Consider the following 144,179-nt stretch of genomic DNA (forward strand, 5'->3'; position numbering starts at 1 on the left):
GCTGTCTTGGTGAATAGGTATGGAGAAGAAGGCGTTTTTGAGATCAATAACGGTGAAAGTGGTAGCAGTGGACGGAATTATGGTCAGGATGGTGGTGATGTCAGAAACTACTGGGTACTGTGGCACTACAATTTTGTTTATCTCCCGCAGGTCAATGATAAAGCGGTAGACTTTCCCATCTTCCTCTCCCTGTCTCTTTATGATCGGCAAAATAGGACTGTTACAAACATTGCTCACTACCTCTTCTATCACCCCTGCCTCTACCAGTGAGTGTATGATTTCTGTCAGTGCTTTCTCACCCTCCGGCGATATCTTGTACTGCGGTACTTTCGGTAAGGTTGCGTCCTGTCGTATTGTCACGTGTACTGGGTCAATCATCATTCGTCCTATGTCTGAATCAGCCCTAGCCCACAGATGTGATGTCAAAGTGTCTAGTAGGGATGTGTCTATCTCAGAAATAGGATGCATGTGTTGGGAAGGATTATCTCTCGGGTGTTGGTGGTTGTCATATAAGATGACCCGTACCCCGTATGGTGAGCACCTGATAGTTGCATGGATATGTTTCAACAGATCGAGACCCATAATGGCGTCTGGGGTGTTGGAGGAGAGAAGGAATGTAGTGTCGATAATATGGTTTTCAAGATTGAAAGGGATCGGTCTGGACAAAGGGTTGGTGGAGGGCGTACCGTCAAATCCTATTGAAGTTACATGTGAGCCAGATAAGGGTGCCCTTGGAATCAGTCGTTTGGATAGTGCACTACGCGTTGCTCCTGTGTCTACCAAACATGGCGACTCTGTGCCCAGGACCTTTGCGGTAACATAAGGGCCTTGGTGATCAACATAGAGCTCAACTGGATCCCTCCCTTGCCCTTGGCTGTCCTATGAAAAGTCGTACGTGTTGTCGTAATCTGACTGTTGGTACTGATTCTGTCTGGGATGATCAAATGCGTTCGCTCTTCCTGGCCTTTCCTCGCTAGCTTCATTCGTATACCCTCTCCCATGTCCTCTTCCTTTCTATCTGCTTACTATGTCCCTCGCCCCTCTGCCCCTACCGATTCCTAGCAGAATCGGGCATTGGGATTTCCAGTGTCCGTACTCCTTACAAAACACGCATTGATCCTGTCCTAAGTCTTGACGTCCTGTATATGGCGTTGATGAACTACTTTTGGGCGGCTGTGCCCTAGGGGTATTCTGTTAGTATCCTCCCTTATATTGCTCCCTTCCGCTATCATTACCCTTTCCTTCAAATCCTTCTTCTTCTTTTCTGTAGCCCTATGAATTTCATTTTTCTGCTGTTCATAGTACTGGGCCATCTGGAGGATGGCCACTGGTTTAGAGGCTGTCCAGGTGCTTTCACTGGTCTGCAGTTTCTGCGAAACTTCCGGCAGCAGTCCCTTAACATAATTCTGTACAAACAAGTGGGGTCCGGTTGCGGTGGACATGTCTTGTCCGCTGTAATCGGAGAACACTGTTTCGAATCTGGAGAAATACTCCGAGACATCCTCTTGTGGTTTCTGGTGGCACGCGGTTACAATGGACCAGTTGATCTTTTTCTCCGGGATCATAATTTTTACTTTCTGTACAATCTTGTCGGGGAGGTCTAACATAGCTTTTACCGGTTTCTGTCCAGGGTTTTGCTGTTTGTCTAAAACACAGAGATGTTCCCAGGTATGGCCGAGCAGCTCTGTGTGGTCTATTTTCCTAATTTGTTTCCACACATCCGCTGGCAGACATAACCCAAAGAATAAGTTGATATCAGCTAGTATGATGGTTGATCCCAGAGCGGTACCTAATTCTGTGTAAAATGCGGTGGGATTCTTACGTAAATCCGGCAAAGATTTACAGAACGTTAGAATGTCCTGTCTGTCCCATGGCTGATATACCCAATTGAAGACCACCCTTCCTTTAGCGTCCTGGTGGTTTATATCATCATTATTCCCTTGTCCTCTAGGGGGGACCCAATAAGGGGCAGCTTCTTTTATTGGCATCATGTTATCCATCGGGGGCCCTGTCATTATAGATGTCTTATCCTTAACTACCCGTCCTTGTTCTATGAGATGGCGGAATACCTCTAGTGTGTACGAGAAGAGTTCCGCCACATCACAGTCATTTTCATCTGCCGTATCTACCTTCCTATAAAGAGCCATTAGTCATTCGGGCCCTACATTCTTGTACTTTTCTTCGTAAGCAGTGAGAGTGTGATAACAGAGACGTACAATGAAGTGTCGCTTGTGGTTTTCGACATAGGAGTTGCATATGTCGGTGATATATTCTTCGGTCTCTTTCCTATCTACGAGTGTTTTAACTATTTTATCGATGCCTGCTCGTTCGTTTTTACTTAATCGTGGGATCCTTGGCAACCCTTTCTCTTTTGATTCAGCTCCTACTGACGCATCTTTTGATGAGGCATTAGGCACAAGAGACTCGGTTGGTGCAGAGGCTATGGGGACCAAGGCAATGGTGCTGCCTTCGACTATGCTTTGGGATTCCTGACGATTTTCTACAGGATGAGTGGGTGCATAAGGAGGTGGCATGTAGATGATCGTAGGACCTAATAACAAATCATCATCTGCTTTTTGTTTCGTCGGTAACTCGGGACATAGAGTCGAGGGCGTTCTAACAGGGTATTGACCTGAAATCGTTGACTCTTGTTCCTTTCTATCAGTTTCTCTTTCTTTTATGTCTTCTTCTAACTTTTTACAAGCTTGGTGAGCTGCTTTTTGCATCTCCTTATCTAATCTAGCTTTGTTTCTTTTCTTTCGTTGGGTTGCTTCTTTCTGCCACAAACCAAAACTGTCAAGCATGGCTGGGGTAGTCTTCTTTTTGTGAAGAGCTATTTCTAGCGTTTCTATTTTATCGGGTTTGAAAGATCCCGTCAGTGGCCACTGATTTTCCTGGTCCTTCTTAGAGTGTTTATGCCATAGTTCATTATAAGCTACAGTGGCTAATCCATATTTTACGTACATGTCCTTATTAGGATTGCCTTCCGGCGGTGCCGGATGACTGACCTCTAATAAACGGTCCGGTTCAAAACAATTACCAAACAATCTAGAGAAGACAGGCATAACGTTTTTTTTTAATAACTATTTTTATTGACAATAAAAGAAAACATGAATAAACAAGGCAATAGAAGGCAATACAGCTGGATACGTGTTCTAGGGGGGGGACAAATGTGCATTACAATTTAATACAAATCATCAACGCAGAAAAAAAGGGGGGGCAGGGGGGAAACAGAGTCCCAGCACCCTAGGACTAAACAACACTAGGATTGTCGGGTTAGGGGGAAGGAGTCACATCCCAAATATCAGTGTGCAAACATCACCCGGTACGAGTTCCACTGACCCCAAATTTTACCCCACTTCCTCGGTCTGCCGCACGCCACATACACCGTTTTCTCCCGAAACATACACCAATCCATATTCTCCTTCCATGCCGAGATAGTGGGTGTTCTCTGGGACCCCCACAACTGTTCTATATCTCTCTTGGCTATCATATTCCCAAGGGTCGCCCACTGAGTCTGCGCAACATCATAATCAGTCGGTTCCCAAACATTCAGCAAGCAACGCCTGGCTTCGGGCAGCAGCGGAACACCCGTGACTTCCTCCATCACTGCATACACTCGATTCCAAAACACTACCACCTCCGGCCATTCCCATATTATGTGGAGGAAAGTACCAGTTAAGCCGCATCCACGCTTACACAACCCATCCACAGAATAACCCATATGAATCAGGCGAGGGCCAGTCACGTAAATCCGATGCAGGATCTTGAGTTGCACAAGTCGGAGGCGGGCTGGAATTGCGACCTCCTTGGGTGAGGATATCGCAGCTTGCCAGTCCTCATCATCCAGCTCTAAACCGTCACTGGTCCATATCTCTCTGAGGTGCACCAGCAGATCTGTACGATCGTTGATCAATTTCTTATATATCAGAGAGATAGTGCTGTCTGGAACGTATCCGTCTAGCACTCGATCTTCGAGAGGGGATGATTCTGGGATAACGACACCGGCAGGAAAAACCGAACTCAATGCGTGGCGGATCTGTATATAGCGGAAGAACTCCTTGTCACTAAGTTCATATTCCACCTTCAACTCCTCGAAGGTCTTAATCCTATCTTTGGTCCAGAGGTCCCCAACCTTACAAATACCAATCATATCCCACTTCCCAAAGCCTTTCGTCCTCCACAAGCTGCCCAGTCTTCCAGGCACATAGAGCGAAGTCGCCCGGGTCAATCGGTCCGACCACCCATTGCCGCATTCGCACTCTGCCACACTCGCACTGCTATCTTAGTGGGTCCCAAGAGTTTCCCTCCAACAGATTTGGAATAAAGCACCCTATTATAATCTCCACCCGGAAGCTGCCACTTATCCATCTCAAACGCAGGATTTAACGTGGGGCCATACATTGCATGATTAATCGCTCCCAGCTGGGAGGCCCAGTAGTATCTCTTGATATCCGGAAGTGCGATACCGCCGTCATACCAGGGAAGTATCAGTTTGGCAAGAGCAATACGCGGATGTCCACCCCATATTAACCGCCTCTGCAGACTCTCCACCTCCCGGAAGTAACTCGCCGGAATGACATCAAACGTGTTCTGAAGCGCGTACAAAAACCGTGGTAAAGACATCATTTTGAAAAGGGCTGCACGCCCGAGAGGGGACAACGGCAGACCACACCTGGCCGCAACGTCAGACTTTAACCGCTGGAGCGGAGGAAGCAAATTACGCTCGTAACGGACAAGGGGGTCTAATGAAATAAAGACCCCCAAATATTTAAATCCCATCTGTGTTACCTGTATGGGGCAGACGCGTGGCAAAGGGGGAGTGTCCCCCGAGAGTACATAAACACAGGACTTAGTCCAATTAATCACGAGCCCGGAGTTCCTCCCGAACAAGTTCAGCACATCAAACAATACTATCAACGACTTCTGAGGCGACGTGAGATACAGCAGGATATCGTCTGCATAGAGTGATATTCGATCCTCAAAATCAGGGGTCCACCGAATACCCTTGAGCGATGGTTCCCACCGCAGCCAAGCAGCCAGGGGTTCCAAGGCGAGGGCAAAAAGAAGTGGGGACAATGGGCACCCCTGTCGCATGCCCCTCCCCAGAACAAAGGACTTAGAGACCCAACCATTCACCACAATCTGAGCCAGTGGTTCCTCATACAGGAGTTTTACCCAGCCGATGAAACCAGGGCCGAAACCAAACTTTGCAAGAGTGGCCCGAAGATATGGCCATTCCACTGTATCAAAGGTCATTGTAGCGTCCAAGGAAACCAAGAAGGCCGGTTCACGCAGTGATGCCGCTTTCGCCAGGACGCCATGCAGGCGCCGCAAGTTCAATGCGGTATTACATTGTGGAATGAAACCATATTGATCCGGATGGATCAGATCACCGATCACCTTTATCAATCGGTTTGCCAACAATTTTGCAAGGATCTTGGGCTCTGCATTCAGGACCGATATAGGCCTATAGGATGCGCAGCGCCACAATGGTCGCAAGTCGCTGATCACGGGGAAGGGAACCGATGTCTCGCGATTCTAAGAACATATCACGAAGATACGGCGCCATTTTGTCAGGACGCAGCTTGCAAAGCTCCACGGGGAGACCATTAGGGCCCATAGCTTTTCCCGAGCGGACGGAACGAACAGCAATTGCCACCTCATCGTCAGAAAATGCTGCGTCCTTCAGATCCCTGTCTGGGTCCGATAGGCGAGGCAACGCAATCTCCCTTAACAGCAGATGTGAGTCTTCCTCTGGTCTGTCGGAGACTGGGGAATATACATTACGAAAATGTTCAGCGAAATACTCCACAATCTCAACCGGGTCAGTCACACGCACTCCATCGGCTCTCTCAATCACAGGAACCACACGACTCGCCCTCTCCTTTCTGTCTAACCAAGCAATCAGCTTCCCAGCTTTGTCTCCCACATCATACAGCCGTCCCTGCTGCTCTCTACTCATGGCTCTAGCAGCGTCCGTTACAAGGGCCCTATAATCAAGTTGTTTGAGACTGAGGACATGCACTTTATCATGAGTGATACCCAACTCCAAATCCCCTTCCAGCTCGGCTATTTCGGTCTCCAGGCAGACCACCTCCTCATTTTTGCTTTTCTAAGCGCCAGCAATTAACAATAGTGCCTGACCACGGATAACCGTCTTGAAAGCCTCCCACAGTGAAACAGAAGAGGACACAGACCCCACATTTTCAGCAAAATAGTGATCCAAAGACTTAACCAACTCTGCCCGGGTTTTGGGGTTACGGAGATGCCAAGGATTGATCGGAGCCACTCGACCCTCAGAGCCCATCTTCATGTCTATCAAAGCCACAGTGGGGAGTGATCTGAAATACCCCTGGCCAGGTGTCTGACTTCCCTAACCGAAGAGGCCTGTGCAGCTGGCATCAAGACATAGTGAAGCCTAGAGAGACTACCGTGAGCACCGGAGTGAAAGGTGTATTGCGACTGTCCCGGATGTAGCAACCTCCAACAATCTACCAGTCCCAACGTCTCCAAAAAGCCACTCAACCAAGACTGTGATCTCGTGAGGTCCCTGGGGGGGCTGCGGTCCTCCCTACCGGAAACGACAGAATTGAAATCTCCACCCATCACCAGAATGCCCTCAGGGAGCCCCAACACTACTCTCCCCAGATCAGCAAAGGTCACAGTCTGCAGACCAGGTGGAACATACACAGAAAGCAATGAGATAGTCTTCCCCTCCCACCTACCAGTGATCGCGGCATAGCATCCCCTATCGTCAAGAATTGTGTCATCTAACTCCAGGGGGAGGGAACTCCTAACTAGGATACCCACCCCCCTAGATCCAGTAGTAAATCCAGAGTGTGCAATTAGACAATATCCTCGCCGAATCATAGCATGGCATGTGTTACCGACCAGATGTGTCTCTTGCAATAAAACTACGTCAGGGGACAGGCGTCTCAATAGCTGTAGCACTACTCCTCGTTTTATCCTTACCCCCCCAACCCGTTAACATACCAACACAATACCTACAAACCCCTACCCCCCATCCCGGAAGTAAGTTCAGAACCCACCCCACAGCGAACACAACACCCAGATGAAGATGCAGAATAATGCGTTGCCTTGAGACAAAATGAAACACACCCAAACCCCCCCACCCCCCAACAAATCCCGGAAACACACCCCTCCACCCTGCACCCCTGCGTTAGACTCAAAAGCCACCCCAACTTGCAGTGTGCCTGTCGCCCTAACATTAAACTAGTCTACAAGTAGAAAACCCGGAGGAGGGAGAGTCCCACCCCCCTCGCCACCTCTGGGTATAACACCATAAGTATCGCAAATACAAAAGTCATCAAACCACAGCTGCCAGTTCTGTGCACTGTCCGGGAACCAGTAACCACTCCTCATTCTTGTTCCAACGGGCCACCTTCAGCACCTCCAGAATGTTCCAAGCGATCACGCTGTGTAGACAACGTATCAAGCCAGTCACTCACTCTCTCAGGGCGGTCAAAGAAGAACGTCCGATCATTGTGTTCAACACTTAGCCGAGTTGGAAAAAGCATCGCGTATTTCATACTCATGTCTCTCAGTTGACGCTTCACCCCCTGGAACCCCATCCTTTGTTTCTGAACGAACTGGGTGAAATCAGGGTAGAAGCTCACTGTTGTGTTTTCAAACTTCGTGGGGCCACCCACCCGTGATGCCTGCAGGATAGCGTCTCTATCTCTGTAATTGAAAATTCTGGCGATTATAGGCCGTGGAGGGGCACCCGGCTTCGGCTTCCCACCCGGCACTCTGTGTGCACGTTCCACCGCGAAAAAGTTGCTCAGGCCTTTGGATGGTTTAAGATGAGGTCTTCCACAAGGAGATCTGCGGTTAATTCATCTGATTTATCAGGGAACCCAATGATGCGCATGTTATTGCGTCTTGCCCGACTTTCAAAATCCTCCAGCCGGCGAGCAAAGAGATCATTGGAGGATCGTAGGTTGCGAACCTCCGTCTGTAAATCGGACACATCGGTCGTAAGGCTGGAGGTCTTCAAATCTAGGGATTTGACCTTTTCGTTAGTCTTTGATAAGTCTGCCCTGATCAAGTTGACATCGATTGCCAAAGTGTCAAGCTTTAGAGCCAATGCCTCATATTGTTGGCCAATGGAGGTCTTCATGCTAGCAATGGCGCCCATGACATCACGCAGGGTCAAATCATCCACTGCGGCGGAGCAGTCACCCGCATCTTCCAGAGACCTACTCGCACCACTGGGGGACCCTTTAGGATGGGTATAGCGATCCATAATGTTCGATTGAATGGTACCCCCTCGGTGAGTGGTTTTGGTCTTCCGCTTCTCGCTGCCGGGTTTGCCCTCCATCTTAGATGTTGTGCCCCGGAGGGGCCTTTGAGACCTGGTAAAAATGACTCCTCACGATTCACCCACAGGGATATCCGAGTATGAGTCTCGGCAGTAGATCACATGACCAGGAACACTCAGCAGCTGGCACAAGGTGAAGTTGCGGGGTCCGGATCACGGACTGCCAGAACGGTGCGGAGATAGGCCGAGGTGGAAGAACCAGGAACAAAACCGAAAGTTGACTCAGAGGTCTTGAGCCGGACCCCGGAGGCCGTTGTTGTTCAACTACCACCTGGGCACCACAGTGACTCGAGTCCCGGGCGGTTCTATAGAGCAGGCCACAAAAGTTCAAAGTATCGTAGTTTCGGTTCCCGGGGTCCAAATCGATTTCTGAAAACAGCTATTATATCAGTTGGTATACAATATCCTCTGAGCACACACCTACAGTTCACGTTTGTAATTCAAGCAAATATATGGCAAGTAACTATAATCCTCAAGAGTTGAATTTGTATGTACAAATTCAACTCTTGAGGATTAGAGTTACTTGCCAGATATTTGCTTGAATTACAAACGTGAACTGTAGGTGTGTGCTCAGAGGATATTGTATATATTGTCGTTCCCTTGGGAGCTAGTGATGTAGGATACGCATCATTTCTCTAGAAGCACCATCATATGATTGCAATCTGCTCATAATTTTGTACCCTGATATTAAGGATTGTGCGCCCACATTTGGTTGGTATCCTGAATTCAGTATAATTATATCAGTTGGGTTGCGTCTTCAATAACCCGTCGTCGTAGTCAGGATACAATTCAGGATAGATGCGGGAGGTGGCGAGGGTCTCTGGAGCCCTGTGCACACGCGATCATCTTGGTTGCGCGCGAAGCTCCTCCTCTGCGAGGCATAACGTTTTTAACGGTCAAAATAAATATCTCAATCAATCAATGTAGGCAAAAAGCCCGCACTACCCGTCCTTCGCTGTCTGCAAAGAGAGAGAGAATATTCCTATTCTCTGTTGTTTGCAAGCAGGGAATGTCTCAACTAACTTCAAAAGGGGGAATACTAGTATTCGATCAAACTATTCAAACAATCAATCAATCAAAAATAAGTTAAAGTCAATTTTTCACGACCTTACCCGGACCGTATAGACAGTTCTTCGTCTTCCCCTTCCAGCGCCCGTTTGTCCTCTTACTCCAACAATCAGTGCCGCGTTCCTGTAAGGTCCCAGTCAGGACCGCAGGTCACTCGAGAGAGGTCTGTTCAGAACCGGTGAAGTTCAGTTGATCGGCAGCCAGACGAGGGTCTTTTTCAGGCAGGTGCACTCCAATCATCACTCCTAACCCTCAAACAAAAATGGCATAACACCATCTTGCGGGAGCACACACGGGGCGTTTGTTGCCTCTCCGATTGCTCAGTCTCCATCACAACAGAGTGAGAGACAAACCATCCAGAAACTTATATGGCATCTAGTTGCCTCAAGTATAGTAATGTATCCTTGTCCTAAAGCTGGGGAGTAGTTACTTCCATCCTCTCCGCAAAACTAGGTTTTTCAATGATTCAAAAGCCGCTACTTGGAGTAATTTAAAACCTACCTAAAAAAATATCGCTTGACAGGGGTGTCATACAATGCGGGTTGCATCTCGATATCTCAAATCATTGAATTATTGATTTACTCTTTAGGGAGTGGTAGTTCAGTCAAACCCCACGTATCCGCATGCCCAAAGCATATACCCCCCTCAAACTTCCATAACATCCCCATAGCTCCACTATTCATGGCTACGGAGGTGTTAATGTATAAAAGAACCCTTCGCCCTTCCCAGTTATTCCATCTCTCTTAGTAGCATTCCAGCAGCTCTCGTCTCTAGTCCTGATCATCCAGATCACCGCCTGCTGCCTACATCAGTTGTTCTGTTTCCCCCTTGTTTTTCTTTGTTTTGGAGTAGTCTTTCTGTAAAGATTTAGGGGCAGATTTATGAGGCCCTTGCGCCACGTTTACGCCGCTGTTGCGTCACGCAAGGCGGCGTAAATGTGGCGCATCCCTACGAACGATTTACAACGTGACGCATCTAGGCAGATGCGTCACGTTGTAAAGCCCTGCGCCGCTTGTGGGCGTTCCGGCGCAGGGTGGGCGTTCCGGGGCAGGTGCGCCTCACAAAAGTGGCTGAGTGAAATCTATGAGATTTCACTCAGTCACTTTTAAGCCAATGCTGCGTCAAAAGCCTGCGCCTGCTTGAAGCAGGCGTAGGTCTTGACGCAGCATTGTTAAAATGGGTCACCCCCGAGCCTTGCTGGAGCAGCGTCGCGCTTGCGACGCAACTCCAGCAATGCGCCACATTTCCGGCACAGATGCGTCACGCATCTGTGCCGTTTTTGCACCATGGTGCGCCGCATTATAAATGCGGCGCACCATGGCTGGCGGAGCTGTGGCGCACTGTGGCGCATGTTAACTGGCGCATCCCTGGGGATGCGCCAGTTAACATAAATCTGCCCCAAAGGGTCCATGAATATCTTTGATATCCCGTTCACCATTACTATGAGTCACGCGGGGTAGAGCATGGCGTATTCAAGGTTTTGTGCTTGTAATGTACGTTTCAATAGAGCAAATTGCCTCCTTGCTTCTTGGACTTTAAGAGTAAAGTCAGGGAAGAGTGAAATGGAAGAGCCCTCATATTCTAGGTCACCTAGTTCCCCAGCAGATCAGTCAAGTAAGATTTGACACTGGATTGTCAAGAAAGGAACCATAGTGATTGGAATCTGCCTGACAGGGAAGGGCCCTACCAAAGTGTCATTCAACATTTGTTGATTACAGGGGATGCCTCTTTAAAGTTAATCTAGTTCCTGGGCCCAACCTCCCTGGTCATCCTGTTGATGGGAAAATAACACCTCTCCTTACCCACGCCATTATTTTCTGCTTTGGGAGCACTATTCACGCTCTTCAAATGCTAATTACTATCTGGCAGAAGTGGCAGAACAAGTGCAAATATGCCGCAAGAGATTTTAGCCAAGGAAAAGGTAACTTTCTAAAAGTACCTTTCCCATATTATTTATCAAAAATATGACTTTACCATTACATTTTTTATAACTGCTAAAATAGCTGTTTAATTATTTCTCTTGGAAGTACATTCACGAGATACAGTATTATGAGTTTTAATCTGTACTCTGGTTTTCTACAAAGGACAGCAAGGCCTTTGATAATGAAAAATTGCATTTGGGTGCTAGCCACTGTAAGGCCATGTTGACATTAAATTTGTACATGTTCTAATTTTAAATACTGTGGGCCATATTATCCAGAAAGGGCGATACATTATCGCCGCTTTAATCGGCAGGAAACTGCCGCTAAAGCGGCGATAATGGGCTTGATAATATGCCCTTGTGAATTCCCATAGAAGCCCGGGTTCTGGTGTTAACCTGGGCTTCTATGGGAATTCACAAGGGCATATTAGTAAAAGCCCATTATCGCCACTTTAGTGGCAGTTTCCTGCCGATAAAAGCGGCGATAATGTATTGCCCTTTCTTGATAATATGGCCCCTGATACACCGCTATGTGGGCAACAAGACCTATACACTGGGGTGTCTTATAAATATTTAAAAGCAATGATTTGCCTTATAAAAAGGGTTTATTTTGCAAAGTTTAGACTGCCACAGTCAGGCTGCAATTGTGGTCCTGAAGCTATGTTTTACAATGTTATTGAAGTGAATGACAGAATAGGAACTGCGGTTCACTCAGGACATTTAACTTACAGGCCCTGGGTAAATCTTATACCATATATTACGGACTTATAAGTAATTTTAATAAAACAATTCTGACATGTTTAAAGCACGAGCACAGGCATTTTACTAGTGATTAGCTCTAAAACTAGCAAAAATATATGGTCCAGCAAACGGTCAAAAATCTGGGGTGATGCTACAGAAAAGACACATTTCCTACAGACAGATAGGTAGCCACTGTGTAATTATGGTTCAGATGCACTTTTCGTTGGAAGGGTTTTTTGAGTTTGCCCATAATTAGTGGCCACACTGCTGAATTCAAACAAAATTTGGCAAATCATTACCTTTGCCAGCCAAAATCTGGCATGCCAATTTTTGCACAGATCCACACAGCAGAAAAGTAGTTTTTGATCATGCCTACCACCCGAACTGCTGAACAGATTTACACCAATCTTGACTTTATAATAGAACTTTACTTAGAAAGTGTGCTTTAGTTGGTTTGATGTAAATTTAGTCATAGATTTACGAAATCAGTGTTTAACGAATTTGTTGAGCTGCTTTTAAAGATTAACACTTTTGTTTACCTCTGTTGCTTTAATTCGTAAGTCATTAATCGTGAATTCTAACTAACTCCGGGCGTATTGAGCATAGCAGGGCTACGCGGGGGGGACACAGAGTTAATAACAAACTCTGTGGAACTCCGCGGAGCTCCGCTACGCCACCCGCCTCCCAACCACCCTATTAACAATTACTTACAACTTTAAAAAAAAGACTTAAAGCAAATTAAAAAAACTCACCTTAATTGCGGTATCCCCGGGCTGCGCTTCTCCTCTTTATCGCTTTCTCTGTGAAAACTGCGCATGTGCGCGCACCCGCAGAAATGCGCATGCGCATGTGCACGTGCATGCTCAGTTTTTACAGCGAACCTGATGAAGAGGAGGAGGGCAGCCCAGGGATGCCGCAGCTATGGTAAGGTTTTTTTAATTTACTTTAAGTCGTTTTTAAAAGTTGTAAGTAACTGTTAATAGGGAGGGTGGGAGGCGGGTTGGTCAACTTCGCTCCGCCGCTGAGTGTGCGGAGATTTGCCTACTCCGGGTTCTCCGCGGAATGTGGAGTAGGCAAATCTCCACACACTCCACAGGTTGAGTGGAGCTCTCTGCCCAAGGTTAATTCTAACACTCAATATAACTTTTTTAAGAAATGTGGCCGGATAATAGCAATGACAAAATTAAACTAGCGAGTTGGCTCTAACTCATGAGCTTTGCGCTACAAAAAAAACATCTGTATTACCATAGGTGCACACCCTCAAAGGTGACTGACCCCAGTAGAGTGCTCCGAGAATTGCCAAAAGGCTTGGAAAACTCAAGGCCCGCAACAAACAAATTCCCAAAAATAGTACATAACTCATAAGTCAAAAGGGAATCACAAGCTTGCAAGCAACCATTTTAGGTGTGGTAATTGACCAATGTTTTGTAAGTGACTTACGAATCATGTATGACTTATGAGTGTTTCACGGTGTTTGATGCAGGGCCTGACCCTAGCGCCTAGTCTCCACTGTCTACGGCCAAAGCTTGTGCCGAGTTTGGATGGCTGATGGCAGGAGATGCATCCAATGTTCACTGCACACATCCAAAGGCCGGATACAATGTGGGTTGGCTGATTGTAGGTGGTTACAAGGATTGCTGATGGAGGGATTTGGGTACAGGGCTTACCCAAGGCTCCCAATCCCTTATGAACATGGCTTTTGGCTATGCATAACAGGGTTGGGTGATTGTAGGCCATTGAGCGCAAGTGTCCAAACCCCACTTCGCCAAAGGCTGTGCACATGAGAGGTTGGTTGTCAGTAGTGGGTAGGTGAAGGTCCTGGTCACAGTGCTATGGTTCTGGCTCACGTGTTTAAAACCATTGAAATTTACCTGTGTTGCTTATGAACCCATGCCATGAATCCTGATTGGCCAGGGAAGCTTCTGCTCCTATCTGTAATTTTGGTATGATGGCACCGGTACTGGTACCGCAGTACCAAAATGATCTGTTTGCCTGCCCCAAACATCTAAGAAAATGATGCAACTTGGGCACTCGGTCTCTGAGTCGTGAAAAAAAGATAACAGAAGATATCAGGGTGCATGATGGATATATTTTGACCCACAAGGCAATGGGGAGGGACCCTCACTTATTTTTTGTAAATATTTTGTCGCCAGTACCACCATACAAGGCTTGGTATCATGGTACCCAGCGAGGCCACCTCTGTGGTACAGTGGTACCAAAAAATATTATACTAAATAATTTAGGCGGGGTTGGTCATAGACCAGAAACTGTAGGACCACAACATTGTGCAGGCTGTAGTACATACACAGTGGGACTTAGCCCCCTTCATTGGGTTGGGCATAGAGCCAAGCATGCATTGAGCATGGCTGAAGATGGGGGTTGGCCATTCTTGGGGAGTTGCATGCAGATCCCCTACAATGAGTTGACCATAGGATCTGACATCCGGGCAAGCCGTGCGCCCAACTCCTGCGGGAAACCTGCACGCAAACCACCACAGACCTTCGTGACACCCTTGACGAAGGCTGTGCACAGTCGGAAGTAAGAGGTTTATGGTGATTTGGCTTAGGTTGCCCACAGTGGTTAGGTACAGAGGCCCTTTGTCCATTCCTCCATTTTGCACAGCCTTTGGCCTGTGCAATGGGAAATTATGACTGCAACAGGTGGTTGGGTGCTGGGCTAAGCCAGAGACCGGATCTTGTGACTAATCCCTCACAGTGCACAGCCGAAAGTTGTACAAGTGGTGGTTTGGCCACTCATGGGGGGATTGGATGCAGAACCTGGCCGAAGTTAATTACAACATGTGCCCTTGTCATGCACTCCTCATGATCTCACATATTACATCATTTTTTAAATGTTACATGACATCATTGGTGACATCACTGAGGACATCTCAACTGACATAATTGATGCCATATCTGATAGCATCACTGATGACATCATCCTGTGATTGAAGACATCAGATTATTTCATTGGTGATGTCATCAGTAATGTCATCAACTATGTCATATGGATGTCATCACTGATGTCAAGTAATAGTTCACTAAACTGTAACTGCCAAATTTCAGTGGTTTTACCAGTTTTGAAATGCTAATTCTGTTCTCATTTTAGCACATAACTGTAACGTCACTTCAAGCTTTGTTTTTTCATTGAATGGATAGATAGATATTGCAAAGACACAATCAATGAGAATGACTGTGAAGTAATATAAAGATGTTCCTTGGTTTGTTAATTAATTTGCACTGTTTAATAGCTCTTTAAGCATCTTCTATTCCAAGTGATGTGGAGGAGTAAATAAACTGTAGTGTTTTCTAAACCAGGCACTATGTTATTTACAGGTAAATGGGCAGAACAGGGAATTTTTCATAATGTGGGGACTTTGAGGCTAGGCAAGGAGATTTGGTGTTGCAGTGATAATTTTTCCAGACCGACTAGATAGCTGAGATCATGCCTTTCACTATGTGAAGCCTCAATAGATGTCTACTCCTGCAGCAACCCCAATTATGAAGCATCCCACATAATACAGCTGAGGGTTTGAGGTCCTATCAACAAATATACCACCATATCCATTCATTAGGAAAGTTGTCCACCCTATAAGAGGCCCTGTGGTTCGGGATCATTGTACAGTGTGTGTGCAGGTAGTGAGCTATGTTAATATAGTCATCTTTACATTTCTGTCATGTTATAGTGAGGATATGGTCAACCCCAACAGATTTTAATCTGGCTTTTGCCCTCCCTACTGCACTTAAACTGTGTTGACCGCCTTCTGCTACAATATTCACATGAAAATGGCAAATGGGTGGTCGCGGCTCTCATTCTCCTTGATTTTGTCTGCGGCCTGCCACATGGTCTCACATAAGATCCTCTTCGATAAAGTCATTGAAGTAGCTCTGCAATGGAAGGTGTTGGGCTACTTTTAATCTTTTTTGAGCATGAGGTCACAAACTGATACAGTGTCTCTAATTGTTCCAGTATGCATCTGCAAGACTCATTCCTGGTCTTCCCAGACCTCTTGCCATCTGATCAATTTGTGCTGGCTTGTACTTGCTGAATTTTCAGAGCCCTGTGTTATTGCCATAAAGCAGTCATCGGATGGGTCCATCCAACTGTATGACTGGTTTGTTCCACAAATACTATCCCACCAAACAGTGGTGTCCCAGTTCTGCATTGCTGGTTACTAGACCCAGGTTCCACAGAACTGGCACAGAAGGACAAACCAGTTTTGGCTAATAAAGCTCAGATTTGGAACAATTTGCAATGTGTTATCCATGCAGAGGTGAGCCACAAGATGTCTGTTAAGACTTTAAAAACACATCTTTTTCAGCTGTACATTTTTTGTGATCTCTTTGTCTTGTGACTAGTGCAAGGCTCCCTCGGGTAGTTCTACACTTTATAGAAATAAAACTCAAATTCATTGTTAAGTATCTCTCCAAGGCATTTGGTCCATACTAGTATTACTCTGAGCATCCCGAGAACCAAAGCAAGAAATAATATTTTCATGCTATTAAGACAAAAGAGGCTTTCCTTCTTCACATAGTTGCTGCTATTGCAGCAGTTAACATAGTCAGACGGACTTCTTATATGCTCAGTAGTCAAAGGTAGATGTTATGTTATGTTATGTTATGGGTGTCTTTTATAGCGCTCGGCTACTCCGAAGAGCGTCCCGGCGCTTTCTAACCCACAACAGACTGCAGAGGGCAAGCACAAAGGAGAAAGAAAGCGAGCAAATTACTGGCCAAAGAGCCACGTCTTCAGACCCTTTCTGAAGGCCAGCAGATTAGATGTACTGCGGAGCGGCAATGGAAGGGCATTCCAGAGCTGGGGCGTCAAGCGTTTAAAGGAACGCCCCCCACCCTAGCTTTCCTGACAGCAGGGACAACCTGCAGATCTCAGTGCTTCAACTAAATAAAATATGTTGGGTATACAAACTGTAAAAATTATTTTTGGAAGTTCATTCAATAAAATATGTTTGCAATAAAACATCTGCTGGAAGGAAGCCTGTGGGGTTTTAACTCAATAAAATGTACAGAATCTATAAACTCAATGAACTACCTAGGATATGTAACTCTATTAAATATGTTGGACATAAGTATTCAAATAAATATGTTGGGAATATAAAATCAGTGTAATCGAATATGTTTGGTATATAAAAGTGATTACATATGGTAGGTATAATCTGATAAGACACATCTGTGGGTTAAGTGCTCTTAACTGTCAGTGAAAGGTCACATATTCGATTTGCAACAGAGCTGACTTAAACCTTCATTCCTCTGATGTCAATAATTTGAGCCCCATCACACCTGATAGTAGTATCATTTACAGATTACGAATTGACAAAACTGTGCACTACAAATTATCATTAGTTTTAAATCTCAATGAACATGTTGGGTGATTCAGAAACTCAATGGAACATGTTGGAGATATAAATTCCCTAAAATATTTTGTGTACATAAAGTGAATGGAAAATGTTTGTAATAGAGCTCAGGTAAAATGTGTGCACATTTTCTTAATTTACCTTTAGTTTTAGATCCCCGCATATGGAGGTTTGACCCACCACTGAGTGTTTTGGGATAAACTGAGCTAACAAATATTTGCAAAGGTAAGCATGGTCATTTTTTTTATCATGTTTCAATGAGAAATACATTTGTTGTTTTACAGTTTATGTTTTTTACATGTTAAAGAATTAAAGCCAAAAAGGTATCTTCTGAGATGATGTAGTGTAAAGTCACAATATCTTTGATCTATGAATCCACTTAATCGTTCAACATTAAATGAAGTATACCACATGTTTTGAAAACACCAGCATTATGTAGCAGACCCTGATATCATACAGTTATACAACAACAAACAAACCATACTGGGTCAACCCAAAACAGCGCTTTAATAAATATACTTCATAAAGGATATTAATAGAAGCCTTTGTTGCTTTTTGTTGACAAATTTATTTAAAGTATTGTAGCATTTGATCATCAAATAGAGCATAAATAAAAGACACAGAACATACACATAATTTATAGTTAATTCAATATTTAGTTTTACAGACAATTTACATATGGTTCTGTAATTCCCCCTCATGATACTGAATAGGAATTCAAGACACACCTATGGAAAATGGAGGCAGCGTAATGGTGAACAATGATATTCTGAACATAATTTGGTCTTTAACAGCTACACGTGCTCCAGTTATGTTGAAGAAGGAAAATTTCAGAGTAGGAAAAGTGTTTGGCAACAGACGTTAAGTGCAACCTGGATAGTTTTGCATTGTAAAAAGGTAGTTGTTTAGGAAATAAAAAGCTTAAATTCAAAATTGCAGACCTTAGATTGTTATTAAAACGTTGCCCAGATATTAAAATATTAACAGTGAATTGTTGGTAATACACATGTGTTTCCCAGTATATCACTAGATTTAAAAGTAAAAGGAAATGCTGCCTATCCAGAAATTAAATGTAAAAATTAACAACAGCCTTTGTTCAATATACAAAGGAAAAATACTCTTTTATTTGAATAGTTGGCATATTAAATTCTTCTGAAAATGTAAAAAGGTGAATGACCATCTGCAGGGGGAAACACAGGTGTTGTTTGCTGTTGAAAACATAGGTTTTAGTTTCTTGAACAACTCACTTTTCACAAAGTTTATTTAGCAAGAGTGACTGATCAACATGAAACACCTCCTTGAATTGTCTCATGCTCGAGAACGAGTTCATTTGAAGAGAAATCCCATGTATGGAGAAGTATCTGGAAAAATTCATCAAGAATGCAATGGTAAAAAGGAGTCAAGAGCATTTGGATTGTAAAAACTGTAAAACAAATGCCTTGTAGCTCATTATGTTCAGTCTATTAGAAAGCCCCTTTATGCAATTCTTTTACAATCTGGTTCATCTGATAGCCATCGACTGCAGTGTCTCTGGGGTAGCATTACAGTGCACTTCCTAGCATGTTCCCCACTGCTGAATGAGAAGATGATTCTCAATACTTATTTTAAGTCTTTGAGTAACCTTGGTATCAAAATTGGGCATGGTCAACTTCATCCAGCCAAGAGGCAGGGCTGGCAGGGAAATCTGGATATCCCCCACTGCTTCCTGTGGAGAGGTCAGAGCTAGGTCCATTGCCCCCTAAAACCCTCATAGAGTGAGGCACTCCCTGTCCACCTTGGGCGAGGATCCCCAATGCACTGTCTGGATAAACCAAGCTTGAAATGAGGGGCTGGTGGCCCGGCATTGCCTGCAGAGAAGCTGGTGACTGGGGGATGCCGTAAGGACTGCTAGATCGCAGGTCTCGGTACTGGTCTTGTGTTCCAATTACGCCATGTTCCAAAGAGAAGGCGCCATTGGTTCCGGCTTGCCGCCCCAGAACTGGAGATGTGTCATTCAGGCTGCTGTAAATCCCATTCGAGTGGCTCATATCTGACATACTGGGCTCATCTGAAAGGAATAGAGAGGACACACTTTAGACTGGCAGAGTAAAAGGCATTCTCGTGGATTTAAATTGCTCTAGGTAAAGCAAATAAAATGTGAAACTCAAACTTATTCTGCAACTATACAATTACTGTTTAGACATCTGTTAAACTTGGCAGACTAATATACTCATAAACATATCAATAACAGCTTTATTCGATTGATTGATTCAGAATATCTTATACTTGTTAAATCAATACTTAATCAGAACTATGCCTTTTCCAAGTAGGAGAGATACATGTCTCACAATAACTACAAATTTGAAGGAAGAGTCTAATTGATTTACATTGCAGAACATGAAGTGGAAGTTTAAAAATAGAACCCCAAGTTGAATACTGTATGTTAGGCTGGAAAATAAAAATTAAAAATGTGTGAAATGAAAACGGTGAACTTTGTCTCCCCTGCATTTTGTCAAAGATATGGGCCTCCTCTTGCTCTGCCCTCTACCCACCATCTCTAATTTTCCCTTCCCTTGGGCGATTATTTCAAGGCAAAAAAAAGCAACATTGGAACAGCAAGGGTGCCCGGAGTCCTAATGCAAGCAAGAAAGGATTGTAAAACAGTCATAAATGTGGTTTAGTTGGTCCTTCCCACTCCTAGGACTCGTTACCACTGATCCGGCCGCACCAATGATAACTGCAGCCCTCTGCTGTGAAGCCAAAGGAGGGACAGAGAGCTATGGAGGAAACAGGCTTTAACACTAGGGTGCCTTCTATCTGAAAGAAATGTAAATGTGTGTAATTGATTAATCACCAAATGTAAAGGGTGCTTGGGAGTCAGTATAGGCTTTAATTGATGGAGTCACTTAAAGATTGATGGTGACAAAGATTATTCTTTCTGTGAGGTAATTAAATGGCGTTACCAGTCGAGTTCTGAAGTGCGTCCATTTAATAAACAGTTATCGCACTTGGGTCAGTATGATAAGGTATTACTAAAATATATAGTTTGAAAGCACCTGTTTAAACTTTAACACTAAATAATGTTCCATATATTATTTAAAGCTCTTGTATTATCTTAAACACTAGATCATTTTGCAGCAGCATATCATTTGCTATGTGTGATACAATTTTAAAAGAATAACTTACATAGCCCTATGCAAGTCACTATTTCACACCGTGCCAACACAAAGGAGGTAACATCGTCATAGAGCCTTAGTATAAAGTCAGCTTTAATGTGTGCCCTGGACCTATGAAAGTGTGATGCAAGAGAATGAGGCCTACACATGGATGGCAGGAATGGGGGTTAATATCAAGGCATGATAAACTATGTCAACAAAGGCATGATGATGAAGTGATTTTAATTTGGACCGGCGTACGTGAACTAAAGGGTTAATTCCAAAATGTAAGATGTAATTGTTCATTTTGGAAGGCTTAAAATTGTCCTTCCTGACAAATATTTTTTCTTTTGAAGCAGTGTATCTTTGGCCTACCCTCCCAGGTTACCTGTTACCTTATCCCTGTCCTTCCTTACTTGGGAGGTGATTCTGTCCCTGAATTCCCATCCATATAAGGTCACAGATCATTCAAAAGTCACTTTCTGGATATCCTTGTACAAGCCAGAGCAAGACCCCGGCAGGATCCGTACTTGGAGGCCGAACCACACAATGGTGTGATATCATCATTAGCGATATCGAACATTCCATTCATTATCGGAGTTGTGCCTTCCAATGCCGCAACTGGCTTTATCTACACGGAGGATCTTTCTTCAGAATTGCTGGCAACAGACATTTGATCCTAGCAAATTTTCCCATTCTGAGATGGTAGTCACATCTCTCTCCAGGAAAGCCAAAGGGCCCTATTTTATTGCAAAGACTGTTTCTTCTGGACTGATCACTACTGCAGAATATGTATGTACTGCGTGAGTGAGTAGACGTGTGGCAGGAAATCAGACAAGTATTGATCTTTCACAGAGCCTTCTATGCAGATGCAATTTTATCAGGATGTCTATGATGAGTTACACTTCTCAAACAAATACTGGATTTTATAAATAAGCAGCTGACGTGCTTTGGGGTGACATATAGTCTTGTTAATTCTTTACCTTGGGTTTGCATAGTAGTTTTGATCCTGCCACATACATGAGAAAGGATACCAGGAAGCAGCCTTTCAAATTTGGCCAACAATAAATGTGTATTTAGAGGATCCACACTGAGATGAAATTGATCTGTTACATAGGTGTAGTGATCTATAGACTGATCCAGCAACACCTGGTAATCGGAGGAAATGTAATCCAACATCACCCTTTAGCCTATAGTTTTCAAAGGACATAAGTCATTTCCTACTCAATAGCAGCAACGTACTAAGAAAATCCTGGGCATCTTCTTTGGAAATATTATTAAGCTTTGTTTTATTAAAAAGAGCACATGGTCCAACCAGTCAACCATACGGTTGCTGACCTTGAAGCCAAAGGAAGGGAGTTCTCTTATATGTATGTGAGGCAAGCCCATGTCCTTCTTGAAGACTCTTCCCAATTGAGATCTAAGGAGAAACTAAACATCTGCTCGGAATCCCTACAGACCCTGGCTCACAATTTTAGACTGTTTGCTATTATGTGCAGCTATTCCACACTACTATATTAATACAGCCAATGAACCACCTAATATTTGTGATAGAATCAACATTTTGTAGAAAGCAATTTACAGCTTCATTCAAGGAATATATGCTACCCAGTGTCATTCACATGCTAGCTTCTTAACAACAAACCTTTCCTGGACAGAAAGGATAACTGTGTATATAAAATAGGGTCCTTGAGAATGTTGCACTTGCTTGTGAAAATTAATTTAGTGCCCCTTAATATGTTGCATAATCCCTTTGTTACAGAATAGATTCACTAGACAGATTTGGATTCTTATTATTTGCTTGAGTTGCCTTGGTATATGCTGCTGTTTACAAATTGTGCTCTTTAATTTATAAAATTATCCCAATATCTCTACCTGTGAAGGAGACTTCTGCATCACTGTCGGGCCCTTCCTCCTGGATGCTGTCTTTGTCGGACTTGGAGTTTCCGCGGGACCGTTTCATATTCCGGAAGTACTGGCCCCACCTTTGCCTTCCAGCATCCTTCTTCAGCCTTTTCTCCTTCGCTCTTCTGTTCTGGAACCAGACCTTTGAGGTGCAACAAGAACATTGGTTTAATGGCAGTGCAAGCAAAGGGGCATACACCAAATATTCTTAGAAAAGACAAACATCTGAATAAATTACTGTTGTAATTCCTATTCCAGGTCAATTTTACCTGTCAGCTTCCTAGAACCCTAGAGCCTGATTACAAGTATAGGTGCTATTTATCACACCTGGTAAATAAAGATACCTCTGGGATAATTATTTTTTGGGGTGCGATAAATAACACTTATTATGTGTTTCTGGGGAATAACATGCAGATTTAGGGGTTTAATGCTGTGGCAACAAATGATGGATGGAAAGCTGAACAAATCAGACATTCACTCCCAGTCTAGAGAGCTGGGTTAAGTCATTCTTCTGCGCACTACGCAACCCCAATTTGGACCTAGCCATATGCAAATCAGTCTTGACCCTGTGCCTCATGGGAACAGTCTAGCCCGAATTGCCAAACCGGGTCCTCCCTGGACTGTTAACAAACATCCTAGGACCGGTTTCGGGGTATTACCCCAAACCAGCCTTCATCTGCCTCTTTTAGAATACTACTAGATTCTATAGGAGGCATTGGTTTAAAAGGCACCTTCACCACTGAAAGCAAGAATAATATTAGTTAATTTATGAAAGTATACAGTAAAAGAAACTATTTTAAGGCATGAGAGGGCTAGAACATAGCTGAGCGGTGATGGATAAAATGTCTTATATTTCACTGCTAGTTCAAAACGTAAGAGATGGGAACTCAAATCAACTATTATTGAGTTTCAAAACATAAGGTGAAATGTATATTAAGAAAACATAATAATGAAAATATGTTCACAAAATAATTAGTCATACATGGGTCTAATACTTCCTTAGTGTTATTTTAATTTGTAGGCATGTTAGACAGTGTTATGATTGATCTTTGTAAGTTACAGAGAAGTCCTGCCCAAACGTGATGCCATAGTATCAATCCACAGTCTGTGGCCCATGACACTGCTCACAATCATAAGAACTTGTAAATTAAACATGAAAATATCCAACTCCCTTAAGTTGTTCTTAATTTGATGTTGATAGTACGTAAGAGGGTTCATTGTCAATTTTCTTCATTTAGATATGTTGGTCATTTCATGACATCCTAATCTGATCATCATTTCTTGAATTCTCAATTTAATCAATCTGCCAAGTTTTCCAAAGTCTAAAGCTGAGTGTGTTCACTGGTGAGCCATACCTGCACAACTCGCATGTCCAGCCCCGTCTCTGAGGATAGCTGTTCGCGCACGTGCCGCGCTGGTTTCGGGGAGTTGTTGTACGCATTCTTCAGGGTCTCCAACTGTTTCGCAGTGATGGTGGTTCGCGGTCTCTTCGCTGTGGACTCTGCTTCTGCAACCAATCAGAAGAGGACACATGGTCAGCCAAGTCACAGTCCCCAAAACACAGGCAAAATAATATAGTCTAATGAAACTGTGGCCAAAGGCCTGTATATATAAAACCCTGTGATAAAAAGCTGTCATTGTGAAAGTATAGTCCTCCTTTCACCAACCTTTCAAGAATGAAAAGCAGAGTCGACTCTGCTCAGTTTAGAATAACAAATGAAGTAACTCCTTATAATTGCACTGTGCTGGCTGACCCTTGCAAACATGAAATTGTGAAAGTGTTTGAAGTATGAGAGGAACATTATTGCTCTTTTGTTTTTTACTGCACTCACATTTGAACGTTTGAAACTGCCTTGGTGTTGCAGCCCACACACTCAAAGCTCTGGCTGGTTTATGATAACACACAGTTGCTCTTTTAACTTGAAATTGTAATATTGAAACCAACAGGTACAAACTTGACTATTGGTACCACATGTGATGGTTGCAGAAGTGTTTGTTGTCGTGAACATACTGAACAGCTTAACCTATGATGTTAAAGTCAAACACTAAAGGCTTAGGCACTCCCAGGAACAGCTATATAGGCATATAATGTCAGACATTACCATGTTATGAGGCTAGCAGTGCAAGAAATAGCCATGCTTTGGTAGCAGAGAGTATGACACTGCAAGAAAGGACCATGAGATGATAGCAGGGAGTCTGACACTGCCAGAAAGGACCATGAGATGATAGCAGGGAGTCTGACACTGCCAGAAAGGACCATGGAATGATAGCAGGGAGTCTGACACTGCCAGAAAGGACCATGGAATGATAGCAGGGAGTCTGACACTGTCAGAAAGGACCACGGCATGATAGCAGGGAGCCTGACACTGCCAGAAAGGACCACGGCATGATAGCTGGGAGTCTGACACTACAAGGAAGGACCCTGGCATGATAGCAGGGAGTCTGACACTGCCAGAAAGGACCATGGAATGATAGCAGGGAGTCTGACACTGCCAGAAAGGACCATGGAATGATAGCAGGGAGTCTGACACTGCCAGAAAGGACCATGGAATGATAGCAGGGAGTCTGACACTGTCAGAAAGGACCACGGCATGATAGCAGGGAGCCTGACACTGCCAGAAAGGACCACGGCATGATAGCTGGGAGTCTGACACTACAAGGAAGGACCCTGGCATGATAGCAGGGAGTCTGACACTGCCAGAAAGGACCATGGAATGATAGCAGGGAGTCTGACACTGCCAGAAAGGACCATGGAATGATAGCAGGGAGTCTGACACTGCCAGAAAGGACCATGGAATGATAGCAGGGAGTCTGACACTGCCAGAAAGGACCATGGAATGATAGCAGGGAGTCTGACACTGCCAGAAAGGACCACGGCATGATAGCAGGGAGCCTGACACTGCCAGAAAGGACTACGGCATGATAGCAGGGAGTCTGACACTGCCAGAAAGGACCGCGGCATGATAGCAGGGAGTCTGACACTGCAATAAAGGACCATGAGATGATAGCAGGGAGTCTGACACTGCCAGAAAGGACCATGGAATGATAGCAGGGAGTCTGACACTGCCAGAAAGGACCATGGAATGATAGCAGGGAGTCTGACACTGCCAGAAAGGACCACGGCATGATAGCAGGGAGCCTGACACTGCCAGAAAGGACCACGGCATGATAGCAGGGAGTCTGACACTGCCAGAAAGGACCGCGGCATGATAGCAGGGAGTCTGACACTGCCAGAAAGGACCATGGAATGATAGCAGGGAGCCTGACACTGCCAGAAAGGACCACGGCATGATAGCAGGGAGTCCGACACTGCCAGAAAGGACCCTGGCATGATAGCTGGGAGTCTGACACTGCCAGAAAGGGCCAGAACATGATAGCAGGGAGTCTGACACTGCCAGAAAGGACCATGGAATGATAGCAGGGAGCCTGACACTGCCAGAAAGGACCACGGCATGATAGCAGGGAGTCTGACACTGCCAGAAAGGACCCTGGCATGATAGCTGGGAGTCTGACACTACAAGGAAGGACCCTGGCATGATAGCAGGGAGTCTGACACTGCCAGAAAGGACCATGGAATGATAGAAGGGAGTCTGACACTACAAGAAAGGACCGCGGCATGATAGGAGGGAGCCTGACACTACAGGAAAGGACCCTGGCATGATAGCAGGGAGTCTGACACTTGCAGAAAGGACCATGACATGATAGCAGAGAGTCTGACACTGCCAGAAAGGGCCATGACATGATAGCAGGGAGTCTGACACTACAAGAAAGGACCGCGGCATGATAGCAGGGAGTCTGACACTGCCAGAAAAGACCATGGCATGATAGGAGGGAGTCTGACACTGCCAGAAAGGACCGCGGCATGATAGCAGGGAGTCTGACACTACAGGGAGTCTGACACTACAGGAAAGGACCCTGGCATGATAGCAGGGAGTCTGACACTGCCAGAAAGGACCATGACATGATAGCAGGGAGTCTGACACTGCCAGAAAAGACCATGGCATGATAGGAGGGAGTCTGACACTGCCAGAAAGGACCGCGGCATGATAGCAGGGAGTCTGACACTACAGGGAGTCTGACACTACAGGAAAGGACCCTGGCATGATAGCAGGGAGTCTGACACTGCCAGAAAGGACCGCGGCAAGATAGCAGGGAGTCCGACACTGCCAGAGAAGACCATGGCATGATAGCAGGGAGTCTGACACTGCCAGAAAGGACCGCGGCATGATAGCAGGGAGTCTGACACTACAAGAAAGGACCATGGCATGATAGCAGGGAGTCTGACACTGCCAGAAAGGACCGCAGCATGATAGCAGGGAGTCTGACACAACAAGAAAGGACCCTGGCATGATAGCAGGGAGTCTGACACTACAAGAAAGGACCATGACATGATAGCAGGGAGTCTGACACTGCCAGAAAAGACCATGGCATGATAGGAGGGAGTCTGACACTGCCAGAAAGGACTGCGGCATGATAGCAGGGAGTCTGACACTACAGGGAGTCTGACACTACAGGAAAGGACCCTGGCATGATAGCAGGGAGTCTGACACTGCCAGAAAGGACCGCGGCAAGATAGCAGGGAGTCCGACACTGCCAGAGAAGACCATGGCATGATAGCAGGGAGTCTGACACTGCCAGAAAGGACCGCGGCATGATAGCAGGGAGTCTGACACTACAAGAAAGGACCATGGCATGATAGCAGGGAGTCTGACACTGCCAGAAAGGACCGCGGCATGATAGCAGGGAGTCTGACACTACAAGAAAGGACCATGGCATGATAGCAGGGAGTCTGACACTGCCAGAAAGGACCGCGGCATGATAGCAGGGAGTCTGACACTACAAGAAAGGACCGCGGCATGATAGCAGGGAGTCTGACACTGCCAGAAAGGACCGTGGCATGATAGGAGGGAGTCTGACACTACAAGTAAGAACGGTGTGGAGAAAGGTGCATTAATGCAGAGAAAGCATTAAATGTCTGAAGCATCAGTACTATAGGATTTCTTCAAATATAAACATCGTATTCCTCGTACGGATGGACTTGGGGAATCTTAGAAAAAATACAAAAAGGATGCAGGAGTATCTTGCGCAAAGTGCTATTGTTGCCCGGACAATCATATGTATTATAAAACCTCATAAAACAACATTTATCATACAATCATCATACAATCAGCATAGACTTCATGCTATTGATTAACATCTTGATTGAGATATAACATCAGGTCACTAGAATCAAGGCATCCACCATGTACTGATTTGCATTTGTCCTCTCTAGCCGTACCCAACTGATCAGTTAAAGGAATTTGTCTCCTTATTGAAGATCATAGTGTTTGTCGCCTCCCCCAAGTATTCTATCTTTTCACCTATGCGGTTCAATGCTAACAGGAAGACACTGGTAGGTCTAATTTGAAACCACTATGCCAATTTCCAACTCTTTGCTGATGATTCCCGGGTCTATTTCATGCTAGACCGGGTCTAACTCGTTTGAGTGTTGTTACTTCCAATGAGTCTGTGTTTGATTCAAGAACCAACGCTTACTTGGTCTACGTGAGGCCAAAATTCTTGTACTTCTAACTGAGAAAGAGCACAACCCAACTGACCTGCTCTTCTGGCTGTGTGCTTAAGGTCCTACCCCAACCCCAGAATAAGAAACTTCTGGGTGTTTTTAACCACTTAATAAAAAAAACTCTCATTAGATTTCAGGGAGAGGTCAGGAAACATAGTGGTGTACTTAAACCATGCCCTTCCCCGCCCCAGGGCCCTTAACTAATAAAGAATGTTTTGAGAATTCAAGGTTCTACACCTACTGCCCCAATGTAAACTACCAACAAAGGAAACCTGTCGTCTCCAGCTGAGCTAGCGTTCCTCAGACATGGACAAAGAAGGTCCATTGTCTACAAAACGAAGAAGCAGAACTCATATTTAGGCCCTCGAGCCGATATCACACCTCATCGGCCTGGTATGACTTACACTGGCTTCTGCCAGATGAAGTATTGCCTCCAACCCCTCAGTCCCAGCCTCAAAATGCGCACTAAAAGACGCTTTAATACTTGACCCAGAGTGGCCAAAACCAAATCCTAAATCCAAGGTGTCCAATTGTTTGGTCCATGCCGAAGCCAAACCAAGAAGATCCGGCAACAGAAAGGGGCGACCGAGGCGAGGTTCTTCCCTCCTACTTGAGAGCCCAAGCCAGTTTGAGGACATTTAAGAAACTCCTAAAAATGCACACTTTCCAATGCACCCTAAGTCCACTGGATCTTGATAATGTCTGGTCTCTGGCTCCCAAACGCTGCCATTTTGGCTGTTTGACAGTACCACATAAATGATTAAATCAGGTGTAAATACATAAACCTGTATCAGTCACCATTTATTTTCCCAAGGTGGACATATTAGTGTAGGGTGACCAAGCATCCCCATTTTTTCCAGGACGGTCCCAGTTTTTAACCAGCTGTCCCAGCAAATTTCAAGAAATGTAGCTCATGTCCCGGTTTTTAAAGAGGGTCGACTGAAAACGGTGGGAGGTGTTTTTTATGTTTTTCAAAGCAGGGATAGTTAGCAGTTGTTTCAAGAAAGCAATTTAATTAACAGGCAAGCTACTGGGTTTAAAAATTGCATTTTATGTACATTCTCACTGCCTGTTCTGTAATTCTCTGCTGAGGAGCGCTATCATCGATTGAAGTAAAATTGTAGTCCTTCTTCTATTTTTTTTAATGTCCTGGTTTTTGGCTTTAACATTCTGGTCATCCAATATTAGTAGCTAATAATAATAGGATTTTCTATTTCCTCCGCTTCCAATGACGCCATTCCTCAACAGGGCCTCGCCAAGCTCACACCATTCAACACATGTCAATGTGTAAATAAACACAGAAAACATTATTTATTTTATTTATTTTTACAGATTTGTAAAGTGCATGGCTGCCCGTAAGCGTCCCAGCGCTAGTGATAAAGAAACCATATGCATATTAATTTTTAGGAGGTATCACTAAGTCAGTACTGGACACCTATTCCTTACATTCACTGGATACATTATGCATGTAAATCAGCGTAATAGGTTAAGGGATGTTGGTTATTAAAAGGACACACCTCTTATGTTCATGGCCTTCGGTGCGCATAGGGAAATTGAAGCATTTGGGGAAATGAAAGAGGGATGGTGGAGTAAGTATCAGTGTAAAATAGCCATGAAGCTGAAGAATTCTAAGTGTGTGTTTGATTGTCCCCAAGAGGGGTTTTATCCCCTTCTCCCTAAAGGTGGGTGCCATGGTGGCAGCGCCAAGCCACCAAGGAGACCCATTGTCTGTGACAGCGATTATCCCTAATGGTGGATGCAAAAAAGAAGTGACCAAAGTTTTCGACTCTCCGCCTACCAGGTGTGATTAGCTTACTCTGCATTTTGGTACTTGCAGTTCTGTATTCATAACAGGGAGGAAAAGCACATATTCAGCTATGAAAATGAAGAGAAAATATTATAGCTCAGTGACTTTATACATGTACTACAGAGACATGGGTTCAACCTGCAGGTTATACTTTCCAATCCAACTCAGCCTTTCATCCTCCAGATGTTGCTCTAATGAGTGCCCTCGTAGCACCATCTCCTAGATGTGCATGTGGGCCACTGTTCCTTACCTCTTTGCTTAGCGGTCTCATAGTCTGCCTTGCACACCAGCCTGCTGTCTTCCATGAGGTAGAATTCGTCGCCGGTGGCCAGCTGCCTCTTGCACACGATGCACGAGAAGCAGTGTAGGTGGTACACAAAGTCCTGTGCCCTCCTCACCACCTGCGTTGGAGGGATGCCCTGCTGGCAGGCTGCACATTTTGTCCCAAACCTCCTTTAAAGAAAACACAATTCCGTCATTGAATTAAGAAAATAAGAAATGTAGATACTCTGTCATACAGTTCAACACACCATAAATGTGAAGTTTTGCACACTACGCCCTTAATGGGCCAAGTTAGGTGCTCTGCTGGCGAGCAGAGGTATCAAAGGCCTCCCCACACAATGGAGCCATTAACAGTGCTTGACCCAGTCTCTGGGAAAGGTGTGAGTGGGAAGGAAATCTGCATCTGCTAACTAACTCCAAACTATGCAGCTAACTGAGAAAGCTCAAACCAACCGAAACAAAGGAAGATGGCCACGCCTCTGGCGTCAAACACAGAAGGGGGTCCCCTTTTGCAATGTTGGTGGGAAGGGACCAGGCAGCTGTGCTCGGTGGTGGCAGAGCTGAGGATTCCTGAGAAGACTTGAAATGACCATGTTTAAATATTCCAGAAGCCTGTGCATGAGGGTTGGAACATCAGTGGAGTGATGACGTAGCATCCTTGAATTGGCTACGGGTGCATGTCTTCTAGAACTTTCAATCGAAACTTAAAAACCCTTGCACAAGGGAGAGACGTTTGAGTATACACTGGACATGGGAGCGATGACGACAAAAGAATTCCCAGCTGGAAGGAGGAGCCACCCGAAGCCCTTGCTGTCAGAAGAGACTTAGGGCCATATGTAGGTAAATGGCATTTACCGAATCGTAAATACCGAATTTTACCGATTCGGTATTTACAATTCGATATATGCCATGTAGGTAAAAATTCTTAAACAATTACCGAATCAGTAATATTCGGTAATTACCGAATCGATATTTACCGATTCGGTAATTGGCATTGATTCCTATGGGCCCGGAGGCCCATAGGAATCAATGGCAATTACCGATTCGGTAAATACCGATTCGGTAAATTTACCGATTTGTCAAGGGGCACAGGGTGTCACTTTGACACCCTGTTGCACCCCTGATTCTGGCATGTGTGCCATGTGACACACATACATGCCCTTAGGGCATGTATGTGTGCAACATGGCACAGGTGTACATGCACTGATGTGCATGTACACAGAAATTCGTTATTTACCATGCCATTGTATTTCATGGTAAATAACGAATTTCTAAGGGCCTGTGGCACTGTTTCCAGTGCCACCTACATCCCAAATTACCGATTCTGCACATTTACGGATTCGGTAATTAACGATTCGGTAAATTTACCGATTCGGTAAATATACAGAATCGGTAATTTTCAGGCCCCCTACATCTGAAAATACAAATACCGGTCGGTAACAGCCGAAATCGGCCGTTACCGACCGGTATTTGTCCACCTACATATGGCCCAAAGGACTTTAACTCTAGCTGTCCCAAGGACTTGGATGAGTCTTTCCAGGGCCAATGTCGCCGGACATCCTGATGCCCCCTGAGGAACAGTTGGGGGAATGGACCTGCTCGGGAAACATGGATGGTTCCCATGGGACCTCTGTGGACTGGTCTTTGAATCCACAGACAAACAGGCCCCCTTGAGTTATCCAGGAGGTTGTAGGGCCTGGAGAGTGTGGCAGTGAGGGTTTCTGACTGCTGGCTGTGGAGAGGTTGTGGGAGATGTCCCCCAAGCCAGAGAGAGCACCAGTAGCCCAAGGAAACGACAGGTCTGGCAAGGGAGAACTAAAATCAGGCTCCCCAACTTAAAAGGCAATTTACAAGCCAGGAGGTCTGAAGAAAATTAGCTCAAGAGTGTCCGAATTGGCCCTAAAGGCTCTAGATGCTTGATCCCCTGGGGACCAGGCAATGTACCAAGAGCATAGCTTTTTGCTGTGAAATTCCAGGATTCCCTCAGCAAGTGCCATGCCCAAGGAGAGAGTCACAACCTTTATTTTCTTACATTTCTCATGAGGAGTGAATGAGTGTTGGCCCCTCCTCCCCAATGAACCTTGGCCCCAGGGACCCCATCTCTCAGGGCCTGATGCAAGCACAATGTCCTAAGGAACTGTGTTTCCTCGTGACACAGCCAGGAGCATTGCCTACCCCCTTCTTGCCTATGTCTAAGGGGAGGGCAATCAGGCATACTGACTCCTGCCTGCAGCCAACATGGACAGGAGAGGACAGAGCGCTCCTGCCTCTGGGTAGGAGCCGAAGACATTGAGTTTACTCCTGCCCGAGTCAGGAGCAGAAGAGAGGGTTGCCGGCTCCCGCATAGGTCCAGTGAAGGTGACGCGGGAGCCACCAGAGGTCTGGAACGTTGGGGCTCCCTCACACCGCTGAATGGAAAAGGAACGATGTGGGTGCCCCGGGTGGGAACAGGGCAAACATAAAGAAATAAAAAAATGGCACAGTGGCAGCAGAAAAATAAAATAAAAATAGCTACTTCAATATGCACACCGAAGGAAAGGGGATCACCATATATGCGGTTGACCACTAGAAACATTTACATATCTTCCTGCTATGGTGTCCCAAAAGGGTCAAGGGCACCACCAAAGTTACTCTGGAACATTTGGAGGGCTAAAGGGAGTGCAGCAGCCCCGTTCCCTGAACTGTTTCTCTATATGGCCCTAAACCTTCCACAGGACTGAATCCCTGACCCCTGGAGAGGCTTCCCATCTCATCAAGCCCTTCTCTCCTACAGCTGGACCTTTGTGTCCACAATCTCTGGAGTGTAGGGACCCGTATTGACTGGTGCTAAAACTGCAATAGCAGCATAGTAAAGGGAGAAATAAGACTCTGGGAAACATGAATATTTTATTAAATGCTTTATTGAAAATGTTGATGATTGACAGTGCAAGGTTTTACATTACAATTAAGGCTTCCAGTTTTCTGTTTTTACTGAGTTTTACAGATAAATACAGACAGAAAACCATCTACTTTCCTGTCTTTGTTTATTTTAAATAATTGAAAAATACGATAAATAGAATTTATTTTGTTCAATTTCCACTACTGTGAATCATGAGTGCTAGGTTTGTAGCTCTGCAGATTGACAGATAGGGGAGTTTAAAAAAGAAACAAAAGATTTCCTGATAATTCCTTAAATAACTACAGCTGTACAGCTGTGTAAGCTGTTCTACAATGCAAATGCTTTCAGACAACTGTATTCTACTGTAAATGGCTAAAACTCATTGAACATTCAAACATAAGAAAAAAATTGTTGGTAAAATAAATGTGGAAATATACACATTGCAAATTATTTTTTACATTAAAACAAAATATTTATGGATAAATACAGATAAAATTAACAAGAAAATTAATATACTTAGATGCAGGTGGAAATGTCAAAAAATAAATACCATAAAATCGGAAGCCCTGATTAGAATGAAAAGTTTTGAATGGGTGTGCAATCCCCATAAATTTCAAAAGTGTTGTAATGGTGGATTATAACCAGGGCTCCCGGTTTTATGGTATTTCTTTTTTGTCCATTTACGTCTGTATTTATCCATATTTATTTTTTGGCCAGTTTATCTGACATTTTCCATATATATTGAGGGTTTTGCATATAAATGAAGTTGTAAAACTGTACATTTCCATTTCCATTTAACTGATAGACACACTGATGTCTGTCGTGTTTTAGCTGTTTAAGCTGCCAAATATTACATAACACTACATCCACTGATAAAGCATCGTACCATAAATGTATGTTGACATATGCTGTTCTTTAAAGAAATTTCATCCTGTTCTTTTAATTTCCTATGCTGTCCATCTGATCAAATGCTGGCCCATAATTCATAAAAGACAGCATGGAGAGTCACTTAAAATAAGCACAATTTTCTGTATTAATCCATTTTTAAAAATAAATGCAGACAAAATACACATCGTTTTCTGTCTGTATCTATCTGTAAAAATCCATAAAAACGGAACACAGGGAGCCTTAATTATAACATATTTTCTGTTTATGCAAATGTGGTGACACTCTGACAAAACCAGTAGGCCTGCCTACTTCCTCTCTCCCATTCCTTCCTCTCCTCCCATTCGAGGCCAGACAAATTGTCATACAAGGCCTGATTCAATCACGGCTGGACTTTAACAATGCCCTGTATCTTGGAGCCCCTGACTATACCCTACAAAAGCTCCAGCGCACACAAAACTGTGCTGCCCGACCACTCCTGGGAGTTCCTCGGAGGACCTCCATAAAATCTGGCCTAAAAACTCTTCACTGGTTGCCTGTCCGGGACAGAGTAAAGTTCAAGGCTCTCTGCATCGCCCACCAGACCTTCTGGAAAACGGGCCCAGAAATTAACTCCTCCCTGATCTCTCCCTACCTGCCCAATAAAACATTACGTTCCTCAACCGCCACACTTGCCAAAATCCCCAGAATCTTCAGATCCAGAGCAGGAGGACGCTCGTTCTCATACAATGTTGCCAGACTCTGGAACACCCTCCCCCTGCAGTTGCGCAACAACATTAACCTTACCAGCTTCAGGAAACAGCTTAAAACTCTCCTGTTTAACAATTAGTAACCTCAGAGGTCAGGTCCGTTTTCTAGCTCTAGCGCCTGGACGCCTCAGGGCAACTGCCGCGCTCTACAAATCTAATTTTCATTTCATTTCATAATTGACAATGACATCAATTATAGTGTGATATTGCACCTAGTATAGGTGGGAGTATGCTGTTCTTGGGTTCAGGATCCACTCGGGTGTAACATGTTATCCAATCCAATCCAATCCAAAAATTCTTTATTTCGGCCATATAGACCATAAAAGATACAATACAAAACACAATAACATACATTTTAAAATACATTTTTAAAAATACAGTATATAAAAGTTCCCTTCTTGTCCAGCGAGGAAATAAAAAGAGTGTCATAACAGTGTCCATAGTTTAAGGGGCTTTTTTCTTCCTGATTAGCCATACTGCCATTAGAAATTTGGATATGGCGAACACAATGTGGCCCAGAGTGCTGGTTTTCATTACTCTAAATGCCTGTGAGTAGTTTCTGAACCCCAAGTTTCTGCAGAGCGGCGCTATCCAGTATTTTCTAGGTCTGTGATAGGCAGGGCACACAAACATGATGTGGAGGTCGTCTTCCTCGTGGGTGTTACAACATGGACACATTTTATCACCCCCCTTGGACCATTTGTGGGTAAATTTTTTGGGTGGGGAGTGTGCCTAACCTCCATTGTACAAACAATTTCCTCGCAAGGATAGGAAAAAAAAAGTCCATAAAAGATTCAAAAACATAAGAATTTTTGGATTCCAGAAATCGCGCAGTAAGGGTGCCGCTATTTTGAGCATTCATCAGAAGTGAGAGACTCTTGTCTTTGTAGATTTGGGTCAGGGCTTTACGTGAGATCCTTTGGCAGCCTTGCGCGGGATCCTCCCATAGCTCAGATAGGTTCATAGTGAGCAGTTCATTTTTTACGAAAGCAAGCCAGGGGATTTTACTATTTCGGTTCAGGCTCATGACATGGATAAGGTCCTGCCTATAATGATGTAATTTGTTTGTGGACCAAAGCCTGTGCCAAAACTTCACTGGCTTTGACACAAGCTCCTCAGCAATAGGGGGGAGACCCATGTCTAATCTCAATGGCAGGAGTGGTGTGCCTCGTGGAAGAGCTAATAGGCATCTGAGAAAGTTGTTTTCCATTCTCGCCAAATCTTGGCCTGCTTTGTACCCCCATAGGTCACTCCCATACATAGCCGCTGCCTTGGCTTGAGTCCGATAGGTTTCGAGAGCCGGGCTTATGGGCTTAAAAGTGGAAGTGTTGGCCACCTTCAAGATTGCGCCCGACAACTGGGACAACTTAACCCTTGATCTTGCTATCTGTCGGTCCCATGATAGATTTTCCTGTAGTGTTACCCCCAGATATATAAAGGTAGAGACCCTCTCAAGGCTAACAGTGCCCAGGGTGGGATTGGGCCTGGCTTTATTTGGTGGATTGAATATCATGAATTTGGTCTTTTCCGTATTCACCTCTAGACCATGTTGTCTACAGAAGAGACCAAATCCATCCAGAATCCTCTGGATCCCCATGGGGGATTTGGAAAGCAGGAGGGTGTCATCGGCAAACATGATTGCCGGAACCCTCCTGCGTGCCAAATATGGGGCATCATTGTCCTTAACGTTTTCTAGATGGGATATAACGTTATTGATGAAGAGACAGAACAGGGTCGGTGCCAGGACACAACCCTGCCTCACCCCTCTGCGGACAGGGAACCTGGATGAGAGATTGCCATCCCTCCCACACCTAACCTGCGCATAATTATTCTCGTGCAGCCTGGTTATGATACTGAGTAACTGGGGTGTACTCCTAACTTTTCCAGGACCTCCCAGAGTTTCTTGCGCGGGACTAGGTCAAAGGCTGACCTCAGATCCACGAAGACCATGTACAGCCTTCCCCCCTCTAACCTCACCGTCTTCCAGTAAAGGAGGATGAGGCGGAAAATCTGATCCATGGTCGACGTGTTTTTTCTGAAGCCAGCCTGTGCCGCTCGAACCATGTTATCAGGTGTCACCAAAAGTACTTCCATCTACCTTTTGTATACGTTTGTAATTTATTGCAGACTATTTAGCAGCATGTTTGTGATAAAAGTACTTTTTTTTAAAAAAAGGGAAAAGCAATGACTGGTCTAAAATGTATTACATGTTGTAGTTGTGTACAAGCAAGCAGGATTTACTAGCCAGCACTACCTTTCCTGCGTAGGCTTTGGGATGCTGTGATTCGCTACCCCGAGAGAGTCACGTGCTATGATGTAGTACTTGGTTCCCAGTAAAAAAAAACTTGTGGACCTATACTCGTGAGTTACTCACATTCTTTGCAACTTTTAAGCCTATTTCTTACAGCGGACATTTTAAATTACTTTTTTAACAAGTTACATGACTGACCCAGCAGAAATGGGGCTGAGATGGGGATTGGGGCAGGACTTATTGGCAGGAAGGTTGTGAAATAAATGAGCGACAGTGGGCACACTATAAAGAGGAAAAGAGAGCAAGAGCAAAGAAATACAAGCAACTCATGGAGTTCCAAAAAGCAAAGAAAAAAGTCAGTAGAAGGACACAACTCATTTAATCAGAACGTTGTAAAATCAAAATGCTTCGGAGGTTGGGAGGACAAGCACAAGGTTAAGGCAGAATACCACTGACTGGACAGCAGACAACTAAAATATACAACAAAGCAGTGCTTTAAATGGGCCGGTACTCACCGGTACTGAGTACCGGCACTTCTTTTTTTCCCCCTCAAGAGTACCGGCACTTCTACGTTACTAAAATAGAGTACCGGTACTCACTTTCAGACAGTCATGTGAGCATGCATCGCATTTGTACACTGCGGCGCATACTCACATATTGGTGATTTAACAAGGATGGCAGTGACGCCATGTCGCCAAAGCAGAGCAACGTGTGGCCCAGGCGTGCAACGCCCATTGTGATCAAAGGGCTTCAGCCCCCCGGCCCCCCCCCCGCCTCCCCCCCCCCCCCCCCCCCCCCCCCCCCGTCGTGTGTGTCAGCCCGGCCGAGACAGTTCCCGGGCACACACACCGCACCCGAGTACTTCACCACAGGTCTTTGTAAGACCTTTAGCCTGTTAATGAGGTGTTGAAGTGTTTCACCCCTTCTTAGAGCGCCTGCTGCTCCACTCTGCCGTTTGCCTGAAAAATCAGCCCCCCCACCCCCTGGGCAGTATGGCAGCAGGCTACAGCGGCGAGACAAGAGTGCAGAACACGCCGCAATAAAGGCCCAGCACCCAGCACCCCTCCAAGGCGTGATAACAAAAGCGGGCAGCATATCTGTAGCCTCTCTGGTCTGCAAGGCAGGGAGTCATAAAAGACGGAAAGGATAGCACAGCAGCTGGCGGGTAAGAAAGGGGACAACTGAGGAGAGCTTGTATAAAAGCACAGTCAGCTAAAGATAACGAGGGTTTATCTGAAGAAAGGGGCAAACAAACAATATTAGAGAATAGACTGCGGGCGAGGGGCAGTGGGTTTAAAACAAAACAGCTGATGGGTGAGATGAGGATCATCTGATGAGAGTCGGGGTTGGCAGAATGGTATTTTAAGTGGGGGAGGGGTATCCTAGAAAAAGCAAGATAAGGAATTTGATGAGATGAACGAGGGGACATTTAAGATGAAAGGTGCTGTGACCACCTGAAAAAAGAGAAAATGAAAGGAGACACATGGGGACATCGGAGGGGACATGGGGCTAATTAGCAAGGGCTAGGGACATCTAAGGGTAGAGGTATCCTGGCATCCAAAAAAGTGTTATCTAAAGCGTGGGCAGCAGCTGAATAGAAAAATTATTTCGAGGGGAGGGTGGTAGTGCGTTTGACAAAAAGGGAAACCTGATAGTTACTTTTCAACAGTCTGTCAACTGGTACAACTTAATACATGCAAGGACATCAACAATAAATTGCGGAGGGAAGCAATTTGTCATCATTTGCAACCGAAAAAAATTCATGCGCCATTCAAATGTCTTTCATTAGACCCACCCTTAGTCCCGCCTCTAGCCCCGCCTCCTTGCCACGCCCCCAGCTCGATCTGATGAGTACCTGCACTTTTTTTCCCCATTTAAAGCACTGCAACAAAGTATTTAAATCATGAGCAAGAGGCTGACCCAAAGCCAACTTGAAGTATATGTCACGTATTGGGAAAACATGGGTCTGTCCTAAAAATGTGGTAGTGTTTTAGAAAACTGTTTCAAGTACCCAGCACTTCCAAATATACTTCCTAAAGCCTTGTAACCAGCTGGTAAGGGCTATAACTGCTATTAAACGCCCTCTCCCAAGTTGTAGCCCTTATCTGCAGCCTAAACCCAGAGAAGGACACTTAGCAACCACCATAGCCAAAAGCAGAAGGATGTAAAGGTATTAAAGCATCCCTCCAACTAAGGATATAACGTTTTAACCTAAACAAGGAAAAGCAGAGACACAGCCCTGGAATGATGGAGCAGAAAGCCCGCAGCAGCCATCAGAGGCCCCTGTCTCTCCACTGTCTCCAATGGAGCTTCCAATATTGCAGTGTTCTCATTTTACATGGGAGTACATTGGCAAACAGCAAAATGTTTCTCCTGTGTTTTTTATGTTCCTGGATTAACACCCTGTGTTTTGGGCAAAATAAGATGAAAACTGCATTTAATAGTTTTTTTTATTTCAAAAAGTTTTAATTAAAATATACTTGCATATCAGAAGATACAGACATTGTTCTTGATTCAACTTTCCCCATGAATGTACTTTCCTTTTTCATTAAGAGGCGTGCAACAATATTGTGGCTGGTTGAATGTGCACTACTTGCAAAAATTCTAATTATTTCTAATATACAGTGTCTTTTTCATAAATTGCTTTCTGTTGTATTGCTTTCCACTCTTATAGTTTCTATTCAATTATATTCATAGTAGTTCACTTCAAATCGTTCACAATATACTACTGCATATTTTGGAACATGTGGTGAAAGATCGACACTGAACACTGTTTCAAATCAGTAATTGCAATTTCAAACTAAGTACAAGCCAAGCAACTCGCATCACTCCAGGCTGCACACCACCTCCTGCAGGTTTCACAGGAGTCAAGGCACATACCACGCAAATCCCTCCTGGCTCCACACCGCTCCCTGCACGTTTCATGCCACTCAGTGCAAGTTCCGCCCCACACTGTCCTGTGGCACCTCTTCCGCAGCCAGGAAAGGCCTCTGATTGGCAAGCCTTCACCACTCAGACTCACTCATTCATTCATCAGCCTCCATCAGCTTGCATTAGGATCCAGGCCTTGACAGTGTTTGATCAGCTTCACTTCCCCAGACCTGGGCCACACAAACTCCTAGAATGGATTATTGCTAATCATTTAACAGCAGCCAATAGCGGTGCCCGATCGATGCGTCACTGGCGGCGGGAGATGGAGTGGCTTGATGGAGTTCATTAAAGGGGGTTTGCAATATCTGGAGACGCGTCGAAATGGAAAGTGGACTCGAGTGGCGCTCAGCAGTGTCAGAGTGGCTGTGTTCACATTGCAGGTTGAAGGAAGAGTTGAGTGTGAGGGAGCTGGGGATAGGTTGCATTAGGAGACACTGCGGGAAAGAAGTGTGCAGGTTCCACGGCTGAGAGCAGCTTGTGTACAGGCTGCTCATCAGGGGCGGCTGGTGACATTTGAAAGTGGTGAGTCGTAAACTAATTTGCATATTGCACCGCAGCGATCGAGCGCAGCGAGCGAGCCCGAACCACCTTGCATCCATCCATATATCATTCATGCATCCACCCATCTATCCATCCACCCACCCTGCATCCATACATCATTCATTCATGCATCCACCCATCCATCATGCATCCACCCATCATGCATGCATGCATCCATTCCATACATCATTCATACATCCACCCATCCATCCACCCACCCACCCTGCATACATCATTCATTCATGCATCCACTCATCCATCCATCATGCATCCGCCCATCATGCATGCATGCATCCCTACATCATTCATGCATCCACCCATCCATCCACCCAAACATCCTGCATCCATACATCATTCATTCATGCACCCACCCATCCACCCATCCATCCATCCACCCATCATGCATCCACCCATCATGCATGCATCCATCTATACATCATTCATGCACCCACCCATCCATCCACCCACCCATCCTGCATCCATACATCATTCATTCATGCACCCACCCATCCATCCATCCACCCATCCATCCATCCATCCATCCATCATGCATCCACCCATCATGCATGCATCCATGCATCCATCCATACATCATTCATGCATCCATCCATCCATCCACCCATCCATCCATCATGCATCCACCCATCCTGCATGCATCCACCCATCCATCCACCCATCCTGCATCCATACATCATTCATTCATGCATCCACCCATCCACCCACCCATCCATCCTGCATCCATCATTCATGCATCCATCCACCCATCATGCATGCATCCATCCATGCACCCATCCACCCACCCATCCACCGACAATCATTAATGCACCCACCCTGCATCCATCCATCATTCATGTATTTTTATGACCATATAAAAATAAATTATGGGCTCTAACAAGCCTTTAGGATCGATGTTTAAGGATGTGCCAGTTTACATATTACATCACCCCTACCTTTTTATGCTGGAAACCTTCTACCGTCCATGTATTTGCCAACCTGTAAGCCCTAGGTATGTACTATACAAATTCGCATACAAACATACACCAACATGCATGCAATAATAAATGCATATATCATGCTATTCCGCCTCTACCGTTGGTTAACATTTTGAAATTTTATAACCTTAGTTCAAAGAGTACATTTTATTTGTGATGACAGTTGTTAACTCATTTTCTGGAAAATGTTTATAAAAGGAAATCTGTTGAAGGCTGTTGTTGCAACTATCAAAAAAGAAATTCTGAGAATTTTTACATTTCCAAAACCCCATGCCGTGAAATAAACGGGTGACCTGGAATAGACGCACACATTTCTGCAGCAGATGCTTTAACACACTGAACTATCTCAAGTCATTTGTGCAAGCTAGTTTACTGGAACACCGAAAAACACACACTCTTACCTTGCTGCCGGTCCCGCACACGTCACAGGCTCACAGCGCCCCTGGCCAATCCTGGCGCCGGGGGCACTTTACCCTCTCGCCCGCAGCACGCCCATTAGGGCTCCTGATGGGCATGTGCAACGCCGCCAAAACACAAGTGCGCATGCGTGGGCACGGGTAAAAATTCACCCTCCGTCCTCACGCATGCGTACTTGTGTTGCCGTCTGTACAATCATGTCAATGAATCAACATGACGCCCGCCCGGCGGTCTGACGTCATGTTGATTCATTGACATGATTGTCATGAGGGAGCTGCGGGCGGCGTCGGGCAGGGGGGGCTACGCCCCCACGCCCCAATGGACGAACCGCGCCTGCTGCTCATGCGCGCCCCTGCCTACAACATGCACTGCGCCCAACTGAATAAATATACTGGCTTGTCCTTGCCCAGCTGGCCTTCGAGATGGACTGATCCGATGTGTGACTGACCCTCAACCAAGCTACATTGACCAAGTGATACCTACCGTAACATTAATCTAACGAGTGACTGGCTGTGCCCCAGACCAACCAGTCTCTGAGGCGCAATAATTTAACATGTGACTGCATGTGTCCCAGACCACCCAGCCTCTGAGAGGCATTAATAAACACGTGATTGGCTGTCTTGCACACCAACCAGCCTCTGAGAGGCACATTACCTCTCACCCCCTCTGTACTCATTTCAGTTTAGTTCACACCTTCTAAGCCCACACTACCTCCACACTCACTTAACCTCAGCTCACCCCCTCCACATTTACGTAATCTTTCCCCCATCTGTACTATTTTAGCCTCAGCTCACACCTCCTCCATTCTCACCTAACCTTAGCTCACAACCCCTCCTAACTAACTTAACCTCATCTCACGTCCTTCCTGTATAATCTTAACCTTACATCACAACCTCACCATACTTAATTAGCTCAAACCCCTCCATATACTCTCTTGATCGTAAAATATATTTTCATTCATATAATGCCATATTATAAAACGAGCAACATGACAAATGTCTATTATTAAAACACACATAATTTCCACAGGCACCAGGGCAACATTCTGTAACACGCTTATATATTGTACAACACTACAAATTACAGTAATGTGTTTTAATAAACATTTGTATGTGCATGTCTGTACCCGCATGTGGATATCAACCGGTCATTCGCCTACTTTTTCTCCCCTTTGGCCCTTTCTGGGCCATAAACTCCTAACTTAAGTGGGCGCCTCCACTGCCCCCCTTTGGCCACCCCAAATGAGACCCCTAGCTGTGATTTCCAGAGACGTCCAGGTGAGAAAACAGTTTTAACTTTGTAGTCACATATTGTTTTCTAACAGTTTTTTCTAAGAATTTTAATAAATAATATTAAAAGTATTAATACACAAATAAACGAGTACAAAAATGTGATTATTGCCTCAGTGCTTTTCAGGGACTGAATATTCTCACAGGCACATAGTTACTAAGACTGCTTCCCTCCCTATTTCTCTCCAGTGGCTTAACATCGAATTTCTAACATGACTCTAGGAACAGGAGGGCTTATTTCAACCAAGCTGTGTGAGTTTTTATGAAAAGGCACATGCCTTGCAAGATTCTTTATATCGAAGAAGAATATTGCACCAGGCGTGACTTGAGGATGACTACTGTTGGAACTAAAATAAAGTCTGTGTGCATGTTCGTCCATTCACTGCCTGTTTTTATCCTCCAGTAAATAAAGATTATGGTCTCTGCCTGCTCTGTGTCTACATAATGCAGAACTTGTTCTATGTTGTGAAGGTTTTCTTAAAACTGAATGAAAGTCACTGCATTGGATGTGCCCCTGAGGCTGATGCCAAGGGTCCAGAGCAGATCATCCCCTGGGATGCTAAGCACCGTTTGATCCTCTGCATCTTTTGTACCCTGCAGCTGAACTTGCCTCCAGGGAGCACATCGGGTACCAGGCGGACTCTGAGATGCACCAACCCCCTTGGAAGCAAGTGACTGACCCCATCCCAGGCCTACATTCGCACTTGTTTAAAAGGGAAATGATGGGACCATGACATGTGACTGCCCCTGACCCCAATTGTATTGGTTTCTCATAGGGGCCAGTGTCCCGGGGACTTGCCAGATGTTTCCATGGCCATACTGACACTAAAATCCAGCTGCTGACTTTGATTTAACAGCCAATGCATTTTAGGACCTGGTTTACCTCTCTTGACCCAACAGAACAGCAGCTAGTATGGGATGCCACAACAGACACTCACAGACACACTCACAGTCCTCCACGTAGGTACTCACTTGAAGAAGTCCTCCTTGCAGAAGACGCTCTCCCCCCTGCTGAAGCACTTCTCGGCCAGCTGCATCTGGCAGTCGCTGCACTTCAGGCACTTGCTGTGCCAGTGTCGGTCGAGCACCTTCAGGATAAACCGGTCCACGATGTGCTGGTTGCAGCCCGCACACAAGGGGATCTCTGGGGGCGAGAGAAGAGGACATGTGCATCTTAGAACGAGAGATAACAACCAGCCCTCACACACTGGCACCACTGGAAGAGACATGTGCATCTTAGAACAAGAGATAAAGACCAGTCTCATAACACACACGGCTCACTGGAGGTGAGAGGACATGTGCATCTTAGAACAAGAGATAACGACCAGCCCTCACACACTGGCATCACTGGGGGTGAGAGGACATGTGCATCTTAGAACAAGAGATAAGGACCAGCCCTCACACACTGGCATCACTGGGGGTGAGAGGACATGTGCATCTTAGAACAAGAGATAAGGACCAGCCCTCACACACTGGCATCACTGGAAGGGACATGTGCATCTTAGAACAAGAGGTAACGACCAGCCCTCACACACTGGGATCACTGGAAGGAACATGTGCATCCTAGAACAAGAGATAACGACCACCCCTCACACACTGGCATCACTGGAAGGGACATGTGCATCTTAGAACAAGAGGTAACGACCAGCCCTCACACACTGGGATCACTGGAAGGGACATGTGCATCTTAGAACAAGAGGTAACGACCAGCCCTCACACACTGGGATCACTGGAAGGGACATGTGCATCTTAGAACAAGAGATAAAGACCAGCCTCATAACACACACGGCTCACTGGAGGTGAGAGGACATGTGCATCTTAGAACAAGAGATAACGACCAGCTCTCACACACTGGGATCACTGGACGTGAGAGGACATATGCATCTTAGAACGAGAGACAACAACCAGCCCTCACGCACGGCTCCCTGGAAGGGACATGTGCCTCTTAGAAAGAGAGATAGCGACCAGCCCTCCCACACTGACAACACTGGAAGGGACATGTGCATCTTAGAACAAGAGATAAGGACCAGCCCTCACACACTGGGATCACTGGAAGGGACATGTGTATCTTAGAACGAGAGATAACGACCAGCCCTCACACACTGGGACCACCGGAAGGGACATGTGCATCTTAGAACAAGAGATAACGTCCAGCCCTCACACACTGGGATCACTGGAAGGGACATGTGCATCTTAGAACAAGAGGTAACAACCAGCCCTCACACAGTGGCATCACTGGAAGAGACATGCGCATATTAGAACAAGAGATAACGACCAGCCCTCACACACTGGGATCACTGGAAGGGACATGTGCATCTTAGAACAAGAGATAACGACCAGCCCTCACACACTGGGATCACTGGAAGGGACATGTGCATCTTAGAACAAGAGATAACGACCAGCCCTCACACACTGGCACCACTGGAGATGAGAGGACCTGTGCATCTTAGAACAAGAGACAAAGACCAGCCCTCACACACTGGGATCGCTGGGGGTGAGAGGACCTGTGCATCTTAGAACAAGAGACAAAGACCAGCCCTCACACACTGGGATCACTGGACGTGAGAGGACCTGTGCATCTTAGAACGAGAGATAACGACCAGCCCTCACACACTGGGATCACTGGAAGGGACATGTGCATCTTAGAACAAGAAATAAGGACCCGCCCTCACACACTGGGATCACTGGAAGGGACATGTGCATCTTAGAACAAGAGATAAGGACCTGCCCTCACACTCTGGGATCACTGGACGTGAGAGGACATGTGCATCTTAGAACGAGAGATACAGACCAGCCCTCATACACTGGCACCACTGGAGGTGAGGGGACATGTGCATCTTCGAACGAGAGATAACGACCAGCCCTCCCACACTGGGATCGCTGGGGGTGAGAGCACCTGTGCATCCTAGAACAAGAGATAAAGACCAGCCCTCACACACTGACACCACTGGAAGGGACATTTGCATCTTAGAACAAGAGATAAAGACCAGCCTCATAACACACACGGCTCACTGGAGGTGAGGGGACATGTGCATCTTAGAACAAGAGATAAGGACCCGCCCTCACACACTGGCCGCACTGGAAGGGACATGTGCATCTTAGAACAAGAGATAAAGACCAGCCTCATAACACACACGGCTCACTGGAGGTGAGAGGACATGTGCATCTTAGAACGAGAGATAACGACCAGCCCTCACACACTGGGATCACTGGAAGGGACATGTGCATCTTAGAACAAGAGATAACAACCAGCCCTCACACACTGGGATCACTGGAAGGGACATGTGCATCTTAGAACGAGAGATAACGACCAGCCCTCACACACTGGCATCACTGGAAGAGACATGCGCATATTAGAACAAGAGATAACGACTAGCCCTCACACACTGGCACCACTGGAGGTGAGAGGACATGTGCATCTTAGAACAAGAGATAACAACCAGCCCTCCCACACTGGGATCGCTGGGGTGAGAGGACCTGTGCATCTTAGAACGAGAGATAAAGACCAGCCCTCCCACACACGGCTCACTGGAGGTGAGAGGACATGTGCATCTTAGAACAAGAGATAACGGCCACCCCTCACACACTGAGATCACTGGAAGGGACATGTGCATATTAGAACAAGAGATAAGGATCAGCCCTCACACACTGGCATCACTGGGGGTGAGAGGACATGTAATGATGTCTTGTAAAGCGCCTGAATCACCCCACATGGGGTATCTCCGCGCTGTAGACAACCGGGGAACCCGTCCTGGCTTTCCCTGTGAGATAGTCCCTCCTGGGGGTCTCCAAGGTGAAACCAGGAATCCCCGGCGTATGTGGGGGGCCGTTGTGGAGATGAGGCAAGCTAATGCCCAGAGTTGCCAAGTGTGATCCCTGGTTCGAATAGGCACCGAGGCGAAAATTATCGAGTCCGCTGACCCTTGCCCACGACCCTGCCGTGTCAGGAATTGAACCCTGGTCCCGGGCCGTCCTCTGCTTTCGGGTCTGCCGCCTCTAACCAGTGAGCCACACCACTCCACATGTGCATCTTAGAACAAGAGATAAGGACCAGCCCTCACACACTGGCACCGCTGGAGGTGAGAGGACATGTGCATCTTAGAACGAGAGATAACGGCCACCCCTCATACACTGGCACCACTGGAGATGAGAGGACATGTGCATCTTAGAACGAGAGATAATGACCAGCCCTCCCACACTGGGATCGCTAGGGGTGAGAGGACCTGTGCATCTTAGAACAAGAGACAAAGACCAGCCCTCACACACTGGGATCACTGGACGTGAGAGGACCTGTGCATCTTAGAACGAGAGATAACGACCAGCCCTCCCACACTGGGATCGCTGGGGGTGAGAGGACCTGTGCATCTTAGAACAAGAGACAAAGACCAGCCCTCACACACTGGGATCACTGGACGTGAGAGGACCTGTGCATCCTAGAACGAGAGATAAAGACCAGCCCTCACACACTGACACCACTGGAAGGGACATGTGCATCTTAGAACAAGAGATAAAGACCAGCCTCATAACACACATGGCTCACTGGAGGTGAGAGGACATGTGCATCTTAGAACAAGAGATAACGGCCACCCCTCACACACTGGGATCACTGGAAGGGACATGTGCATCTTAGAACAAGAGATAACGACCAGCCATCACACACTGGCATCACTGGGGGTGAGAGGACATGTGCATCTTAGAACAAGAGATAACGACCAGCCCTCACACACCGGGATCACTGGAAGGGACATGTGCATCTTAGACCAAGAGATAACGACCAGCCCTCACACACTGGGATCACTGGAAGGGACATGTGCATCTTAGAACAAGAGATAACGACCAGCCCTCACACACTGGGATCACTGGAAGGGACATGTGCATCTTAGAACAAGAGATAACGACCAGCCCTCACACACTGGGATCACTGGAAGGGACATGTGCATCTTAGAACAAGAGATAACGACCAGCCCTCACACACTGGGATCACTGGAAGGGACATGTGCATCTTAGAACAAGAGATAACGACCAGCCCTCACACACTGGGATCACTGGAAGGGACATATGCATCTTAGAACGAGAGATAACGACCAGCCCTCGCACACTGGGATCGCTGGGGGTGTGAGGACAAGTATATCTTCGAATACACATGCAGGTGTCTTTTGGGCTGATATGAGGGAGATGTGTATCTTAAAATAAGGGATAATAAGCAGCACCTAAACGTGGGTGGGTTCTAGGGATGAGAGAAGAGAATATGTATCTCTTAGAACAAATGGTAATGACTACCTTCACTCGCAGGATCTCTGAGACTGTAGAGAGGAGGACTTGAGTATCTTAGAATTGAAGATAACGACAGCCTCCATAATGGGATATCTCAGGGGAGGAGAAGAGGGGTTGTACATCTTATAACAAGCGATAGCTCCCAGAACTCATAGAGGGGGTATCTGGAGGTGATAGAAAAGGACATGTTCATCGAAGAACAAGTGTCAATGACCAATCCACCCACCCGCTCTGGGAACTCTGGAGGTGACAGAAGAGCACATGACCATCTTAGAATGGAGATAATGACCAGCACATGGCGGTCTCTGTCGGGTGGAAGAAGAGACATCCACATTGTATACAATAGATAAGGACATCCCTGGGGGAAGGAGAAGAAGACATGGACATCTTAGAAAAAAAGAAAACAAATGGTAAATCCACACAATAGGTGATCTATGAGTGAAAATGAAAACAGAATGTGCATTTTAGAACAAGATATAATGATCAGCTGACTTGCAATGGGATATTTAGAGGTGAGAGAAAGGAACATTTTCCATCCAAGAACAAATGATAATGACAAGCACTGCACAGGGTGAAAATTTTGTGTAAATCTTAGAACAAAGGATAACGACCAACCAGTACACTGGGCACTGTCCAAGGAAGTGACGAGACAACATGTGGACCTTAGAGCAATAGATAAGGACAAGCACCTAAGCAGAGTCATACCTGGAGTAGGCGTGGGCATAACTTGTGTAATTTGCTGTAGCATAATTACTAGAAATATCTGCAAAATTACACAAGATTGAGTGGGATTACGCGAGGAACGTAATCCTGCATTTACAGCTGTTTTCTTAGCACAAAAAGGACCCTTGCATCCACAATGGACCCGAGGATGCATTTTGCACTAAGAAAAAACCTTTAAATGCAACAGAACATGAACATCAGCAGCCAGTAACTGTTCTTGCCCGCTAACTTTGTTGTGCTCCTGAGGAAGGATGTGTGTGCCAAATTACTCAAAATTATGCAAAAATATATAATTGTGTATTTTTTTGTAATTCTGCATCAAAAGAGTAATGTGAAGTTACCAAAATTATTCCGATCACTCCAGCATAATTAAAATTAGGGGTGGGTGGAATTTGCGTAATCGCGTTACGCAAATCTTTGTGAAACGGTAAAAAATCTCTGCGAACACGCAGAAATTCCGCAAACACGCGGAATTGCTTGTTTGCAATGCTTTTTTACTGTTCGCAATCGCTGTTTGCGTGCTCGGGGGGAAATATCTCACGAAGACGCGGAACGCAGAATTTTGGGCAATTTCGCTTTCTCCGCGGAACGCGAAATTACCCAAATTCCGCGAGCAGAACGGATTTACCGCCCAGGCCTAATTAAAATGTTGCGCCGGCCTACTCTGGATGCAAAACGTGAGGACACGTACATCTTCGAGCAAGAGTTAGTGATCCGCATGTTCAAGCAGGAGAAGAGACTTGTGCATTCCTGAGCAAGACATAATGACTAGTATGTTTGAGAAAGAGCTAATGATCTGGACGAGGGAATGAAGAGGATTTGCACATCTTAGAACAAGAAATAATGACCAGTCCAGTCACAGGGAGTTCTGTGTGGGATGGAGGAGAGGCAGAGAAGTGTACATGTGCATCTGGAGAGCCTAGAACATGTACATGAAGGAGACTCTAGTTGGGGGAAAGGATTTCAGGCAAGAGAAGAGGATATGCCCATTATACACACAGTTATATCTCTCCTGCTATTTAGCTATATAGATATATAGTCCACAGGTTTCCAATCACAGTTCAGTTCAAGGAACATGCTGGCACGCCATAATAAACTTCACCATATGTAATCCAATGACGCATTTTGGCACAACATCCTTCCTTAGGATATTTCTGTTGGGGGTGGTAGTGTGGGAATCCTCAGAGAAGGAGATCATTGAGGGGGAGCGGGGGAGGGGTGGGGGGGACTGGGTGCCAAAAAGATTGTTGCGCTGGGCGACAGCAGCCCTAAAGTCCACCTTGTCAGCCCTGCACCAGGTCAAGTCATAAATACACCACATATCACTGCCAAGTACCACAGCTCTACCCCAAGTACAGCCCCACCTACACCAACATGTATGCCTACATTTGTAAAGCAGAAAGAGGGAGATTAAATCAATAAAAAAAAATAGGGATTTATTTTCTCCTTTGACTTGCATTAAAATAAGAATAATTTCAGGTGGGAAAAAAGATAACTAAACCCATTTTTGAGTGTAAAAAAATCAGGAGTCTCATGCGTGAATTGGGTCAGTCAGTACCTGTGCACAGGGAATGTGCAGCAAGTACTACTGCGGGATACGGCAGCCACACCCCTTTGCCAGTCCGTGTGTAGCTGTACACTACCGCAGCCTTTCCGCGACCGCCATATCTACACCGTGTAACCCTGTATTGTACCACAGGCCTGGGTCCGGCTAAGCCATAACGCCATCATCTAACATTGCAGACACCTCAGCCCTGGGCCTGGCTCAACCATAACTATGCCGTGTATCCCTGCTTGGTGCTGCAGCCCTCCCCCTGGCCAAGCCATAACTACACCTTGTATCCCTGCACAGTACTGCCGCCTGGGCCCAACCAAGACTACACTGTGAATCCCTGCACAGTACTGACGCCTGGGCCCAACCATAACTACACAGTGTATCCCTGCACAGTACCGCCACCTGGGCCAAACCAGGACTACACTGTGTATCCCTGCACAGTACCACCGCCTGGACCCAACCAAGACCACACTGTGAATCCCTGCACAGTACCGCCGCCTGGGCCAAACCATGACTGCACTGTGAATCCCTGCACAGTACGGCCGCCTGGGCCAAACCATGACTACACTATGTATCCCTGCACAGTACTGCCGCCTGGGCCCAACCAAGACTACACTGTGAATCCCTGCACAGTACCGCCACCTGGGCCAAACCATAACTACACAGTGTATCCCTGCACAGTACCACCGCCTGGACCCAACCATGACTACACTGTGTATCCCTGCACAGTACCCATGGCGGGGCCCAACCATAACTACACCGTGTATCCCTGCACAGTACCGCCGCCTGGGCCCAACCATAACTACACTGCGTATCCTTGCACAGTACCACCACCTGGACCCAACCATAACTACACCGTGTATCCCTGCACAGTACCGCCGCCTGGGCCCAACCATAACTACACTGCGTATCCTTGCACAGTACCACCACCTGGACCCAACCATAACTACACCGTGTATCCCTGCACAGTACCGCCGCCTGGGCCCAACCAAGACTACACTGTGAATCCCTGCACAGTACCGCCACCTGGGCCAAACCATAACTACACAGTGTATCCCTGCACAGTACCACCGCCTGGACCCAACCATGACTACACTGTGTATCCCTGCACAGTACCCATGGCGGGGCCCAACCATAACTACACCGTGTATCCCTGCACAGTACCGCCGCCTGGGCCCAACCATAACTACACTGCGTATCCTTGCACAGTACCACCACCTGGACCCAACCATAACTACACCGTGTATCCCTGCACAGTACCGCCGCCTGGGCCCAACCATAACTACACTGCGTATCCTTGCACAGTACCACCACCTGGACCCAACCATAACCACACCGTGTATCCCTGCACAGTACCGCTGCCTGGGCCCAACCATGACTACACTGTGTATCCCTGCACAGTACCACCACCTGGACCCAACCATAACCACACCGTGTATCCCTGCACAGTACCGCTGCCTGGGCCCAACCATGACTACACAGTATATCCCTGCACAGTACCGCCGCCTGGGCCCAACCATAACTACACAGTATATCCCTGCACAGTACCGCCGCCAGGGCCCAAACATAACTACATTGTGTATCCCTGCACAGTACCGCCGCCTGGGCCCAGCTCAGCCATAACTGCTTCATTTAACATTGCATGGCACGGCAGCCGTCCCCCAGTCCAAGCCATAACTACACCCTGTATCCCTGCATGGTACCGCAGCTCTGCCCCAGCCACAGCCATAGCCACAGTAAGTGACACTACACAGTACCACAGTCCACCTCCTCAAGGCCAAGCTGTAACCACAATGTGTAACCCTGCTTAGTACTGCAGCCCTCCCCCAGGCCAAGCCATTACTACACTGTGTAACCCAGAACTGTATCACAGCCCTGGGCACAGCTGAACCATAACTGCTTCATGCAACATTGCAGGAACCACAGCCCCTCCCCAGACTCAACCATAACTACACCAGGTATCACTGCACTGTACAAGCCCTCCCCAGGTCAAGCTGTAACAAATCCATGTACCATTGCAGAAACTTATGGGCCTGAATGAAGCTCAGCAGCTGCCATTTACTGTTGTTATGATGATTAATATTATATGAGGTAAAGTACACACTACTATTAATTACAAGGACCTTTTCAGTCACTGAGGGCTCTACAATCATACATAGAAGAGAGACAGAAAGATGTGTTTCTTCGAAATAAATGTCGCAGAAGTCTGAGATGAATTACAATATCAGAATAACACATGATAGGGAGCCCTTTATTCCATATAATAGGCGGTAACAACATTCATTGCCTCCCAAAACTCTTTATATCGTAGCTCACTTGCTCCCTTTTAGTGGAAGAGATGCTGGGTTTGTAGATAAGTGTAATAAATGGGAAGTCTTTACTATATGCAGCATAAAATATGTACCAAAATGTATTTGAAGTATTTTAATGTAAGTTTTAAAAGTGATATAGTTCAAAATGCGTTAGTCAACGTAGACAAAGGCTTGCTTTCCTTCAATCCTTTTCACATTTTAAAGAAAAAGTGTAATTATGCTCTTTGACCGGCTTCACCCCTTGGCTGATGAGTGGCAGCAGCCATTTTGAGGTCACAACTTATTTCAGTGGAGTAGCAATCTCCCTTTCATTATATAAGTGGTGAGTGATGTTACAACTAAACTATTATAAGTACAAACTGAAATGGCTCTTGAAATGCCTTTTTGTTCTTTAATAATAAGTGTTGACATCATCAAAATTCATATAATTTCGTTCTTGGCCAAGGGGATTTTGTACAAGATAAAAAATACTGAAGGAAAATGAACAATATGGAGATACTTATTTTGTCAACCTAGGAAGGATGAACGCCTGACTTTTTACTTCTGAAAGTCAGAACCATGGCCTGCAGATTAAACCCATAATAATTGTGCAACTTGTTTAATAGCCACAGAGATATTTATTGGCCACAGGGCTCATGTGTTCACCCTGCTCACGCTTATGACTTCTCAAAGCTCTCTCTCTGATCTATTTATTACTTATTCATCAATCAGTTTCATATGCTTTATTGATGTAATGTTTTATAGTGTTTTTTTTTTTTACTTCAGTTGCGCTAAACCCAAATCAGCAGCTATGGGCGTTTACATTTTATTGCCTGGATTTCTGCATACTTTTAATAGCATTTAATTCTTCAGTATTTTCTCCTCACCTTCTTGTTATTTATTTCCCATTAGCAAGAAAATGCTCGTATGAGAAGTGACCAAAGTATTAAGAAGCTAGCTGGATGGGAAGAAAGCGCCTATCCATTATTCTCCGCTCATTGCCTTTATGGGTAGCAGGATCCCATTCAGATGCAGAACACCTTTGCAATATATATTTTGTATTTGAAAATCTATTTTATTTATTACATTATTTATTTACCTATTTATTTATTTTAGGTTTTTGTGGCGCACAATCTGTCTCCATCTGGTTATTAAGTGGAAGGAGGAAAGAGGCAGCCAGAGTCAGGTTGCTGTCGTGAGGGTCCTGGACAAGTCAGCTGTGTTTGACACAAATCCTGGGCTGTAGGGATGGACTGGGGTGACCTTCTCCCCTTCCGGTTCAGGAAGTGAATTTAGTACTACTGATGTGTACTGAAAGGGCTGCCTGGACTGACTGGGCACTAGAAGGATGCTCACCGTGGGTTGGGGTGCTGGAAGGTGTGGGTGTGGTAAGCAAAACACAATGGATTTAACCCAGATCTGTGACTAGGAGTGAATGTTCAGCATTCTGTCCATCATCTTTTTGTGTTGATAAATACTAACATACGCAACACGGCAGGACATGTGAAAGTCACCTATTGCACACATGCAGATTAATATTAACATACACAATGCTCCTGGACACAAGTGAAAGTAATTTATTGCACACATGTTGACAACTACTAACATTCACAATGGAGCTGTACACAAGTGGGAGTATCTTATTGTACACACACAGACAGATACTAACATAAACAATGCAGCTGGACACAAGTGAAAGTAACTTATTTCACACATGCAGATATACTAACATATACAATACTGTTGGGCACAAGTGAAAGTAATTTATTGTACACATGCAGATTAATAGTAACACACGCAATGCAGTTGGGCACAAGTGAACGTAATTTATTGTACACACACAGACAAATACTAATAAACACAATGCAGCTGTACAAAAGTGGAAGTGACTGAAAGAAAGGGAAACAGTGTTTACATCGCAGTTGTTACCACGCACGTAGGTAATAACACGGTTGTTACAACGACTGCGTTGTTACCACGCGTGGCTTTACATCGCAAGTCATTTCTACGACTTGCGCTTGTTGGCGTGCAACACCAGGGAATGTGTTGGATTTTAAGTCTAACACATTCCCTGTGGTTGCACTAACTGGAGTAGGAATAGTAATTTATACTATTCCTAAATCCAGCGTGCCATCGACCGCGTTGTAACCTACCGCTTGGCATTTGCTCGCGGTGTGACGTCACATATTCAAAAGAAGAGGCAGTGGTCAATCCTGGTAAGAAAATCTTTTCTTTATTGAGCATTCAAATACTGGACCGGTCAGAGCAGGCAGCGAAGACCAGCTGCAAATCCCCCCGACCAATCCACATGCCACCCACCGTTCCGCCTTCACTCAATTCTCCCCAGTCGCCCTGCGTTCACATACTTTGGGGCAGTGCGTCTAAGCGCAATGCAGCAGTCCCTGCCTCCAATCTTGCACACTGCAGTATCACCAGACACCTGCCCCTCCTCACGGTGTTTTACATAGGATTGCACAAGACCCCAAACCCACCCCACTGTAGCTGGCACAAGATCACTACAGTTTCACAATCTCAATCCTACTGCTTTGGGCACAGTGAGGGGGACAGTGAGAGCTCATTTTTCAGCTCAGCCACTACTTATATAAATAACAAGAGGTTTACTCACTGCACCCACTTACTTTCAGTGTGACCTGCTAACAACGTGCAGTGTGGCTGCCCAGCCAGCAGGAGCCACTGTGGTTGAGTGCTTGGGGCTCCCTGGTAATATGGAAAGAAGGTTGTGCACCACAGGCCATGTGACCATCCTTAACCTCCCTGGGCCTGACGAGAAGCTCCTCACCCTGTCAGGACAGAATGACCAATGCCAGCCGTTCCTTGCACAATCAAGGGGGGAATCATGGGGGTGGGGGCCACACAGGAGGCTGAGCACAGCCCGGCTGAGGGCGCTAGATGTCCCCCAGTACCTGCCCCCCCCTCCCCCCCACTGGAATCCTTGGACTGCCAAAGTGGAATAAACATGGCGATATTTCATAACTCATTTATAGTCGTTAAGAAGATGTTTAGTGGCACAGAATTTCAGTGGGGCTTGCGAGGGATGCCACAGACGGTGGTTGTCGTCCTGCCATGACCATGAAATCCAAGTAAAAAAAAATGTAAATACGTATTTGTAAAGCGCTAACTACTCACCCTTCCCGGTCTCAAGGTGCTGGGGGCCGTCATGGAAATTAAGTGAGCTATTGCCCAGAGTCAGATGGTGCTGAGCTGAGCTGCGGCCGGAGCCGGGGATGGAACCATGAAACCTGTGCTCCGAAGTCAGCAGCCCTAGCCACTGAAAATGAAAATGTATAAAACGAATTTCGTTGCCCACGCTGCATCACATTTGCCGATGCAGCGTGAGCAACGAAATTCGTTTTATTTTATTTTTTCGGTACTTACCTCTAATGGTCCATATCCCGCATTTTACAACCCCCCACCCTGACCCTCCCCTGCCTGACGTCACCGCCCCGGTATAACGCCTTGCACGGGCCGTGCCTGCACACCATATGAGCCAGGCTAGCTTGAATCCAGTGGCATCCCATCCATCATCTTTTTGTGCTGCAATTTTAGCCCTAAGTTGGCAGGGTATGCCCAGACTTGGGTTTCATGCTCTCTGTGCCACTGGATTGAAGCTATCCTGGCTGATGAGGGGTGATACCCCGGAACCACTCTCAGGATGCTTGTTACCAGTCCAGGGAGAACCTGGACTGTTCGGGCTGAACGGTTCATGGGGAACAGGGTCAAGACTGATTTGAATGTGTCCGGGTCCAAACTGGGGTGGCATGGTGAGAAAAACAAAAATGATGGATTTTCATTTAACCCGGATCTGTGATTGAGGGGTGAATGTCTGACAATGTTCAGCATTCCATCCATCATCTTTTTGTGATGTTATTATTTATCTGCATGTTTACAATAAGTTGCTTTCACTTCCTAAAGAAGCACTAGCCGCACATGGTGTATTAATGACTGCTGACTCTGGCCACAGCACTTCCCTGAGTAAGACGTGGACCCCTCTGCTTCAGTGCAGTGAGTGCCGGCGCGAAAGGGGCGAATGTTGTACCCTATTATGGGTGCAATATTAAGGCGGCAGGTAGAAACACCTGGGAAATTACTCCAGTTGTCCCACCTGGGACCTAAATGCCCTCAGTCCCACTGAACCAGCTACCACAATATCATTATAAATCATGACGTTTGAATACAGTTTTCAGGCTTCAAAATTAAAAACATTAATTATTTATCACAGGCAATGCCTGTGCCTCCCGCCCCACAACACGCATGTTAGGAGGCATGTCCAACCTGCAAACCTTAGTGTCCGATTCACAAAGCCCTGCCTGCAAACCTCAGAAATAAACTCAGGGACTCTCCTGATTTGGGGGGACATTTCCAACGCGTTGGGGATTTACAAATAATTAATTCACAAACTGCTACACAGCAAAAGTAATTTATAATGAAACTATATTCCCTGTGGTGAAGCCTTTTCAGCGTCATACTTTTGAAGCATGGGGGACTCCCCCCCCCCCCTGTTTCCATCTTGAAAAGGTCCGTGCTCCTGCCTTTACCACAGGTAGCGCTATGCGTTTTTTTCCAGAATGAGACATTATATTCCAAGTGGCTGTGAGGTCTCACAAAGGTGTTAATATGTGCGTGTTCAATACATGGGCAAAGATGCTCCTTTCGGTAGTGCCCCTTTTTGCGTCCCTAGTCCTTAACTTGTGGGGGTGACAAGCCTTCCTTCAGACTGGCAGAGAGGTTCCCCATAGTGAATGCGCTCTGTGCTTCCAGTATATATTCCATTAAAAACACAAACATCTTTGCAAAAATATGTTGTACTGTGTAAACCCTATTTGTAAGGAAAAGGAGCTGGACAAAGGAAAAATGGAAATAGAACTTCTTCAGAGACACAAAGAACAAAACACACAGTCAGTGAAATGGAGGAGATAGTGCTTCTTTTCAAAATTCTGGAAAAAATCTATTTAAAAGAACGAAATGAGCCTGAACAATCCCTAATCTACCTTCACAAAGGATGACAAAACCCAGATAATCCGGCGCCACATTTCATGGAAAACTATTAGAAAAATACTTTAAACATCGTTTTGTACCCTAATTTATTCTTTATAAAAGTGTTGCTTTATCAAACCATTTCAATCAGGAGTATTCCAATAAAAAGGAATAACGAGGAAAGGAAACGTGTTTTCATTTTATTAACCGGAATGTAGTTAACATTTCGTTCCACCGGTGTCTTTTAAGCGCGTTCAAGTAAATGACGTTATAGTGACCGGGTGATGAAGTCAAAGTCCTGGCAGCGTAGATGTAGATGACACAGTAAACACAACTTTGTAATAAGGTGTTTTTACATAATTGACTGCATACTCAGCTATGTCAGCTACGGTAAGTACCTCGTTTCATGTCCTCCGCGTTTGTACTTTAGTCTAACTCGCTCAATTAAGGTGCACCAAGCCTACAACTCCCAGAATCCATCTGCAGGGTGAACATAAGGTGCCACACACGAGTTACTCTCCACCCGTCAATCTTGCAAATAATTGCAACCAAATAGTATGGTCTAGTAGTTGTTTGTATCGAAGTGAGCCAAGACTACAACTCCCACAATGCATTAGTTTGGAAAGTAACAGCCCAGGACTGGCACCATGGTGTCTCTGTGACACGCGCTGCTCTTTGTCGATAAAACGACGCCTTTTCTACAACCCCCACTGGCCACAACCACTAAGGTTGGAATGAGGGGGGGGGGCAGTGACAGGGTGGTCTAAAAGCCCCCGTACCTTCATTGCTACTGTTTTCTTTTTAATCTAAAACTTTTTTTTACTTACAAATAAAATATATATAACCTAACATACCGGGAGTCCCTCCACTTACTTCTTCAATCAGAGCTACTGAGGGCTCGGCTCATTTGAAATATTATTAAAATCAATCCTCAATCTCCCGTGAATTAAATCTCTTCATTTCAGTGTTATTGACAAAGCGAGACGTGTAGTTTCAATTAAACAAATGGAAGGGTAAGTAGGAAGAGGCGAGGAGAGAGGGAGAGAGCTACAGAGACAGAGACAGGGAAAGAGGGATGGAGGGGGGAATTAAGGTGGAAGGAATAAAGAGAAAAGAAAGACGCAGAGAGGAATGTATAGTAGGCAAAGAATAACAAAGGAGGAAAGAAAAACAAAAATCAGCGAACGGACAGAATAGACGAAATAGAGAAAAGAACTTGAAAAAGAAGAGAGGACGGAAGTGAAGAGGAAGAAAGGAGAAGAAAAACAATAAAAGAGATGAAGAAAGAAACAGTAAAAATAAGGAGGGATAAAGGAAAAATAACAAGTGGCAGAAAACTGAGAACACGGAAACGAATTAAAGAAAAAGACTGAGACTGAGACAAAAAGAATGAAAGAAAAGAAGGTTATCAATAATTAAAAAAATATAGACAGATAGAGTTAATCAGAAAGGAAAGGCAGGGGGAAAGGCTGAACGTAGAAAAGCGAATTAAGAAATAAAGAAGGGGAAAATTGTGAAAGAAAAGAAGAAAGGCAAGGCCTTGGAGGAAGATGGGCGGATGGAAGGAAGGGAGAATGAAAAGCGTAAACATGAATGAATGAGGGTAACGAAAGAAAGAGGCAAGAAGAAGGAGAGACAAAAAAAGGAGAAACAACGTTGAAAGGAATTTAAACTGGTTTGGCGATAAATCGACCAAGAACGGGCGACTTCGTGAGCATTGATTTTAGCAGAATGAACAGAGGCTTTTAGTGTGCGAGGTGGGAACAGTCCTCCGTCCTATTACACGAGCAGCCGGTGGGAGGTTTGCAGTGAAACCCTGCAGTAATCATCTAGTGGAAACGTGTCTGCGATGTCCAATCGATGTATCAGATATAAAAACATGTAAACAATAAATAGCAGGAGCAAAAACATACAAAATGTACATGCAGTGTAAAACGAAACATGGCTCTGTGGCTAGAGACACGGGGTTGTTTCCAGTACAACACGGTCTTCCTCCCCTCCCCCACCCTTCAAGTGCACGCGGATCTCAGAGAAGACACGAGGCCACGTGCGCTGCCTCAGCCAATCACGAGAGAGGAGCCCTATGGCGTCACTAGAAATACCTGTCCCCAGGCTTCCTGGCGGAACAGAACCACCACAAACACAACTTCAATTTGATCAAAATTATGTGAAAGTTAGCACGACCGCAGCATGCCGTTTTAACAAATTCAGTGTGTAACGTTTAAATGGAAAGTAAAGGTAGACTTGAACAAGTAAAAGAAAAAGTAAAAAGTAAAATTTGACGTAAAGACGTCAAATGACGTGGTCGTATCATATACAGTTGTTCAGTTACCACCAAAAGGTGACAACACTTGTGATGTTACAGAAAGGTGTTTGTTGTACCCTTCAGGGATGTCAGTGAAAGCTGCTGCTCTGTTAGGGAATCCTAGTGTGACAATCACTGAAACGGACGGTGCTGCCATCGACATATCATCACAACACTGCTTAAAACTATTGTGACGCAATTGAATCCTATCGCGATATTATTGAAAGGTATTGAACCCTATTGTGAAGTCACAGAAAGAGATCGTGATATTGACCGTAATGGTGCTATCACTGAGAACTGTCGTGATCTACAATACGGTCCGGTCCAGCAGCTGTTGGCGTCTGACGTAGCGTCTAACGTAGCGTCAGACGCCAACAGCGGCTGGACCGGACCGTATTGGAGTTTATCAGCTCTTGTACATCACACAGGCAAGGCGATCAGTTTAATCATTTCTGACGTCAGCCACAGAAGTATCCTCTTCACAACCACCATCCCGCAGCGACTACCGTCTGTGGTGTAACCAATTGACAATATATTTTAACCAGACCACAGACCATATACTACAAAGGAGGCATAAAGACCTCAGGTTGCCAAAGAAAGAATAAGGAGGTCCGCATCCGAGCCATTGGGGTCTTCTATTAACCAGTATCCATTTTTTAATCCCAACATCAGCAATAAAGGATTGTTTTAAAATATCTTTCTCAAAACAGAGAGAATAACCATATCCACCAAGCAGCTAGGTGTTATTCTACGAGCTTTTAAGTTGTGGTAATTTCCTGAAGAAGGCGTGTGATAAGCCAAAACGCGCATCAATATTATTAATTACTACAAGAAGAAATCATTTTATATGTGTAATATTTATATGAATTGTACTTGATTTTTTTGTAATTGTATGTATAACTCTGTATATTGCACCGAGTAGAAATATATTGCTTATGTCTTTTTAAGTTTTAGGATGCTTTGAACTTATTGTTGTTTTTTAATATGAGTGAGACAATCGTGGACACAACTGAATAAAACTAAATATGTTTATAGACTTTTTTCTGTTCATTTCTGGCTTACTGAAGGAAGCCTATGACATAATGCAACTTCTAACAGGCATTACAGTGAGTTGGAGGACAAAAGAACACACTCAACTATTAAACACCAACTCATGGGCTACTACATTCTAAGGAAGCCATAGATTGTATAATCCTTGACCATACCGCTGCGGGCCCAGGAATACACAACCATACACCAGCCCTTTGTGGATCAGAATAGTCACAATTTATCAACCAGTACAACAACTGTTAGAAATGGGGGTCTCTAGTAGGCAATGGTATGCACCGTTGTCCAAGTAGGGACCCTTCTTCCTAGCCAGGGTTAGGGGGATACACTTCTAAAATAAACCCTGCTCACCCCCTTGGTAGCTTGGCACAAGCAGACAGGCTTATCTCAGAGGCAGTGTGTGAAGCATTTGTACACGCATACAGTACTACAGTGAAAATACTACAAATGGACACCACACCAGTTTAGAAAAATAAGTAATCTTTATCTAAACCAAATAAGACCAAAACAACATAAATCCACAATACAGTAATAACGATATGACTGTTAAATGGTAAAAATAGTTCTGTTCAAATCAAATTGCAGATGCAACACTTTTCACGCAAAGTACCTTGGATGCGTCACGGACACAAACAAAAACTGTTGCAGGGAAGGTGATGCACCAGTTCCTTACGCCCAGGGAAGGTGATGCGTTGGTTCTTTTACTTCAGGGGAGGTGATGCATCAGTGCCTTACTGCCACGCAGGGGCGGTGATGCGTTGGTTCCTTACTGAAGGGGATGTGATGCGTTGGTTTCTTACTGTGCGGGGAGGTGATGCGTCGGTTTCTTACTGCGACCCCATTGTTTTTGCCGGCGTGGTGCCCAGATGGAGTATTGGGGATGCGTCGGTTCTCGATGTTGCGGCGATGACACCACGTGGCTCTCTCCAGCCACAGTCCAATCATGCATTGGTTCTTGCAACCGCACAGCAAGGCCTGTGTCAGTTCCCGATCCCAATCACCGATCTGGTGTGGGGATGCAGTGATTTCTCGAGCTGCGGCAGGCGCTGCAATGGTTTCTTCGGTGATGCGTTAGAAACAAGTGCAGATGCATCGCAATTCTTGGAGTTGCGTTACTTTTCCAGCTCCGAGCAGCAAACAGCCTCCAGAGGTCCAAAACAGCAGCAGGCACCTCTTAGCAGATCTGAACTCCCAGCAAGGGAGTTTAGGGGAGCTGGTTGTGAAGTTGTTGTGTCCCTGAGACTTCAGAACAGGAGGAAAGCTCTTCTTTCAAGCCCTTGGATATCTTCTTCAAGCAGGGGGGCACAGCACACAGCAAAGTCCTTTCTCCTTTCCTTGGCAGAAACAGCCACTGCAGCCCAGACAGCACACAGCAAAGGGGCAGTACTTATCCTCAGTTTCTCCAGCTCTTCTCCTTGGCAAAGGTTTCTCTTGATTCCTAGAATGATCTAAAAGTCTGGGCCCCTCTTTTTCATAATACAAAATTCTTTGTTCTCTGGAGGCAGAGAGTGCCTTTGCCCAGCCAAAACCTGTTCTGCCCTCACTGTTGCAGTTTCCTGATAGGAGGTGGAGACAGCATTATCCTTGGCAGACCAGGCTTATTCAGGTGTGAGTGAAAGAAATCTCCTCCCCCTATTCTGAATGCACCCCAGGTCTACTCAGCCCAGCCCTGACTCACCCTGGAAAGGTAGGACACACCTAACTCATCCCAAATGGCTGTCTGGATAGAATGTGCATCCTCAGCCCCTGTCCCTCCAAAGCCAGACAGACAATAGAGAACCTAGCAGAGGCACACTGGATGGTTAGGTAAGAAAAATACCTATTTTCTAACAGTGGTATTTTCAAACCCAAAATACAAAAATCACCCTCACTGCAAGATGCATCTTAACATTAAGGGTTCAGGCATATCAACTTCATTTTCCTATCTTGTTCCCATGGGCATAAGATGTTATGAGCAAACTCCCCATTCTATTCTATGGGGACAGATAGACTTACAATAGTAAAAACACAATATTGACAATAATTCACAATCAGGACATGCCACACACATCAGGGCGTGTACCACCTTTCACACCCATCATACAGGGGGACCACTGGGCCTACCTTAGGGGTGCCTAACATGTGGGAAAAGACAAGGTTAGGGCCTGGCAAGAGGGTGCACTTGCCAGGTCGACATGGCAGTACTAGACTGCACACAGGCACTGCAATGGCAGGCCTGAGTCACATTTACATGCTGCTTATGTGGGTAGCACAATCAGTGCTGCGGGCCTAATTGCACCATTTGAATTACAGGCCCTGGTCACCCATGGTGCACTGTACTAGGGACTGAGTAGTAAATCAATTATGCCAATCATGGCATCACCAATCCATACCAACACTTTACAGGGAGCACTTGCACTTTGACACTGAATAGCAGTGGCAAAGTGCCCAAAGCATCTAGACCAGCAAAAAAGAAGTCCAACACACAGTCACATAACAGGAGATAAAGGCAAAAAGACAGGGGAAACCCATGCCAATTATGCCAGGTCTAACAATGACACACCATTTACAGAGAACAAGAGTGGAGGTAATGTTGTAACACACATGACGCAACCGAATTCAAGAATATTGAGCTAGTCCTCCAAAAATAAGAAAAGAGGTCTGAAGGTCCCCAGAGTTAACCAGCCCTTAATACCTACAGTGGGAATATCCGTGTAATCACAAACATTGTGCCCTAATCTAAACCCTTCCCTTGGTTTTGCTTTGATGAGCGGTCCCCCACATCTGTGTAAAGAATGCACCTTAGTGTTGACTTGTCTGCTGAACACTGATTGAGAAAACCATGCACCCTAGAACTGCTGTGACCACCCATCGTTCATTGAGTAAACCATGCACCCTAGAACTGCCGTGACCACCCATCGTTCATTGAGTAAACCATGCACCCTAGAACTGCCGTGACCACCCATCGTTCATTGAGTAAACCATGCACCCTAGTGCTGATGTGTCCACCTATCGCTCATTGAGTAAACCATGCACCCTAGTGCTGATGTGTCCACCTATAGCTCATTGAGTAAACCATGCACCCTAGAACTGCTGTGACCACCCATCGTTCATTGAGTAAACCATGCACCCTAGTGCTGATGTGTCCACCTATTGCTCATTGAGTAAACCATGCACCCTAGTGCTGATGTGTCCACCTATCGCTCATTGAGTAAACCATGCACCCTAGAACTGCCGTGACCACCCATCGTTCATTGAGTAAACCATGCACCCTAGTGCTGATGTGTCCACCTATCGCTCATTGAGTAAACCATGCACCCTAGTGCTGATGTGTCCACCTATCGCTCATTGAGTGAACCATGCACCCTAGTGCTGATGTGTCCACCTATCGCTCATTGAGGGAACCATGCACCCTAGTGCTGATGTGTCCACCTATCGCTCATTGAGTGAACCATGCACCCTAGTGCTTACGTGTTTGCCGAACACTCATTGAGTCACTCATGCACCATAGAGCAGGTTTGACCAACCCATCACTCATTGAGTAAACCATGCACCCTAGTGCTGACTTGACCACACAGCACTCATGGAGTAAACCATGCAACCTAGAGCAGGTATGACCAACCCATCCCTCATTGATTAAACCATGCACCCTACTGAAGGTATGACCAACCCATCCCTCATTGATTAAACCATGCACCCTACTGAAGGTTTGACCAACACATCACTCATTGAGTAAACCATGCACCCTATTGCTGACGTGACCACACAGCACTCATGGAGTAAACCATGCAACCTAGAGCAGGTATGACCAACCCATCCCTCATTGAGTAAATCATGCACCCTGGTGCTGATAGGACCACCCATTGCTCTTTGAGAAAACCTTGCATCCTAGTGCTGGCTTGCCCTAGAGCAGGTATGACCTTGCAGCACTCATTGAGAAAACCATGCCCGCTAGAGCTGAGGTGACCACCCCTTGCTCATTGAGTAAACCATTCATACTAAAGCTGGCGTGACCACCTAGCACTCATTGAGTAAACCATGCACACTAGAGCTGACGTGTCCACCCATCGTCATTGAGTGAACCATTCATCCTAAAGCTGGCGTGACCACCTAGCACTCACTGAGTAAACCATGCCCGCTAGAGCTGGCGTGACCACCCATCGCTCATTGAGTAAACCATGCCCCCTAGAGCTGGCGTGACCACCCATCGCTCATTGAGTAAACCATGCCCCCTAGAGCTGGCGTGACCACCCATCGTTCATTGAGTAAACCATGCACCCTAGTGCTGATGTGTCCACCTATTGCTCATTGAGTAAACCATGCACCCTAGTGCTGATGTGTCCACCTATCGCTCATTGAGTAAACCATGCACCCTAGAACTGCCGTGACCACCCATCGTTCATTGAGTAAACCATGCACCCTAGTGCTGATGTGTCCACCTATCGCTCATTGAGTGAACCATGCACCCTAGTGCTTACGTGTTTGCCGAACACTCATTGAGTCACTCATGCACCATAGAGCAGGTTTGACCAACCCATCACTCATTGAGTAAACCATGCACCCTAGAGCTGGCGTGACCACCCATCGCTCATTGAGTAAACCATGCCCCCTAGAGCTGGCGTGACCACCCAGCACTCATTAAGTAAACCGTGCACCCTAATGCTGATGTGTTCTGCAACATTGTGCTCGACAAGGAATGTAAGAAATGTGTGTGGATGAAACCATACTCCATAAATGGCTGATTTCCTTAAAGAACAGGCTTGCTGAGGTGACGTCATTTGCTTGTAACACTTACATATACCTTACCCCTAACTGATATATAAGAGCCACTGGTCTCTCTCACCTACCAATGTTTTCCCAAATAATGCAACATCAAAATGCCCTGCATAGAGACCTATCCACACACTGCACTTTTTGGTACATTTAGTTATTCTACATTAGTACTGCTCACATACCACAGAATCATATTTTCAAACCAACGGGTGGAGACTTCCTCGTTCGCCGCCCCTATATATATATATATATATATATATATATATATATCCAGCGAATGGCTCCCTTTTTCCCTCCGTAAGGCGCTACTTCTTTCTGGTCGCGTTACTCCTGTGGTCGAGCCAGACCGCTGTAAATTCAACAAGGTTTCCCCACCAAGGGGGAGAAGGGAGTCGCAGAGAAAAACAGGCTGCAATCGTTCGTCTAGTGCAAATTTTTTCAATTTAATTCATTAATCCATCGGGGTTCAAAAACAATATAGCAACCAACGCGTTTCGACAGCGTCCGCTGTCTTGTTCACGGTCAGTGTACTGTGTACAGCTCAACAGTTTTAAACAACCAACAAACAACATTGTTAGATACGCCCCCTTGTCACATGGTACATTGCTTGTATACTTGGAATTCTGGGACTCGTAGTTTAACATTATTTTGGTGTATAATACTTGCTCAAGGTGACTATTTATAAGGGCATTGTGATTATGCTAGGCACTGTGTGACTGGCAGATTGTGTGGGGTGATCTATTCATTAATAGCCCCCCTTATGCCAATGTTGGTTCTTTAACCGGGTTTGTCTCAGGGAGTACAGCCCTCCAGTGGGCATAGTATTAGCAATTCAACATATTAATGTAATTAACTAACAGAATACAGCCCTCCAGTGGGCATTTCTACATGTCATCATATATTGCAGCCAATTGTGTACTCTCCTGAGTGAGCTCAAAACAAAGGTGAAAACTAGTGAGGGAGTGAAAAATAAAACTGGGACAAAATTCATTAAAATGTTGTACATGACAGGCGGGAATTTTCGGAAGTCAGTTTAGTCCATTTATAAATGTATGTAAAGCTCCTCCGATTGGTTTAGCCCTAATGGGGTCATAGTTCTGAAACCAAGGATGTGTTTTGATTCCTTGCGTCGTAACTGCTTTTCATTATGTCCACCTCTAGGTGAGGGGTTCAGTGTCTCAATGCCCCAGAAACGCAATTGCTTCCAGTCTCCGTTATGATCCGATTCCATGTGTTTTGCAACTGCGTTGCTTCTGTCTTTATGCACAGTTGCACGGACATGCTCAAGGATGCGTTTTTTTAGTTCGCAAATTGTGCTTCCGATATACCTGAGTTTACACGGGCATTCGATCATATATACCGTGTATCTGCTGTTACAGGTTATACATTCATTGATTTTCCAAACTTTTTTGTCCGGCATGGTTATTTCCTGGGTGGACTAGACGAACGATTGCAGCCTGTTTTTCTCTGCGACTGCACCTAGTAGTACATTTACCCTAAGAAATGTTCAATATATAAAAGTGTGAAGTTACTACTTGGTGCAATAGTAAATTTAGACATGAGTAAATGTACCTTTGTACGTAGAATCCAAAGCTCTAGTTTTACACTTGCTGCCACCCTCCAGGCCCATATCACTCTTTGTGAGTTGAAAGTTCTTTGAAAATATTCCTACTTATCAAGTAATAAGACAAGTTCTCTTTATTTACCTTTCTCTTTCTGAAATGTTGTATTGCTTGTACAATAGGGAACAACATCTCTACAAGCACCAGTGTGCAATGGAAGGCCAGGCTTCAGTGAGCTACTTTCACATGATGTGGTCCAAATTGTGAGGTCTGGTGGTGTGTGCTGAAGAATCGACAGTGAGTGAAGAGTTCATCTGACGTGGGGCCGAGATGTCGCTGTGTGCACGTCACGACCTCCCAGTAACCGATGGCCGGGGGAGGTGCGGGCGATGGGGGGGCTTGACAGGGAGATCAATAATTCAGGTTCTACCTGCTCCCACGCCCCAGCACGAGGAAGGAGTGCCTCAGCTCTTTTGTTCACCTGCTGCACTTCATGAAAAGTTAATGGGCGCAGAGCTGCTGCCGCAGAGCCGTGCCCGGCATGTGCTCTTGTGCACATGGCCGTTTCACGCTCACCTCAGCGCGAGTCTTCCGCCCATCAAAGGTCTAGAGAGGCTCACTGGGCTTTGTGAGGGATTTCATTTGCTTTAAGGGGAGAGGGGGTGGGGTGCGTGAGTGGGGTATATATATATATATATATATATATATATATATATATATATATATATATATATATATATATATATATATATATATATATATATATATATATATATATATATATATATATATATTACATATATACACACACACACACATATATATATATATCTATATATGCACGTAAATTCGCCACACGACCTGAGGCAGCAGCCCCAGCCCAATCTCCAATGACGAAAGAACAGACCCGTTTTTATGTGCTTAATCAAGGTGCTTTATTTCCTCCAGCAAGCCAGCCGCCATAGATATATATATTACATCACCTGGTATCTCATATTGTCCCATGCCCTGTAGGTTAGCCTGTGTTTATATGCAGAAATTATGGGGCATATTTACAAACCCCTATCGCCACCACAACGTCACTTTCAGTGACTATTGTGCATGGGGGGAAACATCCTTTACGATGCAACTTTTACCATGCAGTGCCTTTACAACGCAGGTTTTTCAACGCAAGTCATTACAACAAATTGCGCTGGGGGGGGGGGGGCGCTGTAGGATAGGTAATAGTTTAATTTACTATCCAACACCTTCCCTACCATCCACGGGGATCGGAGTTGGAATAGTAAATTAAACTATTCACTATCCAGCATCCCCAAACGCAAGTCGTTGTAACGACTTACGTTGAAAAACCTGCGTTGTAAAGGCATGCATGGTAAAAGCATTCATTGTAACAACGTACATCCGTGCATGGGTGCCTACATTGGCACTAGGCAGCTAAAGTAAGCGCCAGCGCAGGGGGAAACGCAGGGCTGCACCATTTTCTAGTACATATGGTGCAGCCCTGCGTTTCTAAAGTGATGATCACAGCTGCGTCCACTTCAACTTCAGGAGAACCACGACCCACCACCACCCGCAACAGGCTCCCCGCAGGAGCTGGAACAAGATCACAGCCGACCAGCTCACCACCTCCCTCAGCCAGAACCCTCCCGCCAGCGCAACGGAGCCCAACGAAGCAGCCCGCAACTTCACACAGTGGCTCACCAACTGCGCCGATGACCTCGCACCTCTGAAGAACCCACCCAGCAGACCCGGCAGCAAGAAAGCCTCGTGGTTTACCAACAAACTCAAAACATCCAAGAAAAACTGCTGCACTTTAGAAAAAGCCTGGCGCCACGACCAGACTACAGAAAACATGACAGCCCTCAAGAACGCCACCCGCATACACCACCAGCTGATCCGCACCACCAAAAGAACAACATTCAAAGAACGACAGGACAACAACACCGACAACAGCAAGGAACTCTTCAGCATCGTCAAAGAGCTCTCCAACCCCAGCGCCAGAAACAATGACATCACACCCTCGCAAGACCTCTGCGACTCACTCACCTCATTCTTCCACCGCAAGATCGCTGACATACACAACAGCTTCGGCGCACAGACCACGCACCCAACCACCGAACCAACGCCCCCCACCACCACCCTCTGCAACTGGACCCCGGTCAACACCGAAGCCACCACCCGCACGATGAACACCATCCATTCTGGATCCCCTACCGACCCCTGCCCACACCACGTCTTCAACAAGGCCGACTCCACCATCGCACCCCAACTCCGGGACATCATCAACATCTCCTTCACCACCACCACCTTCCCGGAGAGCTGAAAGCATGCCGAGCTCAGCGCTCTCCTGAAGAAACCGACAGCGGACCCCACCGACCTCAAGAACTTCTGCCCCATCTCGCTCCTCCCTTTTCCTGCCAAAGTCATCGAGAAGACCGTCAACAAACACACGCCGCATTCCTCGAGACGAACGGATCCCTCAACCCCTTACAGTCTGGTTTCCGAGCAAACCACAGCACCGAGACCGCCTTCATCGCAGCCACCAACGACATCAGATCCCTGCTCGACAATGGGGAAACAGCTGCCCTCATCCTCCTGGACCTCTCTGCAGCGTTCGACACAGTTTGCCACTGCACACTAATACAGCGCCTCATCAACACCGGAATCCAAGAGAAGGCACTGGAGCGGATCATCTCGTTCCTCGCCGGAAGAAACCAGAGAGTCCGCTTCCCCCTGTTCTGTTCCGCAGCCACCGAAGCCATCTGCGGCGTACGTCAAGGCTCCTCGCTCAGCCCCACCCTCTTCAACGTCTACATGAGCCCCCCTCGTGGCCATCGCACACCAACACAACCTTAATATCATTTCCTATGCCGACGACACCCAGCTGATCCTCTCCCTCACCAACGAGCCCGCCACCGCCAGAGCCAGCCTACGCGAAGGAATGAAAGACGTCGCCGAGTGGATGAAGAACAGCCGCCTGAAACTGAACTCAGACAAGACGGAAGTCCTCATCCTGGGATCATCCCCCTCCACCTGGGACAACTCCTGGTTGTCCCCTACCCTGGGCACCACCCCCAACCCAACGGACCATGCACGAAATCTGGTCTTCATCCTGGACTCCTCCCTCTCAATGACCAAACAAGTCAACGACGTCTCGTCATCCTGTTTAAACACCCTGCACATGCTCCGAAAGATCTTTCGATGGATCCCCAACGAAACCAGGAAGACGGTAACCCAGGCACTCGTCACCAGCTGACTGGACTACGGGAACACCCTCTACGCGGGAACCACAGCCAAACTACAGAAAAGACTCCAGCGCATACAGAACGCCTCCGCGCGACTCGTCCTGGACATCCCCCGCCACAACCACATCTCCGCCCACCTCAGAGACCTGCACTGGCTCCCCGTCAGCAAGAGGATCACGTTCAGACTCCTCACCCACGCACACAAGGCTCTCCACGACCTGGGACCCAAGTACCTCAACAACCGCCTCACTTTCTACACGCCCACCCGCCAGCTGTGATCGACCAGCCTCACCCTCGCCACCGTTCCACGCATTCGCAGAGCCACCACCGGAGGAAGATCCTTCTCCTACCTGGCGGCCAAGACATGGAACTCCCTCCCCATCCGCCTACGGCTGCCCCAGGACCATCTCTCCTTCAGGAAGCAACTCAAGACCTGGCTTTTCAAGCAGTAACGGACCCCTCCCCCCAGTGCCTTGAGACCCTAGCGGGTGAGTAGTGCGCTATATAAATTGACTGATTGATTGATTGATTGAAGCGTGTTGTTAGCCTTCTTGACTTAACGACACACTTCACCACTTTTTTGTAAATATGCCCCTATGTATCTTTTACCTCACAATACCAAATGCCCATGTTTACATCATGCTTGCTATAGTTGAGTGTGTCCTAAAGCCACATGAATTATGTGGCAGGAGCGGGACAAATTGGCCACAGTTTAATAAATTATGTGCCCAGAATAGGCAAAATATGCAGCATAATGTGGTGCATGTTGCGATAGTATGACCTAAATATTTTGACATTTTTACGCATTAGCATTACCTGGGCCTAAGTTTCACCTCATACTACAACCTTTGCAAGGGCCTTCCAACGTAGGGTAACACGTTGCCACAATTTTAGTCATTTTTGAGCTGTATGGCTAGAAACCATTAAAAAAAATATATATATATATATATATAATCTGCAGATTATGCAGGAGATAACGAATACTTTGTCAAATGAGGCAAATCCTTAATTATGCAGATAACGGTGTGGCCACAGAGTCACATAATCCCAGTAACCCAGCCAATTTTGCTTACATCACCACATATCTAATGTTATGTTATGTTATGTTATTTTTATTTGTATCGCGCACAGCTGCCCCAGCAAAGGGGCGTCCTGGCGCTTTGACAAGGTCACCACAACACAACACCACAAAATACTCGGGGGACCAAAGAACGCAGCAAAGGGGCTAAACAAATAAAATGGTTTTGATGACCCGTCTGAACTGAAGAAGATTGTCCATGGCACGAACATGTACCAGGAGAGAGTTCCACCAATTTGCCGCTAGGACTCGGAAGGAGCGGCCACTCGCTCTACTAAGTCTAAAACGCGGAACCACAGCCAAGTTTTGACCTAAGGATCTGAGGGCTTACGGTATCAACAAATTCTCCAAAATTTGGGGAGATGTACCCTTGAGAATTTTAAACGCCAGGCATAACACCTTGAATTTGATCCTTTGGTGTACAGGAAGCCAATGAAGCGAATGTAAAGACTTAGCGACCAAACTACGCCTAGGTAGACCCATCACTACTCTGGCTGCAGCATTCTGGACTCGCTGCAGTCGAGAGAGTTTGGATTGGTTGATCCCAGCCAGAAGTGAGTTGGCATAATCCAGCCGAGACAGTACTGATGCTTGAACCATCAACTGCCTGGTGGGAGCATCAAAGAATTTAAGGATTGGCCTGAGTCCTCTAATAATGCCATAGCAGGAAGCTGCCACCTTCTTGGTATGGCAGATGAAACCGAGGGACGGGTCAAGCCATACCCCCAGATTCTTTATCTCCGATACTGGAGACAGAGTCACACCTAATTCAGGAGGCCACCACTTGTCATCCCACAGGGCCGCCTGCTTGCCAACCACCATGATCTCAGTCTTCTTGGTATTCAACTGGAGACAGTTGGTATTCATCCAGTTGGCCACTGCCCGTAAGCCGTCACAGAACCTGAGAGCCTCCGTGTCTGCGTCCCCACTCAGCATGACCGCCAGCTGCGTGTCGTCAGCATAAGAGACCATCGTTAGGCCCCACTGCTTGACGACCGCTGCCAGCAGCCTCACATAAAGGTTAACAAGCATTTGCAATGCAATAGGTCTCGCATTATTTAAGTTTGAGCTATTAGCATTGTAAATGGCAATTGTTTTTTGCTTTATGCTATATATTTTTTTTACATAAAAAGCTTCATATAAAATATGTTTTATTAAAGTTATTTATGCAGTATCTAAATTTTGTTTGCATAAAACAGTATAATAATATCTTAGTAAAAAAGTCAAATATTTTAATGGAAATTCACCAAACGTTCATTTATGTGTTGGTTTTGAAAATAGCTAAATTAATAGCTTTGTCATTTACAATGCCAGTAGTTATAACTTTCGCAAATGTGACACCTATAGCATTTGTAATGCAACATTTGTATTTACGTGACTTAGATGTATTGATATTACAAATAACAATGGCTTTTAATTTTTTTTAATACTTAATAAAAGTGATTGTAATTTATAATGGCAATAGCTTAAACTTTTGTAAATAACTTTTGTGAAGATTATGTTCAGTGTATTTTATTGTAACAAAATCCAAGAACAGAAGTGAAATATTAACATCTTTTTGTGACATTTGTAATAAAGCTTGAAACATTGAGAGAACATATTTGTGCTGTGGTGGTGCTGAGTGATGCTGTGGTGGTGCTGAATGGGGCTGTGGTGATGCTGAGTGATGCAGTGGTGGTGCTGAGTGGTGCTATGGTGGTGCTGTGGTGGTGCTGAGTGATGCTGAGTGATGCTGTGGTGGTGCTGAGTGGTGCTGTGGTGGTTCTGAGTGATGCTGTGGTGGTTCTGACTGATAATGTGGTGGTGCTGAGTGACTGTACTCACTGTCACTCTGCACTCACTGTCACTCTGCACGCACTGTCACTCTGCACGCACTGTCACTCTGCACGCACTGTCACTCTGCACGCACTGTCACTCTGCATGCACTCTGCACTCACTGTCACTCTGCACTCACTGTCACTCTGCACTCACTGTCACTCTGCACTCACTGTCACTCTGCACGCACTCTGCACTCACTGTCACTCTGCACTCACTGTCACTCTGCACTCACTGTCACTCTGCACTCACTGTCACTCTGCACTCACTGTCACTCTGCACTCACTCTGCACTCACTGTCACTCTGCACTCACTCTGCACTCACTGTCACTCTGCACTCACTCTGCACTCACTGTCACTCTGCACTCACTGTCACTCTGCACTCACTGTCACTCTGCACGCACTGTCACTCTGCACGCACTCTGCACTCACTGTCACTCTGCACTCACTGTCACTCTGCACTCACTGTCACTCTGCACTCACTGTCACTCTGCACTCACTGTCACTCTGCACTCACTCTGCACTCACTGTCACTCTGCACTCACTCTGCACTCACTGTCACTCTGCACTCACTGTCACTCTGCACTCACTGTCACTCTGCACTCACTGTCACTCTGCACTCACTGTCACTCTGCACTCACTGTCACTCTGCACGCACTCTGCACTCACTGTCACTCTGCACTCACTGTCACTCTGCACTCACTCTGCACTCACTGTCACTCTGCACTCACTGTCACTCTGCACTCACTGTCACTCTGCACTCACTGTCACTCTGCACTCACTCTGCACTCACTGTCACTCTGCACTCACTGTCACTCTGCACTCACTGTCACTCTGCACTCACTGTCACTCTGCACTCACTGTCACTCTGCACGCACTCTGCACTCACTGTCACTCTGCACTCACTGTCACTCTGCACTCACTGTCACTCTGCACTCACTGTCACTCTGCACGCACTCTGCACTCACTGTCACTCTGCACTCACTGTCACTCTGCACTCACTGTCACTCTGCACTCACTGTCACTCTGCACTCACTGTCACTCTGCACGCACTCTGCACTCACTGTTTCTGCACGCACTCTGCACTCACTGTCACTCCGCACTCACTGTCACTCTGCACTCACTGTCACTCTGCACTCACTGTCACTCTGCACTCACTGTCACTCTGCACTCACTGTCACTCTGCACTCACTCTGCACTCACTGTCACTCTGCACGCACTCTGCACTCACTGTCACTCTGCACTCACTGTCACTTTGCACTCACTGTCACTCTGCACTCACTGTCACTCTGCACTCACTGTCACTCTGCACTCACTGTCACTCTGCACGCACTCTGCACTCACTGTCACTCTGCACTCACTGTCACTCTGCACTCACTGTCACTCTGCACTCACTGTCACTCCGCACTCACTGTCACTTCGCACTCACTGTCACTCCGTGTGTGTGTGTTTGGGTGTCTACATAGAGCCTCTGAACCCCGGCACCAATGCTCCTGCTGCGCTAATGGAGGCTACGGCTCTGGTCGGTGCATCTGATTAACGAAGGAACTGAGATTAGAGAAGGTTTAAACCTAGTTCATGGCTCTGGGCCCACGGCAATGGAGTACTGTAATGTTGCTGCAGCACCTGGCCTCGCGCTTGTTACATTAGGGACAAGCGTACGTTTTCCGGTCCAAGGTGCTTGAATGTGCAGAAATGGAAGCGAGTGACAACGAACTTCTGCTGCATGTCTAGCTGCCACAATCTGATCCGAGGATGCATGTCCATTTTTCTGTACTACACCGGACACTCAACACTCCTCACTGGAAAGCACAGGGAGCACATTTCCTTAAATAATGTAAGAGCAGAAAGGTATTCCATCATCAAACCTGCACCATTAAAGGCCCTTCCATGATGTTAGCGTTTCTGACTCCCCTAGCTCCGATACCCCTGTGTCACATCCTGTTCGGTGACACACTAGCTCCTCCGAGAAGAACAGATTTTCCGGGAAGTATTAAGGAATATCTGGTTCTAGACAAGAAAATATACAAAGGTACCATGTGCAGCAGACAGCCGCCTTGTGCCCTACAGCACATTACACTCTATGACGCAATGCAAAATGGAGGGGGCCCACAGGCAGAATTTGAAGAGGGCCCCTGAGTCTCCCGTATCTCACAGACAAATCTTGGCCTTCAGTGTGGGCTCACTGGAGGATTTGCAGTCACTCTGCACCAGAATTACGGCAGGGTGTACTTTATGCCCTTTTTACATTAACATAGTCCCTCATATTCAAAACTCCCTCTCCGCCATTCTTCATGTCTCTACATGAAGGAAATGATGTCTGGTGAATGTTGGAGCTGTTCAACAGGGCCTCAAATCACAGCAGCGCGTATATTGTAAAAGCGGTGCCAATTCTGGAGGATTGCATGCAATACGTGTCCCCTCTTTTTGTTGAACACGGTCCTCTGCCTACCTCCTTTAATCCCACTTGTAAAAGAAATATGTGCTGTTAACAGTGAAAACGAAAGCCGGTTGTGACAGTGACTGTAAGTGCTCAGAGAAAACCTGCATTGCAGCATCAGTGTTCTGATGCACCGAGTCCTCTCAGCACCTCAGCCGTCCCCGCTGCTCCAGCCGGATCGTGTTGTTAGAAAGATGAGCTCCGGAGCTCATCCCTTGAAAGGCCTTGCCTGATAATGCGCAGGTAACACCTAGCGTTACTGAAATCCGGAAGTGAGTTTGATCGCAACACAAGGCAATCCGCAAGTCCTTTGGAGAGGCAGTAGTGGCTGGCCACTGAAGCACACATAGAGAGAGGACATTTCTGCTCTTGCCCGCATCCAGAGATAGATGCACACGTATGCATGCACACCTCCGCGCCAGTCAGACGTGCGTACATTCACAACTACAGGTGCAACGTCATATACACACATTAACACACACACGGGCCACCTGTGAGGGAATTAAACTGTGTCAATGTCCTGAAGAATAGGCTCAGGGAGCAACTCTAACGTGTGTTATATAATGAGTTGCGAACTTACAATACAAACCAAATGGGCACCAGGGGCATAGTACAGGCCCCTTCAAGCGGGGGAGGGGGCACGGTTGAGGGAGGCAGGGGGCTCTACTCGAAACTAAATTAAGCGAGATCACGTCCCTCGCCTCACACCCCCACCACCTCCTTGCGAGCCGCTTACCTTGTGCATTCCCTCTGCTGGTCAGCACCGCGATGACTTTACCGGCGCACGAAAGATTCTTAAGACACTTTTTGTCTGTCTGTTTGCCATGAACATTCCGTGTCTTCTACCAGGAAGTCAGGCAGGCCGGGCGGGACAACCGGAAGTAGGAGGGCGGGAGCCTACCCCGCCTCCCACGGAAGAGCCGCGATTGTTTGGCGCACCGGAGCAGGCAGGAGCCTACCCTGCGCCCCGGTGCCGAAGAAGGGAAGAAGAGTCTTGCTGCCGGTGGGAGCCGCTGCACTGAGGATGCCGGTGAGTGGGGCGTCGCCTTGTTGGGGGGGGCGGGGGGCATCTGTGTGCGCGCGCGCGGCGGCGGACTGTGTATGTGTGTGAGCGTGCATGTGTGTGTGTATGTGTATGTGTCCTGGAGTCTGTGTGTATGCGTGTGTGTGAGGGGGGGGGGTTGCCTGTCTGGGTGCCTGCGTGTCTGTGTAAGTGTAAATGCGTGTGCGTGTGTGTGGAGCCGAGAGGAGAGGGGCTGGTGTGTGTGGAGGGGTCTCTGTGTATGCGTGTAGGTGACGGGGGTGTGCCTGTGTATGCGTGTGTATGTGCGCATGCGTGAGTGCTGTGTATGCGTGTGGCTGTGATGTGCGCATGCGTGAATGTTGACGCGCGTGCACGCAGCTCAATCCACGCTCGTCACAGTTTTGTGTCCCTCATTCCCCCGTGTCAGCCGACTATAAGTCTCCGCCCTGGACGCATCCTTCGGATGCGAATTCCAGGGCGAGACCTAAAAAGAGTGGGACTCAGCGTTGACCCCTGTGGGACCCCCAGGTCTAGCAGATTAATTTTCGACTTACCGGGCGGGATCGCGACCTGGAATGACCTGTCAGCTAGGAAAGATCGAAACCAGCACAGGGCGGAGCCTGTAACCCCCACCTCCTCAAGTCGTTGAAGCAAAATCCTGTGTGAGACCGTGTCGAACGCGGCACTAAGATCTAATAGCAACAGTGCCGCCGTTCGACCCGCATCAAGCACAGAACGCAGGTGTTCGACCATGGAGAGTAGGGCCGTCTCCGTGCTGTGGCCCGCACGGAACCCATTCTGGGTAGGGTCAAGAATGTTAGCCCTTTCTAGATGGTCTACCAGAATGGTGTTCACATGGGCCTCCGCGACTTTCGTGGTCCAAGGAAGCAACAAGATAGGACGGTAGTTCTCAGGCTTGAGAGGGTCCAAAGTTGGCTTTTTCAAAATAGGCGTGACTACAGCCTGCTTCCATCTGGCAGGGACTCTCCCAGAGGTAAGCGATAGGTTGATCAAAGAAAGCACCGGAGTGCGGCATGACGGCGATAGCTTCATCAGCTGGGCCGGTTTCAATGGATCTGCCGGAGATCCTGATTTGATTTTAAGGCTGAGAGTATCAAAGGCCTCCATAGACAGGGGAGGTAGAGTCATGAGACACTCGCTGTCTCTCAAAGTACAGCTAACTCGCTCTAGTATTGGAGATCCCATAGGGAAGGAACGATAAATGGCCTGTACTTTCTCCCGAAAGAAAGAGGCTAGGCCTTCACAGTGGGAATCTGAGCAGATTTCCGCCCCCACTATCCTCTTCGTCATCAAAGCTTTTAACACCTTAAAAATCAATTTTGAGGGGTTCGGGTTATTCTGGAACTCACGAGCATAGAAGGCTGCTCGTGCTCTACACACAGCCCTGTGGTATGCTTTAATTTTGGCCAGGTAGCAGACCATCAAATCAGGGTCGTATGCTTTCCTCCATGATCTCTCAGCCTGTCTACAAGCTCTTTTGAGTAGCGCCAAGGCGCTGTCATACCAAGGGCTGGGCTCATTTCGACGACACTTAGCCCACCTCATGGGGATCAGAGAGTCAAGGGCTCCCGAGATCCACTCGCAGAAGGAGTCATACCCATGATCCACCTCAGTGAAAGGGCCTAGCGGAGCCACCTCGAGCAAACGTTAGAAATCCTCCAGACTAAGTTTGTTCCAATGTCGTTTAAGAACAAGTCTGTCATGGGGTATGAAAGGAGATTCCGACATGGGACATGTCGATTTCACTAACATATAGTCTGTCCAAACCAGTTGGGTAGGACATTGAGCCCTAACTCCCTCATTCGTAAAGATTCGTAAGAAAGGGTCAAGTATATGACCATCTCTGTGCGTAGGAGAGTCAATCAGCTGAGAGAGCTGCAGGGCCTCTAGGTCGGCCAGAAAGCTCTTAATAGCAGGCAAAGACGGGCAGTCCAAGTGAAGGTTAAGATCCCCTATCACATTAAAATTAGCACATCCCAGTGCCTCGATGCTAATAAGGTCCGGGAGAGCAGCCCTAAAGGCCGTGTCGCAGCCCGGAGGTCGGTAGATTAGCAAGCCCGATAGGGTAAAATGGTGGCTGAACGAGATTTTAAAACAAGCACTTTCACACCCTGGAAGTTTGACATCCTTCCACTCACACGGGTAACAACTCTTGATGACCATGGCAATTCCCCCTCCCCTAGTGACCCTGTTAAGGGTAAAGATAGAATAGTCCGATGGAATAGCCAGATTGAGTATAGAGACGTCCGAATCCTGCAACCAGGTTTCGGCAAGGAATAGCGCATCAGGAGAGTCATCTTAAGAAGATCGTATATCTCCTGATAGTGCTTTGTCAATGACCTGACATTAAGACTACAAATACTGAGTTCCCGTAATCCTACCGTGCGTTTATGTGATGAAGAGCACTCCAACGATCGAATAGGGGAAGGGGCTTCTAGCGACCAAACACCGCAAGTGCAGTGATACTGGCCACATAGTGGGTCCACGGGCGGGAGATCACACCGGAAAATCCGATCACGGATAGCAAGCAGATCAGCCCGTTGATAAATAATAGTAGGCGGAGTCATAGGGCCCTGATCTAGAGTCCTGCCGCGACCCGCGCTTCCTTAGCACCGACGGGCGCAGACGGGCAGGACTCTGGCACGACTCAGGCACAGCGAAGGCACGCCCGCTGCGCGTAACCGCTGCGCGGGAGAGGGAGCTTTAAGTAGGTATCCCTCTGGTCGTCAGGAGCGCTAGACCGCTCACTGCTGGTGTTCCCTCAGAGTCCACACCACACCACTCCAAAATGGCGCCCAAAGTCACCCCACCACCCGGAACCGGACCCGCCAAAGAAGCGGTGCTTTTGCCAATTAGAGTGCAGGTAAGGGGGCCAAAGATGCTAGCCAGATAAAAGCAAGGAAGAAACAGCACAATGTAACCAAAATATTCAAAAGGGAGCGTTAAAATAGCGGTGCGATAGTACAAGCGCCAAGCGCAGTGCAGCATTCAATGTCTCATCAAAGGCTTTCCCCTAATAGGTCGCCTTAAGTATGTATCCCTCTGGTTGTCAGGAGCGCTAGACCGCTCACTGCTGGTGTTCCCTCAGAGTCCACACTACACCAATCCAAAATGGCGCCCAAAGTCACCCCACCACCCGGAACCGGACACGCCAAAGAAGCGGTGCTTTTGCCGATTAGAGTGCAGGTAAGGGGGCCAAAGATGCTAGCCAGATAAAAGCAAGGGAGAAACAACACAATGTAACCAAAATATTTAAAAGGGAGCGTTAAAATAGCGGCGCGATAGTACAAGCGCCAAGCGCAGTGCAGCATTCAATGTCTCATCAAAGGCTTTCCCCTAATAGGTCGCCTTAAGTAGGTATCCCTCTGGTCGTCAGGAGCGCTAGACCGCTCACTGCTGGTGTTCCCCCAGAGTCCACACTACACCACTCCAAAATGGCGCCCAAAGTCACCCCACCACCCGGAACTGGACCCGCCAAAGAAGCGGTGCTTTTGCCGATTAGAGTGCAGGTAAGGGGGCCAAAGATGCTAGCCAGATAAAAGCAAGGGAGAAACAACACAATGTAACCAAAATATTCAAAAGGGAGCGTGTTGCATGTTGGATAGGTACATATGTATATTTGAATGTTGGTATGTATACATGGGAATGGGCTGATATATATTCTCTAGAAACAAAATAGTGGTATTTTGGTGTGCCTTCGGTATCCATCTACAATGTGCATCAATTTCCTACATTTAGCAGCATCACAGAGATCTACAGAAGGACACATACAAATCTTCATACATCTTGTCATGTCACTTGCTCATACTTAACTTTGTAAGAGATAGTTTTCACTTGTGAATTAGCAGAGGTGGGCAATACCCTTCACATCCCATGAAATATGAGGGTGCAAAACAACCTTTCTCGCCAGCCAATACCCCTTCTCATGCCATTTTTGAAGCAGATTTGAGTGGGCGTGGCCATGCATAAAGTTTCTGGGGTGGGGGAAATATTCGGCTCGGCCGGCGGAGTTGGTTGAGTTTTGTCCACTCCGCGTTACGCATGTAACGCAGAGTTCCAGCCAAATTGCACAAACCTCCTCGTGGCAGAGTTTTTCCTCATATCCGGCTCGAGAACAAGCGAGAATTGAGTCCTCTAGCATGAATTTTTGGGCGACAGGGGGGCACCCAGTGGGATGTTTCCAACACAGGCAGGCGCGGATGGTTGCGGTCGCTTGTGGTTAGACAGCTGCTGTTCGAGTAGAACATCTACCCAAGTGGCAGCAAAACCAATGCGAGCAGCAGCAGCGCTCTCTGGCACACTGCGTGGTGCAGTTCGCGCGGATTTTCCAGCGCAAAACAAGCTCCTGATGCTAAAAATCAGTGCAAGTAGGGCCACATGCTGATCGCTGCCCGTTTGCGGAACTCCGCTAAATCTCGCAGAGTTTTCATGTAACTCTACGGAATTCCACTGAGTTAAACTCCACAAGTTCTGTCCACCCCTAAAATAGCCCCAAAGGTACAACCTTCTGAATATTCCAATCTGCTCTTCACCCTCCCAAGCCACATGCACATTCCTCTCTATTTAACCCACACTGCCCCTACACTCACAACAGAAAATGCACCATACTTGCGAATTTCCTTCAAATACAAGTGGAATTTGCACCAAGAAAGTAATAGTACATTTTTTTTCCCCAAAAACACAACATTTTTTGTTCGAAATGACAATTACATTGGCAAAATATTTTCTGACTCAGTCCCTGAAATGTAATTTATTAAGCGAAGTGAGCCATCTGGGTGTAGATCTTCCAAATTCTGCACAGTGCACGGGCGTCTGACACTGTCCGTGATAAACAGATATAATTAATAGGTATTGGGAAAATAAGAATATGTTACTATACTTTTATGGATGTTTTTATATATCCGAATAAAGATCATTTGACTTGACTTGAAGAATATGTTATCCATCGTTTACTATCACTCTTCTACTGTTTGTGTGTGCATAAATCAATGTATCGACCTTGGAAGAATGAAAGCCTGAGTCGGCCAGCATCGTGCAGACCACACTCGGAGAGGAGCAGCAAACACGTCATTCGCCGAGCTGCTTTACAGGGTGTCTGAGTAACGAAAGGAGAGGTAAAAGACGAGACTAATCGTTTGTCCGTCGTTTATTTCATTGTTCTTTCGAAACGTCTTGGCAGGTTGTGTGGAAATAGGCAAATGACGACTCGCAGGGTTAATGTATTAATATTATTTTTGTTGTTGTTGTTGTTTATTATTAATATTGTTTGTTTTTGGAAAGCGGGTGGGCTAATGGTTTCAAGCCACAGATTATATACATAATATGGGGCGGTTTGACACCCCAATTCCAGGTGCACTGCTGAATGCGCGAATTTACCGCCTGCCTATTTCTTCAACCACTTAACTCCATGTATTCCATGTACTCCATTTTAAACATTCTTTTGTAACACACGGAACACAACTAACCGGGGACCCGATACGCAATTTACGGAGAGCTTCAATCGAATTGGTTTGTGCTGAGAGTTATCCGCTCCAGTCGGACGAGGGGTTTCCTGGGTTCCCTTGAGAAAACTCGGTTTTAATTTTAAGAGCGCCTATATACTTCTAGTCGCCCTCAGACTATTATTCAACGGATTACTCATCCATTTTCCAGAATTTAACAAGGACACATATAGACTGTGTTACGATTGTTACATTGTGAGTCTCTACTTGACTTTTATCAACTACGGACGGTCACGGGCCCCGCCCGGTCGGAACTATCACCGGTGGAGCGACCTATACCGGGTTCACGACACTGACGCAAGCCCTGAGGAGTCGCGAACACTCTGTTCCTAACGTGACGAAACAAGTGTCGGCTGGTTGTGGAACGATTAAACTCTTGAAAACTTTGGTGTCAAAAGAATCTATGAATATTGTTGTCTTTATCCTTACTAGTTCACATTGTGCTTGTACCTATATAAATGTCAACAATTAATGATTGTGTGTGCATAGGCAAATGTTGGCAATTCTTTTGTAACTTAGTTCTAGTTCAATCCACACGTAGGAATATTTTGCCATTTTCAAAGCCTCTCATGTTTACGTTGTGCCCAGCCGGAACTCTTACAAAAATACGATATAATGCATGATTCGACCAAGGCAGTGTTTATAAAAAACCCAATGCACCTCCAGAAGAGCTACTTGGCCTCCCCAGTGGCACTCCCATCCGACTCCTTTCCCTCCCCCTGGCTAAGCTTTCGCCCCGTCCAGGAAACTGAGATAATCGCGCTGATTTCGACCTCCAAACCTTCAGCACACATTTCAGACCCCATTCCCCCATCTTTAATAAAAAAAATGAAGCTTACCTTAGCGCCCATCTGGGGAAGAATCATAAACAGCTCCTTACAAAGCGGTGTGATCCCCGATTGTCTAAAAATGGGACAAGTCACTCCTCTTCTGAAAAAACCCGGTCTCGACTCAACTGACTTGAACAATTTCAGACCGATATCCAACCTCCCTCTACTCTCGAAGACACTTGAACGCTGTGTACTCCTGCAACTGACGCAACATCTGGACAACATCAATCTCCTGGACCCCTTCCAATCTGGCTTCAGACAAGGCCGCAGCACTGAAACCGCGATGCTGAACATCATAGACGACATCCATGGATCTCTTGACGCTGACAAGTGCTGCCTCCTCATACTCCTTGGTCTCTCAGCAGCGTTCGACACGGTGGACCACAAGCTCCTCATCAGGACTCTTCAAGAAAGAGCCGGCCTTGGTGAAGTAGTTCTCAAGTGGTTTTCCTCCTTTTTACATAACCGTTCGCAATTAATAAAAATCAAGAACTTCACCTCCGATACCCAGCAAGTCAACAAGGGTGTCCCTCAAGGATCAGTGCTCTCCCCCCAGCTCTTTAACATCTACATGGAACCACTCGCCAAGCTACTCAGGAACGCCAACATCCACTTCCACCTCTACGCGGATGACACGCAGATTTACCTGGAAACCTCCTCTCTCAAAGACATCCACAGACTCAACGATGTCCTAAATGAAGTGCAAGGCTGGCTGACAAAGAATCACCTGAAACTCAACCCCGATAAGACAGAAACACTCCTCATCTCAAACAAAGAAGATAACCCTCAAATCACCGAGTGGCTAAAGTCGATCGATGCTCTCAAAGGTAACCTCACGATAGCCGACTCTGTTAAATCCCTGGGGTTCACCCTAGGCCCCAAACTAACCCTGACAAACCACATCAAGAACTCAGCGAAAAGCGCATTCTTCAACCTCAGACTTTTGAACAAAATTAAACCTTACATTCCCAACAAGGACCCCAAACTAGCCACGCAATCTCTAGTTTTATCAAGACTGGACTATGGGAACTCAATCCTAACAGGCATCCCCAAATCGCACCTGGCACCACTAAAAACAACACTTCACGCGGCAGCAAGAATGATCACAGGCTGCAAAAAATATGACCACATCTCCCCGGCACTCAAAGAACTCGAATGGCTCCCTGCGGATATGCGAAGTACCTTCAGAACGGCCTGCCTAACCCACAAGGCCCTCCACACCGGCAAACCGGAACACCTGGCTAACAAGCTCAAAAAAGCAGGCCAAGCCAGAAATCTGAGAAGCTCTAACTCCCTGCTGCTCATCCTACCAAAAACCAGAAGAAAGAGAACTGCGGACTGCTCTTTCTCAGGAAATGCCCCCAAAATATGGAACGCCATCCCCCCGCACATCAGAACTCTACCATCCTATGCAGAATTCAAGAGCCAACTTAATCCTTGTGCCTTATCCGCTCCCTTGGTTGTGGATAACTTGGAGCTGCAAACATCTCAGAATCCTTGCCGTAATGTTGAATCCAGCACCAAGAAGCCCTGCTGTCCGAACTTTTCTTCTTTCCTAATTGTCTCTTGCCGATTGCTTTTATTGGGTTTGTCTCATGCTGTTCTCTTTTTCTTGTCCTCTACTGTGAAGCGCTCTGATACCTTCGGGTCTTGTTAGCGCTATAGAAAACTTCTAAATAAAAATAAAATAAAATTTCAGGCTACCAGAGGCTTTCTTCAGGGGTAACTGTAAATGACAAAAAATTGGGGCGTCAAACCGCCCCATATTATGTATATGTTCTATGAAGTGTCATTGGGCAAGGCATTTTTCCAGTATTCACGCACTCTTGGAGGATGAAAGGATAAATATGGATAAACTTTGGATGAAAAACGGTGTGCATCCCACAGCACAAATGGATTTTTCAAGCCACAGATTCTCATTCCGGCTAAAATAGAAGGAAGATCGGCCAAGCAGGTGCAGGCAGTGCCCTGCATGCAAGGTGCAGTTTCTGCCCACCACAGCTGTGCTGCTCTTGCACTGCAGGGCAGTACAGGTTCTGCCCTGCAGTGTAAGTTTGGGTTCTGCCCAGTAGGACAGGTGCAGTTTCTGCCCTCCACAGCTGTGCTGCTCTTGCACTGCAGGGCAGTACTGGTTCTGTCCTGTAGTGTATGTTTGGATTCTGCCCAGTAGGACAGGTGCTGTTTCTGCCCTCCACAGCTGTGCTGCTCTTGCACTGCAGGGCAGTACAGGTTCTTCCCTGCAGTGTAGGTTTGGGTTCTGCCCAGTAGGACAGGTGCAGTTTCTGCCCTCCACAGCTGTGCTGCTCTTGCACTGCAGGGCAGTACAGGTTCTTCCCTGCAGTGTAGGTTTGGGTTCTGCCCAGTAGGACAGGTGCAGTTTCTGCCCTCCACAGCTGTGCTGCTCTTGCACTGCCAGGTAGTACAGGTTCTGCAGTGCAGTGTAGGTTTGGGTTCTGCCCAGTAGGACAGGTGCAGTTTCTGCCCTCCACAGCTGTGCTGCTCTTGCACTGCAGGGCAGTACTGGTTCTGTCCTGTAGTGTATGTTTGGATTCTGCCCAGTAGGACAGGTGCTGTTTCTGCCCTCCACAGCTGTGCTGCTCTTGCACTGCAGGGCAGTACAGGTTCTTACCTGCAGTGTAGGTTTGGGTTCTGCCCAGTAGGACAGGTGCAGTTTCTGCCCTCCACAGCTGTGCTGCTCTTGCACTGCAGGGCAGTACAGGTTCTGCAGTGCAGTGTAGGTTTGGGTTCTGCCCAGTAGGACAGGTGCAGTTTCTGCCCTCCACAGCTGTGCTGCTCTTGCACTGCAGGGCAGTACAGGTTCTTCCCTGCAGTGTAGGTTTGGGTTCTGCCCAGTAGGACAGGTGCAGTTTCTGCCCTCCACAGCTGTGCTGCTCTTGCACTGCAGGGCAGTACAGGTTCTGCAGTGCAGTGTAGGTTTGGGTTCTGCCCAGTAGGACAGGTGCAGTTTCTGCCCTCCACAGCTGTGCTGCTCTTGCACTGCAGGGCAGTACAGGTTCTGCCCTGCAGTGTAAGTTTGGGTTCTGCCCAGTAGGACAGGTGCAGTTTCTGCCCTCCACAGCTGTGCTGCTCTTGCACTGCAGGGCAGTACAGGTTCTGCCCTGCAGTGTAGGTTTGGGTTCTGCCCAGTAGGACAGGTGCAGTTTCTGCCCTCCACAGCTGTGCTGCTCTTGCACTGCAGGGCAGTACAGGTTCTGCCCTGCAGTGTAAGTTTGGGTTCTGCCCAGTAGGACAGGTGCAGTTTCTGCCCTCCACAACTGTGCTGCTCTTGCACTGCAGGGCAGTACAGGTTCTGCCCTGCAGTGTAAGTTTGGATTCTGTCCAGTAGGACAAGTGCAGTTTCTGCCTTCCACAGCTGTGCTGCTCTTGCACTGCAGGGCAGTACAGGTTCTGCCCTGCAGTGTAAGTTTGGGTTCTGCCCAGTAGGACAGGTGCAGTTTCTGCCCTCCACAGCTGTGCTGCTCTTGCACTGCAGGGCAGTACAGGTTCTGCCTTGCAGTGTAAGTGTGGGTTCTGCCCAGTAGGACAGGTGCAGTTCTGCCCTCCACAGCTGTGCTGCTCTTGCACTGCAGAGCAGTACAGGTTCTGCCCTGCAGTGTAAGTTTGGGTTCTGCCCAGTAGGACAGGTGCAGTTCTGCCCTCCACAGCTGTGCTGCTCTTGCACTGCAGAGCAGTACAGGTTCTGCCCTGCAGTGTGGGTTTGGGTTCTTCCCAGTAGGACAGGTGCAGTTTCTGCCCTCCACAGCTGTGCTGCTCTTGCACTGCAGGGCAGTACAGGTTCTGCCCTGCAGTGTAAGTTTGGGTTCTGCCCAGTAGGACAAGTGCAGTTTCTGCCTTCCACAGCTGTGCTGATCTTGCACTGCAGGGCAGTACAGGTTCTGCCCTGCAGTGTAAGTTTGGGTTCTGCCCAGTAGGACAGGTGCAGTTTCTGCCCTCCACAGCTGTGCTGCTCTTGCACTGCAGGGCAGTACAGGTTCTGCCCTGCAGTGTAAGTTTGGGTTCTGCCCAGTAGGACAAGTGCAGTTTCTGCCTTCCACAGCTGTGCTGCTCTTGCACTGCAGGGCAGTTCAGGTTCTGCCCTGCAGTGTAAGTTTGGGTTCTGCCCAGTAGGACAGGTGCAGTTCTGCCCTCCACAGCTGTGCTGCTCTTGCACTGCAGGGCAGTACAGGTTCTGCCCTGCAGTGTAAGTTTGGGTTCTGCCCAGTAGGACAGGTGCAGTTTCTGCCCTCCACAGTGATGCTGCCTTTGCTCTGCACAGTGGGTTCAGTTTCTTCCTCCCAGTGTGTGGGAAGGGTGCGTCCTGCTCTCTGTCTTCGGGTGTATGGAATGAGCCACTGTGGAACTTTACAACCTATGGTTAGGGGGGAAAAAACTGGTGCCGGGGAAGCCAGGGTTTCATGCTTGGACCCCAGGAATAATGTCCCCCACTCTTAAAAGTTGTAAGCTTATTAATTATCACTCAATTGTGCTTCGAGTCCAATCTCATTCACAAAGGTTTTACTTCTGTGTAACATGCATCAAGGTGTGATTCACTCCTGAATTTGCAGAAGTGAGACACATTTATTCACTGAAAATACCTTAGTAAATCAAGTATAATATTATTTCCATTTTTGGCAATTTTTAAATTATAACACATGGGAGTCTGCAAACCTTGTAAAATAATCCGTCTCTAATTTTTTTAATATAGTTTATTTTTGACCCCACTAATCACCTATAATAGAAAAATTCTGTAGTTGCTCAAACCACCATAGGTTATTACAGCTGAGTTGTGATGTCACAAGACCTGCTGCCAGAGCCAGCAGACAATGTGAAAAGCAGGAGCAAAATGCAGCTGCTATAAAAAAAATCTTCATCTATACATCTGTGCAATTGTTTTAGAATGTATTGTATTTTGTAAAATGCTATTTAAAAATGTCAACACTAAAAAAGAATTTTTTAAGTGAGAGCCTGCTTTTCCGTTCTGAGCTGTTTTCCTGGACATTTATTGGTAGAAAGGAGACATGTATGGCACTGTGTTATTATTGTAGCACCTCTAACATTCATTACACAAAAGCGGGAGTCCTCTCCAAATTACCACACATTATGAACTATGTCTATTTATGAAAGGGACTTACACCGGCATTACACATAATATATTTAATAACAAATTACTAAACGTATATTGGTGCCTGTAATCTCACACTATAGGTTCCATATGTATTCTGCTCATTTACAACCATGTTTTTGCGCATGAAGGCCCAACAGAGCAACGAGTTAAGCTTTTTGGGAGAAATATATGCATGTGACTATGTAATATAAGGAATAAAATACTCTCTACCGTATGTTAATGCGGATTTGCTCACCTCGGCGTTCCTTGACTATTTGGCCTTGTTTCTCTGTATAGTCACTCAGCTTCTCTGTGAGTTGCAATGCCCTAATAGCGTACAGCAGAGGTCACTGTAGCCCATATTTTATCAATAAAATCATTTGTATAATAAATGGAAGTTTGCAAACCATCTGTAAAACTATCTTTCACTTTCCTATTAGAGTGTAGTTGTGACATTGCTAGTCACCTGTAGAAAGAAAATGACATAGCTGCTCACATGCAATGACGTATTAGAGTTGAGTTGTGACGTCACAATATGTGTGGCAGGCCACAGTGAAGAATTAAAACTGCTATTTCACAAATCCATTTTATCTATCTTTCACTTCTTTGGATCAGTTTCCCTGATATGTACACTGACTAGCAGGAATTCGACACCTACAGCAGCATGTTTAGATTGGTATGGCTACAATGCATTAGACAAAATCAAGAACCTTTCCGCATGTGACAATACAATAACTATAAAGGTTTTCTGAAACTGGCTTGCATTGCACTCTTTATGATATAGTTCACTACAGATTACAAACTGCATATTAGTTTGTCTAATTTCATAATAGAGAACCTCCGTTTGGTCAACATAGCAGTAGTCACTGTCGCATACGAAGGAGCAATATATCAAATATTCAAGCATTTTGTGGGAAGGGTAATATTGTGACTGTGTCTTGTAAGGAACGATATGCCTTCTGCCATACATTAAAAGGGTATTTCGAGTGACATCAGAGTTCCGTGACCTTATAGAGGAACTCAGGTCTTACACCTTGCTCCTTATACGGTAATGTGGCTCATCTGCGACTTCTAATATCCTCATAATGTACAGTGGCGTCCATTTTACCTCAAGTACTACTCAACTACCATGACAGGGAAAGGTATACACACACACACACACACATATATATATATATATATATATATATATATATATATATATATATATATATATATATATATATATCAGTAGCGGTCGGCAGTAGGTGTTTCTATAGGGCGGTGACGTGGGCAGGAGGAGGGGCAGGGTGGGGGGAAATAATGTATGGATTACGGAGTTTTACAGGTAAGTAAACATTTAAATACATAAAACGAATTTCGTTGCGCACACTGCATCACCAAATGTGATGCAGTGCGCGCAACGAAATTCGTTTTATGTATTTAAATGTTTACTTACCTGTAAAACTCCGTAATCCATACATTATTTCCCCCCACCCTGCCCCTCCTCCTGCCCACGTCACCGCCCTATAGAAACACCTACTGCCGACCGCTACTGCCAGCTGGCATCTTCATCCACACACATATACAGTAGCGGTCGGCAGTAGGTGTTTCTATAGGGCGGTGACGTGGGCAGGAGGAGGGGCAGGGTGGGGGGAAATAATGTATGGATTACGGAGTTTTACAGGTAAGTAAACATTTAAATACATAAAACGAATTTCGTTGCGCGCACTGCATCACCAAATGTGATGCAGTGCGCGCAACGAAATTCGTTTTATGTATTTAAATGTTTACTTACCTGTAAAACTCCGTAATCCAGACATTATTTCCCCCCACCCTGCCCCTCCTCCTGCCCACGTCACCGCCCTATAGAAACACCTACTGCCGACTGCTACTGCACATATACATATATATACATACCAGTAGCGGTCGGCAGTAGGTGTTTCTATAGGGCGGTGACGTGGGCAGGAGGAGGGGCAGGGTGGGGGGAAATAATGTATGGATTACGGAGTTTTACAGGTAAGTAAACATTTAAATACATAAAACGAATTTCGTTGCGCGCACTGCATCACATTTGGTGATGCAGTGTGCGCAACGAAATTCGTTTTATGTATTTAAATGTTTACTTACCTGTAAAACTCCGTAATCCATACATTATTTCCCCCCACCCTGCCCCTCCTCCTGCCCACGTCACCGCCCTATAGAAACACCTACTGCCGACCGCTACTGATACATACATATATATATATATTATGTGTGAGGGTGTGTGTGTGTGTGTCTGTGGAAACGCTGTTTCCTACCGTTGTCCAATGCGGGGAGGGGCTGTGCCTCATAAGGGAATAAACAAAGGGATTTTCATGAAATCTAACTCTTCCACTGTAGTCCCAAATGTGCCTCCCCGCTGCTATGTTCGTGATATTCAGTTTGCCTCGTCTGATGTATGCATGCAGCTGTGTGTGTGAGTGGAATATGCTATTTATTACCATTGTTGGGTTTGGCAGGGGCCAAGAATATAACCAACAGAGCCTTGAGTGGGTCATCATGATTCCCTCCCCCAGCAAGGGCATTAAATAGCATATGACCCTTGGCACATATGCATATATGGTTTGTGGCGTCTGTGGCAGTCATAAACCAATCTGTTTAAAAGAACGAGGGGACACAGGGTGAAATACAAGACTAGGTTGCATTCAATGGCCGCCTGGCTGTCAGAAGAGTGGCGTTTCTTAGCCAAATCATTGTAGCGTGTATTCCGAGAGGCCTGGAGCCTGTTTTCTCATGTTGGAGTTGGATTGTGGAAATGACACAGAATTCGGCCTTTGCAGAGTAGTTTAGAAAAGTATGAATGTGCATCAATTATTACTCCTGCTCTGACGTGTTATTGGGCTGCATTACCTTCATACGTTTGAGCTGAGAAAAATACTGTGTATTACATATTACAATGACTTTGCACATGGAAACAACTCTCTCGGTAGTCACGGGACCTGTTCAATGTGACATCACACAGTATGTAAACCCATACATTCTACTTTTACTTAAATGCTTTTTTTCAAATTAAAAACAAGCATGCAAAAATGCTAAAGGGTAAACCATATATGTAGATACTGAGAATGTGATTTGGACATCGTGCCCAACTTCAGTCTTCACCTATGGTAACACATTATCCACACACACATACAAATGTTAACAACAATGTGGAAATTTTGCATCCAGGCGCACATATGTGAATAATACCTTGGTTGAAACATGCCATTTGATGTTGCTAATTTAAAGTAATAGGTGAATTTTAACTAACAACCTGGAGTGCAGTATTTTTGTTTTGAAAAGCACACACACAGCTGCTCTTCCATCCACAGTAGGTATCCAAAAGGTATTAACAGGAAGCCAGGATACTTTGGGTTAAATCCATGCGTTAAAATTAAATCACACGAAAAAGTCCGGTGACCATTACCAGAGCTGTTTTCTGTTGTAAAGTCATTGTATATTGCAATCTGTGAGACAGTTTTCTTAGGTCAGTTACACTATTGTAATAACATGGAATTTTATTTTTAGACTCTATTGATAAATATATGAATGTTCCTTTATCAATACACCTGCTCAAAATAAAGTCTTGTTTGGTTACATGTATTATCACTGGCAATCCATCCATTCATTCATTCATTCATCCACCCATCCATCTATCTCCGTTCACGTGTCTGTGTATGAGAGCGCAGCATGACGAAACAGATGAATCGAGGTAACCGTGCACTAATGAGAGGGGCTGCAACCTCCTGGTCTTGATGCTGGGGGGTGGCTCCTAAGGGCCCCCTCTCTGTTTCTGCTGCCTTACCCCTGCCTCGCCCTTGTTGAACTAAGCCCTGCGTTACTGAGGTATAACGCACGAGGGTGGAATAAGGGAACAGCCTCGGCGGCTGCTCACACACTGAACAGAGTCAGGGAAAGGTGCAAATTGCAACCTCCGGGAACAGCAATACCTACTTTAAGTCCAGCTCAATATACAAAGTAGGTTCTATTCTTAAAACACGTCACTATGTCTCACTACAGATTGACCAGGGTGAAATATGCTATATACTTTAAATGAAGTTCTTGCTCGTCTTGTGAATGAAATAAACAGACACAAGCGCACTGTGTGTGCAATTTAAATTACTTAATAAGGGAGCAACAGGCAACGCCATGCCAGTGACTAGAGGGTCCTTGTAAACAGCAGGGGTGGACAGGGCCCCTGTACAAATCTTTGAAACGACTCCTCGTTCAAGGCCGAGTAAATGTGGCTTCTGTCTATGTCCACTACACGTCACCGCGGGCACATCTTACAATTAATACTATTCTAATGCCCCGTCAATACCCAGATGACAATAAAAACTATAAAATACTGAGCCAAAGAGCGAGCCGGTCCGTATTTATGTATGCATTTAATAAGGTTGTTACACATATTGTGGAAATATTCATTTTTAGATGTTTTAAAAAGCGCCACACATTTCCAGGCCACTTCGGAGCACTTCACGTTGCTTCCTTAACCGTCTTCCCCACTCAGTTATTTGCAATTATTAATTTATAAATTGGCCTTTATTTATGCATGAATTTAGTAATTGTGTTACCTAGACTTTAAACTTATTTTTTTATTATGTTTTTATCTCGGATAATTTAATTAAGAACGTTATAGATTCAGCAACCATATAAATAAAAAAAATAGACAAAAGGCCATGGTTTTACAGGCGTCTGTAACAGATGTGAATTAAATATAACAAGTATAAAGCGGTTGTGTTACGAGGGTTTGGTTACGTTTTATAAACACACAGTACACAGCTGCCAGATAATTCTAGTTTCCGTGCTCGCCAGATACAAAGGCGACACATGAATCTGCACTCAAAATGCTGTTTTTTTCCAATCCAAAATGATTCTTTCTGTAAATGTGTGGTTGTCGGAAAGACGACCATATCTACACACATTGCCACAATCTGATGGAACGTGCAGGTGTGCTATATATTGAAATAACCCCCGCTCCCTCCCACGCACACCGCCCCGAAGTCCCCGGACACCTTTCATTGAGGGGGTGCTCCCGGTACCTTTGCGCAGGGCTGCGCTCTGGGCCAGCAGGGCGAAGAGCAGGTCCGTGCTGGGCGAGCCCTTGGGGGCGCTCGGCTCCTTGAGGGCGTCCATGGCGCATCGCTCCCCCGCTCTGCCTGCCTCTCCCAGGCGGGGTTCAGGCCTCGGTCCTCCGGTCCGGTCCTCCCCAGGCCTGGCTCCGAGGGAGGCTGGCGGCACAGGCAAGGTTCCCGGCCCCCGAAGAGGGTGCAGGGAGGGAGGCTGCGCGCCGGCACAAGCAGAGGGGGAGGTGGTAGGCGGAGGCGTGGAGCAGGCACGGCGGGTGGGAGTGACTGTGGGAGTGAGGGCTTCACACTGTACTGAGAGCTGGCTCAGGGGCAGTGACCGGGGTCAGGTACAGGTGAGGGGTGCAGGCAGCAGGCGCAACAGCGCGAAAGTAACCCTGAAACTAGGCTGTTCACATGGAGCAGGCAGGGGTGCAGGCATGCTTGAAAAAGGCAGGTCTGGGCTAGATGGGAGTGATCCTGGGTGCAGGGTGTCCACGGGGAGCAGGCAAGGGTGCTGCGGGGATGCTGGAAGCAGGCAGGTCTGGACTAGAGGGGAGTGATTCTGACTGCAGGGTGTCCACAGGGAGCAGGCAGGGATGGTATGGGGATGCTGGGAACAGGCACATCTGAAAGATAGTGATCCTGAGTGCAGGGTGTCCAAAGGGAGCAGGCAAGGATGCTAGAAACAGGCAGGTCTGGAAGGAAGTGATCCTGAGTACATGGTGTTCACAGGGAGCAGGCAGGGATGGTGCGGGGAGGCTGGAAGCAGGCAGGTATGGAGGAGGCTTTTCTAGTGCTGGCTGTTCACAGAGAGCAGGCAGGAGAGATGCGTGGATGCTGGAAGCAGGCAGGTATGGAGGAGACTGTTCTAGTTCAGGCTGTTCACAGGGAGCAGGCAGGGGTCATGCAGGGAAGCTTGAAGCAGGCAGCATGGCGGAGTCTGTTCTTATGCAGGCTGCTCACAGGGAGCAGGCTAGAGTGCTGCAGTGATGCTGGAAGCAGGCAGGTCTAGAAGGGGGTGACCCTGAGTGCAGGGAGTTTACAGGGAGCAGGCAGGGGCGCTGCGAACTGTCTGTGAGCAGGCATGAATGGTAAGAGCAGGCAGGAGAGGTTGGACTGCACCGTGTGGATTTCAGAGCTCACAGACAGCAGATAGAGGCGCTAGAGTCGGCTGAGTGTGGGGTAGTGGGAGGCGGGGGGCGGGGGGGGGGGCATGAGGGAGGTGCGTAGGCATTACATAATTCGTTTGGCTGTCCGGAATATGAGGGTCCCCCCTGAGTACAAGATGAAAGGGGCCCTCCTCACTCTTGTCACACATGTTAAGGCTCCTCTGGGCGCGTGTGTCCGGTGCCGAAGCAGGAAGTGACGAGGGCTCACCATCAAGTGTAAGCGACGAGAAGTGCAGGCGCTAGCGTGAAACACAGCGCCGAGAGGCAGTTCTATGCTGCAGATAGGAGCGGTAGCGATAACTGGATCCGTGTAGTGCAGCTGTGTTTGCATCGGTATAGCGCTTTACAAGCTTGGCGACGCCCCGAAGCGCTCTGAGAAGGCTACTCCGGTATGCTCACGGATGGAAAGGTGTAGGTCGCTTTGTGAGGGTCTGAGTGTGCTGGTGTAATGCAATTACAACAACACCACGAACGACCACAACAATAACAACAACACCACAGCCCACGACAACAACAACAACAACACCACAACCGAGGACAACAATCAACAACTGCAGTAATAATAATGATGATCATAATAAAAATAAGGAAAACACTCTACAGATATCGATCTAACAATATTACCAAAAGTTCTAATTCATCTGTATTTTATAAACAATAAAATGTACATTTAAATTTAATTTTCAATGTGCAATTAGTTTATAATAATAATAATACCAAAAACAAAAATGAGCGGCGACAATTGTAATAATATAACTATTATAATAATATAATAATAAAAATATAACTATTATAATAATATAATAATAAAAACCACAACTATTATTAGCATCATATTCACTGTCCCTCTAGAGGTCGAGTATCTGTGCTCGGAGGCTTCTGCCATGTGCCAGTCCGCACCCCAACCCCCCCCCCCCCCCCCCCTCCCACGGAGGGCCTCTCGAGGGCACCCCTCCACGGAGGGTCTCTCGAGGGCACCATGTTTGTGTTTATTGTCAACAGGAGGGCAGGCAGTGAGTGTGTTGATGTGAGTGAACTGTGCTATGCGCGCCGCTTCACTCCGGAACTCACAGGAAATGAGGCGGACGGGGCTCTGCCGACTCTACCTGATAGCAGTCGTGTTTAATGCATTCATAGACAGATCAGACACACATATCTATTACAGATCGATAGACAGACAATAGATAGATAGATAGATAGATAGATAGATAGATAGATAGATAGATAGATAGATAGATAGATAGATATTAATCCCCAAAAAATAAACAATTCATTACATATGTACAAAGAACTATAGATAAATACATACATACATGTACGTGTGAGATTGAACATATATTTGTTTCACCCAAAAAAGTAAGGAATTAAATACATGCGCGCGCGCATCCCCGCGCTTACTTATATGTACCTATCTGTATACTTGTATCTGGATATATGCATTTATAAACGCACATGTATATGTGTATTTACACAGCGGTACACACAGGGTGAATACATGTATGAACGACATTAGAAGCGGCACAGTGCATGTAGCATGCGGATAGCGCTCCCGAGGATTGTAACCTGACCCGAGCATTAAACTGATCATTACCTTAGTTAATTCAACGAGTTTATATTAAACGACGGTTTGCTCTAGAAGCAGCGGGTTTAAATAGACAAACTCTCTCCAAGCTGTAACACAACAAGGGACTCGCGCCTTGGGGGTTTCCGTATTTTATTTCGTGTTATTTTTAGGGCTGCGATAACTGGCAGGAACTTACACGGACATCCTGGGACGCGCGAGGAAGTGACACATATACATAAATATACATACATTTTGCACATACATACATGTATATATATATTTTTTTTTGTTTCCCCCAGAGAAAATTCGTGCTACACGTGCTAGGTGCTAGGGACCTAGGGCTTGCATGCCTCCATGACATACATGCAGGCATGATCAAGGAATATGCCAAGCGCTCTACGGCGAGTCCGGATTCGTCGCAATCATTAAGGCCGAGTTTGAAACTGTCGAAGGGCCCCTCGGGATGGTCCTGCCCGGCCTTGAGACCCCCCAGGAGCCGGCTCACACCGAGCAGTGTGGCCAGCGGCCTCCAGGGGGTGGCGACCCCGCCAGGAGCCTCTTAAAGACAACTGTTTACCTTGGAGCGATCGAACGCTCAACAACGGGTTAAGCGCCGCGACGCCCAGCTGCAGTTTATTGGCACTGATCTGCGGAGCCGAGGGGTGCCTGGGGAAATCAAGCCTAGTGCTGCTGATGTACCCGCTGATGAATTCAAAATCAATGCCCCATTTGCCTGCATTTTCAGAGTATATGAAACACATTTTGGTGAAAGACGCGCGACGCCTCACTGTTATTTCCAAGTTTCGTTTTTAATAACAATTTTACGCAGCTTTGCTCGCGCCGTTTGTAGGAGCCCCGCGGCAGTAATGGTATCAGGAAGACACACCTGGGGGCGACGGAGGCCATAAATGGTGGTTTTAGTGAGGGAGGGGGCAGGGCAGCCGGCAGCTCCGTGCTTTGTCACATGGACAGCCATATCTGAACTCCTCTTTAGCCGTGGTCTGTGGTGTGTAGTGTTTTCTTATTATGTTCAACACTTAGCTCCATTATATATATATATATATATATATATATATATATATATATATATATATATATATATATATATAATTCCCTTGGTAATTTTAATCGCTGGATAGCGCTCACCAGGAACACACTTTCTTCTAGGCACACAGATGCTAGCCTCTACTGTTTGAAACGCGGAGTCGCACCTGTCACCCAGATAAACCTAGACGTTTGACTCTCCTTCTCAACAGAAATCGGAGCAACAGGCGCCTAGCCAAATGAGCTACCTTGCTGGTTAGATAAGACGTGCAGTGCTGGGGTCCGACGTGGGCCCGGGTCACGTGCGTGAGAAGTCCTCAGAGAGGGGAGTAGCGCGTGGTCCTGTCATGGCTTCTAGCGCCTAGCAAGGACCTGCCCCAGGCTGAGGCGCCCTCTGGCAAGAGAGGAGGGTGAGTGGGTGGTGGGCGTTTGGGGAGCGCCTTCTAAAAGTAATCCTAACTCTGGTGGCAAGAGAAGGCACCCCGGAGCGCACCCAAACTGCGCCCAGCCAGTCCCAGTGCAGGCTGCCATAGGAAAATACTATCTATCTATCTATCTATCTATCTATCTATCTATCTATCTATCTATCTATCTATCTATCTATCTATCTATCTATCTATCTATCTATCTATCTATCTATCTATCTATCTATCTATCTATATGATTGTATATCTATCTATCTATCTATCTATCTATCTATCTATCTATCTATCTATCTATCTATCTATCTATCTATCTATCTATCTATTTATCTATCTATCTATCTATCTATCTATCTATCTATCTATGTCTATGATCTATCTATCTATCTATTTATTTTATGGAGGGAGGAGGGGACAAAGAGAGAGAGACAGAGAGAGAGTGAGTGGGATTGATCAGGGGACAGATAAAGTGAGGACATTGGCAGAGAGAAGAAAGATAGGTAAGAGAGATAAACAAAGAGAAACGCCTCTGACAGACAGGCAGGCAGAAAAGAGGACAGAGAGAATAAGGAGGGAAAGAGAGAAAGAGTGAGAAAGAAGCGAGAGGCCAAAGAAAGGATGGGTGGGTGGGTGGGTGCATGTTTGATGTACAAAGCCGGGAGAACTTGAGAGAGGATAAACTCCTGTCAAATAAAGCACATGCAAGAGAAAGTAGATAATTAGAATAATAAACAGAAAGCGTGAAAAGGAGCAGTACATGGAACGAGGTGAGGGAGGAGTGTCAGTGGGAAGGGGAGAGAAAGCAGGAGTGACAGGGTGCGTGAGTGAGATAGAGAGAGATGGGCCATCTTTAAAACACGACAAATCCCCTCACAGCAAAACAACACCCTGGACATATTGAAAAATAATGGCTTAAAATATCACACGAGCAGGTGAAAAATAGACATATTTCACTGTTTGTTTTTCAAAGCAATTTCACAAGGTAGTCAGCGCTGTGTCTTACCGTCTTTGTAATACAGATGATGACAGCTCAGATGATAGACAGACAGGCAGACAGATGGACAGACAGGTGGATAGCTAGTGTAACGGGATAGATAGACAGACAGACAGACAGACAGACAGACGGACGGAAGGATTGATAGATTTGTGTAACTGCAGAGGAAGTTTCTGGACAAAACCTCAGTTGGAGCACACGTCAAAATAGTTTGCATTACCAGGTCCACAATACTAAAGTCAAATGTGTACATTACGGAAGCGCAGTGCAACTCTAGGACAGCGCATAATGCATTTGATTAGACCCAATCAACTCTGCAAAATGCACCTTAGCTCTTTCTAAATCTCCACGCCCTTTAGCGCCGATCACAATCCACGCCACACCCGCCCCCTCCCCACAAAAAAAACAAAAGTGCAGGCTGTATAGTTACTCAACCAGAGCGCCACCTCAATTGTACACATTAATGTTAGGGCATAAATCGTGCTAAAAAAGAAAACCCAACAGAATTGCCATACAGTTTAGAGTTCGGATACGAAGTTTGGCCCCTCTGGGCAGCGGGAATATACCAAGTAAAGCAAAGGGGAGGGGCCGCCGGTAGAGCCGGCTGTGGCGGGCAGCGAAAGAGAGAACTTTGGGGTTTAAATCCTGGCATCGTCACTGTGACCGAATGTGTGATCCTGTGTAAATTACGCAACATCCCCTTACTGCCTTCTCTCAAAGAGGCCGGCCATAGAACCATGATTGTTCGTCATTTTTGTGCGCTACGCAAATGCGATAGAAACCAAGAGAATTTAAAGGACTCCGATCTTTTCTGGAAAACTTGCTCAGTGTATGTAAATACATTATCTTGTGAGCCATTGTAAACAATTTTCTGTAAAAGTGCTAGATTGTCAAGGTGTGTGTAGACTTCTGATTTCCCCGGTTGTTAAAGTAAATTATCGATCATATATAAAGTAGGTCTGTTCGTCCTGGGGGGGAAGGGGGAGGGGTTTGAATAAAAACTCATTTTTGAAGCAAATTGTTTTAGTCTGAAATCTAGCTGCAGCAGGACATCGCTCCGGAACTGAAAACCCCGAGATCGAACGGACCCAGAGAAGATAGCCCGGTGGGTTGAGTCTTGTGGGGACACCTCGAAGGAGTCAGGACACACACTCCTCCCACGGAGAGTAAATCAGCAATCGAGAGTTATTTACAGCGCGGGGTAAGAAGGCGCGCGATAGACCGGCGCGGGATCACTCATCCTTACTAGGAACGGCGGCGCTAACAATTATGATTATAATATTAAATATCAAACAAAGAATAAGAACATGCGTAAAATAATATAAATAAAAATGAAAACAAAACACTGAATATTAATCTAAAATAACCTCGATATTAATAACAAAATATTCATACAATAATTATTATAGCAACAACCACAATAATAATAATAACAACAGAAGAGAGGTAATAACAAATACAAACAAACACAACACTAGTTACAGTATTGGGGGGGACACACAACATAGCGCCTTGAGCCTGGGCGGGAGGAAGGGGCGCCCAAAGCCATGGCAGGGTCCAGGACATGTTACAGAGGGGCAGACCCGGGCTGGGCCGGCTGCGTAATGTACATTACACCTGCCAGAAATGCCTTCCGCAGCGTATGCACAAAAACACAGGCTGGTTGGGTTCAGCGCCTCGAAGCGCCTCAGGAGTCAATACCTGCTGTACAAATAAAGCATCAAATATCCGCATAAAACATACCATGGCATCACAGCCCTCTTTACATGTGCCCATACCATAAAGCAACATGCCAAACGGCAACATATTATGTAATACGTAATGTAGCGCTAAAACACACGCGCTGTTAACACAACGTGCTGAGACGAACCGGAATATAACACACCATACCAGACAACAGCAGTGCACAGCATAGCATCAGATACACAGAATTAGATAATGGGCCAAGCTGTGTTATAACATCCCAGTGCCAAGCTATACCATAAGCACCATACCATAATACTCCACAATATACCACCTTATTTTTATTATTCCGCCTCCTTTGGCGAGGCTTGCGCCACAGATATACCACGCGCGCCCTTCAGCGTTAACACACAACGTGCCCTGTCATTTGCGTCATATCGCGTCATGGTGCAGCATTCCATTCACAACGCCCATACCATAACCCTGCGTACTATACTATGCGACGTCACACATACTGTATATAGATCTCCCTAGCACACCATGTCATTTCCTGTTGTACAATATCAGAACATTCTGCAGTATGCTACGCCCTGTGTTAACAAACCATCCATGACAATCCACGATATAGGAAGGCTTATCGCGACATTGCATACTCTACCACAAGCCACCTTAACACCGTCCATAATGGCCTGGTCATTTCTTGAAGTGCTTTACCTAAGAGTCCATAGCATACTTTGACATGCTTCAAGGTGTTTATGTCGCGACATGCTTTGGACGCCTGGCACTGGTGCCGCCGGGCTGCACCCTGGTTTATTTGTCAGCCCCACGCCCTCGTGGGTCAGTATTTAACTAGGGGGCAGAGTTGTGTTGTAGAGGGGGGTCTCGCGCAGCCTTGCTTCTCTGTCGCGACTGAGGGATCAGTTGGACTTGACCTCGAGGGGCTCCTGGGGGCAGCCACCGCATCTTCGTTTATCCCCACTTTGCTCCAGGAAACGTTCGCAGTTTCTTTTTTGTCAATGAAAATCGTATCACCTTTTCTATACTGATGTGTTTGATTTTCAGTGTTTCCAGCAAGTGGCGTTGAGGCGCTGCATGACGCACGCGAGGCAGATGAATGAGACAGCAGACTGTAGATGCATGCAGCGCCAACCCTGGAATATATCGTTTCTAGGTGCAAGGACTTTTAGTGCCTCTCAAAGGTGAGGACTAAAGATTGTGTAACATCACAGGTGCGGTGGGGGTGGGGAGAGGGGGGTATAGAGAGCGCTATACAGGCAGCATAGTCCATTCATCTACCCATCCATCCAGAGCTTTTCCCAGCCCACCCATGCACCCCACCAACTCATCCCACCCTCCCATTGATGCTTCCACCCATTCATTAGTCTTTCCATGATCCATTTATTAATACATTCATACATCATCTATTTATACACTCGTCCATTGTACACCCAGTTCCACCCATGCATCACCCGATCCACTTACACAAATCCATCCACCCACCCATCCTTCCACCCACCCATCCATCCGTCCGTCAGTCCATCCATCCTCTTACCGACCACTGCTCACCCGTTTACAGGTGCGCTCTCACCTTCATGCACCAAACCCTCTCAGTCCTCCGCATCCACCCTTAGCCCAGTGGCTCTTGACCTGTGGTCCGGGGACCCCTAGAGGGCCCAAAGCCTACTCGGGGGTCCCCGACTGTTTAGAGAATTAAATAGCAAATTAATAAAGTGTACACATAAAGAGTCAAAATGTAAAAAAAAAAACATTTTAAAGGATTCTGTGAATGTCTCAGAATTTGAAATTGGAGGTTGAAGCAGTATCCTCAGAATGATTGGTGGGAAGAGAGCAAGTGCATCAAACAGAATACAGTGCGCACGACTAGAGCCTTCAATTGAAGTTAGAGAGGCACAAACCTGCCCATAAAATTGTGTATTTTTATTTTTGTTTTAATTTTTCTTTCCGAATATTTCATTTGTGTGTTTGTTTGATAAACGTTTGTTTCTATATTTCAGTCTGTGCTTTCGTGTTTCAAATCATCTAAAATGCTTCGGCCAAGTCCCCGCCTTCGACTAATGACTGATTGGGGGGCCCGGATTCCAATAATGATTCAGTGGGGGTCCCCAGGCTCACCTAATGATGAAATGAGGATCCACAGAAGTCAAAAGGTTGAGAACCACTGCGAGCTTACCCCAGCCACTCATTTGCAAGCATCCTCCCATCTATTCATTCATCCAACTCACCCACTGGTGTACGCGCACCCACCCATCCATTCATACCCACATACAAGCTTACATCGTTCACACATTCACCCTTCCCTGATCCACCCATTCAGGGAAGTTATCACCCCTTTCCACCCTTTCACATCCACCCATTCACATCCACCCATTCATCCATTCTCCATCCTTTCACTCACACGTACACTTCAAACACATTGCCCCACCACCCGTTTACACCCTGTCATTCCACTCACCCACCACTGTCCCCAACCACCCACCTATCATCCACCCATTCATCCATTCTCCAACCTTTCACTCACAAGTACACTTCAAACACATTGCCCCACCACCCGTATACACCCTGTCATTCCCCTCACCCACCACTGTCCCCAACCACCCACCTATCATCCATGCATTCATCCATTCTCCATCCTTTCACTCACAAGTACACTTCAAGCACATTGCCCCACCACCCGTTTACACCCATGCACCCAAATACTAATCCACCCTGTCATTCCACTCACCCACCACTGTCCCCAACCACCCACTTATCCATCCATGCATTCATCCATCCCTTCGCCCATCCTGTGACGCGCTGGCCAAATGAAGAAACAGCCCAAATGACCAACAAGTATAAAAGCAGCGCAGCTTTACCATTTGTGAATACGTTTTAGAAAAGTTAGAATGGAGATATGCGAAACAAACCACGCCCCGCTGCCAGAGGTGTGACGAAACCTACAGCAGAATGCTGAAATGCTGAGAGGGTCACCCCCGGAAGAGCACGGTGGCCCTTTAAATGCGCCATTGGGCGCACCTTGGCCAACACCTGCTCTAGGAATTCGATAATCGCGCTTTTTTCTTTTAAAAAGAGATATTGAGGCCCATCGCTGTGGGAGCAGCACTTCAGCCCCGGGGGGGGGGGGGGGGGGGGGGCGTACTAGTCGCTGCACGTGTTTCTGAAATGAGCTCCAATTTACACACGCCAAGGGTGCTAAGCCCGCGCTTCAAGGCGCTCTCACAAGGATGAGGAGAAGGCCACAGTCGGTCTTTGAGGATTCTCTGGGGGTGAGTGGAAGGTGGGGTACACTGGTCGCTCGAGCAAAAGGGGCAGAGGTGTTGAATACTGACACGTTTTACTTCAAAGTCTGTTTATAAAGAGTTTCACATCACGTAAGGAATGCTGCCAGCTATTTTACAATGCCCCGCACGCGCCGCTCTGTGCACGCATGGTGAACTGGTGCCAGTGTAGTGAATGACCCATGGGCCCTAGGAGCGTACACGTGCGTATATCAGCGCACGTGCTTCCTGTGCGTCCCTGGAAAGCCATCATGTGTACCGATTACACTATCCGCGTGAGTTAGCGGGCTTAAAATGGCCCATTAATAGGTGGAATAAAGCACATATTACATATAAGTGTGACACAGTTTGTGGACTCGAGGGTCAGTCGTTTTCACCCGAAGCACACCAAAGTTGGCAACATTTTTAGTGACCCGGCCGGCGCAATCCTTTGAATATTTGATGAAAATCGGTGTAAGGTGGTGTATACAGTTAAAAGAGCGCTAAGAGGCGCCACCCGCGCATTTTGTGCAACCTAGCGCCTTCATTTAAATACCACCCAACGGTTTCTGGGTGTGCACAGGAACACTGACTCCGTGACCCTCTGTGACCTCAGGGGGCACCAGGCCGAGGTGACCTTCCGGTAACCCAGACTGACCCGCGCGCACTGTGCAGTCCGGGCCTGCGGTCTCAACGCGCCACGGGGTATCCGAACTTTCTAAATATATAAATATATATCTCACACACACCAACACTGCCTTTATAGTGCGTAGTGCGACTGCTAGGATACACACGAACACAATAAATGCTAAAAACACATTTTTTTTAAATGTGGTATCGCTCGACTCTATCCAAACAGAAATCAATGATGGATTCATATCTGAGACACATTGAACTTGTGGGGTGTGTGTGTGTGTGTGTGGGGGGGGGGGGGGCGTATATGTGGGGTGTGTGGTTTCCTGTAAGACTGGATGTGCATGGGCGCGCGTGAGAAATAGAGGACGTGCTTGTTTGTGAGTGTGTGCGGGAGTGTGTGTTGTAACATGTGTTGTCTGTGTATTTGAATGCACTTATAAGTGAGCGTATGTGTAGCGTGGGAGTGACTGCGTGTGTGCTGTGTGTATACACTGCGCGCCCTCCAAGCGTGTGATCTTGGGCATGTATGTTATGTTGTGTCTTGCAGTAAGTGCTCACACTCACGCGTGTTGTATACAGACAGACGTACAATACACGTGTACGTGTGTGCGCGCACTTACTGCACCATGGGGGGGGGGGGGGCATAGCTGAGGCACACTTATGGTCGATATGGGGTTCAGGTGGGGGGGGTCTCTGAAGTCCAGGGATTCCTGGCCACAGACCTGCAGCCTATGCCCGCAGCATGAGGGAGCAGGGGTGTGTCTCTGAGCCTCGAGCCCTATGGAGCTCTCCATAACGGAGGGGGCACGAGGCCGAGGGAGGGGGGCGGGGGGCCTCTGCCTCAGAGTGCACTCCGGGTACAACAGACCCGCAGCCCGCCATGCAAGTGAAAGCAGAGTCTGTCTTTGAGCCCCCACTGACAAGGAGCAGACCCCGGTGGAGAGGCAGGTGGTCACATGTCTGTAAGTCTGAAACTATCAGGTGTGTAGACCACATATTTGGAACACCTGACCGTCTGTGCACGGGTGCACGCGAGGAACCGACTGACTGTGAAGACTGATCTCTACATAGAGAATAAAGGGGGGGGGGGATATTGCACGGGGAAGTGGGGAGCCTGTGACGGGCCTTGCAGCTTCAGACACAGGCACAGTGCAGGCCTTGTATTTCAGACGCCTGGCGGGCTGCGCAGGGTCACAAGGAGGAGCAGGGGACTCCAGGCGGTGTGTTTACTACACAAAGAGATGTAAGGGAGTTTGTGGCAAAACAATGTGAGATGGTCCTTTCATATACGGGGTACTGACGTCATACATCAGACACCTGCGAAGTTATGCAGCCTGGGGGGCACTGCCTGGAGTGTGTGGCAAGACGAGAGAGCCCCGGAGTTAACTACCGGGTGCAGGCCAGGTGCACGCACCTGCCAGGCTGTGCAGGGGCACCGGCCAGACCTGGGTGGGGACAGAGACGCATCTTTAACCTCGCATGAAGCAGCCTTGAGGGGGGCGCAGTCTAGGAGGCACTGCCTTACGTGTGTAGATTCCAAGGGAGCCTGGGAGTCTACTTCCGGGTGCAGGCCAGGTGCACTTGCCAGGCTGTACAGGGGGCGTCTGGGGGGAGGGGGGGGGCACGGATGCGTCCCTAAATTCCCATGAAGCAGTCCCTGGAACGGGGGCACAGTCTGGGAGTCTGGGGGGCACTGTCTGTCGAGAGAGCCCGGAGTCTACTTCCGGGTGCAGGCCAGGTGCACTTGCCAGGCTGTACAGGGGGCGTCTGGGGGAGGTGGGGGGCACGGATGCGTCCCTAAGCTCCCATGAAGCAGTCCCTGGAACGGGGGCACAGTCTGGGGGGCACTGTCTGGGGGGCACTGTCTGTCGAGAGAGCCCGGAGTCTACTTCCGGGTGCAGGCCAGGTGCACATGCCAGGCTGTACAGGGGGCGTCTTTTTGGGGGTGGGGGGGAAGGATGCGTCCCTAAGCTCCCATGAAGCAGTCCCTGGAACGGGGGCACAGTCTGGGGGACACAGTCTGGGGGGGGGGGGGGCACTGTCTGTCGAGAGAGCCCGGAGTCTACTTCCGGGTGCAGGCCAGGTGCACATGCCAGGCTGTACAGGGGGCGTCTTTTTGGGGGTGGGGGGGAAGGATGCGTCCCTAAGCTCCCATGAAGCAGTCCCTGGAACGGGGGCACAGTCTGGGGGACACAGTCTGGGGGGGGGGGGGCACTGTCTGGCGAGAGAGCCCGGAGTCTTCTTCCGGGTGCAGGCCAGGTGGCAGTGCACCTGCCAGGCTGTGCAGAGTGCTGCGGCGGGTGACACCCGGTGAGCTCCGCCCTCGCAGAGGTGATCTCACTGGAGGTGGGGGGGGGGGGGGCAGCGTGGAAGAAGATGGAGGAGCGTGCTCACCAGCTGACAGCCCTGAGCGATGGGGGGCTGTCCCGGCAGGGTCAGACACGCGCTGCGCATCTGTCGGGGCATCTCCAAACAATGCACCTCATTAGGCATGCATAACGACCGGAGCAGCATGGCACACGAGAGGGGGGTGGGGGGGGGGGATGAGCACAACACCCTCAGTAACGCTGCTCTAAACACACTAGACTGGCTCTTTGGATCAGCTCCGTCAGGTGTGTTGTGTTTTCCGGCTAGTGTTCGCCACAGGGGTTCTTCTTGCTTTCGCTTTAAAACATTAGCATTTCCTGTGTGTGTTGAAGGGCCACGAGTTAGGAGTCGAGGGCTGCATGAAACGTGTTGAATTAATTCCATGTCTTCAAATCCTGGAGACGGCTCCGTGTTAAGAGTTCAGGAAAAGACAGGCCCCTGGCCTGAAAGTTTAGTCTCCAGCACTCTCCTCCCCCCAAACTATCCACCGACTCACCTTTGCCTCCAACAACCCCTGTCCCACGGCTGCCACAGCGCTGTCCACCCCTCCTTTGCCTACAAGAGGTCCACCATTCACCCCAGCATCTTCCACCACCAACAACCCCCCCCCCCCACTAGCACCAGCACCACTGCTATTAACACAACACACGCACCGCGTTCACCGACCACCACCTTCACTCCACGCACTTTCGCTGTCCTCCACTTCCCCCGCCCCAGTACCGCCCCATTACCACATGCACCCTCTACCGCAAACACTTCTACCTCCACATCATCAGAACCACCCCAACCACATCGACATCACCACATCCATACGCCACGCCCACCTCCACCACCTTCCGGTGACCCAATACTGCCAATCACCACCACAAGTATGTCATCACACCCTCGGGCCCACCCGCCATCACCTCTACGTCAATACAACTTCACATTAACTCTACCCCGTCACCCACCCACCAGCGCCTCCAGGTACCACCACAGCCACTTCCAGCACGTCCTACTCCCACCCACTGTTACACACAGCCGCCACCACGCCAAACTTCTAGCTCATCATGCCCACCTCCACAGGCTACACCCACTAACTTATCTTGCCACCACCCTCAATTGCACCTGTAACGCCACTTCCGCCCTGTCACGCTGACCTCCACGGCTCCACACCAGCACGCCCACACAGGCCTTCAGTGCCACCACACTCACTTAGAACCCACCACGCCGACCTCCGTTCCACCCTATCATGTCACCACCACCACCTGCAGTACCTCACGCACCTCACTACGTCAACCTCCACTTATACACCGATTTACCACCACAAGCAGCCCACACAGACCACCACGCCAGCTACCCCACCACTACCTTCACCCGCACCACGCCCCTACCACAGCATCACGCCCATCCTCCGTGGGTACCACCCAACGCCACGCCACACCCGTGGGGACCGGTAACGTGTTACAGACATTGGCCGGAGTGCAGGCCGCACCGTCTACCGCGGAATCTTCACTGCATCGACAATAAAAGCACCGCAGGCTCACGCCACAGGCGGTAAAGTAAACCACGCACAACAAACCGCTATGGATGCTAAAGGTCTCTCAACCTGGCACAGAAAGGCAGCGCTCCGAATATTGTCATCTGATAATAACCTTAGTAAACAAAATCACTGCTACTTTTAAAAAACATTTCCTTTCTGATGCACAATTTTCAAAATATCTTCTGGACACAGAAGTGCTGAAAATAATGAATACAACTTTACATAAAAGCAACAATTTCCGACGATGCTGCTCCTCGCTTTAAATTCGCCAGTGAGGGAACGCACGCACCTGCACTGTCTGTTTGCATTTAAACTCTTGCCTCTGAATGCAGGATGAGGCGCCGGACGGGTCCGCTCGGGTGACGGAGGCATACGTCGAGTCCTCGGCCGATGGAGGCGGCTCACGGGTCATGCAGGCAAGGAGGGAGCAGTTGAAGGCCCCGGCGCTCTTCCGGGGTTAGGGAGCCGAGCTTGTTGTCTGCATTGAGTCCATTTTCGATTTCTCATCATTTACATATTTTTGTATGCTCGCGATCATTCCTTTAACAAAAAAAGAATGATGGGTATTTCATTTACCATCTCCTTTGTAATTTGCCGTTCATCCGTTCATTCACCTTAGGTTCTTTACGTATTCCACCTTCATGAATTAATCGTTTTGGGGAACGTTGCACTGAGCAAACCAAGACACCCGCCGGATCACAGGTGACACTTTCGCTCAAACACGCACAAGCACGCGGAAGTGCACAGGTGCTCCGTGCCGAGCAGCAGCAGGGGAGCGTTGCACAAGCATTTATAACTAATTCTTGTCCTCCCATTATTTGATCAACTTAGAAGTGGAGCGCATGGCCTGTCATAGCGCCCTCTCTGTGACATGCTTTGGGCGCGCAGCGTAGATTTGCAGAGGATCACACGTGGACTAAATGCAGGTTAAACGCAACTATTCAAAGAGTTAAGCAAGAGGCATTGATTGGCCGACTGCAGTCTGCCCCTGAGCATCCATTATTTATTGCTATACATTATGAACATTTGTAACACGCCCAGGGGGCTGCAGACTTGTTCATTACAGGGCTTATTTGGGCTAAGATAAATCTATCTATCTATCTATCTACCTATCTACCTATCTATCTATCTATCTATCTATCTATCTATCTATCTATCTATCTGTCTATCTATCTATCTATCTATCTATCTATCTATCTATTTTCTATCTATCTATTTGTCTGTGTTTGTCTGTGATTATCTGTCTGTCATATATATATATATATCTCTGTCTGTCGGCCACTTTCCTCATCCACATAGAAACATTCATGTTTTGATGAACACATTTACAGCGAGTTACCATCAAGTTACGAAGCCCTCCGCTGCCAGAAAGTAACTGCAGCTACTTTTTAAACACTTTTAGATCGGCGTTTTTTATTTATGTTTTTTTTTAAATCGTCAATAACTCCTCATGTCCACACACACGCGTTGTCACCTGTGCATGTTTCCTTCACTCTTTCCACTCTTCCTTATTTTTTCTGTTTTCGGTATTTTTTTTATATTGCGCCAGACAGGACTCCGTCTGGAGAGCAAAGCCCTTGTTGGCGTACAGAGCATCACATTGCATTGCCACAGACAAACATACAGGCGCTGCATCGTTTCTGTACGCATACATTTGAAATGATCGGATATTTGTCATTCATTTCTTTTTCTACATTATTTACAATTATTTGTATGGTGCCCGCCCTGCCATCCGCTGGCACACTCATGGCCCCTGCGTGGGTGCACAGAGCAGGCTGCACGCGCGTAAGCACGGGGCACGCTCCCATATAAGCGCGCAGGTGCCGCAGAGCACACGGCGCGCACACTCGATCTTACCTGCGGCGCCGCTGTACCTGCAGATCTCGGCCGACCCCTGCGTACCGGTTCTCCCGGGCTCCAGCAGCATCTCTGTCCGCGTCCCTGGTGCTCTGCTGGCGGAGTGAGGCGAGGTTTAGAGCCGAAGCCGACGGAGCTCCGTGCCAGGAGATGAGAGAGCAGCAGAGGAGAGCTGTGCCCCGCCCAGCGCGCGCCGGGATACTGACGAGATGCTTCAATCTCCAGCACTGAGCGAGGGCGCAGGACCGGGTCACTGAGAGCGAAGAGGGAGGGGCTGCCTGAGAGATCTACCCGCCCAGGGCGAGCCAGGCCACGGGTGAAATGCTTGTATCTCCAGCCCGGCACCGAGTGAGAGCGCAGCCCCGGGGGCACTGAAAGTAAACAGAGGAGAGGGGGGTCCTAAGCGAGAGATGTGCCCCGCCCAGAGCCTGCCAGGATACAGACGAGATGCTTACACCTCCAGCCCAGCAGAGTGAGGTGAGAAGACCCAGGGTACTGAAAGTGGACAGAAGGGGGTCCTAAGAGAGACATGCCCCGCCCAGAGGCGACCAGGGTAAGATGCGTACATCTCCACTTAGGGTGAAAAGTGCCACACAAACAAATGATGGACGGAATGCTGACAATGCAAACATTCTCCCCCAGTCAAAAGATCTGGGTTAAATCCATCGTTTTTTTTGCTAACCATGCCACCCCAGTTTAGACCCAGCCATATGCAAATCAGTCTTGACCTTGTGCATCATGGGAACAGTCCAGACGGAACTGCCAAGCCAGGTCCTCCCTGGACCAGAAACAAGACTCCTGGGAGCGGTATATGGGTATTCCCCATCATCAGCCGGGCTTGCTTGAATCCAGCGGCACAGTGAGCATGAAATCCAAGTCTGGGCATACCCTGCCAACTTGGGGCTAAAATTTCAGCACAAAAAGATGATGGATGGGATGCCACTGGATTCATGCCAACCTGGCTGATATGATGTGATATCCAAAACCGGTCCCAGGATGCTTATTTCGGGTCCAGGGAGGACCTGGCTTGGAAATTCGGTCTGGGCTGTTCCCATGAGGCACAGGGTCAAGGCTGATTTGCATATGCCCATGTCTGAACTGGGGTGGCATAGTGAGCAAAAGAATTATGGATTTAACCTAGATCTCTTGACTGGGGAAGAATGTTTGAATCATTCAGCATCCCGTCCATCATTTGTTGCAAATACACATCTCCAGCCCAGCAGAGGGAGGGCGCAGGACCGGGGGCACTGAAAGTAAACAGAGGGGGTCATTGAGATGAGTCCCACCCAGAAATGGCCACGGCTCCTTGAGAGGCTCAGACCTCAGGCACAGCCGTGACTGAGGGCAAGGGGCCTGGGGACACTGCAAGTGAAGGGGGAGGGGCCCCACAGAAAGATCTATGCAGCCAGAGCTCAAGGACCGACTAGGGTAGAGGAATGTGGGGGAGGGGGGCGGGAGCTGCGGAGACACCGGTCCTCCCCACAACCAACTAGAGCACAAATAACAACCGACTAGTTGAGAACTCCATCCAGTTCACAGTAGGTACAGGACCGGGGGAGGGGGGCATCTATAGAGCCGCCTGCACTCCCCAAAGCCAGCCAGAGCACAGGCGGCAAACTGAGACCCCCAGCTCTGACTTGCTGAATAACCAGGGGGCCCTGAAAGTAAACAGTATGTGTGTGGGGGAGCACTACAGAGACATCTGAACTGCCCAAAACCATCCAGTGCACATGCGACGAGCTGAGACCCCCAGCTCCGCCTCAGTGAAGGACCAGGGGGCACTGAAAGTAAAGGGGGGGCACAGAGACATCTGAACTCTCCAAAGACAGCCAATGCAAGGGTGACAAGCTGAGACCCCCATATTTGACTAGGTGAAGGACTAGGGAGCACTGAAAGTAAAGTGGGGGGAGCAAAGAGACATCAGACCTCTTTACAAACAGCAAGTGCACGAGCTGAGACCCCCAGCTCTGACTGGGACAATAGCAGGATCAGGAAGACCCTGAGAGGGAACTAGAGACACATGGAGGTAAAAGTGAGGGGTTCGGGCCTCAGGCTGGAAGAGGTAGGGAACAGGGGTGGAAACTAGGGATGGGCGTGAATCGAGTAGCTCCGTACAGCAGAATCACTTGGAATTAGCTCAAAATTACGTGAGATTGAGCTTGAATTAGGCGAGATGAGTAATTCTGCGTATATTGTTGTTTGTTAGTACAAAAATGACCCCTCGCATCCAAAACGGACACCAGGATGCATTTTGTGCTAAGAAATAGCATTAAATGTAACAGAACATGAATAGCGAGCAGCCGGTCGCGCTTGATAAATGAGCATTGGGGGTAGAAATATTCCACGACTTACCACAGCATTCAGTGCTATTTTTGTAGCGCAAAATGCACCCTTACGTCCAAAATGGATACGCTCATGCATTTTGTGCTAAGAAATAGTCCTTAATGCAACCAAGCACAAATACCAAGTGTGAGCAGCTGCTCGCACTCGCTAAATGTGTTCTCTGGATAGGGTTTTCCCAATTTACTACCAGCATTTAGCAATATTTTCGTACTGGAAAATGCCCTCTCACATTCAAAACGGACGCAGGATGCATTTTGTGCTAAGAACAACCCCAATATCAGCAGAAAACGAATAGCGAGCAAGAGCAGCTGCTCACTACATGTGCTCTTACGGTAGGATTTTTCCCCCCCAAATTACTCCTCATTACAGGAGATGGAGGAATCGAATACGTATCAGTAATTCTGCATCAAAGTATAGCATAGAATTACCTAAATTACTCCAATGACTCAATCGTAATTGAAATTCCGCCCAAGCCTAGTATAAACAAGTTTCGGACAATGCCACACAACTTGTTTTTTGTCCGGTAGACTGTGTTCATGGAATATGGTGTGCCTGGGTGAGCTGCTGCAGCAATGTCGAGACAAATTTTATATAACAGCAATAACTGGGTTCGAGTCTCGGTAATGACGCTAAACCTCCTGTGATTATGGGCATATCACTTAATCTCCCCGTGCCTAACAAAAATGAATGTGTGTCCTCATGTAACGTAACTGGTGCTATGTAAAGCGCTCTGATACCCGATTCGGTTTCGGGTCAAGTTCGCGCTATATAAAAAAAACAGCAACAAAAAAAAATAATAATACATGATGACATTAGTGGGCTGTGGTAGCTATGATGATAGGGAAGGCTACAACATGGTGTTGAATTGATTGGTTGATAACCATGTCTGAATGGGTGACTCTTGTTATCCTAGACAGACAAATCAACAACAGTTTAAAGGTAACCAGCAGCCACTTTACACACAAACACATTCTTAGTGTGTACTCCAGAGAGGGAGTGCATGCAGGCTTGTGTAGAAAACAATGTCAGTCATTGTCCAACAGGCTGATCTTGTATTGTATCGTATTGTAATTGCATTTATATAGCGCTTACTACCCCTGATGAGGCATCAAAGCGCTTTTTCGGCAAGTAGCACGCTACTCCGGGACCCATAAAGGATTAGTGTTGAATTAGTATAGTGAAATATGAAAGTAATTTAAGTGGTGGATAGGTTAGTTAGTTATTTGGATTCGGAAGGATAGCAGAAGGATAGATAGAAAAGGAAAAATGGCTTGTATTTATATAGCGCTTGTTACCCCTGATGAGGTGTTGAAGCGCTTTTTTTTAGCGAGTAGCCTGCTACTCCAAAAACCTATAAAGGATTATTGGTGAATTAGTATGGTGAAATATAAAAGTAATTTGACTTGTGGATATTAGTCAGTTATTTGGAGTGAGAAGGATAGTGGAGGGATACAAGAGGAAGAAAGGTTTGCATTCATATACCACCTGTTACCCCTATTGGGTGTTGAAGAGCGTTTCTGGCGAGTAGCACGCTACTCCAGAACCTATAAAGGAGCGTCATGACTGCAGTTGCAGGGGTGCCAAAATGCGTTATGCTTATGTCTGATTTGTGTGAGTAAGTGTGTGTGTGATTCTGGACATTTAGGAGTTACTAATGCCTAGGTGAGAAGTTTGGCACAACTATTCACAGAAAAGCTTGCAAATCAGGCCTTTAATTTGGGTCTTCTTCTGTTGGGCTACCAGCATGAATCCTACATGGACAGTGACTAACTGGGTGATTCCAGGCACGGTCCGTGCCGAGCGATATGCTGGGGCGGTGACGTCAGGCAGGGGAGGGTCATGGTGGGGGGTTGTAAAATGCGGGATATGGACCATTAGAGGTAAGTACCGGAAAACAAAACGAATTTCGTTGCCCACGCTGCATCGCCAAATGTGATGCAGCGTGGGCAACAAAATTAGTTTAATTTATTTTTACTGGTACTTACCTCTAATGGTCCATATCCCGCATTTTACAACCCCCCCCACCCTGACCCTCCCCTGCCTGACGTCACCGCCCCAGTATAACGCCCGGCACGGGCCGTGCCTGGATGATCCATCACAGATCCCCGACTACAAGAATAGAGAAAATGGGAGGGCTGCCTTCGTCCTCAGATATAGTACCCATCTCTTGATAGATAACGTGTCATCTTCTATGATGTCTAATCTTAGGAAATAGAGCTGTATTCACAGCAGAGCACACTATTGGAAAGATTGCATGACTCCTATTAAGTGAACAGAGCAACCATCAAACTGCGCACCTGTCTCTCACACTTCATCATCCATCACACTGTGACACGCTGCGACCCATAACACGATAATTGCACCTCAGTGGTCATCAAGCACGACAGAAACACTTCTTATATAGAATGAAAACGAAGACAATATCCTTCCAACCACACACCCTACACAGTGTCAGAAGGCCACCTACGTAGGCAAGCACTTCAGCACCCCACATTCTAGTAGTAAGCACTATATAAATGTTGCAATGCAATACTGGAATTAAGTGGCACTTGAGAACTAAATTATGTGGCAGTGTGGACTATATTCTGTGGCCAGAGAAAGCAAATTATGCCACATAAAGTGGAACACTGTGAGGCAGTCATATTTCACTCTCTTGGCATTTTTTTTAAATATATTGTTTATTGTTTTTCGTAAGAGTACAACTTCCACAGTCACCAGTATACATCATAACAAGTCAATACCGCTGCACACTCTCTTGCCATTTTAACTCACCACAAAACTGTATGCATTATTTTTCCTCCTAATACCAGTTTGAAACCTAAATACCACCACCAGGAATTAAACGGGTTCCAGTTATCCTTTACAGTGTTTGCCACATGCAGCACCACATGCTTTACTTTCTTTGGTAACTTTTTATCTACTTGAGCCGTAAACCATTTCCTTAATGAAAGCTGTAAACTTCCATAGCAACTGCAGTAAATCCATCATTATGCAGAAAATACCACTGCTGCAAGTTGACCAAATCCCAGCTTCCCCAGGGAGGGGAGGGGAAAGAGTTCAGACCAAACTGCCAGGCCAGGTCCACTCCAGGCAGCAACACAAACAACCCCAGAGCACTGTCCGCCTTTTGGGCCTCGTTACTGAGGTGCAACTTTAGTCCAATGGCAGATTGAGCAGACAACACACTAATGTCACACTTTTGCACTTAGGGTTTCTCACTTAGAAAAGGTAGTGGTGATGGACTGTGTAAAATAATTTCAGTCAGTAGTAATAACTTGGGGCTGCATTCCAGTCCTTTGTTTTGTTGTCCACTTTCCTACTCTAGGGAGAGAACAATCTGATGCAAGACAGCCACGGCCCGTGGAGGGAGTTGCGGTGGGGCAGAGAGGCGGGGTGGGGGAGGGGGAGGCGCAGGGTGGGGGTGCTAAAAACCGGCATATGGATAATTGGAGGTAAGTAAACAATTTAATACATAAAACGAATTTCGTAGCATGCCCTGCATCGCAAAATGCGATGCAGCGCACGCTACAAAATTCGTTTTATTAATTAAATTGTTTACTTACCTCCAATTATCCATATGCCGGTTTTTAGCAACCCCAACCATGCCCCGCCCCGCCTTTCTGCCCCACTGGAACTCCCTCCACGGGCCGCGGCTGCTTCTAGATGGGAGCACAAGCAAACCCAGAAGAGTGTGCACTTTTTGCTCTGAATATAACCCTTTGGTGGGCCCGGGTTAGTGGTTGCTAGGGTGACCAGGTGAAAAGGCAAACCATGAGCTCACAAAAATGTTTTGCTGCCCAGGGAGGGACAGTGTTGTAGAGGACCTGATGTCTAACTGAATGTATTCAAAAAGGAATTTGTGTAACAATCCTGTAAATATGTGTGCCTGTGTGAATTTCATGAGTTATGTTGTTTGCCAATAAATACAGCTAATGAGACAACAAGTTGGGTCCCAGGCTGGTATGTCAGTGGTTCCCAAACTTTTTTGACCCGTGGCTCCCTTGACCTAATTGGCAGTTGGCCGTGGCTCCCCACCATTTTTTTACCGGTGGGCAGGTCGGTGGGACGTAAGCCCGACCTCGGGAGTACTTCCTGTTGTTTTCCTTAAATTAATAGGGATGCAATGAAGGTATTATAATCATATTTGCAACAAAATAAGAAGATAACAGTTGTTTAATACAGTCAAACGCTAGGTTCATGGAGATGTTTGCCTCATTTACATCTCCATGTGGAAGCAGTCCACAGATAGGCCGCACAAACATGGTGTCTGTACACAGAAGCAGCAAAAGGCTCTTCCTTCCTTGAACTACAGACTTTTCTACATCCTGACAAGGCAACAGACAAAATCAGAAGTTGCCTAAGCAAATGTATCTGTTTCCAGCAATCGTCTGAAGCCATGTTCTCTAATGTTTGGTCCATGAATGCAAGATCGCCGCTGTGGGTTATTTCCTCTTCAATGAGCAGCTGAGGACATCCCAGTGAGACCCACAGAAGCAAGTGGTACTGGCCCACTTTGCCATTAACCACCCCACGCTCTGCGTGCAGTTCGAAGGGTGGACCGAGGCCTCTGCTAGAGGAGGCCTGGAAGCTAAGGGGAGTCTGGCTCAGCGGGTGGATGCAGAACTGGGTATGCTGAACGCAGGAGTTTTCTGGCCTTACATTTCTTTCTCTCTACCAGTTAGGCGCAGCACCATTGCACTCTAAGAAGCTTCTCCAAAACGGAGCCTGATACCCACCAGTGAAAACCCTGCCCTCCGAAAAGAAACCCAGATACAATAAAGAACTGTTGGCTCTTTAATGATTTCTAGATGCAGTATTCCTGTTCACACCAAAGGATTATATGCTGTGTAAATTCAAAATAAGCAACAATGAACAACTAGGGTTCATAAGATAAATCCGCTCATCTCAGCAGCACTATTTCACTCCACTGATTGCAACATCCAATCACACTTTAATATGCTTCGTAATTAGTGGCTGAGATACTTGAAAATATTAGGGCTCCAAAGTGGCATAATTTGCACATGCATTGTGTCTGCTTTGTGGTATCCACTGCACAAAAAGGGATAGGACAGAGTATCGCTCGGAGTATAGTCGTTTACACACGTATCACCAGCATTATTTTTACTGTAAATACGGAGCACGTTAGAAATCAGAAATAAAATATAAGCCAAGCCAAGGCCTTCTCTCGCTGAGAGAAGCCTTGACTTGATTTTTGTTTTTTGTCTGATTTCTAACGTGCTCCGTTTTTACATTATACATAATGCTGGTGATAGGGGTGTAACTGCCCAACCTTCTTTTTACACCTGTATCACCAGCATTATGTTTAATGTAAAAACGGAGCACGTTAGAAATCAGACATAAAACATACGCCAAGGCGTGAGTCCTGGGCTCACTGTGCCATGGGTATCAAGCTATCCGGGTTGATGAGGGGTGAAACCCCGAACCGGTCCTAGGATGCTTGTTTCCGGCCCAGGGAGGACCTGGCTTAGCAGTTCGGGCTGGACTGTTCCCATGAGACACAGGGTCAAGACTGATTTGCATATGGCCAGGTCTAAACTGGGGTGGCATGGTGAGCAAAAGAGTGATGGATTTAACCCAGATCTCTTGACTGGGGGTGAATGTTTTAATTTGTGCTGCCTTCTGTCCATCAATTGTGTGTCTTTTGTATTCTCGCCCTAGTGCGCCAGGTATGCCCAGACGTGGGTCTTGGGCTCACTGTGCCACTGGTATCAAACTATCCTGGCTGATGAGGGGTGAAACCCTGAAACTGGTCCTACCAGGGAGGATCTGGCTTGGCAGTTCTGGCTGGACTGTTCCCATGAGGCACAGGGTCAAGACTGATTTGCATATGGCCAAGTCCAAACTGGGGTGGCATGGTGAGCAAAAGAATGATGGATTTAACCCAGATCTCTGGCAGTTCGGGCTGGACTGTTCCCAGGCGCGCAACACCCATTGGACTCAAAGGGTTTCAGCCCCCCAGTCGTGTGTGGCAGCCCGGGATGAGACAGCTTCCTGGGCACACACACAGCCGCACCCGAGCACTTCACAGGTCTTTTAAAGACCACTTGCATGGTAATTAGGCCTTTCTGCTGTTTCACCACTCCTAAGAGCCCCTGCAGCTCCACTCTGCCTATTGCGTAAAGATTCAGCCCCTCCCCTGACATTTTTTCAAAGCCCCCCCCCCCCCCCCCCCAATTTTGGCTCTACTTGCGCCTCTGACTGTTTCCATGAGGCACAGGGTCAAGACTGATTTGCATATGACCAGGTCTAAACTGGGGTGGCATGGTGAGCAAAAGAATGATGGATTTAACCCGGATCTCTTGGCTGGGGGTGAATGGTTTGATTTGTTCGGCATTCCCTCCATCAATTGTGTGTCTTTTGCAATTCCTCAATGGGCTGTCATGATGTGATGACTGCAGCCCTGGGTGTTTGTGGTGAGAGTTTACACTAGTGAGTGGTTACTTGCTTGGTGGGCTATGATGAGGTGGTTGCAGGCCTTGAGGTCTATGCTGAGATATTACACTGTCACTTTCTCGGTGGACTGTGGGGAGGTGACTGCAGGCCTTGAGGTCTGTGCTGAGATATTGACTGCCACTTTCTCAGTGGGCTGTGGTGAGACGGCTGCAGCCCCGGTGGGCAGTGCTGGGAGAGGCCCCTCTGTGTGACAGGCTGGCGTCGGTGACCCCGAGATGCCTCCCGTGGACTGTTTAGCATCACAAAGCAGCGAGGGCGGCTGCTGTCCGCGGTGCTGAAGGGACGCGGCTCGCGTCATATGCCCCGGCGAACTCCCCCGGTGCTGAAAGGGTGGGGAGAGAGATTTCTTTGCCACCTCTAGGTGGTTCAGAGGGGCTGCCCTCATATACTCCCCTACCTTCAAGGGGTAAACATAACGAGTCGTGGTAACACCGCCCCTCCCCTTCCCCCGCTTAACACACTGGCGTGCTGTTCCCCCCTTCTCCATAAAGGCTTGAACATACCCTTACACGTGCCCCCTCCCCCCAGAGACAACAGGCGGGGGAGGGGGCAGCGTCTGTCCATTGTTCTCTTGCAGACCCCCCAACTCCTCTCACTTGAGTTATAAATTCAGCCTTTTGTCCTCCTAACAAGGGCCACAATGTAGCATTTTGTATCCCATTCAGTCCGACTTGTCTGCTCGGTTTCCTCTGTTTTTAGGACACTTGACGCCCCCCCCCCTCGCTCTCCCACCAGACCGAACATCTTTCTTTTTCTGAATGCTGAATGCGCGCTGTCCTGAAAGCATCGACAGTTTTTCTTTTGTTGACTCAAGATGTCACTTTTCACGCGATTGTTTTGCTCCGAAACAGCTCCTGCCCCGAGGGGCAGATGTAACAAAAAGACAAGGCGCTCACGCGGAAGCTCAAGGCGCTGCTTCAACGTCAGCTCTGACGCAGTTACGTAGATATTTTATAACACGCACATACATACATGCGGTTTTATCTTGTATGTGTCACGTTTGGCATTAAACGAATGCAATTTTTTTCAGAGCATTTCACGTAATATTAGTTTACAAAATAATCACAGTGCAAAGTAAACAATCACGGCAGTGTAAGTGTTAAGGCATATAATAACCACACACAAGCAATGACAGAAACTTAAAAATACCCCTCCCTCGCAACGCTGTCTGTACTTGAATAATACTTAAATACATATCGGCGTGACCCGCAGGGGGTTTTAATTGCAGGCGATTGTTTAACCCTTAAACTACAGCTCTAACAAGTGCCTAAAATGTACAAAAATGACAAAGGACGCTTACAAAAATCTAGGAAAGTGATGCATTTAAATATTGTTTTAAGGCAATGAACAGGGCTCGCCTTGGAGTACATGGGCGCTATCGGACAATCCCGGAGTATGTGAAACAAATGTACACGGTACCGAGGTAACGTTTTGCTTCTAACTTTTGTTTTGAAGCATCCAATTTCTGGGTGTCTAGCGACCAACAGGCGCTCCTCATTTTTTTTTTTTTTAGTTTGGGCCACACGCAGGTCTGAGCACGAGCTGTTTTCTGGACTTCGAACCTCTGGGACTTGCAGGTTAGACACACGCACCTGCCCCCAACTGGCTAAGTCCTGCTGCCAAGTTCTCTTTACAGCCTGACGGGTTAATGCACCACCTCGTAGGCTCCCTCGCCGAGGATGTGGGCCGTAACCTGTAGGTGACGCGCAGCTCCGACAGCAGGTGTATTGTCACACTGAGCTATGTTAATCTGATTGGCCCATTTTAGATGCATAGTATACTATCATTGCTACGGCAGGTTGTGCATTAACCCGCTAATCTATTTCACCAAAAATGTAACCTTAAACCTATAGGTTTCACAAAGATCCCTATAGATGTATTAACGCACCAGAGTGATCCCTGTAGATATATCAGGCCCAAGTTATCCGAATCGGATCGGACCCTGCGAGCTCCCTTTAGACCGAGAGCCCTGCAGGCTGTGCATTAACCCGCCCGCCCTCTTGAATTGTCGAGATGGGGGTCGTTTCCCGTGGAGGTTACACTGGCAGTAGCCGGTGCATTGACCCACCGAGCATCAACCAAGAGCTGCTGTGCCTGGCAAGGAGTGAAGGCGTTAACGGGGTTCCTGGAGGGCATCGGTGAAACGGAGAGTGGCCGAGACCGGTCTGGCAGGAGACAGCGCCGCTCCGAGACAACCTCCCGCTCAGATGACCGTGAATGTTTAATGCCCGGCCGTGGAGGGGGCAGGTTTACCGCAAGTTCACCTTTTAACCCTGCGGATTCCGATCCCGGTGCCGCCGGGGTCAGGTCTGCCGAACAGGAGGCTTCTGAGACTCTCCTGACCTCCCGTTCCCTGACGCCCGGCCCGTGCCACGAAGCCGCTCACTTAGGCGCTGTCTACGAAAGGCACTTTGAACCGCGATTGTAACCACCAGTGAGAACAGTCACACCTGTGTCGTCAGAGGCTTGTTCACAGAAACGAAAACACACTTTTTAATTCAGAAATGAGAAAGTAAAAAAATATATACATTGCTTCACATTTACAGGCAGCACGCAATCCCCCAGATGCTAAATTTCAATTAATTTCACAGACAAATTAAGAGGAGGTCAGAGAGACGCGGGAGCGCGCATTCATCACAGTGTCTTGCAACGTTTGTCAAAAAGTAGTCGAAATAACGTGCTCAGGTCTGCCTGATGCACGTTAGAGTGTTCGATATTAGTATTTGACCCAATTATTAAACTAAGTAAGTTATTACACCCTGTACAGGACGGGTACCGAATGTGCTTTATGACTCGCACTTCATTCTGTGCGGTGAACCTTGGACTAGCAGTAAAAAAGGATGTCATGAAAATCCGCGGCGCCAAAAAATTACCGAAAGTCAAAGCGCAGCGCTTTATACAGCTTTAAATAAAAGAGGCACGGGCAGATTTACAAGCCCCTTGCGCCTCTTTTGCGTCACTTTGAACATGGGAAAAATGACGCAAAATCTGCCCAGCACGTGTTTACATTTAGATAGCGTCCGATACTGGTGTTAGCACTGCCGCTAATTACTCACAATATTAACAACCCTGGCACGCGGGGAATTAAAACGACTTGAGGGGGTGCGGCCTGCACCCGGGCGGATCAAGCGTAATATGCTAAATTTCTCCTATGTCCACAATCGCCCAATTTTGTCATTTGGGGGACACCAGTTAGCAAATACATCTCTGCCCAAAGTCACTGGTACTCCTTTTATCGTCAGCCGTGATGTTGATAAAAGGACGCCTCCTGGCCGTGCTCCACAGAGCAGCAGCAATTCCGGGTTCATACTGGTAACAACTTTCAGACTATATCTCCGACATAAAGCAAGTGCGCCCATTGTATCGATTTCGGAAGGATGAAAGTCCGAGCGCACTGCCAGGGAGTCTAACCAGAGGGCACAAGGGTCCCGGAAACGGCGCCCAACCCACTGCGCTGCCTCACCTCGCCCGTGAGCAATGAGGACTTTGTACCCCGCGCAGCAAACACCCCCGGGCGCGAGGGCGGCGGTGGTAAATGCTTGTTTATTCAGATTCACTCTCCCCCTCCCGGCGTCCCCACATTTCTTAATTAGTTAATGAATTTTGGCAAGTTAATGCGATTTGGAGGCGGCGGGATGCAGCGTGAAGGCTCGTGGCCGCCTTTTGATTCGGCGCCTTTCAATCCCTGCCTTTTAATTAGCTTAATACGAAGGGGGCGCGTGGATACCCCGCCCCCTTGAAGTTGCACTCTGAGTGACAGGCGGTGTCAGGATCTCACGGGATGTCTTTAAAGTGAAAGCACGCGCTGCTCGCGACCCTGCCGTGACAGGGGCACGTGTCCTTCACCGGGCCTGGCATTTTAATTGAAAAACCCAGCTTTGCTTCTCAGGATGCGCGGGATCCCTATGGTAAGCTTTCGACTGACTTTTTTTGCGTCGCAGCTTCGGCACAGTCTTTCACTTCCGGCGCAGAACGTTTGCAGCGCCGAAGGAGGGGCGCACGGGTTTTGTGCAACTGTCGCACATTGTGCTTGATTTAATTTAACAGTAAAAGTGACCCAAAGCGTGTCTAAACACCTAGGGGCAGATTTACAAGCCCCGTACGCCACTTTTGCGCCGCCGTTGCTTCACTTTTGGGATGCAGCGGCGGCGCAAACCAGCGCCATGCTGCGGGGTATTTACAACGTGACGCATCTAGGGAGATGCGTCACATTGTAATGCCCTGCGCCACATGAAACCTGCGTCCGGTTTCATGTGGGCATTCTAGCACAGGGGGGGCGTTCCGGCGCAGGAACCCCTCGGAAAAGTGGCTGAGTGAAATCTACATCTACAAGATTTCACTCAGTCACTTTTCCGACCCGCTGCGTCAAAACCTTACGCCTGTGGTAGCAGGCGTAAGGAGTGACGCAGCACAGCTAGTATAGTGCGCCCCCCAGCAGTGCTGGAGTTGGGTCGCGCTTGCGACACGACTACAGCACTGCGTCACCTTTACGGCATCAGATGCGTCACTCATCTGCCCTTCCTTGCACCATGGTGCGCCGCATTGTAAATGCGGCGCATCCGTGGTGGCGCAAGGGGGAGATTACGTGATGCATCTGTTCTGGCGCATCCCTGCTGATTTGCAGAGATGCGCCAGAAGTTGAAAATCTGCCCCCTGGAGACTTACTTGCAAACCCCTTGCGCCGCCCTACGGCTGCTTTTACCATGTTAAAAGTGATGCATGGGCTGGGCAAGTGGCTTGTAAACAAACTCCCTCATTTTTGAGGAATTGGGGTAGGAAAGCAGGCGCTCTACACTAACGTGGAAGGGCAGGGATTCACTGGCTATGAAACAGGGTGCATTCCTCCCCCCCCTCACCCCCTGCGCTGGTGCACAACTTGCTGCCTAATGGATTGCGCAAGGGTGCCTCCATTACAGGCAGGATTGCTTTCGTGCAGGAAGGGGTACCCTCCTACGCAAAAACAATCCAGAGAGGCGTTCCCTCTTTCCACGGTGCAGCAGAAGGCAGCACACATGGAAAGAGGAAACAAAGAGGAGAAATAAACAGATTTCTCCTCGTTACACCTGCTCTGGGGAGGCGCAAGGTTTTGTCGCTGCCCCAGGCGTATGTGATTAAGTGAATCTGGGGCAGCGTCAAAATCCATTGGTACTGCCTGGAAAAACATACCACAACACCCAGGGAACGCCTTCTGAGCACAGAGTGAGGCAGCGCAGCTACTTGCACTCCTTCTGTCCATCTAGGAGGCCATGCAAAGCCGCGCAGAGCGACTTCGAGTGTCCTCATAGGTATGATGGAGAGGCTTGCGCCGCCGGAGCGGCAAATAAAGTGATACTCCGGCAGCGCAAACCTCATAAATCAGCCCTTACATTTTTAGAACAGTGGAAAGAATGGTGCTAACACCTGCAAAACGTGAGTACGTGGGTGTCTTGGTAGACATCATAACGCAGTTCACCATGTTCAATACATTTGCGCCGCCGTTGCAACACTTTTGTGACGCAGTGGCGGGGCAGAGCCAGCGCCATGCTGTGGGTTAGTAAAGCCCTGCGCCACATGTAGGCGTTCCAGCGCGAGGGGGGGGGGCGTTCCGGCACAGGAACGCCTCCTAAAAGTGGCTGAGTGAAATCTACAAGTTTTCACGTAGTCACTTTTACGGCCATGCTGCGTCGAAACCCTGCACCTGCTTGAAGCAGGCGTAAGGATTGACGCAGTATGTTTGGCATAGGGGCACCCCGAGCCATGCTGGAGCTGCGTCGCGCTTGCGACACAGCACCAGCAATGCATCACCTTTACGGCAGCAGATGCGTCATGCATCTGTCTATTCTTGCTCCATGTGCGCCGCATTGCAAATGCGGCGAATCCATGGTGGCGCAAGAGGTGTCTGCCGTGACGCAAAATTACTGCCGTATCCCTGCTGATGTGCAAGGCTGCACCAGTTATTGCAAATCTGCCCCTTTGTTACCCAGTAAAAGTAAAGTTATCTTTAAAAAAGTAGCACATTGAACTGGAGCCCTAGAGCAATGGCTTGTGGACTTGAATATAGAAAATTAGCAATTTGCTAAGACCTCTAACTCCGATTTTTGCACTAAATCTATACAAGGCGTGTGCTGAAAGAGGAGCAGAGTTTTTCGGAACTCCACAAGCTCTGCGCAGCACAGAGTATGGAAAACTCTGCAAGCGGAGCGGAGTTTACCACCCAGGCCTACATTAAACCCCACGCGCAGCAGCACAGAAGCGAAGCCGCCTCCAGATCTCTGGGATACATCCATTGATGTGTGCAGCACAACTCTGGGGTGAGCGGCTGTGGTGCAAAGGATACATCTGTGCTGTAAGGGGGCTCAGTGGTGCTAGCGTTGCTTTTCTGCGAGAGAAAAAATCAAAAGTAGTTTCTTAAGTAAAAAGTGTGTTATTTGGAAGTAAAATTTAGAAATTAGAGGGCGGCTCAGCGTGCAGATGCGACAGCGGGTTGCACATATTGCCTGATTTTCAGTATTGTCTCTGGACCTAGGGTTGATAATTGTGGTTGTTCTGGTTCCTTAATCTGGAACAATCTACTTACCCCCTCCCTGGAGGGATTTAATTTCACTAAACCAAGCACATGAAGGAAGCCTTGTCCACATATGTCAGCATTTCACCCCAGATACTGCGGCAAATCCTTTGTTCTCTATCTATCTATCTATCTATCTATCTATCTATCTATCTATCTATCTATCTATCTATCTATCTATCTATCTATCTATCTATCTATCTATCTATCTATCTATCTATCTATCTATCTATCTATCTATCTATTCCTGTCTATGCTTGTCTGTCTATCTATCTATCTATCTATCTATCTATCTATCTATCTATCTATCTATCTATCTATCTATCTATCTATCTATCTATCTATCTATCTATCTATCTATCTATCTATCTATCTATCTATCTATCCCTGTCTATGCTTGTCTATCTATCTATCTATCTATCTATCTATCTATCTATCTATCTATCTATCTATCTATCTATCTATCTATCTATCTATCTATCTATCTATCTATCTATCTATCTATCTATCTATCTATCTATCTATGCCTGTCTATGCTTGTCTATCTATCTATCTATCTATCTATCTATCTATCTATCTATCTATCTATCTATCTATCTATCTATCTATCTATCTATCTATCTATCTATCTATCTATCTATCTATCTATCTATCTATCTATCTATCTATCTATCTATCCATGTCTATGCTTGTCTGTCTATCTATCTATCTATCTATCTATCTATCTATCTATCTATCTATCTATCTATCTATCTATCTATCTATCTATCTATCTATCCCTGTCTATGCTTGTCTATCTATCTATCTATCTATCTATCTATCTATCTATCTATCTATCTATCTATCTATCTATCTATCTATCTATCTATCTATCTATCTATCTATCTATCTATCTATCTATCTATCTATCTATCTATCTATCTATGCCTGTCTATGCTTGTCTATCTATCTATCTATCTATCTATCTATCTATCTATCTATCTATCTATCTATCTATCTATCTATCTATCTATCTATCTATCTATCTATCTATCTATCTATCTATCTATCTATCTATCTATCCATGTCTATGCTTGTCTGTCTATCTATCTATCTATCTATCTATCTATCTATCTATCTATCTATCTATCTATCTATCTATCTATCTATCTATCTATCTATCTATCTATCTATCTCTGTCTATTCTTGTCTATGCTTATCTATCTATCTATCTATCTATCTATCTATCTATCTATCTATCTATCTATCTATCTATCTATCTATCTATCTATCTATCTATCTCTGTCTATGCTTGTCTATGCTTATCTATCTATCTATCTATCTATCTATCTATCTATCTATCTATCTATCTATCTATCTATCTATCTATCTATCTATCTATCTATCTATCTATCTATCTATCGCCGTGTCTATCAATCGATATATAGGAGTTAACAAGGCTTCACAGATTGCCATTACCAATAAGTAACCGTTCTACATGTCATTGTTTCTAAATACAGAAGGACACTTTCTACCTCTTTCCAGTGCTCACCAGCCCCTCTGGTGGGCTGTGCTCACATTGCACTCACCTGGCCTAAGCAATCTTTTTTTGTACAGAACAATTTTCGATCATTAAGCTGTTGTCTTGAAGGTCAACATAGCAAAGATGATCGCCCCCACCCCCAGACAGTCAGATGATAGAGGTCACAGCGCCTCAGTGCGTCTTCTCAGACCCTGCAATGGTGGACGGACCTTTGGATCATGGCCACGCAGAGCTCTCAGACTGGTCCAGAACCAGCCTGTCTAACATAGTAGTATTTTGTTTATCTCCCTCTACTTAGAGAGTGACGAGGCGTCCCGGATTTGCCGGGACATTTCCTGTTTCGGCAGATTCCAGCAAATTTCGCTTGGGGCTCGGTTTTTGGAGAGCGTCGGCTGAAAACAGTGATGGGCCCATTTTTATGTGTTCCAAAGTAGTGTAGTTAGCAAATGTTATGCGAAAACAATTTAATTACCAGGTGCGATATTAGGTATGGAAATTGCATTATGTATGTTCATCATATGTCATCTATGTTTCTATGCTGGTGAGCGCCGCCATTCGTGGTGCGTTAATAATGGAACATTTTAGTCCTTCTATTTTTGGAAAATTTCCCGGTTTTTGGTTTTTAAAATCTGGTCACCTTATCTACCAAAAGCGAACTTCCACATTAACAATTAAACAGCAAATGGATGCTAAGTGGGGCTCAACGACCACCTTCTTCCCACAGTACAAATACGTTTAGTAGGTTACAGCCCGATTCATCAAAGACCCGTTTTGCGAGTCTATAATAGCGATTCATAAGGAATCGCTATTACAGACTCGCAAAACGGGATTCATGTAGGAATCGCAAAAAAAATGCAATTCCTACACATTCCTTATTTGCGATTAGCAAATTGCTAATCGCAAATAAGGAATAACTCCCCATTCATTCCTATGGCCCAAAAGGCCCATAGGAATGAATGGGGAGTGTTCCTTATTTGCGATTAGCAATTTGCTAATCGCAAATAAGATAGCGATTTAAAGGGTGCCCAAAGGACACTCTGTAGCACCCCTGAAACGAAATTTACATTGGTGTTGCGCACACACATGTCCAAAGGACATGTGTGTGTGCAACATGCAACTTAGAAAAATGCTTGTAAAAGCATTTTTCTAAGTTTTCACTATTTACCACGAGGTTTGACCTCGCGGTAAATAGCGGCCCGAAATTGCGATTTTTCAAATTGAAAATGGATGATGAATTGCATTTAAGGAATCTCAAATAGAGATTCCTTAAATGTAATTCCTCGCAAATTTGCGAATTCGCTATTACCCATTTTTGCATTTGGGATGATGAATCCCAAATGCAAATATTGCGCTCGCAAAGGGCCAGATTCTGAGAATCTGGCCCTTTGCGAGCGCAATTCACCCTCATGAATCTGGCTGTTAGTCTTGGCTGTATGTGGAAGAAACCATTCCAATGACATTCTGAATTGTAAATACATGTTTCGGGACATTCCCTTTAACTTTTGTCCTGTCCGTCCTGGACAAATTATTCGGAATTTATGCAATATCGACCTGACTTGGAAAAGTATGTTTGTGAATAAAAACTGTTATTTCAAAGTCTGTGTGCTCGGGTGATGGCTTGGCAAGAGAGGGTTGGGCACAGAGCGTAGCTAGAGGCGAGTCCCTGTGGCCAACCCCCTGCTGCACACAACTACGGGTGGTTGGGGGCAAGATACTATTGGATATTGCATAGGATTAAAAATCCCCACCACCCCTTAAAAAACACAGAAAAAATGGCCTAAGTGAACCTATGGCTAGCATCTGTCTAAGTGGCAATGTGATATGTAATCTCATCTGTAAAATGATTAATATTTGTAATTGCATCTGTTTCATTAAGGTGGGGAAATGAGCATTGCATCTGTTGTGTTTGACTCCGATTGTGACAATTGGAACCATTTAACCCCAGTGTTCTGAGGCCTCCTTTCTACTGGTCCCAAAGTGAATACCAAGCACACCCATTTATCACTTGCTGCATTTATTCAAACCGTGTTCAGGTTATGACATCACTCCCTTATGTTCCATGGTACTGCTATTCACCAATATCTCTCTCATGGATACAAAACCTCTGAAGGTCCCTTTGGTTTAGGTGAGACCTGGTTACCTGTGACTGGTTTGTTTCGAAATGAGGCCCAATATTTTACTAATATCACACGCGGAGCCCCATGTTCTCAGTTGAAGTTTGTGATCGGTCTGTGGGTATCCGGGTTCTTCTTCTCATGACCTTTTCCTTCTCAAAGAGTAACCTGTCTCTTTCAGTATGCCTAGCTCTAGATATGGCAGCCGTCAGCGTGGTTTCAGAATATCCTCTACTTTTGAAACACTCAATCAAGTGGAATTGATCTCTCTGAAAAGGTGTCTCTCTACTGCAGTTTCTCCCGACACTGAGAAGGGCTCACATTGTTTCAGATGAGTTAGATGTAAACTACTCGCATGAAGAATATTGTTCCTCGCAGTGGGTTTCCTATTGCTAGAAGTCTCCAAATTTATTGTGCATTATGGTTAATTAAATATCCCAAAACAATCTCCATTTTACTTGTAGTACAAGTACACTTATGATTCAGAGTGCTGTCAATAAATACAACAATACATTCTGAGAATAGTTGTATACCTCCTTTCCAAATAATGAAAAAATGTTGATGAACCATAACCATAAAGTTATGTGCTCTGTCCAGTGAAGTGTTTCAATGCACAGTCCCACACCACCTGCTACTTCCCCAGCCCATTCACACATTTACCCGGCTTGGTGTGAAGTAGATGCCTATGTTGGTCCCCCCGTTGTTTAAAGAATTCATCATAAATAAAAAAAGAATATTATCAGTATGACACATATCTTTTGTACATAATAACATTCTAGTGAGCTGGTAGAATGTCAAGGTTCTAGAGTATAAAAAGTGCTTACAAGCTTCTCAGGTGATCCTTGGGAGCTGTATTAGTACATATGAATTCCACGTTGAGGGATATATTACTTAGTAATCCAGATTCCAACTTTTATTAACAAATATTCTGTGTCACTGTGTCAAGCCTACCTGCACGCCGCCTTGAGTTCTGACCTGCCTGTGCCTTGTCTGGGGTCCCGACCGAAGTTGCTGCCTGTCACTTGTTGCACCAGCTGTCTCCTCTGGGATCCCGACTGAAGTTGCTGCCTGTCTCCTGTAGCACCAGCTGTCTCCTCCCCCCGCCGCAGCCCTCGAACACCGGGACTGCCGCAGAGCGGGGGAGTAGAGACTACAGCCCCCAGAAGCCTCCGCGACAGCACCGGAAGTCGCGTTGAGGCATAGCGCCCGGAGGCGCCGTTAAAGGGGCTGGACTTCCCGCGTCGCGGGGCCGTGCGCGGGGCTAAGCCCGGGCAAAGGGCGGGCCCTCTGTGGCCCTCAGGGGACCTAAGGTGACGGGACGGGCCACCCCTCTTACATGTTGCAAATAAAAAACATTATTCATTCCTGATATAACCGTCAGGATCCGTGTTTACTTGCTGCCCTCATTGCAGTCGGCTTTGATCCGGGACTGTTTGGGAATTCAAGCAGGAAGGTAACAAGACTTCTTTGGTAACCTTGATTGTCTATATTGACTCTAGAGAGGCAAAGATTGTAAGCTATTACCACTAGCACCTAAATGTCGAAGGCAAAAAAACTTACCGTTCCGGGTAATACCATGGATAATTATTTAGTACAAGTGGTGGAAAAAATTAATCTTGAAAGGAGGGCTTCGTTGGGTCTAAGCTCCCCACCATCGTTGCCCCAAAATGAGATCTCAAATACGGATCTAATTGCTCTGGGCACCTCGATTATTTCATCCCCAGCCTCCCATGGCCTGGATATGGGGCTATCACAAAATGTATCAGCCATAGTACACTTAGGGCCAGATGTAGGTAGCCCTTTACCGGTCGGAAACGGCCGAAAATACCGATTTTTGGCCGTTTCCGATCGGTAAAGGGCTATTGGGATGTAGAGGCACATTTTCGGAAATTTTACCGAATCGGTATCATTACCGAATCGGTAAATCTACCGATTCGGTAATATGTACCGAATCGGTAAAATAATTACCGATTCGGTAATATTTACCGATTCGGTAAAATTTCCGAAAATACAATGTAGGTAGGCAATGTACCTTCTGCACATGGCTTACAGAATCGGTATTTTACCATGGAATACAAATCCATGGTAAAATACCGATTCCGGTGTGCATGCACATGTGTGCATGCACACCTATGTCATGTGACAGGCAGACCTGCCCTTAGGGCAGGTATGCCTGCCACATGGCACCTGTGCCTGTTTTGGGGGTGCCAGAGGGTGTCAAAGTGACACCCCCTGCACCCTTGTGAATTCTTTAATTACCGATTCGGTAAATACCGAATCGGTAATGCCTAATCATTCCTATGGGCTTCAAAGCCCATAGGAATGAATGGCCATTACCGATTCGGTATTTACCGAATCGGTAATTAAAGAATTGTTAAGGATTCGGTAACGAATCCAGATGTTGTGACCTACATACCATTTACCGATTTTGAAATACCGAATCGGTAGGATTCGGTATTTTAAAATCGGTAAATGGCATTTACCTACATCGGGCCCTTAGGGCCCGATGTAGGTAGGGCTTTACCGATCGGTATCGGCCGAAAATACCGATTTTTGGCCCTTACCGATCGGTAAACAGCCATCGAGATGTAGGGAACCAAAAACAGAACGAATCGGATAGAAAACCGATTCGGAATGAGTACCGAATGGGAAAGAATCCGATACGTACATACCGAAATTCGGATATGTAACGAATCGGAAAAACACCGAATCGGTTACAAAGACCGAATCGGTCCATGTACCGATTCGTTAGTGACACCGAATCGGAAAATCTCCGATTCGGTCCAAGAACCGATTCGTTAGTGACACCGAATCGGAAAATCACCGAATCGGTCCAAGTACCGAATCGTTAGTGACACCGAATCGGAAAATCACCGATTCGGTCCAAGAAGCGATTCGTTAGTGACACCGATTCGGAAAATCACCGATTCGGTCCATGTACCGAATCGGAAAAAATACCGAATCGGACATGAGCCGAATCGGAAAACATGCCGATTCGTATGAATCTCCGATCGGGAAATTCCCCGATTCCGACAGTTGGGGAGATGTAGGGAGGCACAGAAACACCGAAATCGGCTCAAAATCGGTAGAATTCACTCGGTATTTACCATGGATTGCAATCAGGTGGTAACCAACTCCAACCCATATAAACAGTCCCAAAATGCATTGCAACTTGCAGGATGGCAGCTTTCTATGTCATTACGAGGCGGCTACGGCTACAGCAGGAAGGACAGAGGGAATGGCTAAGAAATGAACAGGTCTACAGACAGAGGATAACCCTGTTCATGCTCACTGAGGCTGAGATCCTACAGAGATACAGGCTGGACTCTGACACCATACTTGAGCTCATCAGGGACCTTAAGCCATACTTGGACCACCACACCCCAAGGGCACACGCCATCCCTGCGCACGTCCAGGTGCTATGCAGCCTACACCTGGTAGCGTCTGGCAGCTATCAAAGTGGAGTAGCAGCAGCAGGAGGGGTGAGCCAGAGCAGCCTGTCGAGGTTCTTCCACATATTCCTTGACGCCATGATAGACAGGATGGACCAATACATCTCATTCCCTGCAACCCACGCAGAACTGCTACAAACCAAAGCTGACTTCTACCAGATGGCACAATTTCCCCAAATCATCGGTTGCATAGATGGCACGCATATTCCGATTTGCCCACCAGCGGACACCGAATACATATACCGCAATCGGAAATCTACACACACCATCAACGTGCAGGTGATCTGCAATGCCAAGTGCACCATCACAGACCTGGTAGCAAAATTTCCAGGAAGTACCCATGACTCCTATATATTCCAACAGAGCGGCATATATGCACGGCTGATGGCTGGCGATTTTGGAGAAGGATACCTCCTAGGTGAGCCACATCATCAGACCCCCATAACACATAGTAGGTAGGTGTAATACATGTATGCATGTGTCTAATGTGACCCCTTTCTCTTCCAGGCAACAGTGCATATGCCCTCCGCTCATTCATACTCACCCCCTACCTCAACCCCTCCACACCCAGCCAAAGGAGGTATAACCGGGCCCACATACGCACCAGGAATGTTGTTGAACGGACCTTTGGCATCTGGAAAAGTAGATTCAGATGCCTGCACAAGAGTGGAGGTGCAAGGCAGTATACCCCCATCACCTGCTGCAAGATCATAGCTGTATGTGCAATGTTACACAACCTTGCGGTCAAGAAGGGCACTGAGGTGGAGTTGTCTGACTACGAGGACTATGACGACGACGAAGCTGTGCCACTGACACAGCCAGCTGGGGTGTGTACGCCAAGTGATGGCAGATACAGACGTGAGGAGATCACTGAGAACTATTTCTGACTGAGTACAGATGCAAAGACAGCTAAATGTTGCTTGGAAATTTTTCTTTTTAATAGTGATGCACCACAGTTACAGCACTGATGTGCATCAAAAAATGGAGATTGTAAACTCAAATAAAGTCCAGGGTTCTGGTTTGCTCATCCCCCCTTGCCAGGCTATTTTTTTGCCCGCTTGCCAGACCCACTGGGGTGTCCCTCGGCCCCCTCCGAATGCCCAGCAGCATCAGCGGATCGCCTGGTGCTCCTCCGTGGCTCTGATGCAGCGCTGGCCGGGCTGCTGCGGCTGCTGCTGTCTCCAGCATCACCCAGGTCCAGGGCAGGATTGGAGGCGGTGTTTGATATTATCATGGCCTCCATGGCCGTGGTGATCCTGGCCATCCCCCTAGTCAGCTCAGCCGTATGCTGACTGAGCACAGATTCTTGATTGGAGCTGCGATGGCACAGTTGTGCGGTCGCCGCTGCAAGGCGGGCCATGGCCCGGTTGAGCACCCGGGCATCCCTCCTGCGCGCAACCTCATGCTCCTCCTGTCTGGCAGATGAGTGGGTGATGGCAGTGGTCAGCCTGCCTAACCCTGCTGCCACCTCCTTGTTGCTGTCCACAACAGCCTGGAAACCCTTCACCAACTCCCCCATCTGCATGTTGTGCTGCAGGAGCTGGCGTTGGCAGGCCATGGTGGATCTGGCCTGTTGGCGCTGGATTTTAACCATCTGTCCCTCCAGGCCCAGGAACACACTGCCCTCCCGTGCTGGTGCAGCAGTGGTGGTGGTGGTGGCACGGCGTCGGGCACTGCTGCTTCCGGCCTGCTGAGTGGGCTGGGGTGCCACTGGTGGGGGTGTGGTGCTGGCCGGTCCCTGAGCCCCTGCTCCCAGGACTGGTTGGACAGGTGGCAAGGCCACGATTGTGGCAGGAGCTGGTGTAGGCGGAATGGTCTGCCTTGTAGGGGAGTTGTCTGGTGAGAATTGCAAGGGGGGTGTGCTGGCCAGTACTGGGGAGTGCACTGCTTGGAAGTCAATGACCAGGACTCCCTCCATTCCTAGCCCTGGGGTGTCTCCTTCCTCATCCTCCTCCTCCTCCTGGCCAGCCTGGCTGGTGCTGGGCCCTGCGACTGCAGTGTTGGACGTTGCTGCTCCCTCTGCTGTCACAGTTGTGCCGCCTGATTGTGCCCCTAGGTACAAAGAAGCATTTGTAAACTGAGTGCCGATGTATTACAGTCAGTACAATTATGGCATTCCACATGTCCTTGCATCTCCTTACACCGTGTCACACTGTTTCCTGTCTTGTGATTCTGCACTGACATATTTGGCTAACTTCTACTGACTACATGTACCATGATGCTTGTCTCTTGTATGTTGGTGACAGCACAGTGCTGGTGTTTGCCTATGCATTGTGTCTAATGGGGAGGTGTCTGGTAGGGTGTGTCATGATGCGCATGCTTCTTACCTGTAGCTGTGGCTCTCGCAGAGCTGTCCAGGGTCCCGATTCCTACGATGCTCTCCCTCTCGATGGTGCTGGAGACAATTTCCTCCAGCTCGGTGAGGGGTGGCGCCGGGTTGTTGCCTCCTCCGGTGTGTCCAGCCTGCCTTTGAATGTCAGCCAGCTTCCTCTTCGTGAGGCTGCGGAGGTCGTAAAACCTTTTCTTCAGTTCCTCAATGGACCTGGGGGTGACACCAGCAGCATTGACCTTCTGGGCGATGTCGGCCCACATTCTCCTCTTGGTGCTGTCTGGCACGTTGAGGGACAGCTTGCCAAACAGCTGGCGGTGCACCCTCACCACCTCCTCAACCAGCACCTGAAGTTCGGTGGTGGTGAACTTGGGCTTCCTCTTTTGGGAGGACTTCTGGCTTCCTGCCTGATCTGCCATTTTCTCCTGTTCAGTTTGCAACCTCCTTCTCCCACTGCTGCTAACTGTGTGTGTTGGGCTCAGGCAGGCTTTCTAGAAACTTCTTAATTAGCTGCACCTGCCAGGGTTGCCACTCCCTGTTTGGGTGGGGGAGGGGGACCCACCTCATTGGCTGAATCGCCTATTGCCGAATCGGCTTTTACCGATTCGGTAATATCCGAATCGGTAAAATCCGAATCGGTATTATCCGAATCGGTAAAAGCCGAATCGGTTCATTCAATGCATTCCTATGGGCTTTTTCGCCATGGGTCGGTTTTCATGGCTACGAATCTATGATTGCCGAATCGGATTTTACCGAATCGGCTTTTACCGAATCGGTATTCGCCGAATCGGGAATATCCGATTCGGTGGTAGCCGATTCGGTGATTTCCGATTCGTTGTTGGCCGATTCGGTACTTTCCGATTCGGACCGAGCAGAATCGGAACGTACCGAATCTCATTACCGATGCCGACCGAATCGGTATTCATTCGGTATTTTTTTCCTACATCTCGTTTTCCGATTTCAGAATACCGATTCGGCCCGCCTCGGTATTTTGAAATCGGAAAATCGCGTTTACCTACATCGGGCCCTTAGCTCCCACTATTGAAGCACCAGCTGGAGATTTAGAGCTAGACATAGAACCCTCCCTGCATGAACAAGATCTAGATTTGGAGATAGTAGATTCCTCCCCCCCCCTCACCGGATATTCCTGTTCCGGCCCCAAGAGTAACAAAAGCCACTGCCAAGATCCTGACAAAAAGGGAAGGGTTAAGGTCTAGCAGGAGAAGGCCAGCTACTCCGCCAAACAGGAAAAATGTAGATGGGAATGCAAATAGAGGAGATATGAATCAAGGTTGGGATGAAGAGGGTATATTAAAAAAACTCATGGGTATGCTGGACATTAAGTTAAACCAGCTAGTAAAACCCTTAATGTCAAAAATCGATCAGCTAACTGCCAAAATAAATAAATTGGAAGACCATGTAACAGCAACTAACAATAAAATGGGGGAATTGCCAACCATGCTGGTAGAAAAGCTGGCTGAAAAAACTCAATTAGAAGTTCTACCCCAAGGTGAAATAGAGCAACTTCAGAACGAGCAAGCTCGACCCGAGCGTGGCCTACAACAAGTTAACCCTGCTACCACTCCATCAATTGAGCCTGAAGGCAATTGCTTACTACAGGGCCCCATACATAGAAAACAGCCCTATGGAGCTAATTGTTGAAGCTTCACCCCTTATCCTGGTACTTGCCAATGTTCCCCCCTTAAATATAGGTCAGAAAGAACATCCAGAATCTCTATTAAATAAGGCATTCAATTGGTTAAATAATAACATGCATATGTGTCCCGGGGGCGATCATAAACTGGCAGAAGATTTATTAACCGCAAGACGGGTAAAATGGATAGGGAGTAGCACTAAGAATTTTTCTGGGGACTGTGTGATCTTGAGTCTTAAAGGCCCCGAAGTCTTACCTGAAATCTTGAATAACCTTTTTCCACCCCAACGCAGAACAGCGGAGTTAATCCCACTAACCCTGGACTTTTTTTATAATAGGAAAGGCCTAGTATCAAACCCGAGCATCCTGAGAACGAAATGGTCAACAGTGACCAGTAGATGTGCAAAGGAGGGCCTACCCAATGTCTGGGGGCTAAACTTAGATAACAGATATACAGCATTGTCTAATCTAAATGAGTGTGACTGACTCGTAATAGATAAAGGATTATTAGTGAAAAATGAGTTACGATATCCTACATGCCAACTAGACAATTCTATGGACCAAAATCATAAAAACATGGATCCCGGCCACATGGTCCCCAAAAGTCCAAATAGCAACATACTTATATCAGGGCCAGAGGATCTTATCAACACTAGACCAGTAGTTGGGGATAATACAGGAGCTGAGCAGGGGGGCCTATCAAGAAGGGATGTCAGTAGAAATACGGAGTTGACATGTACACTAACTTTTATATCCTGGAACATAGCAGGTATAGCTAGTAAAATAGATAACCCAGATTGGCTTGATTATATAGACAGGCATGACATAGTCATGTTGCAAGAAACCTGGTCAGTCGACCCAGTTTTTCGAGTGGGGTATTTACATTTTTTTAAACCTGCACTTAAAGGTGGAAAAGGACGTCCCTCTGGAGGATTGTTGATATGGGTTCGTCAAGCATTGCCCCGCACCATATCACAAAGGCAAATAACATCAAATGATATTCTAGCACTAAATATCAAATGGCCTAATGGCCAAGAAACAGCCTTGTATAATATCTATGCCAGGGGGGTTAGTGCAGGTATTCCTTCTGATGTCTTTTCCACCCTAGAACAAGACATTGAAACTCTTTGTCCTAATCCTCACATTATAGTGGGTGGTGATTTTAATTCAACCTTTGAGCCCCTAGGTGAAGAGGATAGGAGTCTAACGGAAGAGGAGGATAGTAGATGGGGAATACCACAATTGGAGATTCCTCCTATAAAAAGATGGAGTGCCACGGCCATTAGAATTAAGAGCCTCTGCCTTTCTAGAGGCTTGAGAGCTGCGAATGGGAGAACACAATCCGACCTAAAAGGGAACTCCACCTTTGATAATGGTCGTGCTACAAGTAGGATTGATTATCTCTTAATTGATGTAAGAGCATGGCCCAAACTACTAGACATGGAAGTCGTCCTACGATTAGAGAGTGATCACCACCCCCTGTATATGACATTCCATCCTTATCAAGAGTCTAGAGTACCCACTAATAAAAAGCTGATGGTAACACGAGATCTTGTCTGCTCAAATAATCAAAGACACTTGAAATGGGGAATGTTGTTAAGAGATGAAAGGAACTTAGAAAATATGAAAAGTCAGGTAAGAGAGGAAGTGAGCAATATCATAGCGCACTCTGGGACTCGTAATTTCCAGAAATACATGATGGAGGCTCATAAAAATCTATTCTATAAATTGCAAAGTTTTTTTTATTAAAACAGCAGACCATACCCCAGCCAAAAAATCCACAGCCGTTAAAGGCTGGTACGATAAAAGCTGTAGAACGGCAAGGCAAAACTTAAGTCAAAAACTAAAAATAGGAAACCCAACAGCTGTTAAAAGGGCAAGGGATATCTATAGGCAGACACAAAAACAAGCAAAGAGGAGATGGGATGAAGAGGGATGGAGCGAATTAAAACAGGCATGTACCAACAAAGATTCCAAGCGGTTTTGGGCCCGAATTAAATGGAATAGGGGTGGGACAGTAGACCAACCACAAAATTATGTGCCAATAGACGGCTGGAATGACTTTTTCAAACCTCAGTACGCCAGAAGCTCGACATATGCATCCATATCTCCCCCCCAAGCTATATTTTTCAGTGATCATATATTCACTGAAAAGGATGTTAACTTGGCACTAGATTGTGTATCGGGTGGAAAGGCGCCAGGCATGGATGGCATCCCAGCTGACGTTTTTCTATCTGACCGTGTCTCTTGGTTCACATATTTCACAATGCTGTCAAATGCTATCGCTATGGCTGGAGAAGTCACAGCCTCATGGAAAGGGGCAGAAATTATCCCCATCTATAAAAAGGGGGACAAAACCCAGGCAAAAAATTACAGACCCATTAGTCTGATTGATACAGCGCAGAAAATAATGGGTCGACTAGTCCAGAATAAACTGCAACAATGGATTGAAGACCAAAATATACTGTCACCTTATCAAGCGGGTTTTCGCCCCTTGACTAGTAGTGTTGACCAAGTCTTTTATTTTCTAGCCATTTATTGGAGAAATGTCACGCTGCGAAAGGGCACATTGTATGCAGTTTTTGTGGACCTAAAAGCGGCGTTTGACCTGGTGCCGAGAGAGAAATTGTGGGAAACCCTGGATGAGGCGGGAATAAGTCCTGAGCTCCTCACTTTGCTGGTGCGCCTTCACGAAAATAATTATGCGAAAATAAGGTGGGGCAAACAGGGGGAAGTGACATCCCCCTTCCCAGTAGAACGAGGGGTGAGGCAAGGGTGCGTTCTGGCCCCAACGCTTTTTTCAATCTACATAAATGGAATTGTGGAGCATTTAAATAAATCTCCAAATGATGCTCCAACCATGGCAGGTGTACACGTCCCCGTACTAACGTTCGCGGACGATACGCTTTTATTATCACGTACGCCTAGTGGATTGCAGAAAGCGGTTGATGCTTTTGGGGTTTTTTGCGATAGTCGAGGCCTGGAATTAAATACCAGCAAAACTAAATTTATGTGCCTGAACTCCCAAACAGGTTTTAAGGGGACGATAAAATACAAGGGTGAACCACTGGAAAAAGTAGATGCCTTTGCTTATCTAGGAATCACCCTTCAAAATGACATGAAATGGAATTCACACATCAACATGGCATCTTTAAAATTTAGCCAGCTAGCAGGTGCAGTTACAGTCAAACATAATACTTCTTTGACAAGACCTATAAATTGTGCACTTGAAGTCTATAGTATGAAAGTAGTAAGTGCATGCTTGTAGGGGTCTGAGCTCTGGGGTTTTTCAAACCTAGGTGACTTAGGGCGGGCGGAAAATAGATTCTTACGAGGGCTTGTTAGGGCCCCACAAAGTACACCTATTATCCCACTTAAGATGGATTTAGGTAGGAAAAATATTGAAGACATTGCCCGCCTTGAAGGACTGGGTTTTTCTAAGACCCAGCGGTGCCAGGGAACAACACCTGAAACCTTCGTGGGTAACCTGTTCCGGCGTACAAATGACAGAGACACGGGACACTTCCTTCGGCATCAAAGATTCGAGGTTTATTACTGCAGGGAACACAGAAGTCACGAGAAGTACATAACGTAGGTTCGCGGAGCCTGATTCAAATTGCTACTGTGGGTCGCTCCTTTTATACACATTTCTCTCATAGGTTAACATGGTACACCAAGTTTACAACTTGGTTCCCATCATAAACAACAAAAGAGGTTGCTTTCATGTATTCAGGGCCCGGAACATAAGTACGGAAACATTTGGTGGTTCCCAACTGTAAAAACCCATCTTCCCACCATTAGTGCATTCCAATCAGCAGTAAACAGATCGAAGAAGGAACAGAAACAGGTGCAGAGGAAGGCAGAAACAGTGGGGAGATCGGAAAGGGTGTAAAAGGGGTGGTGTCGGGAAACACGAGCTACAGGCATCAAAGGGACGTGCCTAATGAGATGCACGGCTAAGACAATAGACCGGCACGGCAAGATGAGCCTCGAGCGGAGCCATCTGCCTTACAGTATCATCCCCCTCATCATAAAGACACTTTCAAAGAAAACGTGTCTTCCGCAAGAGTCTTGGGAATCCCAGGGTCGCAAAGCGGACAGCGTCCGTTCGCTGGCTACTTGAGGGCAAGAGACAAAATGGATGCCGCATCTAAGATGGAACCCGTGGGCTCTGATGTAGAAACCCACGAAACAAACGAACGGTTTAGGTTAGCACAGCGAAACTGCGTACACCCACTAAACTCGTCATTTGCGGTTCATAGATACCAGACTCGACCATATTCGTGCGAGTCGAAAACACCACTTACGATCGTCACGGAACCTCAGACGCTCCTTTTGCCCTCATGTAGGCAAGCACTAGTCAGAATCATATTCGATATTCATCAGACCATCTAGATGTTGCTGCAACATAATTCTATCCATCTGAGCTCCTTTGGTAACAGGCGGATGTCTTATACACGTCGTAGCACAGAGGCCACATAAGGCAGGACCACACTGCACACAAAGGCAACACGTGAACAGAAATGCTACAACGACTCCGATGATCATCAGAATCTTCCAACCCCAAGTCGACATTAGGCCCCAAAACCACCCAAGTAGCGTCCAATCCCCTACGTCCACGTGTATGGACTCAGAGATCTTATGCAACTTTGAGATGGCTTGATAGACAGTCGGAGCGTTATCTGGAATGAAAATACAGCAGCTCGAATGGATCACCTTACATACTCCACCTCGATCTGCTAAAACAACGTCTAAAACCATACGGTTTTGTAACGTCATGAGCCTATCCGCCTGAAGTTCTGCGGTGATATTACCAAGGGCACTGGCAGTGATATTAGCTGTCGATTCCACTACTCGGGTCAACTGTCTCAGGTTCCTACCATTGACCATAGGCCCCCAAAACGGAAAGAAACCCTTGAAAAAGTCTCCTGCCTCTTGACCGGCAGTGTCCTCTTCGCTAATCACGCCCCTCACAACTCTAGTCTTGTGGTAGTCTGCATCTACGGTGAACGTCGGAGGCAACAAATTTGCAATGTAACATGTGCCCGCAAAGTCGGAGGGCAACCACGTATACGCACGATCATGGCAGACAAAGTGCGTACCCTTGGCAGTCAGAAACACAGGGGACGAGAGCATCGGCAAGACATACGTCTCGGAGCAAGCACTCTCTCCAAGATGAGCTCTCGGTCTTCGGCCACGACCTTTTAGACAGAAATTACCAAGGTGGGGTACGATCCATATCGGAGACGAGCTTCTAAGCTGTCTTTCACCCACGAGCGCACTATACTCAGCCTCACTCAGGTCCCTATAGGCTCGCATCTCTTCCTCTGGGATGAGCGACGGCTCATAGATATCCCTATCTAAATCAGCGATCGCTATAGCCAAAGGCTTGTGATACGGACCAGGACCAAAGTGGGAAGGACGTGGCTCTCGATTGGGGTAGGAATCTAGTGCACTTCGAAACATTGTTTGAAATGCTCGAGCTGAACCCTGGGAACTGTAAGGAAGAACCAAGTATGGAATTCCCTTATCCGTGGTATGCGGCATTAACCCACACACCCAACAATTAGTAGTATTAACCACTAACTGATGCTGATGTAGGAGCTGAATAAAGGAATTATTTCTGAATTCTGCACGTCTAGCCTGCTCGTGTTGGGGTAGAATATGGAAGGAATGAGGGGACACAGTGGTGATAGATTTAGGTTCAGAAGTAGGAGTAGGTATGGCAGAAGGTAGGAAGTACTGTATCATATAATACACCCCACCCGCCAATAACGAGGAAACAATTAAAAACAGAAGGAGCACCTGAAACATAAAGCATTTTGTACAAGTAATTTGTTGGAGTTTGAATCTTTGCGCCTGAGCTTTTTCCAAATCCACAAGCTTTGAAAACACCATCCTCTAAAACCGTCCGCAACGTTTCTTGACGCACTTCGTTCTGTGTAGCAGTAGTCAATCCCAAGGAGTTCCCAGGAACCGACGGTCTTTGACCTAGTGTCAAGACCTACTAACCAGAAGGAAGTACACGCGCGGCCCTACGGTACACCTGGATGCAAGGTATCTTAATTCACAAATATGTACAAAGTCTCTCAGCTGTGGAAGCAAAACACAGATGTGGAAAAAAAAACTCAATATTTACAAAATCACAGTTATACGAGTGTTTAGACTGATCGTGGCAATGGGGTGACGTAAATGTCGAGGAGCAAAAGCCAATTTTTTTTGTCCTTGGTATTAGATCGCAAAAAGTATCGGCTCTTTCCAGGACGTGTCTGTTCGTCAAACAATGGATCCGATGAGGGAACAGAGTTCTGTTGATCAGTCAATTGTTCAGATCTTGAACTTTGTGGTGACAAATGTTCAACAATGTCGTTCTGCTGCACTGAGGATTCTCCGACAGGTTGGGCGTCGCTCAAAGGTACGAGGGTCTGCAATCTTTCCGTTTCAGACGAAGCAATGCCTTTCCTCACCCACGAGTCCGCTGCTAAAGGTATATGTACCTTTTTGGTGTGGGTGGCATGCACCCAGTTCTTCCGGCCCTCCAGGCGGACAGCAGTTCTCGTGGCAAGGAGGACTTGGTAGGGTCCAGTAAAACGAGGCTCGAGATTTCGTTTTCTTCCAAAGTTCCTCGTCACCACCCAGTCTCCGGGCTGGAGCTGGTGGCCTGGACCCTCCGTCTGCGTCGGCAGTGCTTCAAAGACCTGTTGGTGAATTAACCTCAGTTTAGCAGTCAGATCATGAAGATAATCGATCAACATTGGGTACTCAAGATCAGAGAACACACTGGGTCTAGGGACCCCCAAACATTCGCAGGACGGCCGAACACTATTTCATAGGGACTGAGCCCTACTCGGGAGTGTACTGTCGCCCTTGTTGACAACAAAGCTAAAGGCAAAGCGTCGGGCCACGAAAGACCAGTCGTAGCCTGAATCTTCGCTAGTTTGAGTTTAAGGGTGCCATTATACCCTTCAACTAAACCCGCTGACTGGGGATGGTTGGCGCTATGGAATTTTTGAGTAATTCCAAGGCCCTTACACACACTCTTTATCACACTCCCCACAAACTCACTTCCGTTATCAGACCATACAATCCGTGGCATTCCATGCCGAGGAAAGTATTCCTTCAGTAGGATCTTCGCAGTGGACAGAGCTGTATTGTCTTTGAGAGGATAGGCTTCAATCCATCGGGAGAATGCGCAAACCACAACTAAAACGTATTTCAGGTTATTGCATCGCTCCATATGGATGAAGTCTAGCTGAATCACTTCAAAGGGACATGAAGGGGGAGCAAAATGGCCAGGAGGTGTAGGGGTTCCCTTACCAGGATTGTACATCATACATATCATGCAATTCTTCACCAATCTCTCAGCACACTTCGTGATACCATCATTCTTCCACACAGGAGACAACAACTTGCAGATACCTTTCGCACTAATATGTGCTAACCCGTGTGCCATCGTCACAACAGCTAGCACATACGCATCTGGCAACATCCATCTCTTATGTTCCGACAAATCAA

The 144,179-nt window shown here is 46.9% G+C and overlaps 1 protein-coding gene across 2 annotated transcripts; it reads right to left on the minus strand.

The window, feature by feature from the left end:
- Positions 1–18,056: 18,056 nt before the first annotated feature.
- LHX3 (LIM homeobox 3) lies at positions 18,057–110,558 on the minus strand. Of its 2 annotated transcripts, none has more exons than XM_086919980.1 (6): positions 110,233–110,558; positions 44,041–44,212; positions 30,105–30,307; positions 23,840–23,991; positions 22,455–22,626; positions 18,057–19,492 (listed from the first exon to the last, which is right to left on the minus strand). In XM_086919980.1, the coding sequence occupies exons 1-6, from the start codon at positions 110,300–110,302 to the stop codon at positions 19,074–19,076; spliced, it is 1,188 nt and encodes a 395-aa protein (XP_086776106.1). In that variant the 5' UTR covers positions 110,303–110,558; the 3' UTR covers positions 18,057–19,073. The 2 variants fall into 2 exon arrangements, with proteins under 2 accessions (XP_086776106.1, XP_086776105.1); XM_086919979.1 differs by lacking the exon at positions 110,233–110,558 and adding an exon at positions 93,673–93,772.
- Between the last annotated feature and the right edge of the window lie 33,621 nt (positions 110,559–144,179).

The sequence above is a fragment of the Lissotriton vulgaris genome, chromosome 5, assembly GCF_964263255.1.
Source record: "Lissotriton vulgaris chromosome 5, aLisVul1.2, whole genome shotgun sequence".
In the NCBI taxonomy this organism is placed as follows: Eukaryota; Metazoa; Chordata; class Amphibia; order Caudata; family Salamandridae; genus Lissotriton; species Lissotriton vulgaris.

Excerpts from the sequence above, each read along its gene's own strand:
- LHX3 (XM_086919979.1), bottom strand. The coding sequence starts at position 93,766 with ATGGACGCCCTCAAGGAGCCGAGCGCCCCCAAGGGCTCGCCCAGCACG. Across the intron at positions 30,308-44,040 it reads TGCAAGGAGGACTTCTTCAA|GAGGTTTGGGACAAAATGTG; the intron begins GTGAGTACCTAC and ends TTTTCTTTAAAG. Across the intron at positions 23,992-30,104 it reads TGAGACCGCTAAGCAAAGAG|AAGCAGAGTCCACAGCGAAG; the intron begins GTAAGGAACAGT and ends GATTGGTTGCAG.